Source organism: Salmo trutta, chromosome 2, assembly GCF_901001165.1.
Source record: "Salmo trutta chromosome 2, fSalTru1.1, whole genome shotgun sequence".
NCBI classification, from domain to species: Eukaryota; Metazoa; Chordata; class Actinopteri; order Salmoniformes; family Salmonidae; genus Salmo; species Salmo trutta.
This window is the reverse complement of record NC_042958.1, coordinates 66,631,451-66,775,629: the sequence shown is the minus strand read 5'-3', so window position 1 is coordinate 66,775,629 and position 144,179 is coordinate 66,631,451. Positions and strand designations below refer to the sequence as shown.

General features: G+C 43.2%; 5 protein-coding genes and 1 long non-coding RNA gene across 12 annotated transcripts in view; 4 read left to right on the top strand and 2 right to left on the bottom strand.

Annotated features, from left to right (window-relative positions):
• Positions 1-3,095, top strand: part of LOC115161159 (protein phosphatase 1 regulatory subunit 1B) — a 34,560-nt gene extending 31,465 nt beyond the window's left edge. The window contains exon 5 of the mRNA XM_029711936.1: positions 2,742-3,095. Coding sequence (XP_029567796.1) covers positions 2,742-2,881 — 140 coding nt within the window. The 3' untranslated portion in view covers positions 2,882-3,095. The remainder of the gene's footprint in view (positions 1-2,741) is intronic.
• Positions 3,096-23,876: 20,781 nt separating this feature from the next.
• pnmt (phenylethanolamine N-methyltransferase) lies at positions 23,877-27,110 on the top strand. Its single transcript, XM_029711925.1, has 3 exons — positions 23,877-24,216; positions 26,025-26,235; positions 26,647-27,110. Exons 1-3 carry the CDS (start codon positions 24,015-24,017, stop codon positions 27,086-27,088), a joined length of 855 nt encoding a protein of 284 aa, XP_029567785.1. The 5' UTR covers positions 23,877-24,014; the 3' UTR covers positions 27,089-27,110.
• A 3,169-nt stretch (positions 27,111-30,279) lies between these two features.
• Positions 30,280-69,231, top strand: LOC115161137 (integrin beta-3). Of its 3 annotated transcripts, none has more exons than XM_029711904.1 (15): positions 30,280-30,448; positions 34,869-34,954; positions 36,736-36,943; positions 37,389-37,641; positions 48,251-48,413; positions 48,575-48,736; positions 49,043-49,138; positions 49,295-49,384; positions 52,485-52,619; positions 57,227-57,686; positions 60,361-60,583; positions 60,761-60,861; positions 61,355-61,474; positions 66,323-66,489; positions 67,584-69,231. In XM_029711904.1, the coding sequence occupies exons 1-15, from the start codon at positions 30,367-30,369 to the stop codon at positions 67,653-67,655; spliced, it is 2,418 nt and encodes an 805-aa protein (XP_029567764.1). In that variant the 5' UTR covers positions 30,280-30,366; the 3' UTR covers positions 67,656-69,231. The 3 variants fall into 3 exon arrangements, with proteins under 3 accessions (XP_029567764.1, XP_029567755.1, XP_029567774.1); XM_029711895.1 differs by lacking the exon at positions 30,280-30,448 and adding an exon at positions 32,403-32,535; XM_029711914.1 differs by lacking the exons at positions 30,280-30,448; positions 34,869-34,954; positions 36,736-36,943 and adding an exon at positions 37,115-37,119.
• An 11,243-nt stretch (positions 69,232-80,474) lies between these two features.
• On the bottom strand, positions 80,475-93,906 carry LOC115161123 (uncharacterized). Of its 3 annotated transcripts, none has more exons than XR_003869183.1 (6): positions 93,372-93,906; positions 88,631-88,858; positions 84,001-84,120; positions 83,351-83,516; positions 81,023-81,125; positions 80,475-80,620 (listed from the first exon to the last, which is right to left on the bottom strand). It is a non-coding gene; the product is annotated as an uncharacterized LOC115161123 (long non-coding RNA). The 3 variants fall into 3 exon arrangements; XR_003869182.1 differs by lacking the exon at positions 93,372-93,906 and adding an exon at positions 91,569-91,864; XR_003869184.1 differs by lacking the exon at positions 93,372-93,906 and adding an exon at positions 90,064-91,001.
• A 2,924-nt stretch (positions 93,907-96,830) lies between these two features.
• On the top strand, positions 96,831-119,357 carry LOC115161018 (serine/threonine-protein kinase tousled-like 2). 3 transcript variants are annotated; one of them, XM_029711692.1, is made up of 20 exons: positions 96,831-97,515; positions 100,992-101,074; positions 103,855-103,926; positions 104,818-104,919; positions 105,118-105,216; positions 105,323-105,451; positions 105,844-105,936; positions 106,223-106,333; positions 107,012-107,148; positions 107,318-107,524; positions 110,307-110,373; positions 110,463-110,560; positions 111,150-111,231; positions 111,947-112,038; positions 112,602-112,691; positions 112,867-113,036; positions 114,639-114,777; positions 115,889-116,000; positions 116,335-116,442; positions 118,369-119,357. In XM_029711692.1, exons 2-20 carry the CDS (start codon positions 100,994-100,996, stop codon positions 118,546-118,548), a joined length of 2,169 nt encoding a protein of 722 aa, XP_029567552.1. In that variant the 5' UTR covers positions 96,831-97,515; positions 100,992-100,993; the 3' UTR covers positions 118,549-119,357. The 3 variants fall into 3 exon arrangements, with proteins under 3 accessions (XP_029567552.1, XP_029567533.1, XP_029567543.1); XM_029711673.1 differs by lacking the exon at positions 105,118-105,216 and having other exon boundaries at positions 96,833-97,515; XM_029711683.1 differs by lacking the exons at positions 96,831-97,515; positions 105,118-105,216 and adding an exon at positions 98,737-98,782.
• A 5,598-nt stretch (positions 119,358-124,955) lies between these two features.
• Positions 124,956-128,373, bottom strand: LOC115161099 (beclin-1-like). The gene is made up of 2 exons (XM_029711845.1): positions 128,124-128,373; positions 124,956-125,124 (listed from the first exon to the last, which is right to left on the bottom strand). The coding sequence occupies exons 1-2, from the start codon at positions 128,201-128,203 to the stop codon at positions 124,956-124,958; spliced, it is 249 nt and encodes an 82-aa protein (XP_029567705.1). The 5' UTR covers positions 128,204-128,373.
• Positions 128,374-144,179: the final 15,806 nt, after the last annotated feature.

The following is a 144,179-nucleotide window of genomic DNA, read 5'->3' as shown; positions in this document are numbered from 1 at the left end:
AATATGATCCCCAATTAGAGACAACGATAACCAGCTGTCTCTAATTGGGAACCATATCAAGCACACCAACCTAGAAATATGAAAACTAGAATACCCACATAGAAATAATAAACTAGAATACAACATAGACATCCATATACCAAATCGCCCCCTAGTCACGCCCTGACCTACTATACCATAGAGAAACAATGGTTCTCTATGGTCAGAGCGTGACAGTACCCCCCCCCAAAGGTCGCAAAACCTGAAACCAAATGGGGAGGGTGGGGGGGTGATTAGTGTCGGTGGCGGCTCTGGTGCGGGACAAAGACACTACTCATCCCGCGGATCCGCCAGCATCGGGGCCGGCTCTGGTGCTGGACGAAGAACCCGCTCAGCTCGTGGATCCGCCAGCTTTGGTGGCGGCTCTGGTGCGGGCCGAAGAACCCGTTCATCTCATGGATCCAGCCATGGACCCGGGCTGAACACTGTGCCTGGCCTCGACCTCGGTCTCAAGGAAAGCTCCTGCCATGGAGCGGGACTGGACACCAGATCTGGACTGGGCATCGGCGCAGGGGAAGGCTCCGTCCTTGGAGCTGGACTGAACACCGTGCCTGGACTGGGCACCGGCTCAGAGGGAGGCTCCTGCCCTGGAGCAGGACTGGACTCCGTATCTGGACTGAGCACCGGCGCAGAAGAAGACTCCGGCCATGGAGCAGGACTGGACGCCGTGCTTGGACTGGGCATCGGCGCAGGGGAAGGCTCCGGCCATGGAGCTGGAGGTTCCGGACTGTGGACCATCTCAGGAGATTCCGGACTGTGAACTGTCGCCGGAAGCTCTGGACTGGAGACCGTCGCCAGAAGCTCTGGACTGGGGACCGTCGCCTGAAGCTCTGGACTGGGGACCGTCGCCGGAAGCTTGGACTGGGGACCGTCGCTGGAAGCTCTGGAATGGGAAGGCGCACTGGAGGCCTGATGCGTGGGGCCGGCACAGGTGGCACCGGACTGGTGACACGCACCTCAGGGCGAGTGCGAGGAGCAGGCACAGGACGCACCGGACTGGGAAGGCGCACTGGAGGCCTAGTGCGTGGAGCCGGCACAGGTGGCGCCAGACTGGTGACACGCACTTCAGGGCGAGTGTGGGGAGCAGGCACAGGACGTACCGGACTGGGAAGGCGCACTTGAGGGAGAGTGCGAGGAGCAGGCACAGGACACACCGGACTGGGGACACGCACTTCAGGGAGAGTGCGAGGAGGAGACACATGACGTACCGGACTGGAGAGGCACACTTGAGGCCAGAAGCGTGGAACCGGCACCGGTTGCACCATTCTGCTAACCGGATCCTCTGGTCGGCTGTGGAGCAGAACACACTTGCACAACATCTAGAAGCTATGATATGCATATTATTAGTAGATTTGGATAGAAAACACTCTGAAGTTTCTAAAACTGTTTGAATGATGTCTGTGAGTATAACAGAACTCATATGGCAGGCAAAAACCTGAGAACAATCCTACCAGGAAGTGGAAATCTGATGCGTGGAATCTTTCCAAGTCATTGCCTATCTAACACACAGTGACTAAGGATTCATTTAGCATTTCCTAAGGCTTCCACTAGATGTCAACAGTCTTTAGAACCTTGTTTCAGCCTTTTGCAGTGAACAGAGAGCGAACAAGAAGGCTGGGAAGTTGTTGACTCAGGGAAGGACATCAGTTCATTGGTGCGCATTCACGTGAGGAGGTAGCTGTGTTCCAAAACGTTTTTCAAGACAATGGAATCGTCCGGTTGGAATATTATTGAAGTTTGACGTTAAAAAGACCCTAAAGATTAATGCTTTACAACGTTTGACATGTTTGAACGAACGTAAATGGAACTTTTTTTACATTTCATCGTGACATTTTCCGCGCGCTTCCTACATTTGGAGTAGCTAACTGAACGCGCTAACAACAAGGAGGTATTTGGACATAAATTATGGACTTTATCGAACAAAACAACATTTATTGTGGACCTGGGATTCCTGGAAGTGCCTTCTGATGAAGATCATCAAAGGTAAGTGAATATTTCTAATGCTATTTATGATTTTAGATGACTCCAAAATGGGTATCTGTATTGCCTAGTGTATTTTCATGAGCGCAGTACTCAGATTATTGCAAAGTGTGCTTTCCTCGTGAAGCTTTTTTGAAATCTGTCACAGCGGCTGCATAAAGGAGATGTTCATCTATAATTCTTTGAATAACAGTTTAATATTTTATCAACGTTTATGATAAGTATTTTTGTAAATTGAGGTGCTGATTCACCGGCAGTATTGGAGGCAAAATATATTCTGAACGTCACGTGCCAATGTAAATGCTGTTTTTGGATATAAATATGAACTTTATTGAACACAAAATGCATGTATTGTGTAACATGATGTCCTAGGAGTGTCATCTGATGAAGATCGTCAAAGGTTAGTGCTTCATTTAGCTGTGTTTTGGGTATTTGTGATGCATCTAGTTGCTTGGAAAATGGCTGTGTGGTTATTTTTGTCTATGTACTCTCCTAACATAATCTATTGTTTTGCTTTCGCTGTAAAGCCTTTTTGAAATCAGACAACGTGGTTCAATTCAGGAGAAGTGTATCTTTAAAATGGTGTAAAATAGTCGTATGTTTGAGAAATTGAAATTATTAGATTTGTGGTTTTGAATTTGGCGCTCTGATTTTTCACTGGCTATTGTCAAACTCAATCCCGGTGTCGTATGAAGTTAACAATAGCCTCTTCCTCGTCCCAGGGTCAAGGGTCAATTCAGAGGGAAGAATTGCCCACTTTCTTCACCTGAGAGTGCCGCACGGAGAGGAGGAAGAGGAGCTGGATGACGAGGAGAAGAGGGAAAAAGGTGGACCAAGGAGGACAAAGAAGAAGGGGGAATAACAGAGCGCTGTGTGTTACAGAGAGGAGATTCAGATTCTGTGGCAAAAGATGAATGATGATCCAGAGTGATGTTTCCTAATTATTATATAAAGAGCCTGGAGAAAATATCTAAATACGTGTGTGTGCGTATGTGTGTGCGTTTGTGCAGTTGTGTGTGTGTGCTTGCTTGCATTCATGTGTATGTGTGTGTATGTGTCAGTGGAGGCTCCTCAGAGGAGGAAGGGGAGGACCATCCTCCTCAGTGAATTTTATAAAAATGTAAATTGTAAAACATTTAAAAAGTTAGTATTTTTAGATAAAACTATACTAAACACAATCACGTCACCGAACAATTGATTAAAACATACTATTTTGCAAAGAAGGTCTCCAGTAGCCTCAACAGCACTCTGTAGGGTAGCACCATGGTGTAGCCAGAGGACAGCTAGCTTCAGTCCTCCTCTAGGTACATTGACTTCAATACAAAACCCAGGAGGCACGTGTTCCTCACCCCCGTCCATAGACTTACACAGTAATTATGACAACTTCCGGAGGACATCCTCCAGCCTATCAGATTTCTTGCAGCATGAACTGACATGTTGTCCACCTAATCAAAGAATCAGATAATTAATCTAGTACTGAAATCATAAGCAACAGCTAGCTAGCACTGCAGTGTATAAAATGTGGTGAGTAGTTGACTCAAAGAGAGAGAAAGACAATAGTTGAACAGGTATGAAAACACAAATTTCTTCCAAAATGAAGGAGAAGCAAGAGAGAAATAGAGAGAGATTTTGTCATTTTTTTGTTCACTTTCAGTTTCACTAAGTTAGCAAATGCAGCTAGCTAGTTTAGCCTACTGAAGCACACTGTTCAAACAGAGGGATGCTATGTTAGCTAGCTGGCTATGACTATCCAATACAACACTGGAACTCTTCCAAGTCAAGGTAAGCTTTTGGTATTACTAATTTATTGCCACCAGGGCCCTGTACACTAACGTTACTGCGTGATTGTAGCGGGTTTACTAAAGGGTTGGTTCTATTAACTATGCTGACTATGACGCTACTTTAGCTAATATGGTGATAACGATGTAGGCTCTGTGTAGCGGTTCGGCTTGGAAAAGTTTTTTCGCCTGGTTACATGCTGTTGTGCATTGAAGTCCACAGGGGAAGGGACAAGGTGAGAGGAGGAGAGCACGTAGAAGGACTACAACGTGGCTGCTATGAAAGTGAACTGTGTTTACGAGTGTAATTCATTCCACCGATTCTGTTGAAAAAAATGTATTAAACGGAAGCAAACGGAACAAAACTGGGATAGACATACCTGAATTTGTCCAATAGAAACTCTCGTTTGCAACTGTTGGACTAATGATTACACCCTATTTCAGCTGGATGCAGGCAAGAGTGTGCAAGGTGGTATTGATGTCACTGTCTGTTGCCTCAAATTTGTCTCTCAAACTGTGTGCAGCTACGTTATAAACTTTCATTCATAGGCTAGGTTGTAGCAACCTCATGATGGGTGTAGGGAAAAGTATTCTAGTATCACGTAGTGGCCTAAACCTATCGCTGTTACATTGAACTAGGTGAATGGAATATGAACGAGAGTCATCCAATATGCTGTGATATAAATAAATCATCCTCCCTCATCTTAAACGGCACTGACCGCCACTGGTGCGTGTGTACGTATGCGTATCTTTGTGTGTGTGTTTGTATGCATGTGAGAAAGAGAGAGACACAGTGAGAGAGAAATAAAACGAGAGAGAGAGAGAGAGAAAAAGAGAAAGAGTTCTAAAGTGTTTAAGCTGAATGGTAGTGTTCCAGACAGTGCTTCCTTATGAATTCCAGATTGCAGACGTCACTGTCTGAGGAACAGTCTTGGTGGCTGTGCAGCCACGGAGGGAAGACGATGCTTATCATTGGGCGCGTTCCAGATTGTAGTTTTTTTGCAGGCGCGCTGCGCATCTCATGCTTAGGTTCATGCTTTTTGTTGTGGAAATGAAGGCACTGGGATTTGACCAGTATTCCCAGCATTATCCACCAGTTGTTGCAGGTAGAAAATCCAAGGAAATGTTCTGTAATTGACACAAGCTGTCTCCAATCAATCAACCAATCAATGTCTGGTTGTGCATGTGTGTTTGGCAGGGGATGGCCTGAGCCAGGGGAGGCGTGGCTCTGCGAATCTCAATCACACAAAACCTATTATTTGTCAGGGAATACTATTTGTAGATCAGTAATTCTACACCTCACTTTGCTTAAGCTGATCCTTTCAAATGGAGTCGGAAGTTGTAGCTAAAAATGGATCGGTTAAGGGAAGCAGTCAATTTAACCAACCATGGATGTATATTGTAGCCAATTTGAGGGGTGTCCCAGTCCGGGACTCAAACCTGGCTCCAGCAATTGTTAAGCCAACAATTTAACAGTTAAGGTGTTGGCTTGACAGTCACTGAACACGGGTTTGATTCCCAGGCGGGGTTACACCTGGAATTCACTGCATTTGTGCCAGAAGTGGGATGGTGCCCGTGAGGCCATATGGTGGGGGTTTTGTTCATTTTTTTTTCTCACTCATTCATTTACTCCACCTATAAGCACAGAATTGAGCTGCTTGCTATGGAACAGGTAAGCTAGTTGTTTATATGTTTGATTGTTAAAATGAGTGCAGGCACGAGAAGTGACTGATATTTCATTGGGTGGGGAGAGGGAGCGAGAGGGAGCGAGAGGGAGCGAGAGAGAGCGAGAGAGAGCGAGAGAGAGCGAGAGAGAGCGAGAGAGAGCGAGAGAGAGCGAGAGAGAGCGAGAGAGAGCGAGAGAGAAGGGTGGACATGGAGGGGGTTTTGCTTGAAGTACTGAACATCATGACATGACGTGAATTGTAGTGTGTTTAGTCTATTACATGCATCATCACTTCACTGACTTACGAATTCTACACTAGACATTAGGAATATACTCTATTTGGAACACAAAATAATAACCGGTTCTCAAGAGATGAAAGTATCGGTTCTGTTCCTGAACACTGGAGATCACTCTTGTTTGCTAAAGGGGTAAGATTAATCATTTTGCTCACAATTAAATGTTTTATTTACATTTACTAACACCAATGACACCAAATGATCAATGAAATCATCAAATGTATGACATATTAAAAGGGTGTGATTAGCTAATATTTTTCTTTAATATAGACCCCTATCCCCAATAACAGTTTGCCACTGGAGGGAATGCTCAAGGTTCTTGTATATCTTTGTAATGAGTGATTTTCAAGGCAGTAACACCAATGAAATAAAACTTAGGGACACGTATTATATTGGTTTTAATATCATTCTTATAAAAGTATTCTAATAGCGTTCTTTGTTTTATTGATCTATACAATATATTAAATAATTTTGTTTACTTTCTAGCATTTAAAATAATTGATAGATATCTCTAAATCCCCAAAACATGTCACTACTACTCTACTCATCGCTACTGGGACAAGCCAATTTGCTTGCCCTAAGGACTTTAAGCAATGCACACAGGGCATTCGGAAAGCATTCAGACCCCTTGACTTTTTCCACATTTTGTTACATTACAACCTTATTCTAAAATGGATTAAATAGTTTTTTTCCCTCACCAATCTACACACAATACCCCATAATGACAAAGCAAAAACTGTTTTATAGACATTTTTGCAAATGTATTATAAATAAAAACTGAAATATCACATTTATAAGTATTCAAACCCTTTACTCAGTACTTTTTTGAAGCACCTTTGGCAGCGATTACAGTCTTGAGTCGGCTTGGGTACAAGCTTGGCACACCTGGATTTGTGGAGTTTCTCTCATTATTCTCTGAAGATCCTCTCAAGCTCTGTCAGGTTGGATGGGGAGCGTCAAAGCACAGCTATTTTCAGGTCTCTCCAGAGATGTTCGATCGGGTTCAAGTCCGGGCTCTGGCTGGGCCACTCAAGGACATTCAGAGACTTGTCCAGAAGCCACTCCTGCATTGTCTTGGCTGTGTGCTTAGGGTCGTTGTCCTGTTGGAAGGATAACCTTTGCCAAAGTCTGAGGTTCTGAGTGCTCTGGAGCAGGTTTTCATCAAGGATCTCTCTCTGTACTTTGCTCCATTTATCTTTCCCTCGATCCTGACTAGTCTCCCAGTCCCTGCCGCTGAAAAACATCTCCACAGCATGATGCTGCCACCACCATGCTTCATCGTATGGATGGTGCCAGGTTTCCTCCATACATGACGCTTGGCATTCAGACCAAAGAGTTCAATCTTGTTTCATCAGATCAGAGAATCTTGCTGCTCATGGTCTGAGAGTCCTTTAGGTGCCTTTTGGCAACTCCAAGCGGGCTGTCATCGGCCTTTTACTGAGGAGTGGCTTCCGTCTGGCCACTCTACCATAAAGGCCTGATTGGTGGAGGGCTGTAGAGATGGTTGTCCGTCTGGAAGATTCTCCCATCTCCACAGAGGAACTCTGGAGCTCTGTCAGAGTGACCACCGGGTTCTTGACCATCTCCCTGACCAAGGCCTTCCTCCCCCGATTACTCAGTTTGGCCGATCCGCCAGCTCTAGGAAGAGTCTTGGTGGTTCCAAACTTCTTTCATTGAAGAATGATGGAGGCCAATGTGTTCTTGGTGACCTTCAATACTGCAGACATTTTTTGGTACCCTTCCCCAGATCTGTACCTCGACACAATCCTGTCTCGGAGCTCTACGGACAATTCCTTCGACCTCATGGCTTGGTTTTTGCTCTGACATGCACTATCAAATGCGGGACCTTATATGGACAAGTGTGTGCCTTTCCAAATCATGTCCAATCAATGGAATTTACCACAGGTTGACTCCAATGAAGTTGTAGGAGCATCTCAAGGATGATCAATGTAAACACGATGCACCTGAGCTCAATTTCGAGTCTCATAGCTAAGGGTCCGAATACTTATTTAAATAAGGTATTTCTGTTTTTTTTTTATTATAAATTTGCAAAAAATTCTAAAACCTGTTTTCGCTATGTCATTATGGGGAATTGTGTGTAGTTTGAAGAGGAATTGTTTTTATTTAATCAATTTTAGAATAAGGCTGTAACATAACACTGTGGAAAAAGTCAAGGGGTCTGAATACTTTCCGAAAGCAGTATATGTTTATCATTGATAAACAGTTCAAGACAAACAAAAATCATGTATGATGTGTAACTATTTGACATTTTAAAGTGTTTTTCATGGTTGCAAAAGCGAGGGACACAAATGCCTGACGCAATTCAAGAAAGACCCTTCTCCAGGCTTTGTGAGGTCTGATATTCTGCACAGTGCATATGCAATAAACACTGCCTGGATTGCGACCATTGCATTGAGGGGCTAGTTTCATCTGCTTTGATATGTAGAAGTTGTATTTTTTTGTGTGACATTGATGAAAGGGGTACTGAAGTCACAGTGCATGCTCTGTGCACAGTTAGCATGTAGCCTAGCGTGTTGTGCATGCTACTGAAGAAAAGTGAAAGTAATGTTTTGTTTAACCATGTCTGCATATTTAAAGTATATGGATACTCCAATGTCTGTTAATAATACAATTTCTATGTTACTATAATGTGTGTGGGTGTGTTACATTACCAGTACAGTCTGTATTATATCACTGTTGGCCACTAGATGTCAGTCTAGGACAGTAGCAGGACATATGATTGACACTATACTCCTCCTCTTCTCAAGTCAGTGCAGCTGATTTTCGGTGTAGGGTGAAGTGGCCCCTAGACACTGATCTTGGGTCAGTTTTGCATTTACTTCACTAATGGTTAAGGTTAGGGTTAGTGGAGGGGAAGCTAATTCTAGATATGTACCTGGGGGAAACTTCACCCTGGGACATTATTCTCTCTAATCAGGGACTGATTCAGACCTGGGACACCAGGGCTGCGTTCACGCAGGCAGCCCAATTCTGACATGTTTGTTCACAAATCGGTCTTTTGACCAATCAGATCAGCTTTGAAAAAGATCTGATGTGATTTGTCAAAATACCAGTTAGTGGGGAAAAATATAATAATTGGGCTGCCTGTCTCTCATACATACAGTATTACTAATAAACCTTACCTTGAACTTGCACCTGTACAAAGCAGCCTATGTGATTGGAATCTGGCCAATCGGTGATATTAAAGGAATAATTCAGCCAAATTACACATTTGTTTCCTTACCTATAGTCAGGGAGAGACTGCAATTGGTTTTGCAAAACAAGTAACCGCCAGCAACTGCTAATATTTAGGATGTTCTCATCAAAAACCACTAAGTCAATGTCCCACCTGTGAGCATGTGTTACGTTTCATACCCAACTCATCTCAAACTAACTTCAAAGTCATTGAGCTGCACAATCCCTTTCGGAAATGAATTTGACGTCTGCTTTCAGGTCATGGAGTCTAATTAACGTCCATTATTTCTTTATCTGCCCTCTCTTTTTCATCTGTCCATTTCTGCTCTATTCTCATTGTCTGCCTGTTTCTTATCTTCCTCCTTTCTCTACCTCCCTACCGCTCGCTGTCTATCTCTCCATCTCCCTCTGTCCTAAGGGTAACCCAACTCGTACCTGGCTCTGTTAGTGTGTGTGTGGGTGTGCACAGAGCCTCCTCTTCCTATAGGCAGACTAAGCGCTGTGTGTAGGGCCCCTAACCACAAGGGAGCCCAACCATTTTTTTTAATATATAGGATATTTAAGCAATAAGGCCCGAGGGGGTGTGGTATATGGCCAATATACCATGGCTAAAGGCTATTCTTATGCACAACGCAACCCGGAGTGCCTGGATACAGCCCTTAGCTGTGGTATATTGGCCATATATCACAAACCCCCGAGGTGCCTTATTGCTATTATAAACTGCTTACCAACGTAATTAGAGCAGTAAAAATACATGTTTTGTCATACCTGTGGTATACGGTCTGTTATAAACTGGGTGGTTGGTTGGCTGATTGGCTGACAGCTGTGGTGTATCAGACCGTATACCACAGGGCACTAATGCAGGGTTGTAATGTACTGTGGCTGGAGGGTATTTTGGAAGGATTTGGTCTCCCCCCATTGTCATCTCTTTTGTGTGTGTGTGTGTGTGCTTGTGTGTGTGCGTGCGTGCGTGCGTGCGTGCGTATGACAGCGAGTTCTCCGTCTTTGCTGGTTTCCCCTTTCCCCGACATCTCTCTTATTATCTCTGGTGTGTGAGTTCCAACTTTTTAAATTGGTGTACAGTGTCACCACTCCCAGGGTGTGCATTGTGCCCCTCTAAAATAGCAGCAGAGGGGTATATATATATAGATATATATATATATATATATATATAGATATATATATATATATATATATATAAGCCTGTCAATACTCATAGCTAGCACACACACACACACACAGCTGACAAAGTTCTCCATCCACACATCTATATCCACCTGGACCAAGAGAGAGGGAAGCTGCTTCCCAACAGATAGACAAAGAGAAACGAAGAAAGGAGAAGATAATCAGATGAGCCAAAAGAAAGCAAGACGGCTAGACAGGAAGACAGAAAGAGCACAAGTGAACATTGCACTTGCTGCAAAATTGGTATATAGCCAGCCGGCCAGCAACAACTAGGGAAAGACAGACTGACAGAGACAAAGAGACAGACGGACATACGGAAGGACAGACGAACAGACTGAGCGAAAGACGGATGGACGGACGGACGGACAGACAGACAGAGACAGACAGGCAGACAGAGACAGACAGATAGACGGCGCGGAAGGATGCAGAGTGTCAACATGCTGATGGGTAAGGCAGGGGGCAGTGTGAGGGTGACCGAGCTGGACTGCAGTGTTCAGGAGGAGGACTAGGAGAGAGGTCAGAGCGATAGCGTTCATTGGCACAGCCTCAGCCTCATCTCGCACCCACAGGGCAGGTAAGTGGCAGCTTCCACGTGCACACACTAGCCTAGTGGTTAGAGCGTTGGTCCAGTAACCGGAAGGTTGCTGGATCAAATCCCAGAGCTGACAAGGTAAGAATCTGTTGTTTTTCCCCTGAGCAAGGTGCATAACCCACTGTTCCCCGGGTGTCGTGGATGTCGATGAAGGCTGATTCAGAGGGGTTGGGTTAAATGCGGTAGACACATTTCCGTTGAATACATTCAGTTGGACAACTGACTAGGTATCCTTTCTACTGCATGCCCAGGCCCACCCACTCATGTTTTTCTATATAAATGTTATGCTCTTTACTTGTCAGTTTTCCAAATAGGACATTATTTGTATTTTTACCTAAACATTCAAACACCATCAGATAGAATAAATAGCAAGCAGTGCACTGGGTTAGTCAGACTTGATGAAATATAACAGAACAGATGACCTGGAATGACATTCACTCTCACCGGATGGGTTGCCAAAAATAACTAACTGAAAGCCACACCCGCAATAAGCCACAAATATAACCGTATTGAGACATATGTCACTGTGCTTCTTTAGCTATATGCACCATTCCACTGACTACTTCATTTGTTCATTTAGAAAACAAGACAGCTCATAATCCAATGCCTGTATCACAGCCAACACACCTACTGTATATTTTAGCTTTAATTAGCTTTATAAATGCTAAATGTTCTCTCAGCCTCATGGCAAATTGTGTAGAATAGCATGAGATGAGCTATAAAACTGCACATTTTCCACTCTGCCCCATGGCAAAATGTATAAAATTGCAGGAAATTTGCTTTAAAATGGCAACATTTTATTTCAGCTTCATGGCAAAATGTGTAGAATAGCATGAAAAAGCTATAAAAGCCACACACATTTCTGCAGGCCCACCCAACTAACATATTTCTGGCTACACCACTGGGGGAGAAGGGGGAGGGGGGGGGGGTGTAGTCTTTGATAGAAGACAGTGCATCTTCTCTATGCTGTGTCTAAGCATTTAAGTGGTCAACAGAAATGTGCATTGCACCCCACAGTGTTATGACATGTCATGTAATATTCTAAATTGTATATAACTGCCTTAATGTTGCTGGACCCCAGGAGGAGTAGCTGCTGCCTTGGGTGCAGCTAATGGGGATCCTTAATAAATACAAAAAATACAAATACATTTTCACTATGGAACCAGATTTGTACTGTTCCATATACCCTCCCCCCTGCAGACAAACAGTGAGCGAGATGGATCTCTCCCTTCGCCAGTCCCTCTCCAGACAGTGGGAGTCCCGCAGACTGCTCCAGCGCTGCTTCTCAGGCACCATGCAACAGGAGTCCACGATGCCCCTCAGGCAGAACTGCCTCTCAGGCACCATGCAACAGGAGTCCACGATGCCCCTCAGGCAGAACTGCCTCTCAGGCACCATGCAACAGGAGGCCACAATGCAACTCAGGCCCCCACAGATCTGCCTGAGGGGCTGCACACAACCAGGGCCCCTGCATCCCCAGGAGGTGGTGTGCTTCATCAGTGGGCTGAAAAGAGCCATAATGGGGGTGGGGGTCAGGAGAGATCCAACCCCAGTATGGTCCACCGTGGTGGGCTTCACCAAACTCCCCAGGGCCCTGGGTTGGGTTGTGTCCCGAGAGACCCAGAGAGGGTGAATGAGGTAGAGAGAGGATAGTGGAAGGATGATGAATAAAAAGAGACAGAGAAGGCAGAAGTAGTGAGAAAAGGGAGGGTGATCGAGAGAGAGAGAGCGAGGGGGGTGAGGATGGGAAGTATGGGGAAGAGAGTGATAAAAGGTCGACGTTACACACATTTTTATACATATATATGACATTTTTTGGACGTTAGAAGGTACAGTATCATGTATGTAGCGGAATGTATCATTACACTCAAAGTGGGTTGGTGATGAAAAAAAGCCTATTGTGTGTTTATTGTATTTACAGTTGCCATGAGCAAAGGCAATACACTACTTGCACAGCTGTCCCATGTTATGCAAGTGGAATGTTTTTGCAGAGAGAGCTTTAGAGCCTTATCAGCCATGCTAAAAATGGCAGATATGCAGTTGTACTTTGCCAACCACTTCGTTCAAGGGTTTAAGGCTGCATCTGTTTTAAGAGTGTATATTGTTTTACTGTAAGATTGGGTAATAGTTACTTGCAATACACAATCAGCCTTTAATATAGTAAGGTTTAGCTTATTTTCACGATGAACAACATTGGCAGGTAAAAGCTGATAACCTTTTGATAGCAACTTTCATCTGCCATCGTAAAATAAATCAACAAGCTAACGTTTTATTGCGGTGATGCTATAAACATATAGGATTGTACATTAGTACTGATTAAGCACTTTTCAAGAATGGTTTGCTGTAGGACTGTTTTCCGCAATAAAGCTTGTCTTTACGAGGAAAAGGTCTGATATTCTGCACGGTGCAATAAACGCAACCTGGAACGTGACCACTACGTTGAGGGCTAGTTTCGTCTGCTTTGATATGTGGAAGTACTATTTATTGTAACGTTGATGAAACAGTTAGCATGTAGCGTGTTGCGCATGGTACTAAAGAAAAGTAAAAGTTAGTTTTTTGTTTAATGAATAAAAAGAGACATGTGCATTGCCTGCATTTTTTAAGTATATGGATACTCCCATGTTTGTTAATAGTACAATTACTATGATACTAATACGTGTGTGTGCGTGTGCATGTGTTAGATTCACAAGACAAAGTATGTGCGATATCACTGTTGGCCACTAGATGTCAGTCTAGGACAGTAGCAGGACAAATGATTGACACTATACTCCTCTTCTCAAGTCAGTGCAGCTGATTTTCGGTGTTTGGTGAAGTTGCCCCTAGACACTGATCTTGGGTCAGTTTTGCATTTACTTCACTAATGGTTAAGGTTAGGGTTAGTGGAGGGGAAGCTAATTCTAGATCTGTACCTAGGGGAAATTTCACCACGGCCATTGTTCTCTCTAATCAGGGATTGATTCAGACTTTGGACACAAGTGTTGCGGTCCAAACACGTAAAAGACGCCCTTGTCCACTTACCATTGCCTTATGCCCTTGGGGGAATCCCCGTCGCCATCTTGGAGGGTGTTCTAAATGATTAGCACAGCAAGGGAAGTTTGCAACGTAAGCCCCTTAGCCCTCGTTTTTAGTCGGTTTTACGAGTGTACAATTAGGTTCACTCCGGGGCCTGAAACTCTGCAGAGATAATCTGCAGAGATATAGCCAGTGGTGGAAAAATGACTCAATGTCATACTTGAGTGAAAGTAAAGATACCTTAATAAAAATGACTCAAGAAAAAGTGGAAGTCACCCAGTAAAATAGTACTTAAGTAAAAGTATTTGGTTTTAAATATTCTTAAGTATCAAAAGTAAATGTAATTGCTAAAATATACTTAAGTATCAAAAGTAAAAGTATAATTATAAATCATTTCACATTCTTTATATTAAGTAAACCAGACAGCACAATTTTCTTGTTTTTTTTATTTACGGATAGCCAGGGCAGACTCCAACACTCAGACATAATTTACAAACTAAACATTTTGTTTGCGTCCGCCAGATCTGAGGCAGTAGGAATGACCAGGGATGTTCTCTTGATTAGTGCGCGAATTGGACCATTTTCCTGTTCTGCTAAGCATTCTAAATGTTACGAGTACTTTTGGGTGTCAGGGAAAATGTATGGAGTAAAAAGTACATTGTTTTCTTTAGTAACGTAGTGAAGTAAAAGTAAAAGTTGTCAAAAATATAAATAGTAAAGTACAGATACCCCAAAAAACTACTGAAGTTGTACTTTAAAGTATTTTTACTTACGTACTTTACACCACTGGTTAGCATGGGTTACATTTCATACCCAAATCATCTCAAAGTAATTTCAAAGTCATTGAGCTGCACAATCCCTTTCAGAAATTAATTTGCGTCTGCTTTCAGGTCATGGAGTCTAATTCACGTCCATTATTTCTTTATCTGCCCTCTCTTTTTCATCTGTCCATTTCTGCTCTATTCTCGTTGTTTGCTTGTTTCTTATCTTCCTCCTTTCTCTACCTCCCTACCGCTCGCTGTCTATCTCTCCATCTCCCTCTGTCCTAAGGGTAACCCAACTCGTACCTGGCTCTGTTAGTGTGTGTGTGGGTGTGTGTGGGTGTATGTGTGTGTGCAGAACCGCTGCTTCCCATATGCAGACCACACACTGTACATTGTGTACAAATCTCACTTAGGGATTGGTGGCTGTGTTATTATGGATTCAAAAGCAAAATGTATAATACAGCTCTCATTAAAACCTTACCTCTCCCATTCAAATAGTATTGTGATCCTACACTAAATATCCTAATATCATCTATCATCATGTTCCGAACTCCACCCGACATGCCCAAAATGGCATGCCCTGATTGGACGCTGGCTGTGGCACGTTTGGACGTGTTCAGTGGGACACTCAATGGTGTGTTTGATAGAAGCTTATCCCATATAGCTTATCCCAGCACAGATTCTGGGTCAGACACTAAGGATGAGAGAGGTGTTAGAACTACTTTGCTGAGACTGGTTTAAAATAAATGACCAATTCAACTGCCATTCTATAAACGCTATGCTGCGGGTGTCCTAGAATGGACACAGTACAGGAGCTAGATCAGGAATGGGCAGTTCTGAACTGGGTGGGGGCCACAAAAACTCATGAGGAGCCGCTGTGGTTTGTGGCTCAGCATCCATACCCACACATGCAGTCAGAGCCGGCCCTAGCCTTTTGGGGGCCCTAAGCAAAATTTTGTTGGGGCCCACCCCACCTTGTGAGCAAAACATTTTAGTGGCTCCCCTCTTGAGAGCAAAGAGAAAAAAAATGAAATTTTAAAGCAAGTTTGCTGCAATTCTACAAAATGTTCCATGGGGTGCAAAATATAACTAATTTCATGCAATTCTACTAATTTTGCCATCCCTGAGCTAAAGGAACTAACCAGGGTCATATTCATTAGTGCACAACGTAGCGAAACATAGAAGAAGACAAAATATACGCAAAATGAAAACAAGTGTTTCTTAAAGGGGCAATCTGCACTTGAAACAATAGCAAAGCGGGCACCCCACCACAGTTTTAGTGAAAAGCCAAGGGATGGGGCTGGAGAAATGTAACCACTCTCAATTTCATTGACAGAGCTATGGATGCAAGGACTGACCATCCATGATATCAAAATGATAGTTTTAACCATGTTTTCAGGCTATACAGTGTTTGTTTACGTTGTGAACTAACATTAGAGTAGATCAAGATTATATTTTGGGTTGTGATGGGATACGACAGTTGGCTAGGTAGTCCTTCCTTCTTTCAATATGTTTTCTTCCGTTTGGTGCCTAATGAATACGACCCTGGACCTCTTCTTTGATATAGAAAACAGATTTTGGAGAAAGCCTGCATTTATGCCTAATGGATCTCAACTGTTGTGTACTTTGGGCTGTTTTCCGTCATTCAGGCTGTGAAAACCTTCATATCAAACAGATGTAAGTAAATGTGCTTGCGTGCTTGTGTACCTGTGCATACGTGTATGTGTACTCCTTTCACTCTGCCCATTGGCTACAGTATGTTTATGGCTAGTTTCATACCTGGATCTATGTAAGCTTTATGTTTTGACAGGACACTCAATCTATACAAAAATGATGCACACGTATTGACCTCTCTATGATCTGACCTCATACCATTGAAGCCCAGAGTAAGCCCTTTAAATTGGATCTCTGTGGCATCTGACTGAGGGGATTTTCTGAGTAACGGGGAAAATGTGGAGACGGTACCATCGTTGACTGTGGTGCAAATTGAATGAGCTATGCGCATTTTTCCTGTCGTGCTTTGATGCCCTCGCACTGTTGTCTTTCATAGCGTTGCTAAATTCATGTCAATAGAGTCCCTGTGTGTGTGTGTGTGTGTGTGTGTGTGTGTGTGTGTTTGGCGTGCGTGCGTGTGAGACAAAGAGATCTTAGTCTCAGTGCCGATGAGATTGGAGAGGGAAGCAGGTGTTATTGCTTTAAATGCATTTATTGCAAAGTTTATTGAAATACTGTAACAGTAATTCATAAATTGCAACATTTACGAGCCTTTGAATTTTACTACCTAGCAACATACGTTTGTAATATGTCACATGCGTTCATATTAGCATTTTAAATAAAGCTTTAGAATGGCAGTGTACACGCGTTCAACATTTACTGGCGTCATACAATAGAAAACTTAAACTGGAACACTCTTAGTGACTGGTGCACAAAAAAACCTCTTTGCAAACTACGCCACCAAATTTGAATTAACCCCGACCGCTACAAGTGAGTGGAACAGCATAACACACTTTCCCCCATTGGGACGATGCTATTCTACCCGCACACGCATGGTCCAATGAGGGCCCCATAACCATTGAACCAGCATGGACTAGCCCGTGTTTGGCTTGGTGTGGGCTTGGTGTGGCTAGCCTGTGATGAGCTAGCCCGTGTTGGGCTGGTGTGGGCTTGGTGTGGGCTTGGTGTGGGCTAGCCTGTGATGAGCTAGCCTGTGTTGGGCTGGTGTGGGCTAGCCTGTGATGAGCTAGCCCGTGTTGGGCTGGTGTGGGCTTGGTGTGGGCTAGCCTGTGATGAGCTAGCCCGTGTTGGGCTGGTGTGGGCTTGGTGTGGGCTTGGTGTGGGCTAGCCTGTGATGAGCTAGCCTGTGTTGGGCTGGTGTGGGCTTGGTGTGGGCTAGCCTGGGATGAGCTAGCACGTGTTGGGCTGGTGTGGGCTTGGTGTGGGCTTGGTGTGGGCTAGCCTGTGATGAGCTAACCCGTGTTGGGCTGGTGTGGGCTTGGTGTGGCTAGCCTGTGATGAGCTAGCCCATGTTGGTCTGGTGTGGGCTTGGTGTGGGCTAGCCTGTGATGAGTTAGCCTGTGTTGGGCTGGTGTGGGCTTGGTGTGGGCTAGCCTGTGATGAGCTAGCCTGTGTTGGGCTGGTGTGGGCTTGGTGTGGGCTAGCCTGTGATGAGCTAGCCCGTGTTGGGCTGGTGTGGGCTTGGTGTGAGCTAGCCTGTGATGAGCCTGCCCATTTTTGGCTGGTGTTGGCTTGGTCTGGGCTTGGTGTGGGCTAGCCTGTGATGAGCTAGCCCGTGTTGGGCTGGTGTGGGCTTGGTGTGGGCTAGCCTGTGATGAGCTAGCCCATTTTGGGCTGGTGTGGGCTTGGTGTGGGCTGGTGTGGGCTAGCCTGTGATGAGCTAGCCCGTGTTGGGCTGGTGTGGGCTTGGTGTGGGCTAGCCTGTGATGAGCTAGCCCATTTTGGGCTGGTGTGGGCTTGGTGTGGGCTTGGTGTGGGCTAGCCTGTGATGAGCTAGCCCGTGTTGGGCTGGTGTGGGCTTGGTGAAGGCTAGCCTGTGATGAGCTATCCCATTTTGGGCTGGTGTGTGCTTGGTGTGGGCTTGGTGTGGTCTAGCCTGTGATGAGCTAGCCCGTGTTGGGTTGGTGTGGGCTAGCCTGTGCTGCGCTTCCATGAAATCACAGTAATTATAGTTTTAACCATATTTTGAGGCTATATATTGTATGTTTACAGTCCTCTTTGTAAACAATGAATACAACCTTATATTTTGGGTTATGATAAAGATAGACGGTTAAACTAAGCTCATGAGTTTAGTTATATCCTTCAAAATATAAATGGGTAAATATCAGGGATGATTGAACAGCTTCCCAAAACCCAGACTGTAGCTTTATTATGATGTAGTTATTGGATGGGACTGGGATTGTGTTACAAGGGTTTGGAACTTTAAAACCAATTATCTCAGAATCATCTTTTTGCAGAACCTTATAATCCCCTCTCTCATAATGACTGACAAAGCTCTACTGTATGTAGAATAAAATAAATACTTTACCGTAGCCTTGCTATCACCAAATATCAAATGCACCACATCATTTTATTACCAAGGACACCACCAGATTTTACATAGATTACTTCAATGTAGATTTTTCACTATTGATATTTCAAAAACTATAAACAAAATTAGCAAAATAATGTCAATGAAACTGTAATGGTAGATTGTAAAATAAATACTACAGCTTTTTTAACCTTTTAGAAAAATACTTTATTAATCTACTGTATTTTCCTTACAGTTCTTTATCCCAACCCTTTCGAAAGACTTACAAACACACAGAGACAGGTAGCCTGGTGGTTAGAGCGTTTGGCCAGTAATTGAAAGATTGCTGTATCGAATCCCCGAACTAACAGGATACAACTCTGTTGTTTTGCCCCTGAGCAAGGCAGTTAACCCACTGTTCCTCGGGCGCCAAAGACAAGGATGTCGATTATGGCAGCCCCCCGCACCTCTGAAGAATGAGACCAAGGTGCAGCGTGGTAAGCGTGCATCTTACTTTTAGTAGATGAACACCGAACAAAACAAAGAAAAATACAAAACAAACGTAAAGTTATGCAGGCTTCACAGTAGCTATACAAAAACAAGATCCCACAAAAAACCCAGTGGGAAAAGGTTGCCTAAATATGATCCCCAATCAGAGACAACGAAAGACAGCTGCCTCTGATTGGGAACCTTATCAGGACAACATAGAAATACATAATCTAGAATGCCCACCCAAACCACACCCTGACCAAACCAAATAGAGAAATAAAAAGGCTCTCTACGGTCAGGGCATGACAATAACGAACACCGAATACAATACCTTACAGTGAAATGTTTACTTACAAGCCCTTACTGTAACAAACAATGTCGTTTTCAGAAAAATACATGTTAAGTGAAAAATAAGAAATAAAAGCAACAAATAATAATTAAAGAGCAGCAGTGAAATAACAATAGCGAGGCTATATACAGGGGGTACCGGTACAGAGTCAATGTGTGGGGGCACCGGTTAGTTAAGGTAATTGAGGTAATGTGTACATGTAGGTCGAGTTAAACCTCTTAATTAAGGATCCAACCCTTTTTTTCAATTTTCGCCTAAAATGACATACCCAAGTCTAACTGCCTGTAGCTCAGGACCTGAAGCAAGGATATGCATATTCTTGATACCATTTGAAAGGATACACTTTGAAGTTTGTGGAAATGTGAAATTAATGTAGAATAATATAACACCTTAGATCTGGTAAAAGATAGTACCATCATCTTTGAAATGCAAAAGAAAGGACATAATGTATTATTCCAGCCCAGGCACAATTTAGATTTTGGCCACTAGATGGCAGCAGTGTATGTGCAAAGTTTTAGACTGATCCGATGAACCATTGCATATCTGTTCAAAATGTTCTATCAAGACTGCCCAAATGTGCCTAATTGGTTTATTAATACATTTTCAAGTTCATAATTGTGCACTCTCCTCAAACAATAGCATGGTATTTTTTCACTGTAATAGCTATTGTAAATTGGACAGTGCAGTTAGATTAACAAGAATTTAAGCTTTCTGCCCATATCAGATGTAATTTTTTTGTTACTTACAACCTCATGCTAATCACATTAGCCTGTGTTAGCGCAACCATCCCGTGGGGGGGACACCAATCCCGTAGAGGTTATTAAAGTGACTATGCATAGATAATAAACAGAGAATAGCAGCAGAGTATAAGAGGGGGGTGGGGGGCAATGCAAACAGTCTGGGTAGCCATTTGATTAGCTGTTCAGGAGTCCTATGGCTTGGGGGTAGAAGTTGTTGAGAAGCCTTTTGGACCTAGACTTTAGGGCATTCCTCTGACACTGCTTGGTATAGAGGTCCTGGATGGCAGGAAGCTTGGTCCCAGTGATGTACTGGGCCATACGCACTACCCTTTGTAGTGCCTTGCGGTCGGAGACCAAGCAGTTGCCATAACAGGCAGTGATGCAACCAGTCACCTTTGGGGTAATTTTGCGCCTAGCACTTAATTGCGCCCAACATGTAATTGCGGCCATAATGATTTGATAGAAAGGTGCAGTTCTTTATTCCTTCCAAGACCAGATAGACAGATCATCTGCAGAGATATAACAAGTGGTAGAAAAATGACTCAATATCATACTTGAGTGAAAGTAAAGATACCTTAAAAGAAAATGACTCAAGTAAAAAGGAAAGTCACCCAGTAAAAGTCAAATAGTATTTGGTTTTAAATATTCTTAAGTATCAAAAGTAAACGTAATTGCTAAAATATACTTAAGTATCAAAAGTAAAAGTATAAATAATTTCTAATTCCTTATATAAGTAAACCAGACAGCACAATTTTCTTGTTATTATTTTTTTTACGGATAGCCAGCAGCACACTCCAACAATTAGACAATAATTTATCAACGAAGCATGTGTGTTGAGTGAGTCCGCCAGATCAGAGGCAGTAGGAATGATCAGGGATGTTCTCTTGATAAGTGCGTGAATTGGACTGTTTTCCTGTCCAGCTAAGCATTCAAAATATAACAAGTACTTTTGGATGTCAGGGAATATGTATGGTGTGAAAATAACATCTTTTTTTTAGGACTGTAGTGGAGTTAAAGTAAAAGTTGCAAAAAAAATATAAATAGTAAAGTAAATTACAGATTCCCCCAGAAAGACAACTTAAGTAGCACTTTAAAGTATTTTACTTAAATACTGTCCACCACAGGATATAACTCCCCATGTACTCGCCTAAGATTGTACTTTTTCTATAGCACATATGACATGACAGTGTACAAAACCAAAATTACATAATTTTTTGGCATATACAAATTTGCCAATGGTATACAAACTCTGTAAATTGTATAATTACTTGATAGAACTGCAATACAGAACTCAGATACACTCCAAATCTACAGTGCTGTGAAAAAGTATTCGCCCCCTTTTTCAAATGTTCTCTATTTTTGTATATTTTTGATACTGAATATTATCAGATCTTCAACCAAAACCTAATATTAGACAAAGGGAACCTGAGTGATGCTTTGCTGCCTCGGGACCTGGACGACTTGCCTTAGTAGAAGGAATCATGAATTCTGCTCTGTATCATAGAATTCTACTGGAGAATGTCAGGCCACCCGTCTGTGAGCTGAAGCTGAAGCACAGCTGGGTCATGCAGCAAGACAATGATCCAAAACACACAATCAAGTCTACATGAAAATGGTTAAAAAGCAACAAATTGTAAGTTTTGGAATGGCCTTGTCAAAGTCCAGACCTCAATTTATTTTTGTATTTTTTTTTAACCTTTGTTTAACTAGGCAAGTCCCAATTGAGATGTTGTGGAAAGACTTGAAACAAGCAGTTCATGCTTGAAAACCCACAACTGTTGCTTAGTTAAAGCAGTTCTGCATGCAAGAGTGGGCCAAAATTCCTCCACAGCGATGTGAGATTCATCAACAACTACAGGAAGCATTTGGTTGTAGTCATCGCAGCTAAAGGTGGCACAACCAGTTATTGAGTGTAATAGGGCAATTACTTTTCCACAGAAGGGAATTGGGTGTTGCGTAACTTTGTTAATTAAATAAATAAAATAAGTATTTTTTTGTTGTTGCTATTTGTAAACTTACGTACCGTTTATTTAATATTAGGTTTTGATTGAAGATCTGATAACATTCACTATCAAAAATAATAAAAAATACAGAAAATCAGAAAGGGGGCAAATTCTTTTTCACGGCACTGTACATAGAAGGCTGTATTGGTATGTATTCTCCGAAAAGTAGTTATTCTAGGGAAAATAAAAATAAAAGTATTTATTTGAATCCATATTTCTCTGGAGACATAATATTAAGTTATACATACCAACAGAGGGTGGAGGGTGATCTGTATCAGTGATTTTGACCACATAGACAGATCACCTGCAGAGATGGAGCACCTTATGTACGTATGGTTATAACTTCTAAAAAATAAAATAAAAAATGATGAGCCTGACCTTTACAAAATTCAAATGACCTTACATATGCTTTGTTGCAGTCAAAACAGTTCATAAAAATATGTCAGTGGTATGAATACTTTGTAGTACAGAAACCAGCTACCCTGGTATATGTACACATAGTGCTGTGTCTGTGTTTATTCTGCTATAATATCCTCAAATTTTCTATATATGCATATTTTTATGGTATTTGGGTTGCTATACCATTTGGTTTGAAGTGTTTTTTGAGTATAGGTCCCGCCCTACCATTCCCATTGTTTCACTAGCAGCGATGCTAATGCTGGCTGTGGGGTAAGTAAATAAAGAAAACCAAGACATATTTTTGGTCATTGTCTCTCAGGATCAACAGATGAATCACTTTTTTGTCAGTAAAATTATGTATATTTCAAAATTAGATGTACCTCCCCTTTATATGGCAGTTGTTTTTAATACATACATATTACAAAATGAAAATGTACTTCAAAATTCTCAAAACTAAGTGATACTACAACAAATTATGGTAAATCATCTTTTTATTACTAACTGTAACTAACTGGACTGTACTTTGAAAAAAGCTGCACATTATTTAAAGGAAACATTTATATCTTTGTTTTACGTTATATACAAATTAGCTTTAATTTTGCTAAAATAACAGTCTGTTTTGGTATTTGTGTTTATTTCAGATTACATTAATTACATGTATATTTATGTTTTGAGAAGAATGAAGTTAATATTTTACTATGATTGTTGCTTTTTCTACTAGTTTTTTCTTGGGGTCAAAATGACCCCAGTTGGTAATCCATGTATGTAAATTAGGTTGGTAGGATGAGGGTTAAATGGACACAACATTTCTCTAGATATTTTTCATTTGAGTTGTAGCTGTCTTTGTTAGTACAGAAGTCTTAAGTGACATTTCTTACCTCATCCATACAACAATCCTTGCCTTCCACTTCAATATCACTCCAAACAGCCCAACTTTCCTCTCGGTCTCCCCCTGTACAGCAAAACAAAATGGCCGCCTGACTGATAATTCACAGTGATTAAACCTCTTTGTTTGTTTTTGCCTGAGAGCTCCTTTTTGCGATGGGGGAGATAAGAGAGTCTATAAGAGCAGGGATTGGGGGCCTTGAAGTGCTTGTGTGGGCAGCCATTAGTGGATTTCCTTGTGGAGAAAGCCCTCTGTATGATGGTATCAGTAGCCCGTGCTACGAGAAGTGGAATAGTGGATGGCCCAAAGGTATCAGGTGGTCACACCGTCCGAGAAAGAGGCAGAGGGGATCACTATCTCGTCTGATAAGAAAGAGAGAGAGAGAGAGAGAGAGAGAGACTGCCCCAAAGCTTAGGAACACAGACAGACATAGACAAAGCCAACGCACAGACTGAACACACAAACACACACACACACAACACACAGGTATTAATACTGGGGGAGACAGAGACCGTTTTCCACTCACCTGCTGACCCACTGATAGAAAGGCAGAAAAGGGAGAACAGGAAAGGAGTGGAACGAGTGGGAAAGAGTGGTTCTGACATAGAGAAAAAGGCATGGACAGGGAGGCAAAAAATGAAAAAGAAGAGAATGATAGAGAGAGAGAGAAGGGTGTGGCGGCGATGGTAGCTTGTTACCAAGGCTTTGATCCAGCAGCCTATCTACAGTATAACTACATGCCACCGCGGGCGGACTTTGACCGGCAAGACAGCATCGTACCCTGGAAACTAGGATGTCTGCACAGAGCTTTTACCGAGGGTGAGTGAGAGTGTGTGTGTCTAATGGGATCAGTGTGCTGCTAACAGCTTTTTTATTTTATTTATTTCACCTTTATTTAACCAGGTAGGCTGGTTGAGAACAAGTTCTCATTTACAACTGCGACCTGGACAAGATAAAGCAAAGCAGTTTGACACATACAACAACACAGAGTTACACATGGAATAAACAAACATAGTCAATAATACAGTAGAAAAAGTCTATATAGAGTGTGTGCAGATGAGGTAGGATAAGGGAGGTAAGGCAATGAATAGGCCATGGTGGCGAAGTAATTACAATATAGCAATTAAACACTGGAATGGTAGATGTGCAGAAGATGAATGTGCAAGTAGAGATACTGGGGTGCAAAGGAGCAAGATAAATAAATAAATACAGTATGGGGATGAGGGAGTTGGATAGGCTATTTACAGATGGGCTATGTACATGTGCTGCTCTGACAGCTGGTGCTTAAAGCTAGTGAGGGAGATATGAGTCTCCAGCTTCAGTGATTTTTGCAGTTCTTTCCAGTCATTGGCAGCAGAGAACTGGAAGGAAAGGCGGCCGAAGGAAGAATTGGCTTTGAGGGTGACCAGTGAGATATACCTGCTGGAGTGCGTGCTACGGTTGAGTGCTGCTATGGTGATCAGTGACCTGAGATCAGGTGGGGCTTTACCTAGCAGAGACTTGTAGATGACCTGGAGCCAGTGGGTAACCTTAGCTTACTCTACTGTCCGACTGCCCCATGCTGTGCTCGAGTCGGTGATCCTCTTCTTCACAAACACACGTGACCGCCCTCCTTGACAACATTCCAACGGTTTGAGCTACAGAAAAATGATCTATCCGAATAGCTCCATCCGCGACATTTCAAGCTTGATGTGGAGTGAGCTTCCGGTACTTTCTTAACTCCGTTACACTCACCCCTTCTTAACTCGCCACACAGTGAGCTACTCTAGCCGTTGAGTTTAGCCCAACTGCCAAGCCGGGCCATGGTACCACTATCTGTAACAGGGGTCAGCATGTTGCTAACAGCTTCCTACATGTTCCGACTGCCCCATACTGGGCTCAAACCAGTGATCCTCTGCTTCACAAACACACGTGACCGCTCTCCTTGGCAACGGTTTGAGCTATCGGAAAAATATCTAATTCGATTGCTCCTTGACATTTTAAGCTTGCTGTGGAAAGACCTTACGGTATGTTCTTAACTCCGTTACACGTGCGTGTGTGCGTGCATGTTTGAGTCATTGTGTGTGTGGAAGAAAATGGTTTCAGTCAGTTTTCTTCCATTTGGTGCCGAATGGATACAATTTGAGGTGTTAAACTCAACTCCTGTGTGTGTGTGCATGTGCTTGCGTTTGTGTGCCTCTGTCTGTCTGTCTATGAGCGGCTGTATGAATAACATTTTTCACTGAGGGTGTGATATTTGAAATATGTACAATATCTGTGTTTTTGTGTATGTACAGTAGATTTGTGAATGGGAAGGGTGAGTATGTTTAATGTTGTATCACTTCTCTCTCTACACCTCTGTCTGTCGACTCCTTCGGTCATCTCCCTCTCTCCCACCATTACTTCCCTGTCCTCTCCCTCTCTCTCTCACCCTTACTCTCTCTATTTCCTCTCCTACTCTCCTCTCCCTCTCTCTCCCACCCTCTTATCTCTACCCTCCTCTACCCCCCTTCTCTGCCTCTCCCTCCCTTTCTCTACCCTTTCTATCTCACCCTCCTCTACCTTCTTTTCTCCCCCTCCTTCTCTCTACCCCCCCTTCCCCCAATCTCCTGTCCTCCTCCCCCTCACTTCCCCGCCCTCTCTGTCAGGTGACGTGGGAGGTGACGTGTTGGTGGACGTGGGTTCAGGGCCCACTCTATACCAGGTGTTGAGCGGCTGTGAGGTGTTCGACACTGTGTTTCTCACAGACTTCCTGGAGGTGAACAGGCAGGAGTTGAGGCGTTGGCTGCAGGGCGAGGGCTACAGCGGCCTGGACTGGACCCCCTACCTGCAGCATGTCTGCAAGCTGGAGGGCCGACGGTGGGTGCTGATGTTAGTGTTAGACCAGGGTCGTACTCATTAGTGCGCACCGTCGCAAAACGTTTTGCAACGGAACACAAAGACAAGCGTTTCATATTGGACAAGTTAAACAGGTTGAACAGGTTGTCCCTTCCTGTTTCAGTCAGTTTTCTTCCATTTGGTGCCTAATGAATATGATTTGTGGAGTTAAACTCAACTCCTTGAGGGGCGCATCCACAGAGTCTGCTGGTTTTCACTCTTGCCTATAAACTCTCTAACAGGTTTAGACCTGGGAAACCAGGTGCGGGGACTGACTTCCTAGCATATATTGATTGGTCAAGTAAGTGCTGGCTTTTGAGGACAGACATTAAATAATGTATGTTTATTGTTGTTAATTGTTTGTATTGTTTGTTGTTTTATTGTCCTGATCAGCCCTTCAGCGTGGACCGAGAAAGCCGCACGCCTGCGTTCTGTTGTCTCCGACATTCTCCCCATCGACGTGCACCTCCCACGCCCCCTGCACCCTGACTCCCAGCTCCCCACTGCCGGCGCCGACTGCCTGGTGTCCTGCTTCTGCCTGGAAAGCGTCAGCCCTGACCTGGCCTCCTTCACCCGGGCCCTGGGCCACATCAGGGGGCTTCTCCGGCCCGGGGGCCACCTGCTCCTCATCGGGGCCCTGGGTGAGAGCTACTACATGGGGGGGCCCGGTGTGCGCATCCCTGTGGTGCCCCTGGATGAGGCCCAGGTGTGTGCCAGCGTGAGGGCCAGTGGGTACACGTTGGTGAGGCTGGAGGTGTACACGCTGCCCAAGGGCATGATGGTGGGGGTGGACGACGTAACGGGCGTGTTCTTTGTGAAGGCCAGGAAGCCGTAGAGGAGAAGGAGGAGGAAAGGAGAGGAGGAGAGGAGGAAAGGAGAGGAGGAGGAAGGTAGGTGGAGGTGGGAGGGGAGGGAGAGTAGTGGAAGTAGGAGGAGGAGGAGGGTGTGAGAGGTTGGAAGAGACTAGGATGAGTAAAAGTCTAAAAGAGATGAGGTCAGAAAGTAAACAATAGATGATGGGGAAGATACGGAATTCAAAAAGCGAGGAAGAGGTAGAGGATGTTGGAATAGTGAGAAGGCAAACTGTGTTCAAAAAGAGGAGAAGGAGAGAGGGGAAAGATTGGATCAGAACAGTGAGGAAGTGAACAATCAAATGAGATTAAAAACACATAAAGAAAATAGTATTTTTAATGGGAGAAGTGAAAGGGAGAAAGAGTAGGAGAGGAAGATTGCTAACAATTTCCACAATAGAAATCCAATTAACATTTATGGCCCTGCACTGACATTTGACTTAAAGAAAAAAAGGTGTACTTCTGCCCCCTGCTGTTGAAATGAACTCACTGACGCATCATGATCTTAGTCTTGACCCCACTGGTTGTATTTACATAGGCAGTCCAATTCTGATCTTTTTCCCAATTATTTGCAAAAGAGCTGATCTTATTGGTCAAAAGAATTGGACTGCCTGTGTAAATGCAGTCACATTCAAAGGCAATTACTTCATAGAGCCTGAATTGGACTAGCTTGGAGGAAGACCCAAGTATGTTTTCATACTTGAACTTCGACCCGAGAAGTCATGTAAATCTAACAGTGAAGTTATTTTCTATGAGGATTATGGTTAGTCTTTTAGGGTTAGTCAGCGATTGACCATGTTGTTGGCTGTTAAAAAAAATGTGTTAGTTTGTCACAGAAAGGACTAAATAGGCTTTTAGTCTCAATTGAGTTTGATTTTTTTTTTTTACATCAAAATTCCATGCTCTCGAAACCATTAACCAATCCTTTTGTATGTTTAAAATGTATTTTTATTGTCGTCTCTTATTGTGTTATGTGTTATTTTCTCTGGCTACTTTTGGCTTGTTGGTCAATGTTAACTTGGCTTGTGGCTTCACTGACTTTGCCTGAAGTGAATTAAAAACGTTGAACTGTTACCTGTTTCTGACTGTCCCATTTCATTCCAGTCTGTTCTCAACTACTACAAAGAACTTGTATATTCCACTTAATTTATACTCTAGAGCAGTGGTTCCAAAACTGTGGGGTCGGGGCCACACTGGGTAGCAGCAGAGGTCCAGGTAGATACAGGGGATGAAATGTGTTGTGGGTTGTTACAAAAAATGTGCTCAAAACACTCAAATCTACATTCAGTTGGATATTTTGAATAAGAGGGTTCATTATTTGTATGATTTCTTGGTCTTAGTTTGCGTTTTCACCGCTCAACCCTTACGGTGTGTCACGACTCCATAGACACCTTAATTGATGGGTCGCGAAGCAAAACAGTTAAGGAAACCCTGCACTAGAGAGCGCTATATGTTGGGTCACTGGTCACATAAATGGGTCACTGGTCACATAAAGGCACACAAGTGACGAGGAGTGAAAATGCACAGTGGAGAGCATAAGTAATTAAAGGAATACTACACAATAACATTTAATTTCCTTTACCTTCCTAGAACAAATCTGACTGAAACATTTAGAAAGAGTCCTTCATTTTCTCATCTTCCTCTTTCACACTCTTCTTGACTCGGACCCTGTCCTTGCTCACGTATCTCCTGGCTGCTGTCTGCTTCGGCTTACTTGCTATGCTGCCCTCTTCTCTTCCGTTTTCCATCACCTCTTTCTTCCTCTCTTCCTCTTCTTCGTTATCTCTTATCATCTCCCATAGGTCAGAATCCACCTTCATCAGGCAGATCTCCTGGATGAACTTCTCCACCTTTTTTCTCAACCGCACTTTCGCGTTTTTCTCCTCCAAAGCCTGAGCATCCATCTTGGCCCCACTTTTAATCAGTTTCAATTCTTGGGTGACACTGATCAGCTTGGCCTTCATGTATGCCATCACCTGCTCAGCCTCTGAGTTAAAGACGTCCCATACCATCTCATCGGGGCATGGCGGTAGATCCTGTACAGTTAGTGTCTGAGTCTTGATCTGAACGTGTTTCTTCACAACCTGCCTTCTGTAAGCAGGACGAGGGCTGCCCTCTGGTCTGACTGGCTGGAATGGCTTCTTCTTGGCATCATTGTTTGGCACAGTGACTCTGGCTCTAATGGGAGGCAGTGGCATCTTGGCGACCATATTGGCTCCATGGACTGCCTTCAAAGGCTTGGCACTATGGAGGTAGATGTCTTTCACCACACATGTTTGATCCCTCTTGGTACGGATGGGTTGCAGTGGCTTCCGTATGGGAGGAACAGTAGCCTTCCCTGACTGCTGAGATGTTGGAGCTACATGCAGCCCTTGACTCTTCCCATTGCAGATGGACCTCTTCTTCTGCAGTACTGGGATTCTGGAGGGAGGATGGGGCCTATTTTCCTCAGTCTCAACCTGCCCACAGGCTCCAAACTGGATGGGCCATATCATAAAGTAGCTTCATAATCAACACCTTATCGTACTGACTCAATGTGACCATGTCAGCAGAATTAACTCGTGACTGTGTTCACTATGGGATATTGTTCTGACTGTAAACGTTTTTTAACTAAGTAGCGGTCTGTTATACTAGGATGATTTGTAGCAACACTGTCGGTAACAACTTAACAATATTAGTTGACTTGAGTAAACAGAAGAAAATGCACATTTTAGAGTCATACAGTCAGTGACTCATACCAACTCCAACTTCAAAGCCAACTATTTAAAACCTAGCTAACTTGTATCAAGTTACTCCATATGTTTCATACATGTATTGTAATCATATTTAACAACTTTATTTAATATAACAAGACATAATAAAAGCTATTATTTTATTATAGCTATGATATAGGCCTAATACAAATATTCAACATATTCAATACTAAAACTCTTTTAAAAGCTTAAACATGAAAACATAGTGTTCTAAAATGTGCTTTACATTCAGATGAATATTATTTTAGGATAAGAAAAGGGCATAAAATGCTTGTGATTTTTTTTGCTCTAAAGACCCCCACCCCCTTATAAACGCCACACCTCGTTGTACGGTAGGCTATGACTTTCCGGATAGAGGAAAACAGTGCTTTTGAGTTTACTCTATTTGGAGTTGTATCGGATTGTAGACTGAGCGACGGCGGAAGGGAGGGGGGGTATTTAAACTAGTCACAAAGAAATGTCTTGCCAAACGACTGCGCCGTGCGTCCTGACAAAGTACCCACGTCAAGATGGGTAGGCCTACTCACATAACGCAAAGGATTACACTTTGGATAGGTTATTTCGTTTTATTTGCAGTTACTGATGTTTTGGGTAAGTTTGAACTATGTGATGTAAATGTGCTACTTCTAGCGGTGTGCTGCTGCTGCATCTTGAACGTCGGTGTAATAATTCATAATTGTTGAGAGAGGGCGCAAAACGCAGTTCAGACAGGGATATAGACTATTGCTAGAAATACAAGTTAGACACTGTAGTTTCTAAATGGTCGCATGAAATGGTAATATCGTTACAAATAAGGACATTTAATACAAGCAGTAATATCATTTTGGCTTTTATTATAGAAAATCATTATATTTTTTATAAAAATAAATTAATCATAACTGGATAAATGGATAAAAAATGTTAACTCCAAACTCGTTTTGTTGTAACCTGTCTAAATCTGTCCACGTAGCTCTCCGTGCTCTCCCCAGACTGTTTGAGACTGGCCTCTAGTTTCCATCTTTCCCCTTATGACTCCTTACCACCTGATGAGATGACAAAGGGAATTAGAGGCTTAGCATTCTGCTAGTAAGAGGACCATAAGTCATAAGTAGCTGTATCTTGTTAATAGTGTGTGTGTGTGTGTGTGTGTGTGTGTGTGTGTGTGTGTGTGTGTGTGTGTGTGTGAGTGTGTGTGTGTGTGTGTGCGCGCGTCCCATTACTTGAGGTTCAATAAGCATGTCAAAAGTGATTCGAATGATTGACAAGAACAATCACTATTTATTAAAAAGGTAACTTAAGTCATAAACACACATGTACACAATTACCGTAGGCTATCTACACCCTTACAAAAAAGTCTTACAGGAATCCTGCATGAAAAATCCTACAGGAATCCTGCAGATAGTCATTTTCCCGAAGGACAACCAGCAGGAATTGTTCTACAGCAAAATGGCCCCAAAATCCTTTTGGATATCCTGTAGATAAGATTCCTGCGGGTAATTCTAAAATATTTTCAGGGCCATTTTCCTGTAGGACAACATGTGGGATCCCTTCCTCATCCTTTACACTAATGGACATAAAGCACAAGATATCTGATTGCATATATGCGGCAGCGCGGCAACAGCGGGCGTGTTTGATTGTCCATTTCACCAGCACTGCATAAAACATGATTCATAGGGGAAAGAAAACAGGAGATTATGAATAAATATGGTAGATGCACAGGTGAAAGAGTGAGGGTAATGGTGACGTCACATGAACAGCTTATGTGTATTGGTGTAAAGGGAAACGAATGTCTGCAATGGTAAACTTGGTGATAGTTGGTTTTAATATGGCTGGTACCAACAACATCTGTGAGTACTGCTATGCGTGTGTGTTAGGCTCCATTTTAAAGGGAGAAACGCGAGGCTGAAACTACGTGTGGTGGTACCTTTTGCCTGCAGAGACTGTCCAGTGCTGCTTTCTGTGGTAGTCAGTCTCACTGTTGTTTATAGGCTCTGTCTTAACTGGGGAGGAGAGGAGAGAGATGAGAGGGACAGAGTTCCGAATATAACTGCAGATCTGTGTGTGTGTGTGTTACATGAAAAACAGATTATATACCGTAGCAGTAAAGGAAACCGTATCACCGTTAAATAGAAGGCTACCGTACTAATGGCGCTGCAAATGAGACAAAGAATCAGAAACAGAATCAGAAACATTATTTTATTATAGCTATTATTGCTATAATATAGGCCTAATACAAATATTCAACATATTCAATACAAAAACTATTTTAAAAGCTTAAACATGAAAACATAGTGTTCTAAAATGTGTTTAACAATTGTATATTGACTGGTAGACCTACATTCGGATGAATATTATTTTAGGATAAGAAAAGGGCATAAAATGCTTGTGATTTTTTTGGTCTAAAGCCCATATAAACGCCACACCTCGTTGTACGGTAGGCTATGACTTTCCGGACAGAGGAAACAGTGCTTTTGAGTTTACTCTATTTGGAGTTGTATCAGATCGCAGACTGAGCGAAGGCGGAAAGGGGGGGGGGGGGGGGGTATTTAAACTAGTCACAAAGAAATGTCTTGCCAAACGACTGCGCCGTGCGTCCTGACAAAGTACCCGCGTCAAGATGGGTAGGCCTACTCACATAACGCAAAGGATTACACTTTGGATAGGTTATTTCGTTTTATTTGCAGTTACTGATGTTTTGGGTAAGTTTGAACTATGTGATGTAAATGTGCTACTTCTAGCGGTGTGCTGCTGCTGCATCTTGAACGTCGGTGTAATAATTCATAATTGTTGAGAGAGGGCGCAAAACGCAGTTCAGACAGGAAAATAGACTACAGCTAGAAATACAAGTTAGACACTGTAGTTTCTAAATGGTCACATGAAATGGTAATATCGTTACAAATAAGGACATTTAATACAAGCAGTAATGTCATTTTGGCCTTTATTATAGAAAATCATTATATTTTTTATAAAACTAAATTAATCATAACTGGATAAATGTATAAAAAAATTTAACTCCAAACTCGTTTTGTTGTAACCTGTCTAAATCTGTCCACGTAGCTCTCCGTGCTCTCCCCAGACTGTTTGAGACTGGCCTCTAGTTTCCATCTTTCCCCTTATGACTCCTTACCACCTGATGAGATGACAAAGGGAATTAGAGGCTTAGCATTCTGCTAGTAAGAGGACCATAAGTCATAAGTAGCTGTATCATGTTAATAGTGTGTGTGTGTGTGTGTGTGTGTGTGTGTGTGTGTGTGTGTGTGTGTGTGTGTGTGGGTGTGTGTGTGTGTGTGTGTGTGTGTGTGTGTCCCATTACTTGAGGTTCAATAAGCATGTCAAAAGTGATTTGAATGATTGACAAGAACAATCACTATTTATTAAAAAGGTAACTTAAGTCATAAACACACATGTACACAATTACCGTAGGCTATCTACACCCTTACAAAAAAGTCTTACAGGAATCCTGCATGATAAATCCTGCAGGAATCCTGCAGGATAAATATTCTGCAGGATTCCTGTAGGATTTTTGGGGGCCAGTTTCCTGTAGGACAATTCCTGCAGGAATGCTGCAGGATCCTGTAGGAATCATGCAGGTAGTCCTTCAAAAAAACTTTTCCTGAAGGGCTACCAGAAGGAATTGTTCTACAGCAAAATGGCCCCAAAATCCTTTTGGATATCCTGTAGATAAGGTTCCTGAAGGTAATTCTAAAATATTTTCAGGGCCATTTTCCTATAGGACAACCTGTGGGATACCTTCCTCATCCTTTAAAATAATGGACATAAAGCATAAGATATCTGATTGCATAGGAATTTTATTATTCAATGCAGCAACAGCAGGTGTGTTTGATTGTCCATTTCACGAGCACTGCATAAAATATGATTCATAGGAGAAAAAAATATGAGATTCTGAATAAATATGGTAGAAGCATAGGTAAAAGAGTGAGTCAGTCATTGGCTTAATCAATAAGTGCATCGATGACGTCATCCCCACAGTGACCGTACGTACATATCCCAACCAGAAGCCATGGATTACAGACAACATCCGCGCTGAGCTTAAGGCTTGAGCTGCCACTTTCAAGGAACGGGACTCTAACCCGGAAGCTTATAAGAAATCTCGCTTTGCCCTCCGGTGAACCATCAAACAGGCAAAGCATCAATACAGGACTAAGATCGAATTGTACTACACCGGTTCTGATGCTCGTCGGATGTGACAGGGTTTGCAAACCATTACAGACTACAAAGGGAAGCACAGCCGAGAGCTGCCCAGTGACAAAAGCCTACCAGACGAGCTAAACTACTTCTATGCTTGCTTCGAGGCAAATAACACTGAAACATGCATGAGAGCACCAGCTGTTCTGGAAGACTGTGTGATCACTCGCTCTGCAGCCGATGTGAGTAAGACCTTTAAACAGGTCAACATTCACAAGGCCGCCGGGCCAGACGGATTACCAGGACGTGTACTGCAAGCATGCGCTGACCAATTGGCAAGTGTCTTCACTGACATTTTCAACCTTTCCCTGTCTGAGTCTGTAATACCAACATATTTTAAGCAGACCACCATAGTGGACCACCATAACCTGCCTAAATGACTACTGACCCGTAGCACTCACGTCTGTAGCCATGAAGTGCTTTGAAAGGCTGGTCATGGCTCACATCAACACCATTATCCCAGAAACCCTAGACCCACTCCAATTTGCATACTGCCCCAACAGATCCACAGATGATCCACAGATTACTTAGTCTTGCAGGAATTGTCATGGTCGTGCAGGAATTTCAACATTTCTGCAGGATTCCTGCAGGAGCATCGGGGATTTTGTCAATACTACAGGATTCCTGCAGGACACCTTCACAAAGGGTAGAATTCCTGCATGATTCCTGTAGGACTTTTTGTTCGTGTGTGCCCTTGCACATTTATATATGGAAGATTGCTGTATGTATACTATGCATATGTGGGTGCATGTGTGCGCATGTGTGCATGTGTGTCTACATGCTATGTTTACGTGGAGTTTGGTGAGTGACTCTACTGTCATTTCAGGTTCCAACATCTGTACATCCCGAGGGGCCAGCACATGTAAGCAGTGTCTGGCTGTACATCCTACTTGTGCGTGGTGTTCCCAAGAGGTGGGTCTAAATTCTCCCTGATATCTCCTTCAATTCTCCTTTCCTGAGGGATCACTGATCTGTGTAACAGAGGTGGTTTGCCTATGATCTAAAGATGGGCGCTAGCTCCCCTGAGCTAATGCCTAGGCTTAGCTCAGAAGGCTAACACAGTCTTGTGGCACGCAGATGACTCCTGTTTGGACATGTTGTAATCAGTCTGATGATTGACATCAAGGAAATTGGGCCACAGAATAGTGTTGTAATTGTAGTTAATGGCAATGAATGGGGAATGCACTTTGTCAATTCCCTGGCATGTGTTACTCCCTTCCTCCCTGAATTGTTTATTAATTTTCTCCATGTATTCATCCCTTTAATTATATTTCTGGGTTGCTCCACCAATTCTGTTTTTTTTTAAGTGTAACTTGGTCAAAAAGACTTGGATTGATCTAATTTTTACATTGTGTCAGAAAGAGCACATGTTCAACCTCATAAAAAACACCTTTTCATATCTCAAGATGTTAAATAAAAAAATGACTATAGTAAGTGCCTATTAAGTGTGAAATAAAGTAACAGGGTTGACCGTAACAGGGTTGACCGTAACAGGGTTAACGATTTCTTCTTAAATCAGCCATGAATCCACTTGTGACAGGGGGGATTTAAACTTGTTGTGTGCGGCAGGTAGTAGCAATTGAATGCAAGCTAAAAAGAAAAATTATGTGAAATTGTTAAAACAGTTTTAGCCTGTCTATTTATGGGTAACAGGGTTGACTTGTTATGCTCAGCCCACTCAGTTTTCCACCACAGAACATCAGAAATGGCCAAAAAGAGCTCACCTTTTACTCTATGATTTGATTATTAGATGTTCAGTGTTTCTTTTGAAAAAAAAAATTTTAAAAAATATTTAAAAAGGAATAGTTTCACCTTATTAAAGAGATACATCAGGATTTTGGCAATGAAGCCCTTTATCTACTTCCCCAGAGTCAGATGAACTCATGGATAACGTTTTTTATTTCTCTGTTTGAAGGAAGTTGCTAACTAGCGTTAGCACAATTGATAACTAGCGTTAGCACAATGACTGGAAGTCTATGGTAACTGCTAGCATGCTAGTTAGCATTGACTCACAAAACTACCTCTAACTTCCTTCATACCAGATGCAGACACATAAAAATTGTATTCATGAGTTTCTGGCTCTGGGGAACTAGATAAAGGACTTCATTGCCAAAATCCCGAAAAATCCCTTTAAAACGAGAGTTCAGTTCATGTAACAGGGTTGACCATAAAATGAGGGGCAGACGTAAACGATTCACTAATCACATGAAATAAATAATCATCTTCAGAAATGACTTTGTCAAAGCAACAAAATAACTAGGGCCTTACAATGATGGTGAAATTTTGAGACACATTGGGATTAAGTGGATTAAAATCTTCCTAGGTTGATGTAGGGACATGTCAAAATGAAGAATTTCTTACTTTAGCAAGCATTTATTCATGTAAAAAATCTGATTTTTGGAATTCTCCATGTTGTCTTTATTAAATGGCATGCCATTTAATATAACAGGCTTTTAAATTCAATACTGGTCCACAATTTCTAGTCCAAATATCAAAGTGGAACGACCCTTCTATGGCATGGGGCATATCAGGACTTGCCCTTTCACCTACATGGCCTTACTAAAAACAAGATGGCCTTCCCCAAACAACACATAGGCTGTGTTATAACTGCTACTTCTAGCTTTTTTGAAGGAAGGGTAGAGATTATTAACACTTACTGTTTCCCTCACTAACTTCCTGGATTGTTCCATCAGGACTTTGGGCTGGGGGTGGCAGGCTCGTCTCGTTGTGACCTGAAGCGTAACCTATTGTTGGCGGGCTGTGCTCCCCCGACCGCCCTTGAGTTCCCCACCAGCAAGCTGCAGGTGAAGGAGGACCGGCCCCTCAGCAACAAGGCAGCCGGAGACACGGGCGACGCCACGCAGATCCAACCTCAGAGACTCCACATCACCCTCAGACCAGGTGAGATTATTAGGCTGAGACCAGGTGAGATTATTAGACCAACACCAGGTGAGATTATTACACTCAGGTCAAAAGAGGTTATGCCTATTACATTTTGGCCAAGTGATATTAACACAATGAAACCAGGTGGGATTATTACACTCAGACCAGATGATATTATTATAACCTCAGACCAGGTGAGATTATTACACTTACAACAGGTAAAGTCATTACACAAACCAGGTGAGATTATTACACTGATACCAGGTGGGATTATTGCACTCAAAACAGGTGAGATTATTACACATTCAAACCAAGTAAGACTTCATATCACCCTCAGACCAGGTGAGATTATTAGACTGATACCACATCACCCTTAGACCAGGTGATATTATTACATGAGACCTGATGAGGTTATTACATTCAGACCAGCTCATCCCAAATTTCCACCTCTCCCACCTGTCAGATGACTCCAAGCGGTTCACAGTGAAGGTGCGCCAGGTGGAAGACTACCCGGTGGACCTGTATTACCTCATGGACCTGTCTTTCTCCATGAACGATGACCTGTTCCGCCTCCGCACCCTGGGGAAAGGCCTGGCCAAGGAAATGGGTCGCACCACCAGCAACCTGCGCATGGGCTTCGGAGCCTTCGTGGACAAGCCACTGTCGCCTTACATGTACATCTCCCCCAAGGAGGCCCTGCTCAACCCCTGTCATGGGTAAGCCAGGGTTATTAAACCAGGGATAACTTGGTTTTAGTTTTTGTTTATCCTTCATTTAAACAGGTTAATGACATTAAGGTGGGGGATATATATTTTAGAATAGGGAACAGGAAAGCTCTGTTCAAACACATTTTTCAAACACCCATTTGCACCCTTCTCTCAATAAAACACCAATAACTATCAGTCCTTGTATGACTCCCTCTTTAAACTTGAGAGTGGTTACATTTCCCCAGCCCCATCCTTCTTCTCACCAAACAGTGGCAAGGTCAGGCTATTGAGATTGTAGGTTGCGCCTTTAAACTGTCATGTATAAAAGCTAGCTGTTGGTGTTGAGTCATTCTGAGACTCTGTGGGTGATGATGCTTAGTCAGCGTGTAGGAGTCAGACACAAGTAATCCAGAGATCTCGAGGGGGTTTAAGGAGCCATTACAAGATTGGCTGTCTCCACCCTGGTTTAGCTGAACTTTTCACTGGTTTGAGGTTTTGCTTCCTCTCACACTCCTGTTATCTTTTACTCTCCCTCACACACACACTCTCTCTCTCTCTCTCCCTCCCTCACTCACACACACGTCATCTCTCAATTCAATTCAAGGGGCTTTATTGGCATGGGGAACGTGTTAACATTGGCAAAGCAAGTGAGGTAGATAATATACAAAAGTGAAATAAACAATACAAATTTACAGTAAACATTACACATACAGAAGTTTCAAAAGAATAAAGACGTTACAAATGTCATATTATGTATATATACAGTGTTGTAACAATGTACAAATGGTTAAAGTACACAAGGGAAAATAAATACGCATAAATATGGGTTGTATTTACAATGGTGTTTGTTCTTCACTGGTTGCCCTTTTCTTGTGGCAACAGGTCACTCTCTCTCCCTCACTCACACACATCATCTCTCTCTCTCTTCCTCGCTCACACATGTCATCTCTCTCTCTTTCTCTCTCTCTCACACACGTCCTCTCTCGCTCTCTCTCTCTCTCTCTCTACTAGAACAGTACTGTATACAATGCATATGTACAGTGCTTTTACCACATTTTGTTACGCTACAGCCTTATTCTAAAATGGATACAATATTTTTTTTCGTCATCAATCTACACACAATACCTCATAAGGACAAAGCAAAAACAGGTTTTAAGAATTTTATGCAAATGTATTCAAAATAAAAAACAGAAGACCCTTTGCTATGAGACTCGAAATTGAGTTCAGGTGCATCCTGTATCCATTGATCATCCTGGAAATGTTTCTACAACTTGATTGGAGTCCACCTGTGGTAAATTCAATTGATTGGACATGATATGGTCCCACAGTTGACAGTGCATGTCAGAGCAAAAACAAAGCTATGAGGTCGAAAGGAATGTCCGTAGAGCTCCGAGACAGGATTGTGTGGAGGCAGAGATCTGGGGAAGGATACCAAAACATTTCTGCACAACTGAAGGACAACGACCCTAAGCACACAGCCAAGAAAACGCAGAAGTGGCTTCGGGACAAGTCTCTGAATGACCTTGAGTGGCCCAGCCAGAGCACGGACCTGAACCCAATCGAACATCTCTGGAGAGACCTGAAAATAGCTGTGCAGCAACACTGCTCTTCCAACCTGACAGTTTGAGAGGATCTGCAGAGAAGAATGGGAGAAACTCCCCAAATACAGGTCTCCCAAGCTTGTAGCACCATACCCAAGAAGACTCGAGGCTGTAATCACTTACAAAGGTGCTTCAACAAAGTACTGAGTAAAGGGTCTGAATACTTATGGAAATGTGATATTTCAGTTTTGTATGTTTAATACATTTGCTAAAATGCCTAAAAACCTGTTTTTGCTTTGTCATTATGGGCTATTGTGTGTTGGTTGGATGAGGGAAAATAACTATTTAATCCATTTTAGAATAAGGCTGTAGCATAACAAAATGTGAAAAAAAGTCAAGGGGTCTGAATACTTTTCGAATGCACTGTAAATCAATAAAATGATAGAGGACGCCATTTTTTTTATGAACATGACCTTATTTCTATTGTAGCATATTGGATGACTGTCATTCATATTCCATTCACATCGATAGGTTTATGATACTCAAATTTTCCCTATACCCATCATGAGGTTGTTACAACCTAGTATATCAATGAACGTTTACAACGTAGGTGACAGGTCGTGAGAAAAATGTGAGTAATTAAGTTGACAGAGAGTGACACGTTTAATACCGCCTTGCACACTCTTGCCTGCATCAACAGAATTGGCGGAATGAATACACCTCTGATCACACGGAAACACAGTTGACTTTCATAGCGGCCACATACTTACAGCATGAACATTTTGCTCGTTGCATAATTCCTTCTCGCATCTACACACTCTCCTCCTCTCACCTTCTCCCTTTGCTTGTGGACTTTAGTACACAACAAATCAGCTATCCGTGACCAGGCAAAAAAAACTATCAAGACAAACCTTCATATCATAACTGCTAACTGCTACACATAGCCTACATCGTTGTCACCATATTAGCTAATAACGTCATAGTCAACATACAGTGGCTTGCGAAAGTATTCACCCCCTTTGGCATTTTTCCTATTTTGTTGCCTTACAACCTGGAATTAAAATTTATTTTTTGGGGGGGGTTTGTATCATTTCATTTACACAACATGCCTACCACTTTGAAGATGCAAAATATTTTTTATTGTGAAACAAACAAGAAATAAGACAAAAAAAAACAGAAAACTTGAGCATGCATAACTATTCACCCCCCCAAAGTCAATACTTTGTAGAGCCACCTTTTGCAGCAATTAAAACTGCAAGTCTCTTGGGGTATGTCTCTATAAGCTTGGCACACCTAGCCTCTGGTATTTCTGCCCATTCTTCAAGGCAAAACTGCTCCAGCTCCTTCAAGTTGGATTGGTTCTGCTGGTGTACAGCAATATTTAAGTCATAACACAGATTATCAATTGGATTGAGGTCTGGGCTTTGACTAGGCCATTCTAAGACATTTAAATGTTTCCCCTTAAACCACCTGAGTGTTGCTTTAGCAGTATGCTTAGGGTCATTGTCCTGCTGGAAGGTGAACATCTTGCCCAGTCTCAAATCTCTGGATGACTGAAACAGGTTTCCCTCAAAGTTTTCCCTGTATTTAGCGCCAGCCATCATTCCTTCAATTTTGACCAGTTTCCCAGTCCCTGCCAATGAAAACATCCCCACAGCATGATGCTGCCACCAGCATGCTTTACTGTGGGGATGGTGTTCTTGGGGTGATGAGAGGTGTTGGATTTGTGCCAGACATAGCATTTTCCTTGATGGCCAAAACTCTGTTTTTCACAATTCCTGACATTTAATCCTAGTAAAAATTCCCTGTCTTAGGTCAGTTAGGATCACCACTTTATTTTAAGAATGTGAAATGTCAGAATAATAGTAGAGATAATGATTTATTTCAGCTTTTATTTCTTTCATCACATTCCCAGTGGGTCAGAAGTTTACATACACTCAATTATTATTTGGTAGCATTGCCTTTAAATTGTTTAACTTGTGTCAAACGTTTCAGGTAGCCTTCCACAAGCTTCCCACAAAAAGTTGGGTGAATTTTGGCCCATTCTTCCTGACAGAGCTGGTGTAACTGAGTCAGGTTTGTAGGCCTGCTTACTCGCACAGACTTTTTCAGTTCTACCCTCAAATGTTCTATAGGGCTTTGTGATGGCCACTCCAATACCTTGACTTTGTTGTCCTTAAGCCATTTTGCAACAACTTTGGAAGTATGCTTGGGGTCATTGTCCATTTGGAAGACCCATTTGCCACCAAGCTTTAACTTCCTGACTGGTCTTGAGATGTTGCTTAAATATATCCACATAATTTTCTTTCCTCATGATGCCATCTATTTGTGAAGTGCGACAGTCCCTCCTGCAGCAAAGCACCCCCACAACATGATGCTGCCGCCCCGTGCATCACGGTTGGGATGGTGTTCTTCGGCTTGCAAGCCTCCCCCTATTTCCTCCAAACATAACGATGATCATTATGGCCAAACAGTTCTATTTTTGTTTCATCAGACCAGAGGACATTTCTCCAAAAAGTACGATCGTTGTCCCCATGTGCAGTTGCAAACCGTAGTCGGCTTTTTTATGCCGGTTTTGGAGCAGTGGCTTCTTCCTTGCAGAGCGGCCTTTCAGGTTATGTCGATATAGGACTCGTTTTACTGTGTATATAGATACTTTTGTACCTGTTTCCTCCAGCATCTTCACAAGGTCCTTTGCTGTTGTTCTGGGATTGATTTGCACTTTTCGCACCAAAGTATGTTCATCTCTAGGAGACAGAACGCGTCTCCTTCCTGAGCGGTATGACGGCTGCGTGGTCCCATTGTCACGTTCGTTTGAATGGACGGACCAAGGCGCAGCGTGTGTTGAGTTCCACATCTTTTATCTAAGTGAAACTTTCAAACAAAAACAATAAACAAGCAACAAAACGTAAAGTAACGTAGTGCTACCTGCACATACACAAACAATATCCCACAAAGCAGGTGGGAACAGGGACACCTTAAGTATGATCTCCAATTAGAGACAACGAACATCAGCTGCCTCTAATTGGGAACCATACCAAGAACACCAACATAGAAATGAAAAGACTAGAACACCCCCTAGTCACGCCCTGACCCACAACACCATAGAGAACCAAGGGCTCTCTATGGTCAGGGCGTGACAGTACCCCCCCCAAAAGGTGCGGACTCCGGCCGCAAAACCTGAAACCAAATGGGGAGGGCAGGGGGGGTGACTAGTGTAAGTGGCGGCTCCGGTGCGGGTCGCCGCCCCCGTCTAGACCCCGGATCCGGCCATGAGGAAGGCTCCTGTCAAGGAGCGGGACTGGACGTCGTGCCTGGACTGGAAACCGGCGCAGAGGAAGGCTCCGGCCTTGGAGTGGGACTGGACGCCGTGCCTGGACTGGGCATTGGCACAGAGGAAGGCTCCTGCCAGGAAGCGGGACTGGACATCGTGCCTGGACTGGCCATCGGCGCAGGTTGCACCGGACTGATGGCACGCTCTTCAGGTCGAGTGCGTGGAGCTGGCACAGGACGCTCCGGGCTGGAGAGGCGCACTGGAGGCCTAGTGCGTGGAGCCGGTACAGATGGCACCGGACTGTTGACACGCACTTCAGGGCGAGTGCGAGGAGCTGCGCAGGACGTACCGGACTGTGGAGGCCCACTGGAGGCCTGGTGCGTGGAGCCAGCACAGGTGGCACCGGACTGGTGACACGCACTTCAGGGCGAGTGCGGGGAGCTGGCACAGGACGTACCGGACTGGGGAGGCGCACTGGAGGCCTGGTGCGTGGAGCCAGCACAGGTGGCACCAGACTGGTGACACGCACTTCAGGGCAAGTGCGAGAAGCTGGCACAGGACGTACCGGACTGGGGAGGCGCACTGGAGGCCTGATGCGTGGAGCCGGCACAGGTTTCACCGGACTGATGACACACACTTCAGGGCGAGTGCGGGGAGCTGGCACAGGACGTAGTACCGGACTGGGGAGGCGCACTGGAGGCCAGATGCATGAAACCGGTGTAACCGATGTGAAATGGCTAGTTAGTTAGCGGTGGTGCGCGCTAATAGCGTTTCAATCGGTGACGTCACTCGCTCTGAGACTTGAAGTAGGGTTTCCCCCCGTGGCTTTTGTGGCGCGATGGGTAACGATGCTTCGTGGGGTGTCAGTTGTTGATGTGTGCAAGGGTCCCTGGTTCGAGCCCGGGTTGGGGCGAAGAGAGGGACGGAACCTACACTGTTACATTGGTGCCGTGACCCGGATCATTGGTTGCTGCGGAAAAGGAGGAGGTCAAAGGGGGGGGGGTGAGTGTAACCGATGTGAAATGGCTAGTTAATTAGCGGTGGTGCGTGCTAATAGCGTTTCAATCGGTGACGTCACTCGCTCTGAGACTTGAAGTAGGGTTTCCCCCCGTGGCTTTTGTGGCGCGATGGGTAATGATGCTTCGTGGGGTGTCAGTTGTTGATGTGTGCAAGGGTCCCTGGTTCGAGCCCAGGTTGGGGCGAAGAGAGGGACGGAACCTACACTGTTACACCGGCACAGACTTCACCAGACTGCTGACAGGCTCTTCAGGTCGAATGTTGAGCAGAACACACTTGACCAACATCTCTCTCCTCTCGCTCTCCCCCAACTGCTCCATCGACTCCCAGGCAGGCTCTGGCACTCTCCGCTGCTCAGCCGACCACCCCTCGTGCCCCCCCCATCCCAAAAATAAAATCTTGGGGTTTCTGTGGCCGCGGCCCCCGGCGTTGTAGCTGTCCTTCCTGATTTCCTGGCGACTCCCGCCAAGGAAGGGTCTCGCATCCTCCCATGATCTCTTCCCAGGTCCAACTCACTTTTCCCTCCGTTGCCCGCTGCTTGGTCCTTGTTTGGTGGGATATTCTGTCACATTCGTTTGAATGGACAGACCAAGGTGCAGCGTGTGTTGAGTTCCACATCTTTTATTTAAGTGAAACTTTCAAACTAAATTAATAAACAAGCAACGAAACGTAAAGTAACGTAGTGCTACCTGCACATACACAAACAATATCCCACAAAACAGGTGGGAACAGGGACACCTTAAGTATGATCCCAATTAGAGACAACTGCCTCTAACTGGGAACCATACCAAGAGCACCAACATAGAAATGAAAAGACTAGAACACCACCTAGTCACGCCCTGACCTACAACACCATAGAGAACCAAGGGCTCTCTATGGTCAGGGCGTGACACCCATGGTGTTTATACTTGCGTACTATTGTTTGTACAGATGAACGTGGTACCTTCAGGCATTTGGAAATTGCTCGTAAGGATGAACCAGACATGTGGAGGTCTACAATTATTTTTCTGAGGTCTTGGCTGATATCTTTTGATTTTCCCATGATGTCAAGCAAAGAGGCACTGAGTTTGAAGGTAGGCCTTGAAATACATCCACAGGTACACCTCCAATTGACTCAAATGAGGTCAATTAGCCTATCAGAAGCTTCTAAAGCCATGACATCATTTTCTGGAATTTTCCAAGCTGTTTAAAGGCACAGTCAACTTCTGACCCACTGGAATTGTGATTATATTGAATTATAAGTGAAATAATCTGTCTGTAAACAATTGTTGGAAAAATTACTTGTGTCATGTACAAAGTAGATGTCCTAACCGACTTGCCGAAACTATAGTTTGTTATCAAGAAATTTGTGGAATGGTTGAAAAACGAGTTTTAATGACTCCAACCTAAGTGTATGTAAACTTCCGACTTCAACTGTATATGTCAATCCCTTTGGTTCCTTCCCCAGGCGTTATTGCCTCTCTCATCGTCACTCAATGCCTACGTATACCTCCACTGTACTCGCACCATACCATGCCCTTGTCGGTGCCTTATGCCCTGAATCTATCCTACCACGCCCAGAAGTCTGCTCCTTTTACTCTCTGTTCCGAACGCACTAGATGACCAGTTCTTACAGCCTTTAGCCGTATCCTTATCCTACTCCTCCTCTGTTCCTCTGGTGATGTGGAGGTGAATCCAGGCCCTGTGTGTCCCCAGGTGCTCTCATTTGTTAACTTCTGTAACCGGAAAAGCCTTGGGTTCATGCATGTTAACACCAGAAGCCTCCTCCCTAAGTTAGCTTTATTCACTGCTTTAGCATCACTCTGCCAACCCTGATGTCCTAACTGTGTCTGAATCCTGGCTTAGGAAGGCCACCAATTCAGACATTTCCATCCCCAATTACAACATTTACCAACAAGATAGAACTGCTAAAGGGGGCAGAGTTGCAATCTACTGTAGAGATAGCCTGCAGAGTTCTGTCCTACTATCCAGGTCTATGCCCAAAGAGTTCGAGCTACTACTTTAAAAAATCCATCTCTCCAGAAGTAAGTCTCTCACTGTTGCCGCTTGTTATAGACCCCTCTCAGCTCCCAGCTGTGCCCTGGACACCATATGTGAATTGAATGTCCCCCATCTATCGTCAGAGTTTGTACTGTTAGGTGACCTAAACTGGGATATGCTTAACACCCCGGCCGTCCTACAATCTAAGCTAGATGCCCTCAATCTCACACAAATTATCAATGAACCTAGCAGGTACAACCCCAAATCCGTAAACATGGGCACCCTCATAGATATCCTCCTGACCAACTTGCCCTCTAAATACACCTCTGCTGTTTTCAACCAGTATCTCAGCGATCACTGCCTCATTGCCTGCGTCCGTTATGGGTCCGCGGTCAAACGACCATCCCTCATCACTGTCAAACGCTCCCTAAAATACTTCTGCGAGCAGGCCTTTCTAATTGACCTGGCCCGGGTATCCTGGAAGGATATTGACCTCATTCCGTCTGTAGAGGATGCCTGGTTGTTCTTCAAAAGTGCCTTACTCACCATCTTAAATATACTACCCATCATTGCGACCTGTATGCTCTCGTTGGCTGGTCCTCGCCACATATTAGTCGTCAAACCCACTGGCTCCAGGTCATCTATAAGTCTTTGCTAGGTAAAGCCCTGCCTTATCTCAGCTCACTGGTCACCATAGCAACACCCACCAGTAGTACACGCTCCAGAAGGTATATTTCACTGGTCATCCCCAAAGCCAACACTTCCTTTGGCCGCCTTTCCTTCCAGTTCTCTGCTGCCAATGATTGGAACGAATTGCAAAAATCACTGAAGTTGGAGACTTATATCTCCCTCACTAACTTCAAGCATCGGCTGTCAGAGCAGCTGTACACAGCCCATCTGTAAATAGCCCATCCAACCAACTACCTACCTCATCCCCATATTTGTTTTTTGTTTTTCTCTGCTCTTTTGCAAACCAGTATTTCTACTTGCACATCCTCATCTGCACATCTATCACTCCAGTGTTAATTGCTAAATTGTAATTACTTTGCCACTATGGCCTATTTATTGCCTTACCTCCTTACTTAATTTGCACACACTGTATACAGATTTTCTGTTATGTTATTGACTGTACGTTTGTTTTTGTCACACTGCTTTGCTTTATCTTGGCTGGGTCGCAGTTGTAAATGAGAACTTGTTCTCAACTGGCCTACCTGGTTAAATAAAGGTGAAATACATTTTTTTAAATTGTTTCTGTTCCTGTGTTCATGTCTGTGCATTGTTTGTCTTTCTTATTTTGTATTATGTTGTGTTTATTTATTAAAAAACTCACTCCCTGAACTTGCTTCCCGACTCTCAGCGCACATCATTACAGAATAACGCCTCACCTAAGGGAAGCATCAGGGAGTTTTTTCAGTGGGAATGACGTCGGGTCTGGGAGCTTCTACAGGCTCTCATGCCTCAGACAGATCGCCAGGCTCCCCTGCCTCCGCCAGCTCGTCAGGCTCTCATGCCTCAGCCGGATCGCCAGACTCCCCTGCCTCGAGCTGGCTCGTCAGGCTTTCATACCTTCACCGGATTGCCAGGCTGCCCTGCTTCCACCGGCTCGTCAGGCTCTCATGCCTCAGCCGGATCGCCAGGCTCTCCTGCCTCAGCCGGTCTGTCAGGTTCCCGCACTCCAGCCAGCGACAGGTTCCTGCGCATCAGCAGGGGTGACTGGACAGCTCCTGATCTCCGGGATCGTCCATTTGGTTGGCGTCCTGCAGCTGGAGCCGAACGCGCCGGGGAGGGGGTACCGTCACGTATGCTCTCTCTCCGGCGCTCTAGGTCGCCATGCTCCCGCGTCTCAGCCGGACTGACAGGTTTTCCGCACCTCAGAAGAGGTGATCGGTCCGCTCCTGATCCCCGGGATCGTCATTTTGGTCGGCGTCCTGCGGCAGTAGCCGCGCGTCAGTGAGGGGGTACTGTCACATGTGCTCCCTCTCAGGCCTCTATGTCACTAGGCTGCTTGTTATGGCGCACACCTGTCACCATCATTATGCGCACCTGCACTTCATCAGACTCACCTGGACTCCCTCACATCCCTGATTACCTTCCCTATATATGTCACTCCCTTTGGTTCCTTCCCCAGGCGTTATTGCTTCTGTTCCTGTGTCATGTCTGTGCGTTGTTCGTGTTTCTTATTTTGTATTATGTTGTGTTTATTTATTAAAACACTCACTCCCTAAACTTGCTTCCTACTCTCACTGCACATCGTTACAGCTAGCTAGCTGTAGCTTATGCTTTCAGTACTAGGTTCATTCTCTGATTCTTTGATTGGGTGGACAACATATCAGTTCATGCTGCAAGAGCTTTGATAATTTGGAGGACGTCCTCCGGAAGTTGTCATAATTACTGTGTAAGTGTATGGAAGGGGTTGAGAACCATGAACCTCCTAGGTTTTGTACCCAGAGGAGGACGGAAGCTAGCTGTCCTCCGTCTACATCATGGTGCTACCCTACAGAGTTCTGTTGAGGCTACTGTAGACCTTCTTTGCAAAACAGTGTGTTTTAATCAATTATTTAGTGACATGAATATATTTAATATAGTTTTATCTAAAAAAGGATAACTTTTTAATGTTTCACTTTTATTTTTTTATGACATTCACTGAGGATGGTCCTCCCTTTCGTCCTCTGAGGAGCCTCCACTGATGTAAATGTAAACCATTTTTCCCTCTTTGTATAAATAGAACAGTGGGGTGAATGGATGGATGGATTGATTCATTCATTGATTCACTGATGGATTATTTAATGAATTCATTGATTGGCAGGATCAACACCACCTGCCTGCCCCAGTTTGGCTACAAGCATGTGCTGTCTCTGACTGAGGAGGTGAGCCGCTTCACTGAGGAGGTGAAGAAACAAATCGTGTCCAGGAACAGAGATGCCCCCGAGGGAGGCTTCGACGCCATTATACAGGCTGCTGTGTGTAATGTGAGGCCAGTGTAACGTCTCACACACACACACACACACACACACACACACACACACACACACACACACACACACACACACACACACACACACACAGTGTCTTACTCTTTATCTTTCTACCATTTTTGTTCACTCACCTATCCTCTGTTGGTCAACCTCAGGAGAAGATCGGTTGGCGTCAGGGTGCCTCTCACCTCCTGATCTTCACCACCGATGCCAAAACCCACGTGGCGCTTGATGGACGCCTGGCGGGTATCGTGCAGCCCAATGACGGGAAGTGCCACCTCAACTCAGAGAACATGTACAGCATGTCTACTATCATGGTCAGTCGGGTGGGCGGACCATGTGTCGTTTGTGTGTATGTGTTCGTGTGTGTGTGTGTGTGTGTGTATGTGTTCGTGTGTGTGTGTGTGTGTGTGTGTGTGTGTGTGTGTGTGTGTGTGTGTGTGTGTATGTGTGTGTGTGTGTGTGTGTGTGTGTGTGTGTGTGTGTGTGTGTGTGTGTGTGTGTGTGTGTGTGTGTGTGTGTGTGTGTGTGTGTGTGTGTGTGTGTGTGCGTGTGTGCGTGTGGATGTGTGCATGTGTGTGCTCATGTGTTTGAAACTCCTCACCCTGCTCTTCCTCTTCCAGGACTACCCGTCACTGGCTCTGATCACAGAGAAGATGTCAGAGAACAACATCAACCTCATCTTTGCCGTCACCAGTCCTGTGGTGCCCCTCTACCAGGTCAGTAACAATTAATTGAGCCATCCAACCAACCAATCAATCAACCAATTACATTTGATTTACTGTGACCTTGGAAAGTTTGCACCAATTTTCACGTTCACATATTTTGACTTACAATGGAATTAAAATGTATTGAATGATTTCTTTGTTTGACAGAACTACAGTGAGCTGATTCCTGGGACCACTGTGGGCACCCTGTCCAACGACTCAGGCAATGTCATCCAGCTCATATTAAATGCCTATGCGGTGAGTGGACCTGTGTGTGTGTGTGTGTGTGTCTGTCTGTGTGTGTGTGTCTGTCTGTGTGTGTGTGCGTGTCTGTGTGTGTGTCTGTGTCTGCGTGTGGGTAGGTGCGTGCATGAGTCCGTGTGTGTTTATGTGTTTGTATCTATAGTGCCTTCAGAAAGTATTCACACCCCTTGAATTTTTCCACATTTTGTTGTGTTACAGCCTGAATTTAGATTTTTTTTTGTCACTGGTCAACACACAATACCCCATAATGTGCAACGGAATTAGGTTTTGAGACATTTTTACAAATTAATACAAAATGAAAAGCTGAAATGTCTTGAGTCAATAAGGATTCAACTCCTTTGTTATGGCCAGCCTAAATAAGTTCAGTGAAAATGTGCTTAACGAGTCACAAGTTGCATGGACTCACTCTGTGCGCAATAATAGTGTTTAACATGATTTTGCAATGACTACCTCATCTCTGTACCCCACACATACAATTATCTGTAAGGTCCCTCAGTCAAGCAGTGAATTTAAACACAGATTCAATCACAAAGACCAGGGAGGTTTTCCAATGCCTCGCAAAGAAGGGCACCTATTGGTAGATGGTAAAAAAAAAAGCAGGCATTGAATATCCCTTTGAGCATGGTGAAGTTATTAATTACACTTTGGATGATGTATAAATACACCAAATCACAGATACAGGCGTCCTTCCTAACTCAGTTGCTAGAGATTAAGGAAACCGCTCAGGGTTTGCAAAAAAATGTGGCAAAGCAATTAACTTTTTGTCCTGAATACAACATTTTATGTTTTGAGGTAAATCTAATACAACACATTACTGAGTACCACTCTCCACATTTTTAAGCATAGTGTTGGCTGCATCATGCTATCAAATCAAAATCAAATCAAATGTTATGTATCACATGCGCTGAATACAACTGGTATAGACTTTACAGTGAAATGCTTGCTTACGAACCTTTCCCAATGATGCAGAGTTAAAAAAATAATAACAACATTTTACAGTATTAACATGTTATAGTAACCAACACAAGAGGAATAAAATAGAATACACAGGAATGGAGCTATATATAGTACCAGCTATATACCAGTACCAGATCAATGTGCAGAGGTACCTGAGGTAGATATGTACATAAAGGCAGGGTAAAGTGGCTACGCATCTGGATAGATAATAGTCAAATAAAATAAAGAACAGAGTAGCAGCAGCAAATTATGTGTGTGTGTGTAGTGTGTGAGGGATTTGTGTGGGAGTGATAGTGTAGTGTGTGTGAGTGAGTGAGTGTCTACGTATATATGGTATGTATATAATGCCTAGTGAGTGTGTGTCACGCTCGTCGAAATGAGCGGACCAAGGCGCAGCGTGAGTTCAGTGCCACATCTTTTATTAAAATGAAACTAAGAAAACAACAAACATACAACGAACGTGAAATCGTAGTGCTCAACACACTAACACAAAACAATATCCCACAAAGCAGGTGGGAACAGGGAACCCTTAAGCATGATCCCCAATTAGAGACAACGAACATCAGCTGCCTCTAATTGGGAACCATACTAAGAGCACCAACATAGAAATAAAAAGACTAGAACACCCCCTAGTCACGCCCTGACCTACAACACCATAGAGAACCAAGGGCTCTCTATGGTCAGGGCGTGACAGTGTGTGTAGGGTCAGTGCAAGATAGAGTCAGTGCAGAGAGTTTGGGTACCATTGATTGACTATTGGCTATTTAGCGGTCTTATGGCTTGGGGGTAGACGCTGTCTTGGAGCCTGTTGTTCCGAGCACTGATGCTCCGGTACTCTTTACCGGACAGTAGGAGAGTGAACAGTCTATGGCTTGGGTGGCTTGAGACTTTTGTCGGGCCTTCCTCTGACACCGCCTGATATAGAGGTCCTGGATGGCAGGTTTGGGAGTTCTGCATCGCTGGGCAGCTCATGGCTGGGTTTCCATTCATAATCCGTTATCGTCTGCAAGCCCTGCCACATACGGTGAGCATCGTAGCCAGTGTAATAGGTTTCCACCTTCCTCCTATATTGTCCTTTTTCATGTTTGATGTCTTGTCGGAGATCGTAGTCGGATTTCTTGTATGCGTCCATGTCAGTGTCCTGTTTAGTGTAAGTGGATAGCTCTAGCCTTTAGCCCAAAGTGGATGTTGCCTATAGTCCATGGTTTTTGGTTGGAACACGTTCTTATAGTCAGTTATTGATGAAACCCGTGACTGTTGTGGTAAATTCCTCAATGTTATTTTTTGAATATGTTTTTTATTTAACCTTTATTTAACTAGGCAAGTCAGTTAAGAACAAATTATCAGATGAATCCTGGAACATATCCCAGTCTGTACTAGCAAAATAAAAATGGTAGACTCGGGTCTGCTTTGTCCGACCACTTCTGTATTGAGCGAATCAGAGGTACTTCCTGTTTGATCTTTTGCTTGTAAACAGTATGCAGGAGAATAGAGTCATGGTCAGATTTACCGAAGGGAGGACGAGGGAGGGCCTTGTACGCATTTCTATGGGTATAATAAAAGTGGTCTGGAGTTTTAGTGGCGCAAGAGACGTGTTGGTATGCTTGTAATCGTTAAGGACTGGAGAGTTTTTCAGGAGAAAAATTAAATGGAATGGACCTAAGAAGAGGCAACATCCTAGAAGAAAACCTGGTTCAGGCTGCTTTCCATCAGACACTGGGAGATGAATTCACCTTTCAGCAGGACAATAACCTAAAACACAAGGTCAAATCTACACTGGAGTTGCTTACCAAGAAGACAGTGAATGTTCCCGGCTGGCCAAGTTACAGTGTTGACTTAAATCTGCTTGAAAATCTATGGCAAGACATGACAATGGTTGTCTAGCAATGATCAACAACCAATTTGACAGAGCTTGAAGAATTTTGAAAAGAATAATAGGCAAATGTTACACAATCCAGGTGTGGAAAGCTCTTAGAGACTTACCCAGAAAGACTCACAGCTGTAATAGCTGCAAAGGTGATTCTAACATGTATTGACTCAGGGGGTTGAATTCTTATCCAATGAAGATATATTAGTGTTTTATCTTTCATGTGTGTGTTTTATGGCTTGTTTCATCTGTGTGTTTTTCTGCGGACAGAAAATCCGCTCAGTGATTGACATGGAGACACAGGGGGTTCCTGAGGAGCTGTCTCTATCCTTCAACGCCACCTGTCTCAATGGAGAGGTCATCCCTGGCATCAAATCCTGCTCTGGACTCAAAATAGGAGACACGGTAAGAGGGCTTTTTCTCCGATCACTTCATCTTTCCTTATTTTTTCTCCTTTTCCTGAGAGGTCATCCCTAGCCTATACGCTCCTGCCCTAGACTTCAAATAGGAGACACGGTACTCAGCGGGGCCCTTACCAAATGATGTTTTTTTTTAAGCCATCCTCAATCCCCACTTTACTGACGACCTCATATGGGAGAAATTACCAGCAATAACAGACAGTCTGTGTCTCTGTGTCTCTGTCTCTCTCTCTCTCTCTCTCTCTCTGCCTCTTTGTTCTGCCTCTTTGTTCTGCCCAAGGCTACCCTGTTTGAAAACTTAAAAAATACACCTTTACTTCCTCCCTTCCTTGAAGTATTCACTGAACTAACCCAAATTGATAGATTAGGAAGGGTTCTATTAAAACACTTTCACCTATTTAGTTATGTCAGATCAATGATTACTTCAAGGAAGGGACGAAGGAAGGGTGCATTTTTTAAGTATTCAAACAGGGTCAAGGACCTCTATACTCTCTTGTATCACTCCGTCCTTCTTCTTCTTATTTCATTTTCTTGAGAGGTCACTTCGGATCTGCATGTGCTCCTCCAGGGAGCTTGCTTCCTTCCCACTTCTATTCTCTATAATTGTTTTATTCGTTTTTTCCTATTATGAGGGAGGGGGTACATTGCTCTCTTTTGCCTTTTCTTTTGATGGGTGTGTTACTAACTGGTGTGTGTGTGTCTGTGTGTCTGTGTGCCTGTGCGTGTGTCTGGGCCTGGTACCAGCCCGTTTCCTGTACACTTCCCCAGTGCTCTGACTCACTCCTGCCAGCCTCATGATCCATATCCAACTGTCTAGCTTGGAACAGTCACACACGCACACTCGCATGTGGAGGGGGTCGGGTCATATGCACACAGAGAACATCTGAAAAGAGAAATGTGTATGTACACACTGCTCACATACTCATAGACACCCTCAGTCCCACACCCAAGACCAGGGTTGGGGAGTAACGGAATCCGTAGCATGTAAAGGATTACAAAAAAAACGGTAACTGTAATCCGTTACGTTACCAGCAAAAATATTGCAATCAGATTACAGATACTTTTGAAAAACTAGATGATTACTTCGAGGATTACTTTTAAATTCAGAAAGGAGGTTTGACACTTCTCTGTTTTCTCAATGACATTCAAATCAGCGTTGAAAAAAGGTGCAAGTTTTTTGTTCCACCTGAGCGAGTCTGACCACAAGTCAGAGACCACTGTGATGACACACCAACTGGGTTTGATTGATCGCGGGAAAAGAGCAGGAATAGGCTTTTGTAGGCTACAGTCCAAGCTATGTCTTCCAGTGGTACGACTGCTGACGGCTTCCAAAGATTTTCCAAATTGAATAAACGCTTGGAGGTAAGGATGACAGGAGTGGTGAAGTCTACGGCGATACGGATATGGCTTATTATTGTTATCTACATTGCAAATGTATGTGAATCACACTGCTGCTCTCTAATTTAGCTATTTGCCCCTTACAGATTGTGTTTGTTGTGGGTGGCTGTTCACAAATCTAAATGTGTATTTGAACCCAATAGTGGTTGATTTCAAGAAGTTTAAGCTGCCTATCAACCATTGTTTTTGAAACCAGTGGACAGCCTGTGAAAAATGCACTCTTGCAACAGATGCACAGTGTGGAACCCAGCCTATGGAATAAAATTGTGGCTTGTATTGCTCAATCTAATTCATGCTGATGAAAAAATTACATCCATAGGCCTAATGGACACATGCTCAAACTCACACACTTAAAGGGGCAATCTGTAGTTGCGACATCCATTTTTGTACATACAGTTGAAGTCAGAAGTTTACATACACCTTAGCCAAATACATTTAAACTCAGTTTTTCACAATTCCTGACATTTAATCCTAGTAAAAATGCCCTGTCTTAGGTCAGTTAGGATCACCACTTTATTTTAAGAATATGAAATGTCAGAATAACAGTAGAGATAATTATTTATTTCAGCTTTTATTTCTTTCATCACATTCCCAGTGGGTCAGAAGTTTACATACACTCAATTAGTGTTTAGTAGCATTGCCTTTGTTTAACTTGTGTCAAACGTTTCGGGTAGCCTTCCACAAGCTTTCCACAATTAGTTGGGTGAATGTTGGCTCATTCCTCCTGACAGAGCTGGTGTAACTGAGTCAGGTTTGTAGGCCTCCTTGCTCAAACACGCCTTTTCAGTTCTGCCCACAAGTTTTCTATAGGATTGAAGTCAGGGTTTTGTGATGGCCACTCCAATACCTTGACTTTGTTGTCCACAAGCCATTTTGACACAACTTTGGAAGTATGCTTGGGGTCATTGTCCATTTGGAAGACCCATTTGCGACCAAGCTTTAACTTCCTGACTAATGTCTTGAGATGTTGCTTCAATATATCCACATAATTTTCCTCCCTCATGATGCCATCTATTTTGTGAAGTGCACCAGTCCCTTCTGCAGCAAAGCACCCCCACAACATGATGCTGCCACCCCCATGCATCACGGTTGGGATGGTGTTCTTCAGCTTGCAAGCCTCCCCCTTTTTCCTCCAAACATAACGATGATCATTACGCCCAAACAGTTCTATTTTTGTTTCATCAGACCAGAGGACATTTCTCCAAAAAGTATGATCTTTGTCCCCATGTACAGTTGCAAACCGTAGTCTGGCTTTTTTATGGCGGTTTTGGAGCAGTGGCTTCTTCCTTGCTGAGCGGCCTTTCAGGTTATGTTGATGTAGGACTCGTTTTACTGTGGATATAGATACTTTTGTAAATGTTTCCTCCAGCATCTTCACAATGTCCTTTACTGTTGTTCTGGGATTGATTTGCACTTTTCGCATCAAAGTACGTTCATCTCTAGGAGACAGAACACGTCCTGAGCGGTATGATGGCTGCGTGGTCCCATGGTGTTTATACTTGCATACTATTGTTTGTACAGATGAACGTGGTACCTTCAGACATTTGGAAATTGCTCCTAAGGATGAACCAGACTTGTGGAGGTTTACACATTTTTTGGCTGATATCTTTTGATTTTCCCATGATGTCAAGCAAAGAGGCACTGAGTTTGAAGGTAGGTCTTGAAATACATCCACAGGTACACCTCCAATTGACTCAAATGAGGTCAATTAGCCTATCAGAAGCTTATAAAGCCATGACATCATTTTCTGGAATTTTCCAAGCTGTTTAAAGGCACAGTCAACTTAGTGTATGTAAACTTCTTACCCACTGGAATTGTGATACAGTGAATTATAAGTTAAATAATCTGTCTGTAAACAATTGTTGGAAAAATGTACTTGTGTCATGCACAAAGTAGATGTCCTAACCGACTTGCCAAAACTATAGTTTGTTACAAGAAATTTGTGGAGTGGTTGAAAAAATAGTTTTAATGACTCCAACTTAAGTGTATGTAAACTTCTGACTTCAACTGTATATATATATATATATCCATTGATTCTTGAAGAATATAACTTATAAATGCCTCATGATTTTAGTTCAACTGTCACACTCCACAAGAACCCCAAATTTAAGCTTGTTTTTCTCCAATGTTTGTAAACATTGTAAATGTAAACAAACACTGCCTCATAACATGGTTAAAACAATCATTTTAATATCATAGATGGTCAGTCCTTGCATCCATAGCTCTATCTGTTAATCTTAGAGTGGTTACATTTCTCCAGCTCCATCCCTCAGCATTTACCAAAACAGAGGCGTTTTGTCCGTTTTGTCCGTTTTGTTATCGTTTTATCTGTGGATTCGCCCTTTAAACAGCTGCATATTATCAAGATATCAAAGTGTCACCAACAAAAAGGTAAACAACAGGCCTATAGCAAATGCAGCATATGGCATTCATTTTTCACATGTAAATAGCACTTTCAGTAGTGCTCAAAGCGTGTCATTCCATGAGCACAGAATTTATTTTTCAACTCGAATCAATGAGCCCAATCAGTCCTCCATGACAACACAATCATTAACAACAAAGTAGGGCTGGCTAATAAGTCCTTAGTTTTGGGGTCATGCTCAGGTAAAACAATTTGGCTAATCTATACTTCCATATTTCCAGTCCTTTTCTTAAAGATCAAGAGGTATAGCATTTTATTGGAATGACTGGAATTCTTATAGACTTTAGTTTTTAATGTAAAGATATAATTTAATCGTATGTAGTAGAAAGCGATGGGTTAGAAGAAGCTTACATAACCAAAGCATAATTAAAATTTAGCATCCATATATGGCCAGCTATGTAAACTTTAACATTGATTTATCCTGCAATTGATGTGGTTCAATTGGTAACATACATTTTTGACTTCTTCTAATGCCTCTTAAGGGGAAAGTAATCTAAAAGTAACTGAATGTAATCCGATTACATTACTGTGTTTGGGTAATCCAAAAGTTATGTTACTGATTACAATTTTGGACAGGTAACTAGTAACTGTAACGGATTACATTTAGAAAGTAACCTACCAAAACTCTGCCCAAGACACACACTTTACTGACCGACATCCCCTTCTCTAGAACCACATATTCACATTACACATTCCTCCTGTGTGCTACCCATCTACTCACTGCACTAACCTCTTCTACCTCCACACCTCCACCCTTCTACTCCTCCACCCAGGTCTCCTTCAGCGTGGAGGCGCGGGCGCGCGGCTGCCCCAAGGACAAGCGCAAGACGTTCGTCATCAAGCCTGTGGGCTTCAAGGACTCTCTGACCGTCACTATCACCTTCGAGTGTGAGTGCAAGTGCCAGGCCCGCGCCGAGCCACTCAGCCCTGTCTGCAACAATGGCAACGGCACCTACGAGTGTGGCATCTGCCTGTGTCACCCGGGGAGACTGGGGCCGCGGTGCGAGTGTGCCGAGGGTGACTACAGCACCACGGAACAGGACCGGTGTAGTGTCCCCTCCACCGTGGGCATTGGGGGTGCAGGGGGTCCTGGGGCAGCGGTGTGCACTGGGAGGGGCGACTGCGTCTGTGGGCAATGCGTGTGCCACAGCAGCGACTTTGGCAAGGTGTGGGGCAAGTTGTGCGAGTGCGATGACTTCAACTGCCTGCGCTACAAGGGCGAGCTGTGTTCAGGTGAGAGAAGAGGGAAGGAGGGAGTGAGTGAGGGGTTTCAAAGTGCTTAGTGCCTATAACTACAGTCCAGACTTGTTGCTGGTCTGGTCTGGCCACATGTTTACATTTCAGTTAGCTGGGAATTTATTTCTGGCAAGTTCTATAAATGTATAGGTATTTCAGTGTTTGTGGCCTACAATCTTTCATCACAATCTGACCTTTAATAATTACCTTTAGACAACTTCTATAACACTTTTTTTCCCAAGATTAACTTAGACATTCTCAAAAACAAATTCAGTTGTTTCTGTCAGAGTTTCTGGGGGAAAATCTGTGAGCTTTTTCCAGGCCAGTACTAGCCATCCTCAATCCTCACCTTACTGAAGACCTCATATGGGAGGAATTACCAACAATAACAGCCAGCCAGACTCTCTCTCACTCTCTCTCTCTCTCTCTCTCTCTCTGTCTACCTCTGTTCTGCCCAGGGCTAAGGGCTAGCTCCACTCACAACAAACATGTGGCTCTGTGCTGTGAGCTGCGGCTGTGTGGGCTAAGACATGCGTTCGACTGGTGTGTTTGTGTTTGAGCTGAGCAACTGAGGTAATGATAGAACAAGTGCCTGCCAAGCTCCGACTTTGCATATGTCACGTAGAAAGAACAAGTAGTTAAAGGTTTATTGTTTGTGTGTAAGTAGTTAGTGTGGGTTGAGCTTTAGCTAATAAGGCTAATCAGGGGTCTTACGTGCTTATGCATACATTATAACTGCACCACAAGTTTAAGTAAGCTTTAAGTTAGGTGTTAATAGTAGTTCTTACAGTAAGTAGTTAGTGTGGTGTGAATTTGAGCTTAAGTTTGGGTGGTTCAACGAAAGCAAATACTAGTGTATGACCATCCTTAGAGTTTAGCTCTAATGCTAGAGGTCATTAACTCTAAGCGATGCCAGAGTGGGTGCCTTGTGAGGTAAGGCAACAAGGCTGCTGAACACAGGGAACACATGTAAAGCCTACATTATCTGTGCCCCTGTCAAATAGTGGATTAAGGCCTTCTGTAATGCTGGATGTTGGGTACTGTAAATCTATTCACTTAGTGCTCTGATAACTCTTAATTCAAAGCGTTACATTCACTGAAATCCACTCACAAGCACTAAGTCACTAGCTTGTATCCCATATTCCTGTATCCCCTCATAACCAACATCATCACTGCAAGACATGTACCCTGCCTGTTTAGTTGTACATTTACCCTCTCCAATATAATTCTCACAACCTATTCCCCAAAGTGCAATGATGATTGAGAAAATACCTCTCTGCTTTGTCAGTGGCTGATGCTGTCATAGAGCTAAAAATAAACCTGGTCTGGTAAAAGGGGCCTGAGGTAACGAGCTGGAAATGCAGTTGATTTCTGTGTGTGTGTGTGTGTGTGTGTGTGTGTGTGTGTGTGTGTGTGTGTGTGTGTGTGTGTGTGTGTGTGTGTGTGTGTGTGTGTGTGTGTTATGTATTGTTCCGAGTGGGAAACAATGCCCACATAACACGGTTTTAGAGAGAAGCAGTTAGAGAATGGCATAATGACAGGAGAGCGGTGGTTGGAAGGCTTGTGGTTTCCTTAATGTTTGTTTTTGACAAGTCATTTTGTTATCCAGGTTCACTTGCTCCCATTGTTTTCCTGTCCTATTGTTTATCTGGAGTCTGGTTGGTGGTGATAAACCAACAACAGCAGATGTATGTTCTGCACTGTAACTGTCTTACTGGCACTGGGTCCAAAAAAACACACACATATACATGCACGGGCACACACACACACGCACACACACACACACACACACACACACACACACAGGCTAAAAAAGAACCCAGACATTGCTGACACATCATATTTTATGTTCTAGAGAAACAACAATGGAATTAGTTCCACTTCCAGCGCTCCAACTATCACAGAAACAGGACTTGCTACTTCGCAGTATTTGGCTTAAAATTCCTGGAATTCCTCACCATTCCAATCCCTTCTTTTTTTTCAGACGGATTTAGGGTGGATTAGTGATTTTTGATAACACCCAAGTGTGCTTTATAGGGTTCAATGCACTTCGTCCAAAATGGTACCCTATTCCCTATTGAGTGCACTACTTTTGACCAGTGCCCCCTTTTGACCGGGGCCCATAGGGCTCTGATGAAAAGTAGTGCACTATATAGGGAATAGGGTGCCATTTGGAAAATAGACAATGTGTGTGGAATGTATGGCAAATCTCCTTATGTAAGCAATGATTGATCAAGAGATTGGAAATGCAAATAGATTGTTGATGAAATGAGTATTCAACATGATTCAGAAATAGTGTTCATTCGTACCAATCTCTAATGTCACATTCACTGGGATTCATCAAAAAGTGCACAGAAATATTATGAACTTCTGTAAATATATTATAGGAAGAACACATTTGAAACTATAGTCACCTGAACGATTACCCATGTTTTGACTTTCTCCGCCCCCTCTCAACTTTCCACCCTTCCTTCTCCCTCAACCCTACTCACCTTTCTCCACTCTCCTCGTCTCCCTCTCCTCTCTCACCTTCCTGTCTTTGCTATACCCTCTTCTTCTTCTCCTCTTTCCTCTATTCTTCCCTCACCCCATCGCCCATATTTCTGCATCCTCTCTATCCTCCTCCCCTCTTCCTTACTTCCTTCCTTGCCTCTCGCTCTCTCCTCCCCAGGCCACGGCACCTGTGACTGTGGGTTCTGCCAGTGTGACTCGGACTGGCAGGGGGAGAACTGTAACTGCTCCCGCCGTACTGACACCTGTATGTCCAGCCTTGGCCTGCTGTGTAGTGGCCGGGGCCAGTGTGTGTGCGGGGCCTGCGAGTGCACCCAGCCGGGAGCCTACGGGGCCACCTGCGACAAGTGCCCCACCTGCCCCGATGCCTGCACCATGAAGAAGTGAGTGTGGTATCCACACACACTCACAGACAGACAGACACACACACACACACACTCTCACACTCTCATGCAATTGCCTCATGTTGAGAAGAACGTGAGTAATAGATGCTGATGTGTGTGTGTGTGTGTGTGTGTGTGTGCGTGTGCGTGTGCGCATGCGTGTCTGGACTGGTACAGAGAGTGTGTGGAATGTAAGCATTTCAAGCGAGGGAAGCTGTTTGATGACAACACCTGCACCCGCATCTGCAGAGACGAGATTCAGCTAGTGGATGACCTTGGTAAGACAAATCCATTTCAAATCCAATTTGACTTAAATAGCCCTTTTTACAGCTACATTCACAAAGTACTTTACAGTAACCCAACCTTGACCCCCAAAGCAAGCAGCAGCACAGTAGTAAAGCAAATCTCCCGAGAAGGAAGAAACCATGAGTGGAACCAGACTCATAGGTGGGGTCCATCCTCCTCTGACTGTGCCAGGTCAAAGTTTGGAGTATAAATGACCGGCTAGTCCACACAGTTCACCAACAAAGCCAAATGGTTGTCCATTTAGGCAAATAAGACACCAAATCATTGACTGAAAAACACGCTTCAAACCACCTCTGTTTAATATCCAACATTAATACCCAAATGAACATCATGATGCTGTCTTGAGATTGTCATTAGCGTGACACTATTTACAGTCAAGATGGCTGACATTGTATCAAATGATAGGACTATTTTGTGTAAAGATAAGAGAAAGATGATTCCCTACTCCTTCTCTCTGCCTCCCAGAGTTCCATGATAAAAATGCTGTGAACTGCACCTATAAGGACGAGGATGACTGTGTGGAGCGCTTCCAGTATTATGAGGACGCCAGTGGCAAGTCCATCCTATTTGTGGTCAAAGAGCCTGGTAAGAATCATACACACACACACATATTTGAGGACATCTTTTGTGTCCACAAAATGTTAAATGGTATTTTCCAAAATGCTAAACTTCCGATTTTAGTAGAAGTGTGTTTGAACAAAAAAACTTATGGCTGTTATTATTTTATTTACCAAATGTAAAAGTGACCACAAGACACTACAACCACAAACCAACACATCCAGGCCCACTCTCTTTTGGAGCCTCGTGTTCAATCAGCGCTCCCTTTTGATCCCACCTACCCCCATCCATCGCCATCCATCCCCATCCATCCATCTGCTTGTTAAGCGGCCTTGTTGAAAGAGTCGTCGGTTGCAAAAAGCTGTTAACAGCCAGAGCCCGCAGAGAAAGCCTGTCCCTGGGCCTGCTTTTAGTGGACCCACGTGTGGACCCTACATTGTAAAAAGACGCTCGTTAAACAAGCACCCGGCTCCCGAGGAACTCGCTGACGCTTCACAATCCTCTAGGGAGGAAGGAGGGATAAGGGAGAGAGAAGTGGTGGTGGGGGGGGGGGAGAAGTGGGGGGGGTAGTGGTGGGGGAGAGGGAGGGAGGGAGGGGGAGAGAGAGCCAAAGAGAGCGAGAGGTGGGGTAGTGGTAGGAGAGAGAGAGAGAGAGAGAGAGAGAGAGAGAGAGAGAGAGAGAGAGAGAGAGAGAGAGCAAAATGCAAAATGGAAAACACTAAACAGAAACAGCCATGTTGAACCTGCCTCGAATAGTCATCAAAAGTATCTTGGCCTGTATTAGGTTTAGTTGATGTGTAGGGCCTGCCAGAACTGGAATTCCTGAAGTCCAACTCACATAAGCAGAGGTAGAATAAATAAACCTTTAGTTAGCACAAAATTACTATATCCTTCACTTTCTATGTGTACACTCAAAAAGGTGCTATCCAGAACCTAAAAGGGTTCTATAGCTGTCCCCGTAGGAGAAACCTTTGAAGAACCCTTTTTGGTTACCAGTAGAACCCTTTTGGTTCCAGATAGAACCCTATTGGGTTCCATGTAGAACCCTTTCCCCAGAGGGTTCTACATGGAAGCCAAAAGAGTTCAACCTGTAACCATAAAGGGTTCTCCTATGGGGACAGCTGAAGAACCCTTTTGGAACCCTTTTTTTCTAAGATTGTATACTCATACGGTATATATTGCCATAAACAAGGCGGGTTTACAATCTGAAACATCATCCCATACACAATCTGTACAGACTCATACGTTTTATAAACAGACACTAATGAAACCGAGCCTGGTCCCAGATCTGCTTGTGCTGTGTAGCAACGCCTATGTCAATAGTGTAGGAGTTGGCTAGACAGCACAGACAGATCTGAAACCAGGCTAAATAAAACCAACTTGTGGAATCAAAATGTAGAGTATTCTGATGAGGAGTCGGGGATCATATCACCCATTCAAAGTCATACAAAGACACTTGAAATGCTAGAATGGGGTAAGACTTACGTCTTTAAGTCGTGAAGCAGCACACAAAAAAATAGAACTTTTAACCAGTGTAACTGTATGTCCAATATTTAAAATCCTATCCTATAATCATATCCTAACAATGTCCAGGCTCATCTTATTGAGCCATGAAGATGGGATGATGGATAGAGCAGTGAGATAAGAGAAGTGAGTAGGAGAGGTAGAGCTACAGGAAATGGAGTTAGAGCGAGGGAGGTATAGAATGAGAAGAATGATGCATAGAGGGGGAGGGAAATCGGAAAGGTGGGAGCAAAGAAGTTGCTTTGATGTAGCTGTAAAAGTACACCCCTGCCTGGAATGTTGCGCAACAAACGCACGCACACACACAAACACACACACACACACACACACACACAAACAAACGCACAGACACACACACGGATGGACCCAAACGAGAGACTAGAATGAGGGGGAGTAGGTATAACTCATCTGGTATAGGTCATCCCTTCCTCATATCCATCATTAGCCGTTTCGCTATGTAAGGGATAATCAAGGAGGGGCTATGCGTTCTCTGGAAAATAATGCACGACGTGGAAGGTGTGTTCCACGACGCGCTAGCGTGGTGGCACTAAACTTCCACGGAGTTGCATTATTTTCCAGAGAACGCATAGAGCCACGAGTTGATTATCCCTGTGTATAATTTAACACATTTGCTGCTAGAAATGTGTTCAGCTGCCGGTAGAAATGTGTTCAACATCCACCGAAGTAGCTAACTAGCAAGTTTACTAGATCGCTACAGTAGTTGCCTTGGTAACCAAACAAACCGACTTGCTAGTTTAGCTAACCAAACCATAAATCCTAGCTTACTGTTATAAAAATATGATTCTACAATGCCCATAATGTTTTCGATTCAACTTTGGCTTTCAAAAGCAGCTCAAACAAAGAACGTGTAAGAATGAACTTCATAGCCATTGAATTAGACCGTGCATTATTTAAGTGATAATGCCTGAGAAGCTGGTGTTTGGAGGATATACAGTGCATTCGGAAAGAATTCAGACCCCTTGACTTTTTCCACATTTTCTTACGTTACAGCCTTATTCTAAAATTGATTAAATCGTTTTTTTTCATCAATCTACACACAATACCCAATAATGATAAAGCAAAAACTGTTTTTTAGAAATGTTTGCACATTTATAAAGAATAAAAAAACGGAAATATCACATTTACAGACATATTTACTTTGTTGAAGAACCTTAAGCAGCGAATACGGCCTCGGGTCTTCTTGGGTATGACGCTATAAACTTGGCACACTTGTATTTGGGGAGTTTCTCCCATTCTTCTCTGCAGATCCTCTCAAGCTCTGTCAGGTTGGATGTGGAGCGTCGCAGCTATTTTCAGGTCTCTCCAGAGATGTTCGATCGGGTTCAAGTCCGGGCTCTGGCTGGGCCACTCAAGGACATTCAGAGACTTGTCACGGGTCTTCTTGGGTATGACGCTATAAACTTGGCACACTTGTATTTGGGGAGTTTCTCCCATTCTTCTCTGCAGATCCTCTCAAGCTCTGTCATGTTGGATGGGGAGTGTTGCAGCTATTTTCAGGTCTCTCCAGAGATGTTCAATCGGGTTCAAGTCCGGGCTCTGGCTGGGCCACTCAAGGACATTCAGAGACTTGTCCCGAAGCCACTCCTGCGTTGTCTTAGCTGTGTGCTTAGGGTTGTTGTCCTGTTGGAAGATGAACCTTCGCCCTAGTCTGAAGTGCTGAGTGCTCTGGAGCAGGTTTTCATCAAGGATCTTTCTGTACCTTGCTCCATTCATGTTTCCCTCGATCCTCACTAGTCTCCCAGTCCCTGCTGCTGAAAAACATCCCCACAGAATGATGCTGGCACCACCATGCTTCACCATAGGGATGGTGGCAGGTTTCCTCCAGGCTTGACGCTTGGAATTCAGGCCAAAGAGTTCAATTTTGGTTTCATCAGACCAGAGAATCTTGTTTCTCATGGTCAGAGTCCTTTAGGTGCCTTTGGCAAACTCTAAGCAGGCTTCATGTGCCATTTACTGAAGAATGGCTTCCTTCTGGCCACTCTACCATAAAGACCTGATTGGTGGAGTGCTGCAGAGATGGTTGTCCTTCTGGAAGGTTCTCCCATCTCCCCAAAGGAACTCTGGAGCTCTGTCAGAGTGATCATCTGGTTCTTGGTAACCTCCCTGACCAAGGCCCTTCTCCCCCAGGGGCTCAGTTTGGCCGGGCGGCCAGCTCTAGGAAGAGTCTTGGTGGTTCCAAACTTCTTACATTTAAGAATGATGGAGGCCACTGTGTTATTGGGGACCTTAAATGCTGCAGGAATGTTTTTGGTATCCTTCCCCATATCTGTATCTCGACACAATCCTGTCTCGGCGTTCTACTGACAATTCCTTCGACCTCAAGGCTTGCTTTTTGCTCTAACATGCACTGTCAACTGTTGGACCTTATATAGACAGGTGTGTGCCTTTCCAAATCATGTCCAATCAATTGAATTTACCACAGGTTGACTCCAATCAAGTTGTAGAAACATCTCAAGGATGATCAATGGAAACAGGATGCACCTGAACTCAATTTCGAGTCTCATAGCAAAGTGTTTGAATACTTATGTAAATAAGGTATTTTTTATTTACATTTTTTTTAAATAAAATTGCAACCATTTCTAAACCTGTTTTTGCTTTGTCATTATGTGGTATTGTGTGTACATTGATGAGGAAAAAAAATAATTGAATGAATTTTATAATACGGCTGTTACATAACAAAATGTGGAAAAAGTCAAGGGGTCTGAATACTTCCGAATGCACTGTATATGATGGGTCAAAAAAGTTAGTGCAAGGGTCAATGCAGATAGTCGGGGTAGCTATTTGGTTAACTATTTAACAAACTATTTAGCAGTTAGTTCAGTATCCTAAACGAGTATTCAACAAAGCCATGGTATAAAATACCTTACAATGCCTCTGTTGTTCCTTATAATGCCTTAAAAATGCCTTTATAATGTAAACATATTTAGACCAGATACACTAACAAAATCTTATTATCAGCTCTCACACTCTTCAACAGAGTTATTGGAGACATTTGGTATTGTTTTCTGCCTGATCTAAGAACAGCTTCTCCTAACCAAATCCCAATCCTAACCATATTCGCAATGCGTAAAACTTACTTGCGAACAGTGCTTAGGGACAATAGGCTTTGTTAAGGGCTCAAATGTTAAAAGCGTGTCATTCTGTGCTTCTGGCAACTGATGTTTGATGTCTTGCCCTCATGTGTGGCTGTATTGTGTTATGTGGAAGTTTGCTGACAATTTATTACTGTAGACAGGGCTCTCTCACAAAAGAGATTCCTGTCCCAATTGGATTTCACCTGAATAAAGGATAAATAAAATAAACATCCCTTGGTTGCCCCTCTTCCCCCAGACTGCCCTAAGGGTCCAGACATCCTGGTGGTGCTGCTGTCCGTAGCCGGGGCCATCTTGGTTCTGGGTCTGGTCGGCCTGCTCATCTGGAAGCTGCTGGTCACCATTCATGACCGCCGTGAGTTCGCCAAGTTCGAGGAGGAGCGTGCTCGCGCCAAGTGGGATATGGTAAGAGGCTGCATCACATCCGGCCGTGAGTCCCATAGGGCGGCGCACAATTGGCCCAACCTCGTCCGGGTTTGGCTGGAGTAGGCCGTCATTGTAAATAAGAACTTGTTCTTAACTGACTTGCTTAGTTAAATAAAGGTTCAATTAAAAGAAAAATGAAAAAGAGGGCACATGCACACAATTGTGCACACACACACTCTTGGCTTGCTAGGCTGAAACCAACCCATAGCCCATGGGTGGCCAACAACGCCGGTCCTGGGGTGCTACAACCATTCAACTGGGCACAATCTTCCATTTAGAACACAAGTAGATTCATCGGATGTGGGATTCAGTTAATCAACCAGCTTTCTATACTTCATTTTGAATTTGAGGGTGTCACAGTGCAAGGCTATGAACTACCAGGTATACTGCTCTACTGCTCCCCTACCATACAAGGCAATGTATTAAAGAAGGCAAAAAGATCATAAATATTTGCTCATTTGTGTTGTTGAAACTTCTATTGTTTGGTTGGAAGCAGAGGTCGGGTCTCTCTCTCCTACTCGCTCTCTCATTATGCTTTTTATGATTTTTTTTCGCTGCAATGTTCCTCCCTATACAGGAAAAAAAAGGCAGCCTCCACTCTCCAGGGGTGGCTTGGTTGGCACTGAAATTAGCTAACGCTAATTAGCTTTTACAGGCAGTGGCAGGGGCTGCCTCACACACACACTCTTCCCATCAGACGTCCCGTCCTGACCTCATCTGGAGTCCCTAATCCTGCGCATGGGATGCCAGAACTCCCATAATCCTCCTTGCTTAAATGTGCTCAATTTGTTGTAACTCGAGTGCCGGGCAGCATGTGAGCCACAGGAGTGGTAGGTGTACCATGTGTCTGAAGTAAGGCTACTGTTCATAACTCGTCATAGAGCTCCTGAATTGAGGCCCACGTTCAACTCACAACTCATATTCAAGTCAATTCAGGAATGGGTGGATCTTGAAATCTAATGCACATGAATGAATTCCTGAAAGGAATTTCAGGTCATCAACTGAATTGACTTGAGCTGAACTGTAGTTGACCCCATAACATTCATTCTGAAACTCTCTGTTTTGAATTGCAGGGCCATAACCCCCTGTACAAAGGAGCCACCTCAACCTTCACAAACATCACATACAGAGGCAACAAGGAGTGATGGCAACCAGGATCACTGAAATTACTGCATCATTTGAAGGATCACTGAAATGACTGCATCATTTGAAGGATCATTAAAATAACTGCATCCCATTGGATTCTTTCAATTTCCTCTGGAATGTTACGATTTCATGTGCTGGCTCTACTGTCACAAGAAGAAGATGTAATATTTGTGTAGTGGTTTGTTGTACATATGTATTTAAACGATACCAGATATGTTTTTCGGAGGCATTTCAACATTAACTACCATCAAGTTCTATCAAAATCCATAAATATAACTTAGGCTGTCCATTAATGAAAGTAGAGATAAATGTACGACAGTAGACGTGACTCGAGTAAGGCACATTACTTTCTTTAGTGACAGAGGAGAAGCGAAGGACAAAGAGAAGAGGACTGGCAACCCCTCAGAGCCTGGTTCCCCTCTTGGTTTCTTCCTAGGTTCCGGCCTTTCTAGGGAGTTTTTCCTAGCCACCGTGCTTCTACATCTGCATTGCTTGCTGTTTGGTGTTTTAGGCTGGGTTTCTGTATAGCACTTTGTGACATCGGCTGATGTAAAAAGGGCTTTATAAATACATTTGATTGATTGACTGATAATGATACTCATAGCATACGCATGATATCACTTACTCATCAGCGTGTTGTAATTTCCTGTTTGTAAGAGTCTGGCATGATAAGCACATTGTCCAAAACAACATTTCTGAGACATGTGGTTTAGCGATCTGTCACTTTGCTATAACAGAAAAACGCCTTTGGTTTCTCTTGCATTCTCATTTCACAGATAAACAGTTTCCTTCAGCTGTTGACATTGACTTGCAACATATCTCTCAGATATGCCAAAAAATTATGCTCAAATGTTTTTACGTCAGTTTTGGTGTATATTATGATTCTATGTACCGCACATTGCCCCATATCCATAGCGTATTAGAGTAGGAGTGCTGATCTAGGATCAGATCATAATGAATAAGATTACATGGATATGGGGAACCTGATCCTAGATCAAGACTCCAACTCTGAAATGACCTATTGGTAAAGAGGTGTGGAGTCTTTGTTTGTATGTGAAACCAGCACTGCCTTCTTACATTCCCAGTTATTGTCAATATAATGTTCAGGTATACCATTCTTCAGACACAACACCACAAATCATCTCTCAATCACATGAATACATTTACTCCTTCGGTGGAAGCATCATAGTCAGTGTCTTGTATTCATAAATGTGACGTGTTATTAAGATATTTGCTCACTGTATATATTGTTGCACTTGTTTACTTTAATCAACTGCCCTTGTTGATTATGGGTCAGTTAAGCTGTCAATCATTTGTAAGACTTAACTTGAACTGGACCTCCAGCCAAGATTTCACTGATGATAGGTTTCACTGACTCCGGACACTGTTTTTATTTGCCCAAAACATCCCCATTACCAGAAAAGGAAGGAAGCACAGAGTACTATGATGACATCATTACATATTAAATTCACAGGGTCTGCGTTGTAAGAAATGTTTGTAATTCTTTTACATTGTTTTTCATATCCACTTTTGCAAGGGAAACATTTAAATAAATAAATAATGGGTTTAAATGGATACTGAATTTGTGTGATATGTATTTCTTATTATAAACTGGGTGGTTCGAGCCCTGAATGCTGATTGGCTGAAAGCTGTGGTATATTAGACCGTATACCACAGGTATGACAAAACATTTATTTTTACTGTTCTAATTACATTTATAACTAGTTTATAATAGCAATAAGGCACCTCGGGGGATGTGGTATATAGCTAAGGGCTGTAGCCAGGCACTCCGTGTTGCATCATGCATAAGAACCGCCCTTAGCCGTGGTATATTGGCCATATACCACACCCCCTTGGTCATTATTGCTTAAGTATATAATTGTTGTAAAGTTAAATATAGCAGAACACTGCATGCAAAATGATTGGCTGATGGGTTTTAAAGTTAAAAACAACTTTCATATTGCGCTGTGAGAGTGCATGATTGGAATACTCAACAAAATAGTGTTTACAGAGTAAAACTAAATTAATATATTAGGAATATATTAGTTCACTATGGTTTCTTGCAGTGTGTGAAAACTGTTGTCTAGTTTACCCCTGAAAGCGGGTTAGCAGTTTTGGTTAAATAAACCCCTCAGTCTTTTTTACTTGTGAGAGGGGCTTGTCAAAGAGTCTTTCCTCTTCTTTGGGCTTGTGTTTCAGGGGCCAAAGCGATGAGGCCAAGGACCAGTTTGTTTAGCATATTATTCATATTGTGTAGAACAATGCTTCCCTCTTCTGGCCTGTATGCAAATTGCAGGCCTTTTGGTCGACACTTCAGGCACCACAGATAATTGCAACAGATGACCACCCCAAACCCTGGAATTAGTGATGTACTCAGTCCCAACCCCTGGAATCGATGTAATTAGTTAGTGACCACATTTACATGCACACCAATATCCCGTTATTGTTCGGGATAGGCCTACTCAAGTATTCTGTTTTTGGGTTTACACATAAACATAGTATCCCGTTTACAATAACCCAAAAAGGCTTGTATCCCGGTTATCAGAAACCTGGATAAAATGCCTGGGATATGCAGATTTTTCTACGGGATTCTGTGGCATGTAAACATCTTATCCCGTTTCCTGTTGTTTTTCGCGGTCTGCGCAGAATCAGTTTCGCATATCATGGGTGTTGTGTGATGATATTTTCATCTGATTGTCAAACGAATCACATAAAAAACATTTGGTAGGACACTTGTTTTTCAACTAAAGTTATATACATGCGGCTTCCCTTCTGTCATAACTTGCTGCCCCAGAAGACTAAATAAAGTAGTGCTCACCAGAATAATGTCTTACATTGATAGAATTAATGCATTAGTAGGCCTAATCTAATTTACACCGGTAAAGTTGTCCGTTTCGTTTAGGGACTGGGGAGAATAACTCCAAAACAGCGGAAAGATTGGCCCTGTCAAAAATGTCCAAATGTCATCAGTTTGACCAGTTATAAGGAAATTAAAAGCAGAGAAAAGACTTCAGTTCATCTTGGGTGCATACTTTATGTGGTTGAAATACTGTCTGCTTGCATAACAGTTTCAAATATAACACATTACACTTGCATTCGCATTTTCTCAAGAGATGCTGAAAGAAATACATTTTGTTTCTCTACTCCTGTTCCCAAGGGAGGGGGGGCAGTTCAAAGCTGACATATTGAATTGTTTTAAGATGGTCATAATATGGATCATTTAGCTATTTGATTTTCAACTTTAGGACCCCTTTAAGTATCCTCCCCAAAAATAAAATAGAATAATTTGATAAAATATTAATTTGGCCTTATACTACCATAGCCCATAGAAACGCATTGAATAACACATCCATAAATGGCCCAAAAAAAAGACAGTCAAAAAATAAATCATAAGGAACAAGCTTTTTAAGTGTCTGTATATCTAGGAGATATAAGAAAGATCAGGAAATATATATATATATATATATATATATATACAGTACCAGTCAAAAGTTTGGACACACCCACTCATTCAAGGGGTTTTCTTTATTTTTACTATAGAATAATAGTGAAGACATCAAAACTATGAAATAACACATATGCAATCACGTAGTAACCAAAAAAGTGTTAAACAAATCAAAATATATTTTAGATTTTAGATTCTTCAAAGTTGCCACCCTTTGCCTTGATGACAGCTTTGCACACTCTTGGCATTCTCTCAACCAGCTTCATGAAGTAGTCACCTGGAATGCATTTCAATTAACAGGTGTGCCTTATTAAAAGTTAATTTGTGGAATTTCTTTCCTTCTTAATGGTTTGGATTCTCAGTTCATCTCGCTGACAGGAACAAACATCTCTCAGGGAAGAAGAAGGGTGGGGGTGTCTGTTTCATGATTAACGACTCATGGTGTAATTGTAATAACATACAGGAACTCAAGTCCTTTTGTTCACCCGACCTAGAATACCTCACAATCAAATGCTGACCGTACTATCTCCCATTAGAATTCTCTTCGATTATTGTCACAGCCGCACATATTCCCCCTCAAGTCGAAACCATGACGGCCCTCAAGGAACTTCACTGGACTTTATGCAAACTGGAAACCATATATCCTGAGGCTGCATTTTATTGTAGCTGGGGATTTGAACAAAGCAAATTTGAGGAAAAGGCTACCTAAATTCTATCAGCATATTGACTGTAGTACTCGCGCTGGAAAAACACTCGACCATTGTTATTCCAACTTCTGGTATGCATACAAGGCCCTCCCCCGCCCTCCTTTTGGCAAATCTGATCCACGACTCCATTTTGCTCCTCCCTTCCTATATGCAGAAACTCAAACAGGAAGTACCCGTGCTGAGGACTATTCAACGCTGGTCTGAACAATCAGAATCCATGCTTCAAGATTGTTTTGATCACACAGTCTAGGATAAGTTCCGGGTAGCTCCCGATAATAATATTGACATGTACACTGAGATGCGCTTTAATCAAGAAGTGTATAGGAGAAGTTGTACCCACTGTGACTATTAAAACCTACCCTAACCAGAAACCATGGATAGATGGCAGCATTCGCGCAAAACTGAAAGTGCGAACCACCGAAGGTAACCTACCTAAATGATTACCACCCCGTAGCACTCACGTCAGTAGCCATGAAGTGCTTTGAAAGGATGGTCATGGCTCACATCAACAGCATCCTCCCGGATACCCTAGACAAACTCCAATTCGCGTACCGCCCAAACAGATCCACAGATGATGCAATCTCAATCGCACTCCACACTGCCCTTTCCCACCTGGACAAAAGGAACACTATGTGAGAATGGTGTTCATTGACTACAGCTCAGCGTTCAACACCATAGTGCACATGAAGCTCATCACTAAGCTAAGGACCCTGGGACTAAACACCTCCCTCTGCAACTGGATCCTGGACTTCCGGACGGGCCAACCCCAGGTGGTAAGGGTAGACAATAACACGTCTGCCACGCTGATCCTCAACAATGGGGCCCCTCAGGGGTGTGTACTTAGTCCCCTCCTGTACTCCCTGTTTACCCACGATTGCGTGGCCAAACACGACTCCAACACTATCATTAAGTTTGCTGACGACACAACAGTGGTAGGCCTGATCACCGACAACAATGAGACAGCCTATAGGGAAGAGGTCAGATAACTGGCAGTGTGGTGCCAGGACAACAACCTCTCCCTAAATGTGAGCAAGACAAATGAGCTGATGGTGGACTATAGGAAAACGTGGGCCAAACAGGCCCCCATTAACATCAACAGGGCTGTAGTGGAGTGGGTCGAGAGTTTCAAGTTCCTTGATGTCCACATCACCAACGAACTATCATGGTCCAAACACTCCAAGACAGTCGTGAAGAGGGCACGACAAAAGGCCTTTTCCCCCTCAGGAGACTGAAAGGATTTGGCATGGGTCCCCAGATCCTCAAAAAGTTCTACAGCTGCACATTTGAGAGCATCCTGACCAGTTGCATTACCACCTGGTATGGCAACTGCTCGGCATCTGACCGTAAGGTGCTACAGAGGGTAGTGCGTATGGCCCAGTACATCACTGGGGCCAAGCTTCCTGCCATCCAGGACCTATATAATAGGCGGTGTCAGAGGAAAGCCCATACAATTGTCAGAGACTCCAGTCACCCAAGTCATAGCCTGTTTTCTCTGCTACCGCATGGCAAGCGGTACCTGAGAGCCAAGTCTAGGACCAAAAGGCTCCTTAACAGCTTCTACCCCCAAGCCATAAGACTGCTGAACAATTAATCAAATGGCCACCAGACTATTACATTGAACCCCCCCATTTGTTTTGTACACTGCTGCTACTCGCTGTTTATTATCTATGCATAGTCACTTCACCCCTACCTACATGTACAAATTACCTCAACTAACCTGTACCCCTGCACACTGACTCGGTACCAGTACCCCCTGTATATAGCCTCGTTATATTGTTATGTTATTGTGTTACTTTTATTTATTTTATTTTTTTACTTTAGTTTACTTGGTAAATATTTTCTTAACTCTTCTTGAACTGCACTGTTGGTTAAGGGCTTGTAAGTAAGCATTTCACGGTAAGGTCTACACTTTGTATTCGGCGCATGTGACAAATAAAGTTTGATTTGATTTAACCATGGCAAGGTGACTGGGAATATGGCAGAATACAAACAGAGTAGTCATTCCCTCCGCAAGGCAATCAAACAGGCAAAACGTCAGTATAGAGACAAAGTTGAGTCGCAATTCATCGGCTCAGACACGAGGCGTATGTGGCAGGGTATACAGACAATCACAGACTACAAAAGGAAAACCAGCCATGTCGCGGACACCGACGTCTTGCTTCCGGACAAGCTAAACACGTTCTTTGCCCGCTTTGAGGATAACACAGTGCCACCAACGCGGCCAGCTACCAAGGACTGTGGGCTCTCCTTCTCTTTGGCCGACGTGAGTATGACATTTAAACGTGTTAACCCTCGCAAGCCTGCCGGCCCAGACGGCATCCCTAGCCGCATCCTCAGGGCATGCGCAGACCAGTTGGCTGGTGTGTTTACAGACATATTTAATCTCTCCCTATCCCAGTCTGCTGTCCCCACATGCTTCAAGATGGCCACCATTGTTCCTGTTCCCAAGAATGCAAAGGTAACTGAACTAAATGGCTATCGCCCCGTAGCACTCACTTCTGTCATCATGAAGCGCTTTGAGAGACTAGTCAAGGATTATATCATCTCCACCTTACCTGTCACCCTGACTCACTTCAATTTGCTTACCGCCCCAATAGGTCCACAGATGATGCAATCGCCATCACAGTGCACACTGCCCTATCCCATCTGGACAAGAGGAATACCTATATAAGAAAGCTGTTCATTGACTATAGCTAAGCATTCAACACCATAGTACCCTTCAAACTCATCATTAAGCTCGAGGCCCTGGGTCTGAACCCCGCCCTGTGCAATTGGGTGCTAGACTTCCTAACGGGCCACCCACAGTTGGTGAAGGTAGGAAACAGCATCTCCTACCTCCTGCTCAGCCCCCTCTTGTGCTCCCTGTTCACCCATGACTGCGTGGCCATGCAAGCCTCCAACTCAATCATCAAGTTTGCAGACAACACAACAGAGGTAGGCTTGATTACCAACAACAACAAGACAGCCTACAGAGAGGAGGTGAGGGCTCTGGGAGTGTGGTGTCAGGAAAATAACCTCTCACTCAACGTCAACAAAACAAAGGAGATTATTGTGGACTTCAGGAAACAGCAGAGGGAGCACACCCCTATCCACATCAACGGCAGTGGAGAAGGTGGAAAGTTTTAAGTTCCTTTGTGTACATATTACTGACAAACTGAAATGGTCCACCCACACAGACAGTGTGGTGAAGAAGGCGCAACAGTGCCTCTTCAACCTCAGGAAGCTGAAGAAATTTGGCTTGTCACCTAAAACCCTCACAAACTTTTACAGATGCACAATTGAGAGCATCTTGTCGGGCTATATCACTGCCTGGTATGGCAACTGCACCGCCCACAACCGCAGGGCTCTCCAGAGGGTGGTGCGGTCTGCACAACACATCACTGGGGGTAAACTACCTGCCCTCCAGGACACCTACAGCACCCGATGTCATAGGAAAGCCAAAAACATAATCAAGGACAACAACCACCCGAGCCACTGCCTGTTCACCCCGCTATCATCCAGAATGCTAGGTCAGTACAGGTGCATCAAAGCTGGGACCGAGAGACTGAAAAACAGCTTCTATCTTAAGGCCATCAGACTGTTAAATAGCCATCACTAGCACAGAGAGGCTGCTGCCTACATAAACAGATTTGAAATCACATGCCACTTTAATAAATGGAACACTAGTCACTTTAATAATGTCACTTTAATAATGTTTACATATCTTGCATTAATCATCTCATATGTATATACTGTATTCTATACCATCTACTACATCTTAGTCTATGCCGCTCTGACATTGCTCATCCATATATTTTTAATTCCATTCCTTTACTTATATTTGTGTGTATTAGGTAGTTGTGAAATTGTTAGATATTGCTGCACTGTCGGAACTAGAAGCACAAGCATTTCGCTACACGCACAATAATATCTGCTAAACACGTGTATGAGACCAATAAAATGTTATTTTATTTAATTTAATTTTTTTATTATGTTGTCTATGTGATATTTAAACAGTCTCAGAATCGACTTCACCTGAATGAAACCAATCAAATGCTTATTTTACGTGACGTTACTGCAGGCCATGACTGGACAAGGACCAGTCAACCCAGACTGACCTGAAGTTGAACACTGAAGTTGCTACCTGACCTTGACCACAGCACAACGGCTGCAGAGGGTCCTACCACACAGAATCGTCAGGCGTTGACAGTCATGGCCATTATAAACTTCTCTCAAACATGCACAGCCGTTATCTCTCACAGTGGTCTCGGTCTGTTACTAGTCACTCACAATGTGGTGTACTGCCCCCTAAGTAAAAATACTTTAAAGTACTACTTAAGTAGTTTTTTGGGGTATCTGTACTTTACTTTACTATTTATATTTTTGACAATTAGTTTTGAGAAAATAATGTACTTTTTACTCCATACATTTTACCTGACACCCAAAAGAACTCGTTACATTTTGAATACTAACAGGACAGGAAAATGGTATAATTCACGGACTTATCAAAGAACATTTGGTCATCCCTTCTGCCTCTGATCTGGCGGACTCACTAAACACAAATGCATCTTTTGTAAATGATGCCTGAGTTTTGGAGTGTGCCCCTGGCTATCCATACATTTTTTAAAAAAGAAAATGGTGTCGCCTGCTTTGTTTATAGAAGGAATTTGAAATTATTTCTACTTTTACTTTTGATACTTAAGTATATTTTAGCAATTACATTTACTTTTGATACTTAAGTATATTTAGAACCAAATACTTTTAGACTTTTACTCAAATGTATTTTACTGTGTGACTTTTACTTTTACCTGAGTAACTTTCTATTAAGGTATCTATACTTTTACTCAAGTAGGACAATTGGGTACTTTTTACACCACTGCTAACAACACAGTCAATCTTTAACCTCTAACCTCTGCCCTCTCATGTCAGCCAAGCACAGGTCAAGTCTTGGGACAGCACATCACAACACCATGGAATGTCTAAGGGTGTTATGATGTGCTAGCTGTCATTCAGATGCGAGGGGCTGAAGCTCATTGGCTAGAACTCAAATTGCTAGGGCTATGTAGGGGGAAATGTAGAGAAAATGGCGCGGCACAGCTTCAAAAAACCTTTCCACTGAATTTTTTTTTATTATGTCACTTAGATTGAGGCACCAGTGCGGAAATCAACTCTAGGGGTTAGCGGGATATGAGCTACTATCCGGAATACCGTGCGCATGTAGACATGGTCACTGTGAGTTGAAACGTTCACGTTGCACATAGAAATGTAACAAATAGAGCTGACACGATTCCCTATTCTGCATAACAGACAAGCATATCTGTTCTATGTAATAATATATTGTAACGTTCCGTAACGTTACACTGTCCTGAACAAGCCCCTGCTCCAGTAGCCTACAGACCTGCACACCTGTATTTACATGATGTATTTAACTGTGAGCACAGGAAATCAAATAAAATTAAATTGTATTGGTCACATACATATATTTAGCAGATGTTATTGCGGTGCAGCGAAATGCTTGTGTTCCTAGCTCCAACAGTGCAGCAATTCACAACAATACACACAAATCAATGTCGGAGTGGCATTGACTAAAATACAGTAGAATAGAGTATATACATATGAAATGAGTAAAGCAGTATGTAAACATTATTAAAGTGACTAGTGTTCTATTATTAAAGTGACCAGTGATTCCATGTCTATGTACAGTTGAAGTCGGAAGTTTACATACACTTAGGTTGGAGTCATTAAAACTCGTTGTTAAACCACTCCTCAAATTTCTTGTTAACAAACTATAGTTTTGGCAAATGCACAAGTCTACTTTGTGCATGACACAAGTAATTTTTCCAACAATTGTTTACAGACAGATTATTTCACTTATAATTCACAGTATCACAATTCCAGTGGGTCAGAAGTTTACATACACTAAGTTGACTGTGCCTTTAAACAGCTTGGAAAATTCCAGAAAATTATGTCATGGCTTTAGAAGCTTCTGATAGGCTAATTTACATAATTTGAGTCAATTGGAGGTGTACCTGTGGATGTATTTCAAGGCCTACCTTCAAACTCAGTGCCTCTTTGCTTGACATAATGGGAAAATCAAAAGAAATCAGCCAAGATTTCAGAAAAAATTATGTAGACCTCCACAAGTCTGGTTCATCCTTACGAGCAATTTCCAAACGCCTGAAGGTACCATCTGTACAAGCAATAATACTAGTTAAAGCTTGGTCGCAAATGGGTCTTCCAAATGGACAATGACCCCAAGCATACTTCCAAAGTTGTGGCAAAATGGCTTAAGGACAACTAAGTCAAGGTATTGGAGTGGCAATCACAAAGCCCTGACCTCAATCCCATAGAAAATATGTGGGCAGAACTGAAAAAGTGTGTGCGAGCAAGGAGGCCTACAAACCTGATTCAGTTACACCAGCTCTGTCAGGGGGAATGGGCCAAAATTCACCCAACTTATTGTGGGAAGCCTGTGGAAGGCTACCCGAAACGTTTGACCCAAGTTAAACAATTTAAAGGCAATGCTACCAAATACTAATTGAGTGTATGTAAACTTCTGACCCACTGGGAATGTGATGAAAGAAATAAAACGTAAATAAATCATTCTCTTTACTATTATTCTGATATTACACAATCTTTAAATAAAGTGGTGATCCTAACTGACCTAAGACAGGTGCTGTAGGTGTCCTGGAGGGCAGGCAGTGTGCCCCCGGTGATGCGTTGGCCAGACTGCACCACCCTCAGGAGAGCCCTGCGGTTGCGGATGGTGCAGTTGCCGTACCAGGAGATACAGCCTGACAGGATGCTCTCAACTGTGTATCTGTAAAAGTTTGTGAAGATCTTAGGGGGCAAGCCAAATTTCTTCAGCTTCCTGAGGTTGAAGAGGTGCTGTTGCACCTTCTTCACCACACTGTCTGTGTGGGTCGACCATTTCAGATTGTCAGTAATGTGTACGCCGAGGAACTTGAAGCTTTCCACCTTCTCCACTGCTGTCCCGTCAATGTGGATAGGGGAATGCTAGGGGGAGAACAGGAGGGGGCTGAGCACGCACCCTTGTGGGGCCCCTGTGTTGAGGATCAGTGAAGTGAAGGTGTTGTTTCCTACCTTCACCACCTGGGGACGGCCCGACAGGAAGTCCAGGACCCAGTTGCACAGGGCGGGGCCCCGATCTTGATGGCTGATAAAATGGCTAATATGGCTGATATGTAAGAAATTAGGCCTGATAATGAGGCCAGGCAAGCTTAGTTTGCTCTGTGAGTCTTAACTCACAGTTGTTTTTTCTAGCTCAGACTTGTGGCTTGGCGGAAAATATATTTGGGATGAATCAGACATATTTGTGCAATCCCATACCCATGCTGGCCACGGGGTGCTCACTAGCGCCCCCCAAAGGTGCAATTCTTCCAAACTTTTGTGATTTGTAAGTAAAGAACTGATGAACATATCCAAACATTTCTTGACATGAAGGTTTACTAAGGGACCCTCATTAAATGATGAGGCGCCCACATTTCAAGCTTAAATATTAATGACTGAAAAAAACACATTTTAAAATGTGCAACATTTCAAACTTTGAGTTGGTATGCAGCACAGCGTTATGTAGGTTTAAATGGAGTTACATATGAATTTACACGCATATTTAAATGATATTGGCGAAGACATTGATAAGAATCCGATTAGGTTTAGGGTTAGAAAAATGGACTACAAAATGGTGCTATATTTGTAGTTCACAAGTTATCCAGTTTAGGTGAGAAAATGTGTCATTATTTTTACATAAATTATTTTATAAAAACGGATATTACATAAGAAAAGGTCGACGTGATTCAAATTGAAGACAGATGCAGCTACAATAATTGATGAATACTATCAAAAAGTAATAAAACAAACGTGACAGGCCCTTCCTACAGAGGAAGTATCAACGTCACGTGACGTCACGCAACGTAACCGTTTCGAAAAAAAACTCGGCAGTGACCCAAACCACAAAGACAACACTGTTCGAAATGCATGTTTACCGTTCTGCCTCTTTATATGTCAGATACTTAGTTGTAGTTATGATCATAACCTGTCAAATGTACCATTCATTTCCTCTAGTTGTAATAATTGCGAGCTTTATAGCAAACGTCGCTGTTGCCAAAAATACAGGACCTATTCAGCAGGGCACAACGTTACAGAACGGTCATGTAGAAATGTTTTGTGCAGAGGCAATCGTGTACAATCAAACTATAACAATAATTCAAAATTGACAAGGAACATACTGATGAAGTATGACTTACTGCCAGCTAATGAATGTAGGCCCTATACATATTTTAGCAGTTTAGAGACCTAAGAATTGTTCTTGTGATTTAATCAAATTTCAATATAAATACACTTGACTAGGCCTAACCCTGATTGTAGACTAACTTTGATACTAGGCCTATACATGTAATAATATTGATAAACTAATATTCATTGGGTAGATTACAACAATTGTAGTGTAATGGAGGGACACCTTCTCCTCCCTGGTCCCATTGCATATTAACAGGCTACATGTCTGACATCTACCATTGTGTCCTCCTGGCACTGCTGACTTCCGTATCTGCTGCTTTCCTGATTCATTGTACAACTTGTCGATCTGTCATACTGCACGTAAATGTTTATGCCATTAATATAGGATTCTAATTCTTCACAATGTCTTCATAAAAGCACAGACCACATTTAAAAATGAAGAGGATTTATTATATGGAGATAAGGGGGGAGGGGCTCCTTCACAACTGGGAGAGATCCTTCACAGTGTAGCGACAGGAGGGGGTTTTAGGTGATAGTGAGTAGGTGGACCCAGGTGCTCCGCCATTTTCTGCCACTGCAATGAAACCAACAACAACAAAATGAACAAACCACATCAAGATAGGTCAAATGGAAAAATTCAATAAATAACCTTTATGTTAGAATACATAATTTACATACTCCTCTGTTTTGGGACACTTGTGCATATGACAGAGTGAATGCACAAATGGAAGGGTGAGGGAAGAGACTCATTTTATTTCAGTCATCCTTCATTTTATTCTTAAACCTGATAGAATGGTCATGTATTTTAGTCATTGCCTCAAACATTGCAATACATGCTGTTGAAAACTTAGTCGACTTTCACAGTCATTGCTAGTATACTAACAAACAACTAAGATAATGTGCTGTACTATAGAGATGACAGCCTACACTCGCATTGTGGACAGTGGAGACAAAGAAAATAGATAGGTCCATGTACCTTTGCGCTTCTTCGGTTCGGTCTTTTCTGGCACTCTGCAGTGCCAGTGTTCTCCACCATGGTCACGATGGACCCCTGCATCTTTTCCACTGTGAACTTCAACCTCAATGAACACACACAGACATGATTGGTATTGAAACTCTTAGGTGGCACATACACATTATTTGCTGGTCCAAATTCACTCCCTACCCCTCCTCCTTGGCCCTGACCTAACCTTTAGATTTTTCTTAAGGGTCTGGATAGGTATAATCAGGAAAGTGGTAGAGCTTACACCATATTGCTTACACCTTACACATATACAAACATCGAAGTGTTAGGGCCAAGGGAAAGAGTTAGGGAGTGAACTGTGATTAGCTGATTCACTATGGGTAAAGCCCAAATCACACGGGGAGCCTTTTTTATAGTGTGTGAATGAGCATGCTTATGCTGGAAACAGAATACATGTGATTAAATGAGAGAAAAACAGACAGGGTGTGAGCGTCAACGGCATCAGAAGTATACAGCGCATTCGGAAAGTATTCAGACCCTTTGACTTTTTCCACATTTTATTACGTTACAGCCTTATTCTAAAATTGATTAATACATTTCTTTCCTCATCAATCTACACACAATATCCCATAATGACAAAGCGAAAGCAGGTTTTTAGAATTTTTTGCAAATTTATAAAAAATACAAAACAGAAATACCTTATTTACTGAAGTATTCACACCCTTTGCTATGAGACTCAAAATTGAGCTCAGGTGTATGCTGTTTCCATTGATCATCCTTAAGAAGTTTCTACAACTTGAATGGAGTAAACCTTAATTGGACATGATTTGTAAAGGCACACACCTGTCTATATAAAGGTCCCACAGTTGACAGTGCATGTCAGAGCAAAAACCAAGCCATGAAGTCGAAAGAATTGTCCGTAGAGCCCCGAGACAGGATTGTGTCGAGGCACAGATCTGGGGAAGGGTACCAAAACATTTCTGCAGCATCGAAGGTCCCCAAGAATACATTGGCCTCCATCATTCTTAAATGGAAGAAGTTTAGAACCACCAAGACTTTTCCTAGAGCTGGCCACCCGGCCAAACTGAGCAATCGGGGGAGAAGGACCTTGGTCAGGGAGGTGACCAAGAACCAGATGGTCACTCTGACAGACCTCCAGAGTTCCTCTGTGGAGATGGGAGAACCTTCCAGAAAGACAACCATCTCTGCAGCACTCCACCAATCAGGCCTTTATGGTAGAGTGGCCAGACAGAAGCCACTTCACAGTAAAAGGCACATGACAGCCTGCTTGGAGTTTGCCAAAAGGCACCTAAAGGACTCTGACCATGAGAAACAAGATTCTCTGGTCTGATGAAACTAAGATTGAACTCTTTGGCCTGAATGCCAAGCGTCATGTCTGAAGGAAACCTGGCACCATCCCTACAGTGAAGCCTGGTGGTGGCATAGTCATGCTATGGGAAAGTTTTTCAGCGGCTGGGATTGTGAGACTTGGCAGGATCGAGGTAAAGATGAACGGAGCAAAGTACAGAGAGATCCTTGATGAAAACCTGCTCCAGGGCACTCAGGACCTCAGACTGGGGCAAAGGTTTACCTTCCAACAGGACACAGACCCTAAGCACACAGCCAAGACGACGCAGGAGTGACAATTTCTGAATGTCCTCGCGTGGCCCAGCCAGAGCCCGGACTTGAACCCAATCGAATATCTCTGGAGAGACCTGAAAATAGCTATGTAGCGATGCTCCCCCTCCAACCTGACAGAGCTTGAAAGGATCTGCAGAGAAGAATGGGATAAACTCCCCAAATACAGGTGCGCCAAGCTTGTAGCGTCATACCAAAGAAGATTCGAGGCTGTAATCACTGCCAATGGTGCTTCAACAAAGTACTGAATAAAGGGTCTGAATACTTATGTAAATGTGATATTTCCGTTTTTTATTTGTAATAAACTTGCAAAAATGTCTAAACACCTGTATTTGCTTTGTCATTATTGGGTATTGTGTGTAGATGAGTGTGTGATGGGGAACAAAAACAATTGAATCAACTTTAGAATAAGGCTGAAACGTAACAATACATGGGAAAAGTCAAGGGGTCTGAATACTTTTCGAATGCACCATATATAGAACGCCAAATTAGTATATTTTCAAGACTAAAGACACATGTCAACGTGCTTGTGAAGTTCACTTAAAGTGTGTATTTAGCGTAAATATGTTAAACTGCAAGCCAATATCATGTATATGTCATGCCTGCTCCCGCTCCCCCTCCCTGCCGCTCAAGGGCGCCAGGCTACCCGTCTTTACACGCACCTGTCATATCATTACGCGCAGCAGCGCTCATTGGACTCACCTGGACTCCTTCGTTCCTCGGTGGTGTTCCCTGTGTCCACATGAATTGTTGTTATGTGTTCCTGTCCAGACGCTGTTCCTGTTGTTTTGTGTCGTCAGTTATTAAACCATCACTCCCTGTACCTGCTTCTCATCTCCTGCGTTGATCCTTTCAGTATAGACTAGTACTTATGAAAAACAATGTAGCAATGTATGAATGCAACGTTATTCTACATTTATAAACTGGGTTGTGTTTTGGAATGATATATCACATTGTCAGTGTTGTTTTCTTGACCTTATTACCGTTGTTGCTTACAGCCGATTTGATTGTACAGTTCAAACAAAGTGGTTGAAATGAATCAAATCTGGTGTAGAGATTGAGTGGGTTGTTTGTAGAAAGGGAATTCGAGGAATTATGATTTTCCATACTTAGCTAAGTAAAGTTTTTTTGAGCTGCACCAGCTACTCCAGTTTATTTAGATCATGGACATGTAGCCTGGACTACGGCTGGAAAACATGAGGAATGACAATACAACCCTTTATAATGGCTTTCCCTGACAATTACGCTGGCATACGCTACGCTGTCTATGTAAATTAATGCTTATTGCTGTAGCACGTGGCTGATTGAGTCCCCTGTGTTATTTCTGCTTAAGACTCAACTTTCTGACTTACCTGCCCTTATTAGGATCAGTTCCCTCCTCCATGGTGACCACGGGCCCCTCTTCAACAGCCTACAAAACTTGTTCCTGTTGATGTCATTCACACCTGTGTCTCACTCTAGATAACTGATGCCTGAAACCAGAGAAACAGACATACACTGAAGATGGTGGAGACTGAAACGTTTGTGTACGTTTTCCCCCCTGCCTACTGAAAAGCAAAAAAAACTCAAGAGGAAGTTCGGAAGTTTTGTATATTTTTGTGTGCAAACCGCCTTTCATTTTTTGGACTTTGTTGTAATATTGGTTTAAAACAACATTTTGAGTTTGAGCACGATGGTACTTGCTTTCTTAAAAACATGCTTTCTTTTCCGTAAAAATACTTCACTCATGTGCTGCTTATTCGGCTATAGTAGCATCATTGGTTACAAATTAAGTAAATCATATTTGTGTTAATCTGCATCCATCCCTTGTGGGACTTTATTTGACTCCCTTATAGAGAGTCATATGATGTTGTTTGTAAAATGCTATGTTCTCATTGCAATATGACACTAAGTTGCATATACAACATTGAGAACACCTTCCTAATATTGAGTTGCTCTTGCACTAGCTCCCACCCCTCCCTCCTTTGACCTCAAAACAGCCTGAATTTGTCGGGACGTGGATTCTACAAGGTGTCGAAAGAGTTCCACTGGGATGCTGGCCCATGTTATCGCCAATGCTTCCCACAGTTGTGTCAAGTTGGCTGGATGTCCTTTGGGTGGTGGACCATTCTTGATACACACGGGAAACTGTTGAGTGTGAAAAACCCAGCAGCGTTGCAGTTCTTGACACACTCAAACCGGTGCTCCTGTCACCCACTACCATAGCCCATTCAAAGGCACTTAAATATTTTGTCTTGCCCATTCACCCTTAAATGGCACACATACACAATCCATGTCTCAATTGTCTCAAGGCTTAATAATCCTTCTTATTTAACAAGTGACATACAAACACACACGTACACCTGGATTGTGCTGTAGTAGAGTAGTGGCTGGAGGTCTGACAGTTAATGTATTGTGCAGTTTGTTGTAAAATGTATTTTAATGTTACAATTTTTAATTATATTGTTCATTACTGCCTTAATTTTTGGTGGACACCAGGAAGAGTAGCTGCTGCCTTGGAAGGAAATAATGGGGTTTCATAATAAATACAAATACATCAATAAGGGATCATAGCTTTCACCTGGTCAGTCTATGACATGGAAAGAGCAGGTGTTCATAATGTTTTGTACATTCAGCATATATCAATCAAGTATGCATACAGTAGAGTAACTTTCCAAACACAAATCTAAAGGCAGTGTGATCCACCGTCTCCTCCTCTGACAGGTTCCTAGAGGGGGTGAAAACCTGGGCTTTAAACCCCCCCCCCCCCGGCCCCCATCTTCTTCTTTTTCCCGAGAAGCAGGATGGAGACATACCCCTGCTGACTAACAAACTAAAACCACAAAGTATGTAATGGTCATTATTTCTGTCCAATTTCAAAGGAAAGTTACAAGTCTCCTTGCTTGTGGATGTAAAACATTTTTACAGTCTGCCTCAACAAAGAAAATATCAACCGATATGCTTGCAACGACAATATTTTCACTCATATGGAGGTATGCATTATCCACAGTCTGACGAATTTAGCATCAGTCCTGGACCTCTGGTTTAATTTTTTCCCCCTATTTTTTCAAACCTCAAGCTGTGGGGCCCCACAGAACTTACTTTTTTTGCCCTCACCCCAAGGGTTTGGGCACAGTTTAGGACACGTTTCTTTTTGTTGATCGCACCATTTCTGAAATTGTAGATTATGTGCATCTTTATAATATGTCAATATGAACACAAAAGCCTAGGCTAGTTGTTAAATATCATACTCATACCATCATGTCATATTATGTGAATCATAATTCTAGACTGAGGTAGTAAGGGTTATTTTGGATATTACATTTTCCACATCAGGAACAAGATCAATAAACTGATTAAGAAGGCTGATTCAGTTATTGGAGTTAGTTATTGGCCTGACTCCAGACTCTCTGGAGGTCATGACTGAGCAGAGAACCAGACATAAACTGGATATCTGTATAGTACTTCCAATGACCCTAGGAGTACTTTTAGCAACTGGCTTGTAATGCCAAAGTGCTCAACAGAAATATTTAGGAGGTCCATTATACCTAATGCAACAGTTTTTAAAATATTTTTCTATGACTGTACTTGAGGGGTAGTATACTTAGACTGAGTTAGACAGCAAGCTGTGGAACAATGAATGATCTACACTCTCAAAAATAAAGAGTTTTATCTAATCTTAAATGTATTTTTTTTTTTTTTAAAGAGGGTTCCCCTACAAGGTACAAGTGGTTTTTCTGAGTGTAGTGTGAATAACATCTCAATATACTGTCAACAATGTTTCACTGAGCAACTACTACGGCACAAAGGATTTTCTAATGTTTTTCTCTCTGATCATTCTAATGGTTGTGCAGACAAGACATACCAGTAATTGGTCTATTGAACACATACAGGCCAACTAAAAAATTAACTACATCATCACAGATCTAATTAAAATGAAAAATACAATTGTTCTTGAGGAAGCTCGTGCTTTCACCCAGTCTTCCCCTTTAGGCCCCAGGTCCCGAGAGGTGTTCCCAAGTCATGTCATTTTCACTTTGTTCCCCTTCTCCTCCATTTCAACTGATAAGCACGTCACCTGATATGCAAGTGCGTATCCCTAATCCACGTTACATCCTCTTAAGGTGACTCAGCACTGTATATGCTTTCACATCAATGCCTTCAACATTTTGTTCACAGTACAATTACCTCTCTATCCTCTATCATATGATGCATTAACAAATAAAGCAGCTAAACCCCAAACCAACTATGGTGTTTATAGTAGTTCCCAGACCCAACCCATCTGTATGTGTTACAGTGGACTCTAGTCTCTCTCTCCGCTTCCTCTGTCTTGGTGTCTTCACTCACCCATTATGCAGTTGGACCTCACTTCACGTGAAAACTATGCACCTCCCAAGGAGAGACATGACGATCTTTACCGCTGCAGGTACTGTACGGAGAAGTGTCTCTCAAACCAATGCTGTCACAACACCCCCTGCCTGGTCTCTCTTGATGTACACTATCTCCAGAATTCAGCCCGTACCCTTGGTTATATCTCTGCTTTCACCTGAGGATATGCACACTGTAACACATGGGTCATTTCCTGACAACATCATTTGTGATATTTGAATAACCGCATCCCCTGTCCTCCTATCGGTCCCCCAGTTACCAGTAACCAATCCATGTGACATGAGTTGTCATAGACTGCTATCCCAACAATGCTACTAAAGTAACCATTGCTACTTCCAACATGGCCCATGACTATAGTCTCACAATACCCCTCATTTGCGCAGTAGTCCAATTCCATGCTATCAATATAGCATCCTACGCTACTAGTACAGCTCCTTCAGTTACTGTCCCTACAGCGCATCTGCCGTGAGAATACCTCCTGCATGTAATCTGTCAAATGTTTGCCAGCTGTTAGAAATGGGAGAAAAACAAAATGAGTTGGGAATAATATCCAACCGAACAAAACTGAGTCATAGGTGTCCTGAAAGTTTACCAGTGTCTGAAATGCCACCACTATCTCATCTACTCTCACCATGATCTAGGTATGTGTAATGTTCCATTAAATCCCCATATTGTGTACAGTTAGCTGCTCTCCCTCTATGAGCTATCTCCTGTAACATTATACAGTCTCTGGGGAATGATACTCCTCTATCATTACATCTAACCCATAACACACTATACTCGTAATGCATTTTCTACAGTTATAAACATCCTAACACATTCTCAACTCAGTTAGTCAATATACATCATTCCCTCCTCTGGAACAATTCCCTCATGTTCCACGAAAACTAAAAACATATTGACGTGAAAAGAAAAGAATAACTTAGCACCACTCATTGATGCGACGTAACATAAAAACTCTGAATACAGGATAAAACGAAGAAAAAAAACTTTCATGGTTGCCCCAAGCTATCATCCAGTAATTCCCCCAAACAAACCACCTCCCCTCAGGATGACACTTAGAGATAAGTGCCTGGAGACTCTCTCGGCCACATAACTGTTAGCAGTGCCCCCACCCCTCATCGTGCTTTAGCAATTCTCTCTCGCTGTATCCCAATCACAACTAAAACATTTTTATAAATTATCCAACCCGAATTTAGAGTGACTGACCTCAGAGCTTACTCTTGAGACTAAGGCTCAAATTCCAGTTTATCTATTTCGCAAACATCATCCCTGTTAGAACATACATTTATAAACAACTTTTTATTGCCGGTCATAACTCTTCTCATTACAGCCCCCTTTCATCCCTGTTTTCCTGTCATGGGTGGCCTGGTAAAGAAAGATCTGTATCTCAATGCATTCTTAGTTTAAATAGTTAGCAGGGCGTATACCACCCCCCCTTTCCTTCACCCGGCACTTATCATTCTAGCGTGTCTTCTTCAGATATCGTTTACAGTTAATTTTCCTAACATCACATGTAACTTTTGCCTGTCACATTTCATGGCCCTTGATAATGTCCCGATTGTAATATCCAAGTAGATACTTCCGTTTCTCCCACCTACACGAGTCTCTCACCTGAGCTTGTTCTCTCTCTCCACGCTCACTCCACACGCGCTCTCACCACCCCGGCCCTGGTTTATGGCTCGGACTCAGATAGGAGTGGTAAGTCACTGTCTCTCCTTGCACACCTCCGTTGCTCTCTCTTCAGCCGGTTAGGGAGGGTTTTGTTTACACACACTGTCTATGGTCAAACTATTCCTACCATGCATGAAGACACGATCTGACGTCACCTTCCATGATAACCTTAAAAAAGCACAGATCATAACAGTTAAGTTCATTACATTTCTGTTTCAGGAAACCAGACAAACATTGACTATATGACAAATTATGACATTAACCTTTTCTTAATAACATCTCTAAGACAAATGTCAAAAAGCATAACATAATGTTACTGCTAAAAAAACATTTTCTGAATTAGTCCATACTCCCTTATTCTACTGGTGACCTCTAGGAAGAGTTACCAGATCATGAAGATAGCACCCTAACCCCTCACAGAATTCCCACACCACAATCCCAATCTGGTGAAATTTGTATCAAAACAAAAACACAACATAAAATCAGCAATACATATATCACAATCCATGTGAAGTAACTGTCACCCCTTATGAACATATATTTTCCTTCCTATATGCAGGGGCGGCTATGTGGGGGGGGGGGCAGTGCCCCTGTGACAACAATTTTGGACCCCCTTGTGGCCCCCCTAAATGTGGAGTATGAAATAATTTTTACATAACTAATTTTTGCTATCATTCTTTTTTTACATCCGTTATTAGACAGTGGCAACCGCCACTGCCTATATGCAGTCTGAACACAGTACCACTGTACAAGTACCCCAAAGACCAGCACATCAGGGAACTGGTAATTTTCCCCTTTCAAACACGTGATTTAAAAAAACATGTTAAATTAAAAATAAACCAATTCGAATAACTAATCAACTTAGAATTACAACTCTTTATAACTCCCAACGGAAATAATAATAATCTCCTAAAGTAATGGTACAATTTGGATAGAGAATGGTGTTTCTCATGAATTTTATGCTGAAATCCCCCGTCTATCTAATTCATAATGAAGTTGATCATTCTTCATTAGGCATTTTTAATATTCAGGGCTTTCGACACCATTCAAATGTTTCCCCTCCCTTTCTTTCCCTGTCCTACGGGAAACCATTTAAATACCTCTTCAAAACATTTCCTCCTGCTGGTTCTCCATAACCATCATACCACATAAAAAAACATGTAAAATTCATTTTAGATTTGGTAACCCCAATGCTAATTCCTCGTGACCCCTCCACCCTTTCTTCCATTCTAGAATCCCATTCCAGAATAAGACGACATCAAACGTAGATGTATTTAAAAATGAAACCACATAAAATGTCTAACGATTTAAACAAACCCTAAGGCCTTCTGTATTTGCAAGGAGTGTTTGGCCATATCATTTAAATGTGTTACCTTTGGAATCCATTCCCCTGGCATTTCGCCTAGAATCTTCAACCCAAAATACGTTTTTGTGCGGCAAATTTTGCCAATTTCTCATCGTAAGGAATCCGCAATATATACATATCGTTTTCTAACACTTTCTCTCCCCAAGGCAGCCGCCTTAGCCATTCCGTCTGCTTTACGATTACCTATGGCGATTTTATCTGTATTACTAATATGAGCTTCACATTTCACCACTGCTAATTTACTGGGTAACTGACATGCTTCTAATAATACCTCTACCTCCAGACCATTTTTATTGGTGTTCCTGTCGCTGTTAACATGTCCCGTTGTGACCACAATGTACCGAAATCATGAACTACTCAAAATGCACACCACACACAGCCTACCCCGTTACTCTAGTCCCTTCTGTGCTCGTGTAACTAGAGCCATCTGTATACACTACTTTTCCCGATTCCAATGCTGTCTCTTGCAAATCAGGCCTAGGTTTTGGAGTACTCTGATCTGGGTCACATGTATGCGATTCACCCTCCCCATGCAACAGCATTAACGCAGGATTCAAAGCACCAATCTCATGAAATTGTAGGTTTTCCCCATTTAACGTTAACTCCCGTTTTGTCCATCTTGCACTAGTAACGTGTGCTTTCGTGCTGTTCACTATGGTTGCTACTGCGTGTGGAACATACACATCTACGTTTTTACCCATCGTAAAGGAAGCCTGTACCGCCCTAAGGCACGGTGGCATTCCTTTTCCTTTTGCCACCAAGTCTAGCGATTTACTCCAGTACATTACTGGTCTCTCTCTATCCCCACGATTTTGCGTAACCACCGTGCTTCTATGTCCCTCTTGTTCACGAACAAACATTTTAAAATGTAATTTTAAGTTTGGCCATCCCAATGCTGGCGCTTGACACACTTGCTTATTTAACTCGACAAACGCTTCCTCACACTCCTGGGGATCCTTCCCCCCTTTCCTCAACTCTGTAAGTGGCTCAGCAATTTCAGATAATGACGAAATAAAATATCTTAACAAAATTGAAACTCCTAAAGTTTTCCTGGGCGTGCGAGGAGTGTTTGGCCGTGCCAAAGAACGCATGGTTTCTACCCGATCCCGGGTAATGTGTATCTTGCCCTTAAGAATCGAAAACCCCAAATATGTCACTTCTTGCTTTGCTAGTTGTGCTTTCACATACTATGCTATATGACCCTGTTCCGCCAAATAGTCTACCAATGTGGTGAGGTCTCGCATAGAAATGTATTCGTCTTTCGACGCTAATAACAAATCATCCACGTATTGTACCAACACAGAACCTACACTAGACACCCTTTTAACGATTGTTTCAATGCAAAATGATACCAAAGTGGGACTATTTGTAAATCCCATCGGTACTCTGCTAAAAGTTAGGTAAACCATGATCTAAAACGTCTTCCATCACATAGAAAGTGTAATCTCTATGAACCACTTATCGATCGAACAGAAACTACACCCCCAGGTGAAAAGTTCCATTCTTGCTAACCTTGTTGCTCTTTTGAAAAAGATGCAAACTCTTGTATAGCTGCATTTCCCGCTAACGCAGTAGGTTCCAGTATCACCTTACACTCATTCTCTCAATGTCGGATAGTCCCACATCTAAAACAGGGAGCCGTCTCTTTACGTTTTGATGTTTTTTTCACTACGTTTCTTAGTCTTATCTCTGCCATTGAAACTATAGTTAGTGCTTTTCTCTATGGCCCTATTAACCCATCGCACGTCTGCGAGGTGAGCGGAGTCATATTCCACTCTCAAAACATCGTCTTGAATTAACTCGACTAACCCAGCAATTATCGTTTTGATCACAGGGTTCAACCCTGTCATCAAAGCAGAAGCGCAAATTCTATAAATACACTCCCGTTCCCAGTCCTTCTGTATTAGTGTACTGGTGTTACACTTTCTGGGTTTATCGTTATGCATTTTCTGTTAGAATGCTGACATCAAAACGCTGGTATATTGAGCTTTTGATTCTGGTTTTATGTCCTTGTGCCAAGACATTAATTGCCTCCCTGAATTCTTTATTTGATTTGAATTCACCGTCAGCAGGAAAATGTTGTCCAATTTGATCTAATTTGCTAAATTTTTCCCATATTCCAGCCGAATTGGTAGAATGCTTGTGCGCTTCTTTTAGCACCTCCATGGCTTTATTAAATTCCGCTATATCTATATTACGGTGTTCAGGGTATTTTAGATTTCTTCACTCCCGTCTATAATACACACCTTCTATGAACTATTTTCTAAGATAGCACTACACACTTCCCCGGATAATAATTAATTGGTCAGGGCACTTAATACCTTGTATTATAACCGATATCATAGCGTCTGCGAATCTATTACTGGAGAATACGGACAGGACTTTATGTCCTATTCCAGTACTTCCTCAAATATCACTATTATTGATAACCCACATGATCTCTCATCGCGCCCTCTCCCCATAGGGCATAAACCAACCTCTTTCACACACACACCCACCCCGCGCTCTCACGGCCACTGTTACTGGGCCTTTTTCCCTTCTTACGGGTCAATATACCGTTACACTATTGTTTTACCCTCCTCAGGACTACCCTGTTCAGGACTTCCCCTCTCTATTAGATTTTACCCTCCACAGGCGTTATGCTCGGCACTTTATCTATGCGATTCTACCCTCCACAGGAACTATCCTGCTCGGGACTTATGAGACTTATCCTCCACAGATCTTTTTTGCTCGAGACTTACTCTTGAAATTTTACCCTCCACAGGAACTCTCCTGCTCGGGGGTTTGTGAGACTTACCCTCCACAGATCTATTCTGGTCGGGACTTACTCGCTATAAGACTTACCCTCCACAGGATCTATCGTGCTCAGGACTTACTATATACTTATATGGCTACTACAACTAGGCGCTCGCCCCGTTATAGTTTATGCAGGGAACCAACCCCGCAGGTATTTACCCCCTAGGACTTACCCTTTGCAGGTTCCAACCTGCGCGGGCTTACCTTCCGGGACTCACCCTATATTAATAGTAATCACAGGTATTAACCCACTGGGACTTACTATTGACTTTATAGTACTAGCAGGAACCAACCTACTAGGGAGTTACCCTCTAGGACTTACCCTACAGGTACCAACCTGTATGATTTTAACTTCCGGGACTTACCATTTACTATAAAGCTACGACCGGTTGTTACACAATGGGCTTATATAATTAAACTCAGGCTCTCCAGGTCCATATCCCATAATTAGTTCAGCCAACTATTCTCATCTCCCCAAGATGTCAAAATGAGTGGAAACAGATATAGGAACTAGCCTACCTTGTTTGTTGCCAGCTCTGCTCCACTGATCTGGACTCTTTGGTTTGACTACAAATCGTGTTGAACTCCTGGCCAGCTCGCCATCTGTTAGGTTCTTATTTTTCAAAGTAAATAACTCACGGACACTAGAGAAGCTTTAACCAAGATTAATTCTTCCCAAAGGTTCTGTACAGCTGTAATTCAGACACCAAAACATGTCTTTCCATCACAGTTATATACATCCTACTTAAGACACGCCTTCTCTCCAATCCTTACATCTTATGGTTCAACAGAAAGAGGGTAACAGGATACCAAACCCGTATTACTCCCTTAAGGGAATCTGTCCTCACCTCCTGACCTCAACCCCTCCTTCATGTAATCCACAGATGTCCATTTGTCTCCCCTGTATCAACATGGTGCTCTGCTCCCGTCCCCAAACACTCTCCAACACATTCCACAGCTATCTGTCTTTCTACAGAGGGCCAGTCTCTTTCTCCTTTGATTCTATTCTTCTTTCCTATCATATATTTAATATCTCAATGTTCAAAATGTCGAATCCAACATTAGGAAGAAATGGTCTTCACACAGTTTGCAACAAGCCAGGCGACCCGAACTGCTGCATTTACCCTGACTCTGCTTACACTGAACGCAAGAGAAGTGACACAATTTCAGGCACCGCATGAATTATATGCAATGCAGGGCAAGCTAGTTAAACTAGTAATATCATCAACCATGTGTAGTTAACTAGTGAATATTTTAAGATTGATTGTTTATTATAAGATAAGTTTAATGCTAGCTAGCAACTTAGGGGCCAGGTGTGCGCAATGAAAGTTCCAGAGGGATCCGTGACACTTCGCCCCCAATAGGACACCCCCACCCCCAGCACCTCCACCATCCCCATCAACCTTCCCCCACCCCTCAACCACAAAACACAATAATGATAATAATAAATAGAAACTACATTTAAAAAAATATATATATATCCCAAGATATACATACACATACACACACGTACAGTACATATACATAAACATATTCACAGGACACTCAACTTATCTCTTATCTCTTTTCCTACATCAGATATGCAGGTGACATTTCCACCTGGATGACAGCACATAATCAGCAAGACGGAGATGCTCTTCATCCGAGGGAATGCCTGCCCATTCTCAGATGTTAGATAACCCGAGATGATCGCATGTCATTTACATTCCCGATTTGTATTACTTCAACTCACACTCCGCTGGAATCCCTGCATTCTCAGATTCCCCTCTGTTATGAATCTCTATATCGTAATCAATAAAGTGTTTCAAAATGCTGTACTTGTATTAACATATATGTTCAGATCCTTCCTGAGAGAGAAGGGGTGTAATATCTTCAGATGGGTGTGTGGTATCCTTCCTCACCCATGCCAACAAGATGTTACTTCTTGTGGGGTCTTTGCCTTGAAAGTAAGTATGAGAGTATAAGTAATGTATAATTAACCTACTGGAAGTATACTGACCAAAAGGCAAAACAGAACTGTCATTATATTATATTATAGCTGTGTCGTTGTATACTTGCAAATTAGAATCTTAAGTGTAACATCATTTTGTTGGGGAAATCTGAAATACCCATCAAATGCTTTCCCCAGTTTGCTGAATGTGTTCTGAAGGAGTAGTCGATTGTAGTAGTAGCAGTCGCTCTCCTCCAAAACACTGGTATGTTACATTTCTAATTTAATATAATTGTAGATTAAAAAAAACCATTTATATGGATCTTTCAAGGTTTTCTTCGATCCAACGTCTGACTAGATGGCCACTAAAACACATGTATTTAAATAATTATGTTACAAGAAACCTATACTATTCCCATGTTTCCTGTTTGCTCAGAAAAATACATGTAAAGATGTATAGACTACTTGACATTATGTTTTGTTAGATGACCTGAGCCAACTGTGCCACTTCTGTGGGGAGGTGGACAATAATTAGGAAGACACTAACTGGGTAATTGCTTGTTCACTTCTAAAGGCACATTTTTTGGGGTGTTATTTAGGCAGGCAAGACAATAGCCTTGCCGAAATGCTCCCCCCTTCTAATTTTCCTTCATTTTGAGTCTAGAGTCAAATACTTTCTGTGGCACACATCAGAGTCAAATACTTTCTATAGAACAAACTTCACGTCAGGATAGGCAACCGAAAATAATAATGAATTGTGTGTTATATTAAACATAGAGGAGGGAGTAAAATGTAGGCAAGCAAGAAACATTTCTGAACAATTACTAGTCGAATAAGACATGGGAGACACAACGAATTTTGGCTAAGAGATTTATTTATAGACTAATACACTTGAAACAAATGGCCAAACCGAAAAGTCCAGACATTACTAGTGCCTCCCCCACGATCAAACCGACACAAATAAAATGAAACGCAGTCGAACGTGATCAGAAATCTCAACTAGCAAGCAAGTCGCAGCAATGAACAATGGAGTGCGTGCGCGTTCACGCACTCAAACATAAATGATGAAAATAAAAGTCTAGAATTACAGAAAATACTAGGCTTATAGGCACAACACCGGTACTACGGAAAAATGGAAGTTTGAGTTTCACAGTCCGTCACTCAAAACCCGCCGATTCAGTCATTGAGTCTGAAATAAATAATTCGCTAAAAAGTATTTCCATGTGCTTACACGATTGATATTATTGACTGTCTTTTTACCTAAATTATATCAACAGCGAGTATATTTTTAAACAGTTACTGTAGCTAAAACGCCTACACGCTTCAAGGAACCAACAAGTTAACGTTACATACAACAACGTTGTCCAGAGTGAATAAAGATCACTTCCAGTGTATAAGATGATAAAGCAATAAACATAACTGATTAAAATAAAAGTCTAGAATTACAGAAAAGACTAGATAATTGGTCATTTCTTATCCGATAATTTACCTCGCTTTCACTGTAAAATAGCTAGCTACGTCCAAATTCGCAGTTATGTTTATTTGAACTAATAGCACAAACTCCCGAGAGCATCGAGTTAAGGAATTCAGAAGGGGAGTGTCGTTGATGGAGTTAGATGCGCCATGTGTTTGTGCTATTAGTACTGGGTTGCCGCTCAGTAGTGGGAATAGGGGAATAGTCCATTCTGTCTGGACAGGCGAGCATTGAGCAACATCATTCTTGACATGGTTATGTAATCCAGGAACACTTTGACAGAGCTCAGGCATATTAAATCATCCTATAGCCCATGTACGGCCCACCACAACTTCATTTTTCTGAACGCAAACACTCTACTATTGTTTTGGGTTGCGCGCTCTCTTAGGCAGCGTTTACACAGACAGACCAATTTTGATTGAATTTCCACTAATTGGTATTTTGAGCAATGACATTAGACATTTTTAAATCGGATTTTTCCCAGAGCTCATCTGATTGGTCAAAAGACCAATTAGTGGAAAAAAAAGATCAGAATTGGGCTGCCTGTGTAAATGCAGCCAGTGGCTCCCCCTCCCCTATTGTATTCAGACCGAACAAATTGTATCACACTTGTTGTTTACATTGCATAAACAGTCTCCAAATCGAATTGATCGGATTGAATTTGGTAGTAGTTCGGGGTTATGTCCGCAGCAGATTGTCGATGCGAGGTAGCTAGCACACCCTGTCTGTCGAGCACGCAGATGGATTGAACCCACCCATCTCTGGTCTTTCATCGATGACTCGCGAATGCTAGCTAATTGTGTAGCTAATTCAATCTAATGTTAACCAATTTATCGCAAGAGCAACAAGTTAAAGTTTTATTCTTTCAGCGGCAGATGAAGGATTTCGACATTCATTCGCCAGAACAAAATACATATTAATAAAACTTTTTTTTTTTTTTAACCAAAGAAGAAAGGCCCTTTCCAAAGAAACTACAACAACAACCTTCGAGCTCGGAGTTGCATGTGCATGGGCTACAGCCTGCAAGGCGGGCTTGGAAACCCCGAGGATTCTCGGCCTCCTGGTGTTCAGAGGGAAAGAGAAGTCACCTGAAGTCAACAGATGGCCAATGCTGTTGTGAACGTTTTTTGGGGGGTTTAAGTGTAGGGTCTTTTTGAGAGACAAGGGGACATCAGCAACTAGTTAACTTAGCTATCGCTTGAGGTTAATTTAACTATCGCCTGACCCCCCAACGGACCTTGCAAGCGACATCGCTACAGGTAAACAAAGTTGTTTCGACTGACTACATACGTTAGCCAGCCTCCTCAATAACTAACTATAGTTAGCCTAGCTAGCTATTAAAGCAGTGCTTTAGACAGAGGAACGTAATTATAACTACTAGTAGCCAAATTTAAGTGGTAATACTTTTTTTTCCATTCCGACAATCAATATGTGGCTGTACTAGCTGGTGTTTGCTAACGTTAGGTATTATAGCTAACTACAGTAGTTAGCACTGACTTGGTTAGCTAACGTAACTAACTTACCCACAAATTACGGACCTGGCTGAGGTTCGTTAGGTTAGCCGTGCATTGGAAGCTGAAATCTCAGATCTAGTTAATAAGCCTAACTAAGAACATGGCATATGTTATACACAACAGACCACCACAGTGCTACCCTTTTTTGTAGTCTATGTGAGTGCCACACCAGACAGAGCATCCTCAGAAGACAAAATGTAGTAGCGATAATATCATACATTGCTTTGTCAATCTTATTATGACTAGTTTACCATAATCTCTCGTGGACAGATGCATTTAGCTAACACAATCGAGCATCTGACGCAATAACACGATATTTTAGTTCTGGGTTTGAGAGTACCATCTAGGTAACTATATAGTTATCAAACTAACTACCTAACTTGTATGCATGTTTGATGCAAAGAGAAGGTGAGGGGATTTTCTAGCTACATACAGTACCAGTCAAAAGTTTGGACACCTACTCATTCGAGGGTTTTTCTTTATTTTTACTATTTTCTACATTGTAGAATAATAGTGAAGACATCAACACTATGAAATAAGAAAAACCCTTGAGTGTGTCAGCTTTTGACTGGTACTGTATGTTTTAGGATTATTTGTCTTTGTTACATTTTTATCCAGGTGGATCATAACAGATTAGACAGTGTTTAGACAATAAAACATTAGTCATAAGAAATTTGTCCTCAAAATTATCTTGGGCACAGGGCCACAAGAAATGGTTTGTTGAAATCTCAACGGTGAACAGTGTTGCCAGTTGTAGCTAACAATTCTAATCCAATGACCATTCAAAACCTGCCCAAAAGGGCTGAAAATGAGCTAAATTGCCACATTTATACAATATTTTTTCCCCCATTACGTTACTGAGCCAATTAAGGAATATCAACGTAACGTGTACCTACTTTAGAAGCAAAATAGGTTTATCAAAGTTATAATTCTTGTGAACTGACATGACGTAATATTCTAATTTCAGTATATCGCAACAGAAAAGATCATTCACCCCGTTTAAACTCGCCAGGTAATTTTCCATCAATGGTTGTTGATTTAACTCGTTTCACTGCTATGATTAAGCAATAAGGCACAAGGGTGTATGGTATGTGGCCAATATACGGCGGCTTTGGGCCGCGGTATATTGGCCATATACCACAAACCCCCGGGGTGGCAGGTAGCCTAGTGGTTAGAGCGTTGGGCCAGTAACCGAAAGGTTGCTGGATTGAATCCCCGAGCTAACAAGGTACAAATCTGTCATTCTGCCCTGAGCAAGGCAGTTAACCCACTGTTCCCCGTGTGCCGAAGACGTGGATGTCAATTATGGCAGTCCCCCGCACCACTCTGAGGGGTTGGGTTAAATGCAGGAGACACATTTTAGTTGAAGGCATTCAGTTGTACAACTGACTAGGTTGTTTTAAACTGGTTACCAAAACACTTATTTTTACTGCTCTAATTACGTTGGTAACCAGTTGATAATAGCAATAAGGCACCTCAGGGTTTTGTGATATATGGAAAATATACCACGGCTAAGGCCTGTATCCAGGCACTCCGTGTTGTGTCGTACGTAAGAACAGCCCTTATTGGCCATATACCACACCCCCCTAGGCCTTATTGCTTAAATAAGTCACTTTTGCGCATGTGCATAACTAGATAAATCCGACAGGGGAGTTTGAGTGATGAAAGTTGTACAGAGGATCTCAATCTCCTGAGCAAGAAACACCCGGATGAACTTAAAAAAAAAAAGAATGTTTGGCTATTTTCTTGCAATTGTGCCAGATGTTGAGACTACAAACAGTTATAAATGTCCTATTTTGCGAGATTGATTGACTTGTCATTTCAATAGGCATAGGCTACAGACAGGGTGTATGATTGTAATTCAACTTTGCCATGGTTTGCTTAGATGCAGGTAGCCTACAGGCAAGATGTCAACTGAATGATCTATCTGCCTGCTTAGTCCAAATTAAGACTCAATTATTCAACATGAATAGTTTGGCGATTTCGAGGTAAGAAATGCTTGTTTCCCAATAGCCTGCTGGAATAGGTGGATGGGGTCGTAATTTCAATCACTGAATTAAAAATTAATGATATGTTTGATCTGAATATGCTTGTCAACAACAGCCAGTATTTAGATTACATTTTTTACCTGTAGCCTATTTGGACTGTTAAGTCAATCTAATGCATTCTAACAATTGCAGATAGAGCTTTTGATAACTTCCAATTTAATTAACTAAACATGGTTGTTAATAATTGCATAATAACACAAGGCTAAAACAATATTACTCAAGTTATAGGCTCTTTATTAAGTCCATTTGCTAGCTCCAGGTAGGCTACACAAGTGGCACAAATTGATTTTGCTAGGACTTGTCATGTCAACATTTTTATTGTTTCAAATGGTAGCCCTCCTCACCATTCACTCAGCAACTGCCTGATTGTCAGCAGCAGCATGTCACAGTGAAATATAGATATATTTTTTGTTGAGAAATGCCATGGTAGGTGCTGTGAAACTTATAAGTAGCCCAAAAACCCTTAACCTGCGACCAATACATTTTTCAAAGTAGCCCAATTTTGCGGGAAAACCGCTAACATAGCAACCCTGACGGTGGAGTTCATTTTACATGGCCTGGTGCCCCGGGAGGTTGGAGATTTCACTTAAGGACCAATGGAATGTTGTAAAATGAACAATCTCCGCTACCTGGGGCACCAGGCCATATCAAACGAGCGCAATTAAATTGATGGCCTGCACGTGCGCAGTTCGGTGCGAGACGGCCATTAGACCCGAAGACATGTTTCTGTGCGTGAGCTTAGCAAGCCAACGTCTCCATGACATCACCTACAAGTGTGATCAGGGATTTATATTGGAGAGGCAGAAACTGCTTCTCCATCTTCATACTGTACAGTCAATGATACCACCGTGTTTTTGTCATAATACCCATAAAACCTAGCGGTCAAAAACGGAAATGGTTCCAATCGTTTTTTTCACAATACATTTTTCCCTTAGGGGAGTTTAGTACTTCCAACAAGGTCTGTTTCATGAACGCTTTCCCTAGCTTGATGTTTTGACAACCGTGTAGTTGCTAGATGGAAGCCACTCCTCAGTAAAAGGCACATGACAGCCCTCTTAGAGTTTGCCAACAGGCACTTGAAGGACTCTGACCATGAGAAACAAGATTCTCTGGTCTGATGAAACCAAGGTTGAACTCTTTAACTAACACATTCTCTCTCTCTCCTCTTCGTAGACATGATGGAAGAACTGCACAGCCTGGACCCTCGGCGGCAGGAGCTGCTTGAGGCTCGCTTCACAGGAGTCGGAGTGGCCAAGGTCTGTCTCTCCATTCAATTGTGTCTGAATCCATTCTGTCTGTGTGACAGTGCTGCCCTGGCATCCAGTTTGCAGTTATCAATCATCATCTGTCTCAGCAGCACTCCGTGGCAAGGCACTCCACCAGGCACACACCACACACATGCACACCCACCCACCAATGGAATAGTCAGCAAGACAAGGAGCCCACACTGCTTGATGTTACCAAGGGCCAGTGTTGCTAATTAAAGTTCACTCCAACCCCAAATTAATAAGGAAGACAGACTTGCACCATATTAAGTCACACCTACTCATTCAGTGTTTTAATAATTTTTTTTACTATTTTCTACATTGTAGAATAATACTGAAGACATCCAAACTATGAAATAACACAAGGAATTATGTGGTAACCATTAAAGTGTTAAACAAATCCAAAATGTATTTGAGATTCTTCAAAGTAGCCACCCTTTGCCTTGACAGCTTTGCACACTCTTGGCATTCTCTTAAACCAGCTTCACCTGGAATGCTTTTCCAACAGTCTTGAAGGAGTAACCACATATGTTGAGCACTTGTTGGCTGCTTTTCCTTCATTCTGCGGTCAAACTAATCCCAAACCATCTGAATTGGGTTGAGGTCGGGTGATATCTGGAGACGAGGTCATCTGATGCAGCACCATCACTCTCCTTCTTGGTCAAATAGCCCTTACACAGCCTGGAGGTGTGTTGGGTCATTGTCCTGTTGAAAAACAAATGATAGTCCCACTAAGCACAAACCAGATGGGATGGCATAATGCTGTGGTAACCATGCTGGTTAAGTGTGCCTTGAATTCTAAATAAATCACTGACAGTGTCACCAGCAAAGCACCAACACACCATCACCTCCAAGCTTCACAGTGGGAACCACACATGCAGAGATCATCCGTTCACCTACTATGCTTCTCGCAAAGACACGGCGGTTGGAACCACAAATCTCAAATTTGGACTCATCAGACCAAAGGACAGATTTCCACCAGGCTAATGTCTATTGCTCGTGTTTCTTGGCCCAAGTAAGCCTCTTCTTCTTATTGGTGTCCTTTAGTAGTGGTTTCTTTGCAGCAATTCGACTTTGGAGGCCTGATTCACGCAGTCTCCTCTGAACAGTTGATGTTGAGATGTGTCTGTTGGTGAGGCTGGGTACTCTAATGAACTTATCCTCTGCAGCAGAGGTAATTCTGGGGCTTCCTTTCCTGTGGCGGTCCTCATGCGAGCCAGTTTCATCATAGCGCTTGATAGTTTTTGCGACTGAACTTGAAGAAGCGTTCAAAGTTCTTGCAATGTACAGCATTGATTGACCTTCATGTCTTAAAATAATGATGGATTGTCATTTCTCTTTGCTTATTTGAGCTGTTCTTGCCATAATATGGACTTGGTCTTTTACCAAATAGGGCTATCTTCTGTATACCACCCCTACCTTGTCACAACACAACTGATTGGCTCAAACACATTAAGAAGGAAAGAAATCCCACAAATTAACTTTTTAACAAGGCACGTGTTAATTGAAATTAATTCCAGGTGACTACCTTTATGAAGCTGGTTTAGAGAATGCCAAGAGTGGGGAAAAACTGTCAAGGCAAAGGGTGGCTACTTAGGGGTGGTTATTGAGTGTACGTAAACTTCTGACCCACTGGGAATGTGATTAATAAAAAAAAGCTGAAATAAATCATTCTCTCTACTATTATTCTGACATTTCACATTCTTAAAATAAAGAGGTGATCCTAACTGACCTCATTTTTACTAGGATTAAATGTCAGGAATTGTGAAAAACTGAGTTTAAATGTATTTGGCTAAGGTGTATGTAAACTTCTGACTTCAACTGTGTGTATTTGTGTGTGGTTTAAATACTTTATTGTGTGATACTCGTTTAGTTAACCTGTCTTCAGAAAGTATTTTTATCCCTTGACCTATAACATATTTTGTTATAGCCTGAATTCAAAATGGATTAAATATTTTAAAAAACCATCTCAGCCTTCTACACACAATACCCCATATTGAGAAAGTAAAAAAAAAAAAATGTTTTTAGAAATTTTAGCAAATGTATTGAAAGTGAAATGCATAAATATCTCAATTACATAAGTATTCACACCTCTGAGTCAATACATTGTAGAAGCACCAGGCAACAATTATAGCTGTCTTTTTAGGTAAATCACTAAGAGCTGTGCGTGTGGATTATACAATATTTGCCCATTATTCTTCAAGCGCTGTCAAATTGGTTGTTGATCTTTGCTAGAAGACCATTTTCAGGTCTTGCGATAGTTTTAAGTAGATTTGAGTCTAACTTGTAACTAGACTATTCAGGAACATTTACTGTTTTCTTGGAAAGCAACTCCAGTGTAGATTTGGTCTTGCGTTTTAGGTTATTGTGCTGCTGAAAGGTGAATTCATTTCCCAGTGTCTCGTGGAAAGTTGACTGAACCATGTTTTCATCTAGGATTTTGCCTGTGCGTATTCTGTTTTTTCCATCTTTAAAAAAAACCTCTTCCTTGCCGATGACAAGCATACCCATAATGTTATGCAGCCAACACCATGCTTGAAAATATGACCAGTGGTACTCAATGAAGTGTTGTTTTGGATTTGCCCCAAACATAATGCTTTGTATTCAGGACGAAACGGTTTTAAAATAAATAAAAAATGAATTTAAAATTCAGTCAAACACAACAAAATGTGGAAAAAGTAAAGGGGTCTGAATACTTTCTGAAGGTATTGCAGGACAGAAGCATTTAACATCCATTTTCTTGTTGACCAATGTATTGTTGTTTCCTCCAGGGTTCGGGAATAAACGAGTCGTCCAACCAGAGCCTGTGCAGCGTGGGCTCTCTGAGCGACAAGGAGCTGGAAGTCAGTATGACTACATGCGTGTGCTAGGGGCGGCCTTATTTCTAGAACAGCATATTGGCTGACTGTCATTCATATTCCATTCACCCAGCTCAATGTAACGTTGATAAGTTTAGGCTACTACATGATACTCAAATGTTCCCTATACCTATCATGAGGTCGCTACAACAGGTCGAGAGAATAATTTGAGTAATCCAGACAGCGACACATTCAATACCACCTTGCACACTCTTGCCTGCATCTAGCTGATCTAGGGTGTAATCATTAGTCCAACAGTTGCAAGGAAGTCAATGTACCCAGAGGGGACGAAAACTAGCTGTTCTCCGGCTACATCATGGTGCTACCTTACAGAGTGCTGTTGAGGCTACTGTAGACCTTCATTGCAGAACAGTGTGTTTTATTCAATTATTTGCTAACGTGAATATTTATTACAGTTTTATCTAAGAAGGATAACTTTTTATTTTATTTGTAACTTTAAAAAAAATATATAAATTCACTGAGGATGGTCCTCTTCTTCCTCCTCTTAGGAGCTTCCACTGGCGTGTGTGTGTGTGTGACACACACACACACACTCAGTCAGTCTTGTATAACTAACCTTTTGGGGACACACAATTCAGTCCCATTCAAAATACTATTTTCCCTAACCTTAACCTAATTCTAACCTTAACCCTAAACCCCCTAGAAATGGCATATGACCTTGTGGGGACTAACAAAATGTCCCCAGTTGGTAATTTTTTATTGTTTACTATTCTTGTCCCCACAAGTATAGTTACGCACATACACACACACACACACACAATCAATGGAAATTAGGTAACCCAGAAAAGATGAACACAAGTTATTCTGTAGTTGTCTTTCCGCCAACGGTGTGTACTGTGTGACCCCGTTGCTTAGACACCAGAGAAGAAGCCCAGTGACCAGAGAACCAGGAAGAGGAAAGGAGAGCAGTACGATAAGGGAGGCGCCAGAAGTCACAAAATTAGCGACTATTTTGAGGTGAGTGAAAAATTCATGAAGTGCGTAGCTTTCATGCTAGCACATGGCTGTCTTGATATCTCATTACCTTCATGTGAAGCACTTTAACACGCTTTGAAATACAGCATTTCTTTAGACTCTTTGTCTGCTTGTACTTTCATCCTTCAATGGCTCAATCATTTCTCTCTGTTTCTCTCGCGCGCACATGCTTTGACTCAGTTTGCTGGTGGTAGTTGCCCTGCCACCAGTCTGGTGCGGGGCATCCCTCCCCTGGTGCGCTCCTCCTGTCAACACTCACACTCTAACCCCCCAGTGGCGGTGAGCACCAGCCCTCTTTATGCTCCCTCACTTAACGACTAACATGACTCTCAGTGTAGATCGATGGGAACAGTCTGAAATATCTCTCCCCCTTCTTTCTCATTAGGTGCAGCAGGGCAGTCCGTCGTCCACAGGCTCAGCAGCTCCCGCCGAGCCCTTCTCCTCCTCGTCCTCCTCCAGCTCTCTGAAGCCTGTTCTGCTCCACTCCTCTTCATCCTGCCACAAATCTACTCAGGTAAACAGCCCTGCCTGGCCTCCCACCTTAACCTGGCATGGCTAGACAGTGGTCTCCCCTTGGCACAGCTCACATCCACTTCTGCCGTATTAGATCGCACGGTTGTGCCACTCCATACTAGGCAGTTGAAGTAATCCTATCCTTAACTTGGAAATAATTGGAAAGCTGGTTACTGACCACCAGCCTAACTACGCATTTGTTGATTAATCAACCCTATTGATGGATGCATTGTCCCTTCTGTCATTAGTGCCTTTTGTACTAATCTCTCTCCTCCCTCTTTTCCCATCTTTTCCCATCTCTCTTTTTCTCTCTCCCCCTCTCTTTTTCTCTCTCCCCCTCTCTTTTTTTCTCTCCCCTCTCTTTTTCTCTCTCTCTCCTCCCACACACCTCAGTCTGACTTGACGCTTGAGAAGCTGACAGCATTAGAGAACAACAAGAACTCTGACCTAGAGAAGAAGGAGGGACGGATAGACGACTTATTGAGGGTAAGACATTGTTTCACATCTTTATCTCTTTGTACGGCATTGGAGTTACCCGTTAGAAGAAAAACTGTGTAGGAGAATCCAAAATGTTTAATGTGACCAAAACGTTGCTTGTTTATTTGCAAATCATCTGAGTTTACCTTTTAAAAAAATGTATCTAATTACATCTCAATGTAATTGTCAAATGATGTTGGGTAGTTACTGTGATAGTAGCTATAGGTGTCTGATAACTAGAGAGGCAAAATTACTACTGTATATAAACACACAGGGTTCTTATTTTTTTATTTAGGCTAACTGTGACCTGCGGCGCCAGATAGACGAGCAACAGAGGGCGCTGGAGCGGTACAAGGAGCGCCTCAACAAGTGTGTGACCATGAGCAAAAAGCTGCTTATCGAGAAGGTGAGTGTCTGTATTTCCATGGACACCCTTGGTTCTAAATGTCCAAAACAACAAACTGATATGGTTAAACTTTAAAACGAGCAGTACTTAGTGCAAAATCAGTGCCGAGTGGCATAAGGGTCTGTTCACACCGCAGAAGAAGCACAACCTGGCTCAAGGTAAATTCTAACCCTTGAGGTCCGGAGTACTATCTACCTCGTAGTTAAATGGTAGTTCCACCACTTTTCAATCTCATGTTTGTTATCTCCAGCACAATACCAGTGTCTACATATGTAAAAAGGTGCATTTCTATGTTTTGTAGGGGGGGGAAATATAAAGTTAAGTTCTGCCCGATGACGTCATCAAAAGTTAAAACAGTGATTTTCAAACATGAGTTTCTCTGGGATGTGGAGAGCAAGAAAATATCCTCCTTCTGGCTAGAAACATATTGCAGGTTTTGAAAATCACTGTTTTTCTTACTTCACAGAACCATTTTTTTAGGACCTCATCTTTTTTTTTTACCATAGATCATAGAAACACGCTATTTTCACATGTGTAGACACTGGTATGGTGCTGGAGATAATGATTGAGGTTGAAAAGTGCCGTAATTGGCCAGAGATTCTACTCACCTGGTGTCATTGGTCAAATTCAGACCCTGATTAGAAGAAAATAATTGTAATCAGCGGTGTGTGTGTCCAGTCGAAGCAGGAGAAGAGGACGTGCCGGGACAAAAGCATGCAGGACCGCCTGCGACTGGGCCACTTCACCACCGTGAGACACGGAGCCTCCTTCACCGAGCAGTGGACCGACGGATATGCCTTCCAGAACCTCATCAAGTCAGTACACACACACACACAACCTCTTCAAGTGAACACACACAGCTTAGTCACACGTACACTTTACTCCTAACGCGTAGAAATAAATAGGATGACTATGATTTCAATGGCCCAGCACTCTGCCATTCTCATTGCCCCTCATTGTGTCTGCCTCTGTGTGTGTTCCCAGGCAGCAGGAGAGGATAAACTCTCAGAGGGAGGACATAGAGAGACAGAGGAAGCTGCTGGGTAAGAGGAAGCCCTCTACCGCCACCACCACCACGGCCCAGAGCCTCACCCTCCTCACCACCCCCAACACCATGGAGCCTCCAACCGCCCCCAACAGCTCCGGCACCAACAAACGCAAGAGCAAGACCAACGGACAAGACAACGAAGCGTAAGGACGAAGTGTACCTCTGGCTTATCTTTGAGTGGGTCATGTTCATTAGGAACAAAATGGAAGAAAACAAAGGGAAACAGGGAGGGACTACATGAACTTGTCCAATAAGAAAGCCTCCTTTTCATTTTCTGTTGCAAAATATTTTCCCTTGAGTGTCCTTATGAACACAACACAGATATAGGGAAAAGGGTGTCCCAATGCCCTTTTAGGAATTTTAGACGATTTGATTTATATAGGCAATATGGTGAAACTACCACCTAGCTTATTAGAGGACAAGTTGAAGCTATTACGATATTGCTTATACCTGTTAAATCCTCTCAGATCTCCACAAGTGCAGAGGGTCTAGGGGTCGATTTGGCCAGTGTCGTTGACTTATGCCAAGCCCCCATAGTACAAGTTTGGAACGATAGTGGCACGATTCATGTGTCGCAGCTATTTTTCATGATCTTTAGGTCGTTCGTGAAAAACGGGAGCTCATGAGTCACAGTATGGCAGGGTCAACGACATCCAATTTATTGCACTTGTGAGCTCCGGACAACACCAAATGTCTGAATTTTCTGTCACAGCTTTGCACTTTTCGTGCTGTGTGAACACCACTACAAGGGAGATTCCACACGATTGTTGTCTTTGGCCAATAGAAACACTGCATGCTGGCATGTGCTGTAGGTGAATGCACCAATTTGTAAGTCGCTCTGGATAAGAGCGTCTGCTAAATGACGTAAATGTAATGTAAATGAAAAGATGGAGCAGTTGGTTCATCATTTTCAACATTTCCCTACATTTGTTTTTTTGTGTGTATTTCACACTATTTTGTGAAAACAACCAAATATATCTAATGCCAATGTATTAACTACATTGGCTCCATTTAAACAGGCAGCCCAATTCTGAGCCCTATACTACGAATCTGTTTTGAGGAGTTGGCAAGGTATTTTTGTCCAACTCTGAGTCTACTTGGGATAACCGGTAACATGAAACTGGCTCACCTTTTTAGCCAGGTAAATTTCTATGGCAAAGAAACCATCAAAACTAACCTGCTCTGGGGCAGGCTAACTCCATTTATACTGAATGAAGTGTGTCTGAGCTGCGAGTTGAGGACCAATGAAATCAGATTTCCTTCCCTTTGCCGCTCTAACTTGAGCGGCAAAGGGAAGACGACTGAGGCGCACCCTAAGGAAGAGGCGAACCGAGAGGGATAACTGGGCCCAAAATCTATCTTCTCCAGAAGGGGGTGCATCTTACTTAGTTTTTTCCCCACTAACCAAGCGAGACGTTTTTGTTTATGGAGGTCATTGAGAGCGTGTCAAATTTGGTCCCAGAAAATTGCAATGGCTTATCTGAATGAATAAATGTTTTGTAATGTTTAGATTGTTACTACTCTACTGATATAAGAAAGACCCATGACATCCCTGCAACTTTGAGGGGGAAAAAACACGTTATATCAGAGTTGTGTCTATTCACATGCGTATCTGCCCTCTCATTGGCTAGAATGGTCCAACTCCCACCTGATCTTGCCTCCCGACTGCCTTCCGTTTTTTAAGACGTTTATTTTCATTGATAGAGCGGCCGCTTGAGTGGCCGGTCAACAGAATGGATGACCTGCGACAATATCCACCGTCGTAATACGGATGGCTGGCTAGCTTTTTGAAAACCCTGAGTAGATTTAGCTTCTAATGTAGTATACCACTCTGATCTTTTGTCCAATTATTGGCAAAAGCGCTGATCGGATTTGGTCAAAATACTAGTTAGTGGCAAAAGATCTGAATTGGACTGCCTTTTATAAACATAGCTGTTGTTGGCCGACTAGAACATATACATTATGACTGATTTGAAAAATAAGCCTTATGTTTGTATCTGCTATTTTGAATGATGAAATAAAATCGAACTTTATTCATGATAGTGGAAATGACACGGACAGTGTCACGACGGCAGAGTCGCAAAGTGTGAGCACTCTTCTGATAGCAAATCTTCAAAATGTACCAGCTGTTCTTTCTCTCTTAAGTGGAGGATATCAAAAGACGTTAGCATTTACAAAAAATCGCACCGTGTGGGAGAGGCATTAATGAAGAGGTTGTTAGGTTCATACAGCTGTAAAGACCCAGACAATTTTACACAAGCACATATATTTATACCCTCCTACTAGACGGAGTCAACACCTTGCACATCTAGACAGCCAAAACTTCTCGATTGCCAGTCAGGAACTTAATTGGTTCCTCTCACTGGTGTAGTCGTGGCCACGCCTCCCTGCTAGAACCTTGGTGGGCATGTAAGTATATGTGTGTATTAGGACTGTTCCTTCTCACTTCATCTGTCCTGACCTTGGCCCAAATTCCTCCCTCCTCCACAGCTGTCCTACCTTATCAGTGGCTGAAACCAGACTGATGCCCTTTGCCTTCCTCCATAGGATCCATGAGATTTAACAATAACATGTTTGACCGAATGTTAACTTCCTGCCTCCCCCCCATTTCTCTCACGCATAAACTTTCCATATACCTAGTTCTTATCCACCCTCCATTGACAAAAACATATACATTCATTATACATGGAAAGTAATCAATAAGTTCTAGTAAGGTAGCATGAATAAAGATATTTCAAGCTAGAATCCAACAAGGGTAAAATATGCACGTTCCAGTTGTTCAGGTGCTGAACAGCAAGCTTCCACCCAGGCGTAGCTGGTCCGTTTGATTAAGCGCCTAACTGAGGGCAGTCTTCAATAGAGACGAAAACCGAAAGAAGATGACTTTTCTTTACAGTTGCCCCTTTTTGTCTTTGAACCACACAGGTTGTCGCTTGCAGAGTATCACGAGCAGGAGGAGATTTTCAAACTCCGGCTTGGGCATCTAAAGAAGGTACTGTCCTCCGCCGTCATCATGATTGTTATACGAAGAGTGTGTGATACTGAGTGACTAACAGGTGTGTGTGTGTGTGTCTCCTGTAGGAGGAGGCAGAGATCCAGGCAGAGCTGGAGCGGTTGGAGCGCGTCAGGAACCTCCACATCCGGGAGTTGAAGAGGATCCACAACGAGGACAACTCCACGTACGCTCCCCTTGGCCTTCCTCTCTTTTTCTGCGTTCCATTCCAATTACCAAACTCGTTCTCACTGCAAAGTAGATTTATCTTATCGTGGTCCTGAAGATTGAAGGCAGGTTGATGGTTGTCATGAATCTTGTCCTGGAGGCAGAACTGAGAGATTTCCGCTAGCTGGGCCAGCTGTAAAGTCATAATTGGCTATATTGTAAAAATTCATTAAAACAAAAATGTAAGCATCATTTAAGGTTAGGGTTAAGCATCAGAGTTGGCAGTGTGGTTGGGGTTAAAATACGATTTGTTGACTTTGTGGCCACGCCAGGTAGTGACCACTCTGCAGAGCTGCCTCCAGGGCAAGATTCATGACAATAAATGCCAACCTGCAGAGTGAAGACCTTGATTATTTGAATCTAGTGGCTTAGTGCTGGGCTGGAGCAAAAGCCAGCACATCCTGTAGCGCTCCAGGACCAGCAAGAGTACAGAACATTTTGGAGTGGACTGTCCTGTTGTATGTTTATCCTCCTGGAATGTAGCTTGTACCTGTTCCTTTGATCAATCCTCATTCAGAAACTGACCAGTGGTCTCCCCCTCTCATCAGATTTAAAGACCACCCCACGTTGAATGACCGATACCTGCTATTATATCTACTGGGACGAGGTGGCTTCAGTGAAGTTTACAAGGTGACCACTTTTTAGTCTTGGTGTCAGTAAACAGCTTTGTCACTACTGTGATTATTATTATTTTACCATGCTGGTCATTTATGAACATTTGAACATCTTGGCCATGTTCTGTTATAATCTCCACCCGGCACTGCCAGAAGAGGACTGGCCACCCCTCATAGCCTGGTTCCTCTCTAGGTTTCTTCCTAGGTTCTGGCCTTTCTAGGGAGTTTTTCCTAGCCACCGTGCTTCTACACCTGCATTGCTTGCTGTTTGGGGTTTTAGGCTGGGTTTCTGTACAGCACTTTGAGATATCAGCTGATGTAAGAAGGGCTATATAAATACATTTGATTTGAACCAAAATAACATGAAAACAGTCTAACCAGCTCTGCTAGGTTAAGTAAAATGGTCAGTGAGGTGTTCTCTCATTTGTTTCTGGAAGTAGCTAGCAAACTAGCCAACTTTAGCCCGTTAGCTTGGGTGCTCAACTGCTGTTGTGAGATTAGAATGCTCAGATTAACCCTACTCCTTGACCAGAGCGTCCAGTGTGCGCTCTGTGCTCCGAGTGAACGGACAATCTGACAACGCTCTGAATTTACCAACGACCCAGAGCGCACTCTGTAACACTGGAGGCAATTTACGAAAGGCACCCTACGTCAATCCATGTAATGAACTGAATATTGCTCTATAACATTGTTTTGGTCTGACTCTGTATTCACTCTGTGTTCATCCCTAGGCCTTTGACCTAACGGAGCAAAGATACGTGGCGGTTAAGATCCACCAGCTCAACAAGAACTGGAGGGACGAGAAGAAGGAGAACTACCACAAGTAAGGGTACCTGCGGCTGGACGGCCATTTTGTGTCCGCCAAACAGCCGTCTCGGCGCACAGAATAATAATTTTAAGTAGACTGGAAAGCACTTTATGGAAAACGAGTTTGATGTACTGCTGTTGCCGGTTGTATCATATACAACACAGTTTCTCGCTTTTTACTTTAGATTTGAGTAAATAATTGCTGCCTTCTCATAGATATCATCCAAGAAAAATTCTAAGATTAAATCAGTTGTGTTTTGCGTACAGAAAATGTTGCCTCCAACTCTGCTACCTCTGTCGTTGGCAGTGTTTTTTAAATATTTGAATCAGCCCATAAAATAATGGTTTAACTTAAATCACACACAAACACCTTGAATGGTTGATGTATATTTGGTTGAAGTAATAACCCCTTAATCTGTACATCCATTATCTGGTTGTAGGGATTTTCCAAGATGTTCTCGGCTGTGTGTCTTCATGTGAATGCTTAGGTCCGACACTGACATCTTCTGTCTCTGTGTGTGTGTGTGCTGTGTTGAGTCACTACAGTGTTTGACCGTAGTGCATCCATGTTTGTTTCAGGCATGCCTGCAGAGAGTACAGGATCCACAAGGAACTGGACCATCCCCGAATAGTCAAACTGTATGACTACTTCTCACTGGACACAGACTCGTAAGTCACTCCATCACTAACCCATGGATGGATGAATAGGAACTTTCATCCATGCTTTTATTCGTAGTCAATCTAGTCAATTTAGCCCTTAGTTCTGTGTCTGTATGGTGACTTCCGTTATTCTAGGGTTTTCTCCTAAATTTTAAAAGGCTTAATTCTGTGTTCTCCTCCCCAGGTTCTGCACAGTGCTGGAGTTCTGCGAGGGCAACGACCTGGACTTCTACCTGAAGCAGCACAAGCTGATGTCTGAGAAGGAGGGCCGCTCCATCATCATGCAGATCGTCAACGCCCTCAAGTACCTCAACGAGATCCGTCCGCCCATCATCCACTATGACCTCAAGCCAGGTCAGTCAGGCCACAGTCAGCTCCTGACAACCCTTATCCTAACCTACCCCCGATAACCCTAACCTACCCCCGATAACCCTAACCTAAATCGTTGCAGGAGTAGGCTTGAGCTGTGCATGAGTGACCGGGTCAAATATATGTGTGTGTTTCAAACACTTGATGGTATTTGAGGTGCGCTAGATTTAGCTTGGATTTTTCACCTTTGATACTATTCCATTACTTTGACTTGCAAACAAAATTTGAACGCAGCTGATTTTAAAGTATTTGATTGTTTGACCCTGCTGTGACTTCCAAGCATATCTGGGTTTTAAGTTAGCCGGTCCACTATAGTCTTCCCTTTTTTAATAGTATTTTGTAGCATACACACCAAATAAAGTTCAAGGTAAAATGTATTTATCATATGCAATATTCCCCCCCCAAAAAATTCAGCATTCAGCTAATTTCAGGTCCGCTGAGCGCAAACTTGAACGTTGTGAATATTCTTTGCAACTTCCAGCGTGCGGTTACTGTGAACACTGAGGCTGTACCCGTTTTAAGTGGCCAAGTAGACTACTGTGGCTATTTGATCATAATGTAGGCCTACCAGAGTGGCCTAACATGAAAAACAATGGAGAAAAGCCATCCCATAACATTTTAACATGGAAATAGGGTTTCTATCATTCAGCCTACAGTAACAGCCAATGTGTGGTGTTTGATGCAGGCTTACATTCCATGAGACTTTTGAAAAAAAACACACAGGGCTTGACATTAACCTGTTTATCCACTTGTCCTTTCAGACAAGGAGGTGACTGAAAATGTTGTGTGATGCAAGAAACCACTTTACCAAATAAAATGAGTTATTATTCCCATACCATTATTACAGAGAATCAGACAAGTTATGCTACCCTCTACCTATTAGCTACTTAGCTTCTTCAAGCCTGTCTCAAAATACAACACTGCCCCTTTAAGGCATAAAAAAAAGCTCTTTACCTGACTCGATTTTCAAAGATGGCTAGAAATGTACACTCCCCTATTGCTGACTACAAATCATCTATAACTGGGCTAATAGCTCCCTAACTAGCAAAGAATATTAACAAAATGTGCACGTCGCCTCATGCAGTTCCCGCTTTGATCTCAAAACAAGCGCATCTACTCACAACTGCTCATGGTGCAAACAGTCCAGTTCAAAGTAAGTGGCACAGATCCATATATGGCAATGGTTTATTTGCATGTAGGCCCACTGCAGCTCTGATTGGTTATGCCGCTCTGGTCTATTTGGATTACGGGCTGAGTTGTGCATGTCAATGCAATACAATCCTACTCCAATGCGTTCTGCCTACAACATAATCTCTTGCATAGTTCGTTTTACTTTCGGGTTAAGTTCAGGGAAACCTCTGAACTTAACTTTCTAATCTCGTGCTTCTCTCCGTGGGCTAATACTGTATTGTATTTCTTCTGCGCGGCAGTCCCGGGGCTACTACGAGCTGGCGTGCAGCTTAGAGGGAACGTTGATCATATGTATGTAATACAATGAACTGCTTGCCACAAATGACCTCAATCAAAAGATGCATCACAATGTGTGTTATGCGTTTCACTACATTTCCCATCTCTCTCTCTCCATAGGCAACATCCTCTTGGTGAACGGCACGGCGTGCGGCGAGATCAAGATCACTGACTTCGGCCTGTCCAAGATCATGGATGACGACAGCTACAACTCTGTGGACGGGATGGAGCTGACTTCCCAGGGAGCAGGGACTTACTGGTACGCACTTTACACACACTTGCAAGCGTACATATCCATGCAAGCACACATAGGCCTGCGCAAGCAAAAACGCACATACAACAGTCAGCAATGGAAACTTTTTAACATTCACACACTCAATTTACAATGGAGAGAAAAAAAACAATTTCAAAGATTTTACTGAGTTACAGTTCATATTGGGAAATCAGTCAATTGAAATTCATTAGGCCGTAATCTATGGATTTCACATGACCGGGAATACAGATATGCATCTGTAGGTCACAGATACTGTACCTTTTTTTATAATTATATATATTTTTTTTTAAAGAAGGTAGGTGCGTGGATCAGTAAACTGGTCTGTGTGTCGTCTGAAAACCATTTGCTTCATGCAGCGCAACACAGCGCCTTCGCATAGAGTTGTTCAGGCTGTTGATTGTGGTCTGTGGAAAGTTGTCCCACTCCTCTTCGATGGCTGTACGAAGTTGCTGGATATTGTCGGGAACTGGAATGCGCTGTCGTACACGTCGATCCAGAGCATCCCAAACATGCTCAATGGGTGAAGAACTGGGACATTTTCAGCTTCCAGGAATTGTGTACAGATCGTTGCGACACAGGGCCGACATGGCGGTGGATGAATGGCACGACAATGGGCCTCAGGATCTCATCACGGTGTCTCTGTACATTCAAATCGCCATCGATAAAATGCAATTGTGTTCGTTGTCCTTAGCTTATTCCTGCCCATAGCTAAAAACCCACTGCTACCATTGGGCGCTCTGTTCACAGCGTTGACGTCAGCAAACCTCTCACCCACACGACGCTATACTGACATCTGTCTGGTACAGTTGAAACCGGGATTCATCCTCGAAGAGCACGCTTCTCCAGGGAGCCAGTGGCGAGGATTTGCCCATTTGAAGTCGGTTACGACGCCAAACTGCAACTGCAGACCCCGATGAGGAGCAAGACGAGCACGCTGATGTCCTTCCCTGAGACGGTTTCTGACAGTTTGGTCATGGAACATTTCTGGGTTATTTTTAAATCAGCTCGTGAAACACGAGACCAACACTTTACATGTTGCGTTTTATATATTTGTTCAGTATACATTACTAACTGATTTATAATGCCCCCTCTGCAGGTACCTGCCCCCAGAGTGTTTTGTGGTCGGCAAGGAACCCCCCAAGATCTCCAACAAGGTGGACGTGTGGTCGGTGGGGGTCATCTTCTACCAGAGCCTCTACGGACGCAAGGTAAACACACACCATGCTCAAGTAGAACGCTTGAATGGATTCCCCTTCGCAACGCTGTGCGTCCTTTGCGATGTCTTGCTAACATCGTGCCTGACAAACGTCACCATCTGAAACGTTACTCTAGAACCAGCTGTTCTAGCGAGGCTACTGAAACTTTACACTTTTAACTATTTATTTGCTAGTCCCTTCGACCGCTCTACTTTTGTCCTTTTCAAGCAACAATGATCTTGAAAGTCTTGGAGTTTGTAGGCTTTCAAAGAAGTCCTGCCTCTTTTTCCCCTCTATCACTTTTGTCTCCCTCTGTAAATCTCTTTTATTTTATTCCTCTCTCCAGCCATTTGGACACAACCAGTCCCAGCAGGACATCTTGCAGGAGAACACCATACTGAAAGCCAAAGAGGTGCAGTTTCCCCCCAAACCTGTGGTCACCACAGAAGCCAAGGTACGCAACACACATTTGTAAACACACACACACGTTTGCATGCACACACACTCACTCTGTCAGCTAAACCATGGAATCAACCTCCCATCCCTTTACAATTCAATCTGGGTAAATGATTGTATCTTGAGTGAACCATCCACCATTCCTTTAACTTGTCACATATTCAAAAGGTTTGCTACTTGGGGAAATGGTCACAATGGGGGGGGACCAGCGTGTGTGTTTCAGGGTAGGAGGGTGTATCTGACCTCCTCCAGCTAGGACTTGACATTGGATAATCAAATCTCCCCATTATTTTATATATGTGTGTGTGTGTGTGTGTGTGTGTGTGTGTGTGTACACACACACACACACACCTACTCATTTAAGGGTTTCTTTATTTTTATGTTCTACTATGTAGAATAATAGTGAAGACATCAACTATGAAATAACATATGGATTCATGTAGCAACCAAAAAAGTGTTAAACAAATCGGCTACTTCTTCAAAGTAGGCAACCTTTTGCATTGATGACAGCTTTGCACACTCTTGGCATTATCTCAACCAGCTACACCTGGAATGCTTTTCCAACAGTCTTGAAGGAGTTCCCACATGCTGAGCACTTGTTGGCTGCTTTTCCTTCACTCTGCGGTCCAACTCATCCCAAACCATCTCAATTGGGTTGAGGTTGGGTGACTGTAGAGACCAGGTCATGTGATGCTGCACTCCATCACTCTCCTTCTTTGTCAAATAGCCCTTACACAGCCTGGAGGTGTGTTTCAGGTTATTGTCCTGTTGAAAAACAAATGATAGTCCCACTAAACACAAATCAGATGGGATGGCGTATTGCTGCAGAATGCTGTGGTAGGCATGCTGGTTAAGTGTGCCTTAAATTCACCAGCAAAGCACCCCCACACCATCACACCTCCTCATCCATGCATCACGGTGGGAACCACACATGCGGAGATCATCCGTTCACCTACTCCTTGTTTCACAAAGACACAGCGGTTGGAACCAAATCTCAAATTTGGACTCATCAGACCAAAGGACAGATTTCCATCGGCCTAATGTCCATTGCTTGTGTTTTTTTGCCCAAGCAAGTCTCTTCTTCTTATTGGTGTCCTTTTAGTAGTGGTTTCTTTGCAGCAATTTGACCATGAAGGCCTGATTCACACAGTTGATGTTCAGATGTGTCTGTTACTTGAACTCTGTGAAGCATTTATTTTGGGCTGCAATCTGAGGTGCAGTTAACTCTAAGTAACTCTTCCCTTCCTGTAGGGATCATCATGAGACAGTTTCATCATAGCACTTGATGGTTTTTGCGACTGCACTTGAAGAAATTAAAAAGGTTTTTGAAATGTTCCATATTGACTGACCTTCATGTCTTAAAGTAATGATGGACTGTCATTTCTCTTTGCTTATTTGTGCTGTTCTTGCCATAATATGGACTTGGTCTTTTACCAAATAGGGCTATCTTCTGTATACCACCCCTACCTTCTCACAACAACTGATTGGCTCAAATGTATTAAGAAGGAAATTCCACAAATGTAACTTAACAAGGCACACCTGTTAATTGAAATGCATTCCAGGTGACTCTCATGAAGCTGGTTGAGAGAATGCAACACCGTCATCAAGGAAAAGTGTGGCTACTTTGAAGAATCTAAAATATATTTTGATTTGTTTAACACTTTTTGGGTTACTACATGATTCCATATGTTACTTCATAGTTTGTCTTCACTGTTATTCTACAATGTAGAAAATAGTAAAAATAAAAACCCTTGAATGAGTAGTGTGTCCAAATTTTTGACTGGTTCTGTGTGTGTGTGCATCTATCTTTCTATTTGGGGATTGGAAATGATGCAAGCCACAATCTATATGCAATATTAAAGCTGATCTACCCCCTAAAAAAACAAAAACGTCTCACTTCGGTGCCTTTATCTCTCTCTGTCAGGCCTTCATCCGCCGCTGCCTGGCCTACCGCAAGGAGGAGCGCATCGACGTGCTGCAGCTGGCCCAAGACCCCTTCCTCATGCCCCCCTTCCGCAAGGCCCTGGCCACTGGAGCCGGGCCGTTGGCGTCGGGCTCCACGCCCTCCACTTCCAGCGCCTACAACAGCAGTGCCTCGAACTGAGGTGCCCAACGCCACCCCAGAGGGCCCCTATAGGGGCCCCATTACTCAAACGCCCTCCCTTCTGGATAGGGGGGTGGGGGAAGGAGGATGGAGGGGGTAAAAACAGACTAAAGGATGGAAGAGTAATATCTGAAGTGCCCTCCCAAGACATGAAGGGGCAGTGCCAGTCTATGGCTTGTCTTTAGGACCCAATGGCTGCCCACGTACATGTACACACACACACACCCCTGCCACAAAGAAGAGAAGGACCTTGCTGGTCCTGTCCAGTGGGCTTCATCACAGAGTCATAGGAAAACAGACTGAAGTCACAGTATGTTGTGTGTGTGCATACCTGTTTTCAGGAAAACCAAACAGCATTTGTCACGTGTTTAGCGGGTGTAGCGAAATGCTTGTAAGCTAGAAGCATGGCAGCCCTATCTGTCGGCACCATTTTCATACATATCCATTCCATTTTTGAGAGCTTTTTTTAAAACATTTTTGCTTGAGTTGTATATGGTAAGTTGAACTTGATATTTCCCAATAATATAATCAATTACCCCCCTCCCATGGTGAGCCATGAACTTTTTTGAAGGGCTCAAATGAAGGGAGAGTTTCTATTTCTGATGGCCTGGCTGATAATACACTGTTAGGTTTACACTGACAAGTTAAAGAAAGCGGTCATTTTCACTAGGATTGTCACTTGACTGACTTGATCAGATTTAAACATGTTCTTGGATATTGGGCTGGGAATTTACTTTATTTGTCTATTTTTTTCACGAGGATTTCCCTCGAAATGGAGACTTAATAGAAATGCATAACCATTTAACTGACTTTTGGTGTGACTTTGTTAGCAAGGAGTTACGTCAAAGATAATTCTCATTCATTGCAAATTGTGCAGTATACCAATCTAAATTCCAACATGACTTAAAGTTATTTTAGTATATTGTGAAACATGATTTCACGCTTGAGCATAGGTGTGTTTACCAGAGAAAAGCAGAATAGCCTAACTGGTAATACTCAAATATACACAGCCATACAGAGCTAGCTACATGCAAGGCAAGCAACAGAATGACTGCCTGAAGAGCCAATCGCAAAGTGAAATTATTTCTGGAGATTTTTACTAATTAAGTCTTGCATCTAAGTACTCAATCCCTTTATGGCAAGCATGAAGTTCAGGAGTAAAAAAAAGTGCTAAAGTAACAAATTGCATGGACTCTGTGCAATACGCGTTTAACCCTCCTGTTGTGTTCGTTTCATATTAATTCTGTGTTCCCGGTCCAAAATGACCGCCCCATTATAAATCCATATCAACTTCTGCCATTTATGGCCATCTTTGAGTAAAGCATAATGTATGGATTATTTTGACTAACAAATACTCAAACATATTGTGCTATTTATCACAGACTACTTCACTGTCAGTTTCCTGGCCTCTCCTCCTGTTTGAGAATACCAACAGGTGTAGTTTCCCTGGGGAAAGGTTCCTGTCGGGGTTGCCATGGAAGCCAAGAAGGGGAGTGATGTGTGTGCTCAAACACACATCCATGTGGAGGTCTGGGAGAGAGTGTGTCCATCTGATGAATGGGCATGTACAAAATTGAGTTCAGGCACACTAGTTATAGTCTTACCCATACATTTCTAATGACTGGTCATTTTTGACCAGGAACACCACAGGTGTACAAAAGTTAAAACGTAATAACCTACATTTATTTTGTGTGGAGAAAGTCATGGAACCTTATGAAGATCAGATTAAATGAACTACATTTTTCAGAGAGAACATGTAAATCGGTTCAACTCGACTGGAACAGGAGGGTTAACAGGATTTTTGAATTACTACCGCATCTCTGTACCCCAAACATACAGATAATTGTAAGGTCCCTCAGTTGAGCAGTGACTTTCAAACCACAGAGACCAGGGAGGTTTTCCAATGCCTTACAAAGAAGGGCACCTATTGGTAGGTGGTTAAATAAAAATACATTGAATATCAGTTTAAGCATGGTGAATTGAATAATTACACTTGGATGGCTGTTACACACACACCTCTTGGAGGGAACGCAACACCCTGCTACACTCAACTCCATGTGGAGTGAAAGAGGTATGTGACTGTAGGTGCGGGTAAGGATAACAGAGGCAGAATATATTACTGTTAACAGGGAATTTATTTATACCGTCACACGGTAATTTGGGGAAAAGGGGCTGGACGGAACCAAAGAAAATAAAGTAAAAAGTTAGAGCCCCCTCTACCTACATACCCACAACTTACCTAACTAGCACACTAACCAAAATATAGGGGATGGTCTTACCTAGTGTGCATAGACATAGTACATACTACGGGTATATGTACGCCCGCAGGCCTCTTACCTAAGCACTCCCAAGGTGCCTTCCCCTTCCCCCCTGGGAAGAAATTAAACAATAATTACAACCGAAAAGTGAACAATTTCACTTAACAAAAACACAGTCCTATGGCATACACAAACGTCAGCAGGACTGGCTACAAAATACTTTACAAATTATACAGACCAGCAATGAAACACAACATACCAAGAAGCTCGCTCTGAACAACAACCAACACAGGACATATCCAGCCGCTCTCGCTGAGCAACACAGGACATGCCAATAAGCTCCCAGTTCCTAAATAAGGAACTCTGGCTTTTAAAGCTGCAGAAGGTGTCTGTAATTGCAGACAGCTGTATCTGACGAGAGAGCGGGGTCAGAACGCCAATCATCAATGGGGCCGACCAATCAGCTGCTTAGGGGAATCCAGGAAGCCATTTCCTGAAAAACACATACAAACCCACAACAACACAGAATCTGGGGAACGTGACAATGGTGTATCAATATATCCAGTCACTACAAAGATACAGGCGTCCTTCCTAACTCATTTGCTGGAGAGGAAGGAAACTGCTCAAGGATTTCACTGAGGTCAATGGTGACTTTAAAACAGTTTAACGGCTGTGATAGAAAACTGAGGATGGATCAACTACATTGTAGTTACTCCACAAAACTAACCTAAATGACATAGTGAAAAGGAAGTCTGTACCGAATGAAAAATATTACAAAACATGTATCCTGTTTGCAATAAGCACTAAAGTAATACTGCAAAAAATGTGTCAAAGAAATATACTTTATGTCTTGAATATAAAGCATTATGTTTGGAGCAAATCCAACAAAGTACCACTCCATATTTTAAAGCCTGGTGGTGGCTGCATCATGTTATGGGTATGCCTGTCATCAGCAAGAATGTTTATGATGAATATAAACAGAATAGCGTTAAGCACAGGCAAAATCCTAGAGGAAAACCTGGTTCAGACACTGGTAGATATACACCTTTCAGGAGGATAGTAACCTAAAACACAAGGCCAAACACACACTTGAGTTGCTTACGAAGACGACATTGAATGTTCCAAAGTGGCCTAGTTAACTTTTCAAGCCGATTTAAGTCAAAACTATGGCAAGACTTGAAAATGGCTTTATAGCAATGATCAACCACAACTTGACAGAGCTTGACGAATTTTTGTAAGAATAATGTGCAAATATTGTTCAGTTGTGGTGTGCAAAGCATTTAGAGACTTACTAGAAAGACTCACAGCTGTAAATCGCTGCCATAGGTGATTTTAACATGTATTGACTTAGGAGGTTGAATACTTAGGTAATCAATATAAACTCAGCAACAAAAAAAACGTCCTCTCACTGTCAACCGTGTTTATTTTCAGTAAACTTAACATGTGTAAATATTTGTATGAACATAAGATTCAACAACTGAGACATAAACTGAACAAGTTCCACAGACATGTGACTAACAGAAATGGAATAATGTGTCCCTGAACAAAGGGGGGTCAAAATCAAAAGTAACAGTCAGTATCTGGTGTGGCCACCAGCTGCATTAAGTACTGCAGTGCATCTCGTCCTCATGGACTGCACCAGATTTGCCAGTTCCTGCTGTGAGATGTTACCCCACTTTTCCACCAAGGCACCTGCAAGTTCCCGGACATTTCTGGGGGGAATGGCCCTATCCCTCACCCTCCGATCCAACAGGTCCCAGACATGCTCAATGGGATTGAGATCCGGGCTCTTCGCTGGCCATGGCAGAACGCTGACATTCCTGTCTTGCAGAAAATTACGCACAAAACGAGCAGTATGGCATGCTGGAGGGTCATGTCAGAATGAGCCTGCAGGAAGGGTACGGCATTAGGGAGGAGGTTGTCTTCCATGTCAGTGAAGAGCACTTTTTACCAGTCCTGTCTGGTCCAGCGACGGGGGATTTGTGCCCATAGGCGATGTTGTTGCCAGTGATGTCTGGTGAGGACCTGCCTTACAACAGGCCTACAAGCCCTCAGTCCAGCCTCTCTCAGCCTATTGCGGACAGTCTGAGCACTGATGGAGGGATTGTGCCTTCCTGGTGTAACTCGGGCAGTTGTTGTTGCCATCCTGTACCTGTATGATGTTCGGATGCACCAGGTGTGATGTTCGGATGTACCGATCCTGTGCAGGTGTTGTTACACGTGGTCTGCCACTGCGAGGACGATCAGCTGTCCGTCCTGTCTCCCTGTAGCGCTCTTAGGCGTCTCACAGTACGGACATTGCAATTTATTGCCCAGGGGCCACATTTGCAGTCCTCAATCCTCCTTGCAGCATGCCTACGGCACGTTCACGCAGATGAGCAGGGACCCTGGGAAACTTTTGGTGTTTTTCAGAGTCAGTAGAAAGGCCTCTTTGGTGTCCTAAGTTTTCATAACTGTGATCTTAATTGCATACTGTCTGTAAGCTGTTAGTGTCTTAACGACCATTCCACAGGTGCATGTTCATTAATTGTTTATGGTTCATTAAACAAACATGGGAAACAGTGTTTAAACCCTTAACAATGAAGATCTGTGAAGTTATTTGAATTTTTACAAATTATCTTTGGGTCCTGAAAAAGTAATTTTTTTCTGAGTTTATATATATTGTACCAGGCTCAAGGAGGTGGGGTTTCCATGTCACCAAGTTCAATAACCAAACACACAGACGAAGCACAACTAGAATACAAATGGGGAATTTATTAGGGAGATTTGCACACTGTGGGAAAGGGGGGAATTCAGCAACCAGTTCAGTCCACAATCCGTTCTCGTTGTCCATTTCGTGTTCCAGGGGTAATCCTAAAACTCGGGTCCTCAGCCAAACCAGTTTGGTACACAGTGGGAGAAATCAGACAGTCCATGTCACAACAGGTAATCACACAGATAATTCTCTCTCTTCTCACACTCTCCATAATACACGTTTCCCTCTGTCCGCTCCCTATTTGTGCAGTCCGAGTCCTCTTTTATCACAAAGCACTTCATGCCTTAATGATCCATAGGATTTCCTTGTTGGGGTAGGAAGTTCATGTAAGGCTCTGGGAAGGAGCAAGCAGGCTGCAAGATATCTCCCTTCAATCACCACTCCCCTCACTTCTTCCTGAAACAATATTGATTACCTATTTTATTTATAAAAAAAATTTTTTTTGTAAATATACTTTTCCAAAAGGTGTTTTGTGTGGGTCCATTATCATTGGCACGTTCATATGTGTAAAGAACCTGAAAAACCAAATCACACAGTGATATGGGAAATAAAAACTTCTACAAGCCTCCTTGTCTACATTTAAATCCACACCAAGATTTCAGTAGACACTCAGTGCACCCTGCGAGTGGGGAGACGAAAACAGACAAGACAAATGTTCCAATGCTGTTCAAACGCATTGCGAAATTAAACAATTTTTACCTTATCAGCACAGTAAAAAACTCTTAAAACATGCACAATGTACATTATTCTGTGGCTAGAGTGTAGTTGAACCACAAAGACACAAACCAATTGAAGAAAAATAGGCAGAAAACCAGATTCGTGACTCCCCAGTTTTGTTTCTGGAGCAAAGTAAGAAGCATGTGATACATAAGAACCCATTCCAGTGCTGCATCTCAGTAGTTCAACGTGTCCTTCTCTCCTTCCCTTCATGTGTACTGATCTTTAAGAATTGAACAGGTCAATTGGAAACAACAGCTTTCACCTATCCAGTGTCATAAGATATGTGCATATGAAGGAAAAGACACAACCAGAAGCCACTTAGCTACAATTAGGACTCAATCCTGGAATGTGCTCCAAACGTCTCAGATATCTCCCTTCATAACACCTACGAGTCTAGGTGGACTTGAATGTGTACAATTGAATAGTTTATCTTGTCCTTTCAAACGGTCAATACGGAAATCAAACAAGGAAACAAGACTTATTGGATTGGAACTCACACCAGTGGTGAATCTCAAAAGTCCTTCCTCCAGTCTTCTCCCCACCCTCTCAAAACATCATAAGGAAGCAAGGAGAGCATTGTAGAAGAATAACTTTTGAGAGTCACACATTGTGACGAAATGGGGGTTTTAGAAGGGTCAAGGGGCACACCTAGGGTGAGTCCTCATCTTCCTCCTCTATCGGTTGTAAAACTGAGACGACACCCACGCCAGGCCCCACTTGAGGTTGGTCAACATGAACTTGAGCGCCTTGGTCCACTGCTCCTCTGAGTTGAACTGGGTCTTGATGGAGTAGGAGCCACCGCTGCCTCCTGTGTCCTCAATCTTGCCCTTCTCGACATCCATCCTGACCCATAACAGAAAAAGGTGCATTAAAACTCAAACCCCCAAGTGTTTATTTCTTGAAGGGTATGAAAGAAACTGGTGAAACATCTACAGCTGCTAACACCACATTTAAAAAAAAAAATCTAAGGCCAGGACGCTAAGACAAAATCATCTGCAGATTTCTCATGCTAGTGACTAGTTGGATTAAGCTGTCAAAAGCTGACCAACTCCAGTTATTTCTGTAAGTACAATAGAGTACCACAGTATGTGTCATAATACCCATAAAACATAGCGGTCAAACAAGGAAATGGTTCCAACTGTTTTTTCACCATCGGTTTTTCCCCATAGGAAATTTTGGAAACACTTAAAATTAGGGATGTGTTTCATGTAGGCTTACCCTTGTGTGACGTTTCGATAACCGTGTAAATATCTGTAGGACAAGGTGACTTATCAATATATTTGCCGGGATTTAGCCCCCAAAAATGAAATGCTAATTAGCTGCTAATGTGGCTATCATAAAGAACTACAAATCCCATGATGATCTGGACGAGACTGCCGAGGCAAAGGTAAGAATCTCTGAATTAACTATGTTAGCTAAATTGAGTAATGACTAAATTGGCAAATTGTCTTTAAATTGACAATTTAGAGAGTTCAGTAATATGTTTCACCTCAAAGAAAAGTGGCATGTTTAAATATGAGATGAGGGCAAGCAGTTCAACACAGGTAGGTCACATTCACCATTTTGGGCTGTATATTATGGTCTATTATGACATCACATCCACATAAGTGTGAGATTCTAGAAGTCTCATTATTTGTGAACCAATTATGATGTCACAACTGATCAATAAATTCCAAATGTTCTGTTTGAACATTCTGGTGTCTGATTGCTGAAAATAGAACACTAGTATTCAAGACAATCTAGCAGATTCCTCCTGAGATATAGTTAACACAGTAGATCACCATAAAATATAGAAAGTGCTACTAGACAAGAACTTAGTTGCAGAACCAGGTTAGAAAAATATAACTGTCAATCTCCTTGACGATGAGGAGATTCTTGCAGCCGCTACAGGAAGATAATGCTTTAACAGGGAACCTTGGAGCTGCCAGTAGCAACTCCATTCAGCCTGCCCTGCCATCTCAAACCAAGGCCACTGAGAAGCTTCCAGCGCTCAAACAAAACAGTTTAAACACTTCCAGAATCCCAATACTGGAGTTGACTGAAGAAAGAAAGGGTGCTCTTCAGCGACTTGCCAGTTTGAAGGCTGTGGAAAAGAAACCACATCCTCCCTCCAGAATCCCAGTACTGCAGAAGAAGAGGTCCATCTGCAATGGGAAGAGTCAAGGACTGCATGTAGCGCCAACATCTCAGCAGTCAGGGAAGGCTACTGTTCCTCCCATCCGGAAGCCACTGCAACCCATCCGTACCAAGAGGGATCAAACATGCGTGGTGAAAGACATCTACCTCCATAGTGCCAAGCCATTGAAGGCAGTCCATGGAGCCAATATGGTCGCCAAGATGCCACTGCCTCCCATTAGAGCTAGAGTCACTGTGCCAAACAATGATGCCAAGAAGAAGCCATTCCAGCCAGTCAGACCAGAGGGCAGCCCTCGTCCTGCTTACAGAAGGCAGGTTGTGAAGAAACACGTTCAGTTCAAGGCTCAGACCCTAACTTTACAGGATCTACCGCCATGCCCCGATGAGATGGTATGGGACGTCTTTAACTCAGAGGCTGAGCAGGTGATGGCATATATGAAGGCCAAGCTGATCAGTGTCACCCAAGAATTGAAACTGATTAAAAGTGGGGCCAAGATGGATGCTCAGGCTTTGGAGGAGAAAAACGCGAAAGTGCGGTTGAGAAAAAAGGTGGAGAAGTTCATCCAGGAGATCTGCCTGATGAAGGTGGATTCTGACCTATGGGAGATGATAAGAGATAACGAAGAAGAGGAAGAAGAGGAAGAAAGGATTAAAGAGGTGAGGAGAAATGGAGAAGTAAGCAGTGTGGCAAGTAAGCCAAAGCAGACAACCACAAGATACACTGTGAGCAAGCCAAAGGAAGTCAAGAAGGGTTTGAACGTGGAAGAGAAAAAAGAGGACAGACAGGTAAAGTAGCTTGACATTCCAAAGCAATGCTAACTGCTGATCTAGTGTAGTGTTGGTGATCACGTGCGTTTGTATCAGAGGAGGCTGATGGGAGGAGTTATAGGAGGATAGGATCGTTGTAATGGCTGGAATGAAATGAATTGATCGGAATCAAACGAGGTTTCCATGTGATTGATGTGTGTGATACCGTTCCTTTTATTCTATTCCAGCCATTACAATGAGCCCATTATAATGAGCTCCTCCCACCAGCCTCATCTGGTTTGTACATATTGTATATCTTGTCTTTGTTACCCAGCTGCCCATTATTTGGCCCATCTGATAACATCCATTCATTCAGGTGGTGTTGAAACGTCGATTTGGGATGAGTGCAGCCAACTCCAAGCTGAAGCAGTGTGAGCACTGCGGCCGGTGCTTTGATCCTTGTCGCCTGGAGAAACACAGCGAGATCTGTGCCAAGCTCTCCTCCAAGAGCTCTAGACGGGGGGTCTATGACTCCACCATGCACCGTCTCAAAGGCACTGTACTGGCTGGCTACGTGCAGCGATCCGTGGTGTGATGCACCAAGGGACCTGAGTCTGTCACTCTTTTGTATTTTGTATTGACACCTCAATAAAATCAAATCCAAACACTCATCTAAATCATTCTGTCAGATGTGTTACTAGTGCAGGAAAATAGAATAAATGAAATATTAAGAAACAAGGGAACGTATTTGTCAAATCTGAATATGAAAAAGAGTGATATTTTTATGAATTGGAAAAATGAAGAAAGATAAACATATTAATTTAGTTGTTTAACTTACCAAATTTACACAAATAACTGAAGTTGGTCAGCTTTTGACAGCTTAATCCTTGGTCTCTTGGCATAATCCATAGATGATTACAATTATAATTCTATGATATCTGCTAGACTAGTTGACTGACCTGTAGTGCAGGCAGAATCCCGTGTCTCCCTTCTCCACCTCCTCCTTGAACTGCTGCACACAGTCCAGGAAGGCCACCATGGCATGGTCAAACTTGTTGTCCCAGAAGAAGCGCAGGCCCCCTGTACAGTACAGTGGTAGCTCCTACACACAAGAAGAAAGAGAGAGTGGAATGTACCATATACAACATGGCCTATTCACTGGGGTTGGCTTCGGCCAGTCTAATGAGCATTGGAAAATAGTTCACTCTTTTTTTCACAGCTCATTAAAAAATGTTTGTTGTTTGTCTCCATATAGTAGCCAGTGGTAAGTGTGTTCATGTACTGGACCTTTTATTTCGAGACCTCTCTTGTTGGTAACAACCATCACACCTCCTCATCCATGCTCCACGGTGGGAACCACACATGCAGAGATCATCCGTTCACCTACTAAAGGACACCTATTTCCACCGGTCTAATGTCCATTGCTCGTGTTTCTTGGCCCAAGCAAGTCTCTTCTTCTTATTGGTGTCCTTTAGTAGTTGTTTCTTTGCAGCAATTCGACCATGAAGGCCTGATTCACGCAGTCTCCTCTGAACAGTTGATGTTAAGACGCGTCTGTTACTTGAACTCTGTGAAGCATTTATTCGGGCTGCAATCTGAGGTGCAGTTAACTCTAATGAATTTATCCTGTGCAGCAGAAGTAACTCTTCCTTTCCTGTGGGGATCCTCCTGAGAGCCAGTTTCATCATAGCACTTGATGGTTTTTGCGGCTGCACTTGAAGAAACTTTGAGTGTTCCGTAATGACTGACTTTCATGTCTAAAAGTAACGATGGACTGTCATTTCTCTTTCCTAATCAAATCAAAGTTATTTATAAAGCCCTTCTTACTTCAGCTGATATCTCAAAGTGCTGTACAGAAACCCAGCCTAAAACCCCAAACAGCAAGCAATGCAGGTGTAGAAGCACGGTGGCTAGGAAAAACTCCCTAGAAAGGCCAGAACCTAGGATGAAACCTAGAGAAGAACCAGGCTATGATGGGTGGCCAGTCCTCTTCTGGCTGTGCTGGGTGGAGATTATAACAGAACATGGCCAAGATTTTCAAATGTTCATAGATGACCAGCATGGTCAAATAATAATAATCACAGTGGTTGTCAAGGGTACAACAGGTCAGCACCTCAGGAGTAAATGTCAGTTGGCTTTTCATAGCCGATCATTCAGAGTATCTCTGCCGCTCCTGCTTTCTCTAGAGAGTTGAAAACAGCAGGTCTGGGACAGGTAGCACGTCCGGTGAACAGGTCAGGGTTCCACAGCCGCAGGCAGAACGGTTGAAACTGGAGCAGCAGCATGGCCAGGTGGACTGGGGACAGCAAGGAGTCATCAGGCCAGGTAGTCCTGAGGCATGGTCCTAGGGCTCAGGTCCTCCGAGAGAGAGAAAGAAAGAATTAGAGAGAGCATACTTAAATTCACACAGGACACCGGATAAGACAGGAGAAATACTCCAGATATAACAGACTGACCCTAGCCCCCCGACACAAACTACTGCAGCATAAATACTGGAGGCTGAGACAGGAGGGGTCGGGAGACACTGTGGCCCCGTCCGACAATACCCCCAGACAGGGGAAAACAGGTAGGATATTATTTGAACTGTTCTTGACGTAATTGTTTATTTTTAACCTTTAATTAACAAGGCAAATCAGTTAAGGACAAATTGTTTTTTACAATGACAGCCTACCAGGAAACAGTGAGTTAATTGCCTTATTCTGCAGCAGAACGAGATAATTTTGTGGTCAGCTCAGTGATTCAATCCAGCAACCTTTCGGTTACTAGCCCAACACTCTAACCACTAGGCTACCTGCCACCAGGCTACCTGCCACCCAGCTTCATCTTTTACCAAATAGGGCTATCTTCTGTATACCACCCCTACCTTGTCACAACACTACTGATTGGCTCAAACACATTAAGAAGGAAAGACATTCCACAAATTAACTTTTAACAAGGCACACCTGTTAATTAAATGCATTCCTGGTGAATACCTCATGAAGCTAGTTAAATGAATGTCAAGAGTGTGCAAAGCTGTCATCAAGGCAAAGGAACGATTTTACAACGGAACGATTTGACTAGTGCAGTGTTAGCTAGCTAGCTACATAGTTGTCTTTGTCATAGTTTGATAATTGTGTAGTTTAGTAATTATCGAGGTTAGCTAGCCAGCTATTTCCGTCCCCCGCGACGCCATTGTTCCATACCTAGCCAACTATTACCGACGAGCAGCATTGTAGAAACTAAATACATTACAAAGGAACGTCTTGATTAGTGTTATGTTAGCTAGCTACAAAGTTGCTTTTGTATCATGACAAGGTGTAGTACTGAAACTATCGAGGCTACCTAGCCAGCTACACGTTCAAACAAAGTCAACAACGCAGCCACTGCTAGCTAGCCTACTCCACCAGCCAGCAGTACTGTATCATTTTTGTCATTTTAGTCAATAAGATTTTCGCAACGTAAGCTTAACTCTCTGAACATTCGAGACGTGTAGTCCACTTGTCATTCCAATCTCCTTTGCATTAGTGTAGCTTCTTATGTAGCTTGTCAACTATGTGTCTGTCTATCCCTGTTCTCTCCCCTCTGCACAGGCCATACAAACGCTTCACACCTCGTGGCCGCTGCCACTCTAACCTGGTGGTCCCAGCGTGCACGACCCACGTGGAGTTCCAGGTCTCCGGCAGCCTCTGGAACTGCCGGTCTGCGGCCAACAAGGCTGAGTTCATCTCAGCCTATGCTACCCTCCAGTCCCTAGACTTCCTGGCGCTGACGGAAACATGGATTACCACAGATAACACTGCTACTCCTACTGCTCTCTCCTCGTCTGCCCACGTGTTCTCGCATACCCCTAGAGCATCGAGCCAGCGGGGTGGTGGCACTGGAATCCTCATCTCTCCCAAGTGGACATTCTCTCTTTCTCCCCTGACCCATCTGTCTATCTCCTCATTTGAATTCCATGCTGTCACAGTTACCAGCCCTTTCAAGCTTAACATCCTTATCATTTATCGCCCTCCAGGTTCCCTTGGAGAGTTCATCAATGAGCTTGAAGTTCCTTTCCTGAGGATGGCTCACCTCTCACAGTTCTGGGTGACTTTAACCTCCCCACGTCTACCTTTGACTCATTCCTCTCTGCCTCCTTCTTTCCACTCCTCTCCTCTTTTGACCTCACCCTCTCACCTTCCCCCCCTACTCACAAGGCAGGCAATACGCTTGACCTCATCTTTACTAGATGCTGTTCTTCCACTAATCTCACTGCAACTCCCCTCCAAATCTCCGACCACTACCTTGTATCCTTTTCCCTCTCGCTCTCATCCAACACTTCTCACTCTGCCCCTACTCGGATGGTATTGCGCCGTCCCAACCTTCGCTCTCTCTCTCCCGCTACTCTCTCCTCTTCCATCCTATCATCTCTTCCCTCTGCTCAAACCTTCTCCAACCTATCTCCTGATTCTGCCTCCTCAACCCTCCTCTCCTCCCTTTCTGCATCCTTTGATTTTCTCTGTCCCCTATCCTCCAGGCCGGCTCGGTCCTCCCCTCCTGCTCCGTGGCTCGACGACTCACTGCGAGCTCACAGAACAGGGCTCCGGGCAGCCGAGCGGAAATGGAGGAAAACTCGCCTCCCTGCGGACCTGGCATCCTTTCACTCCCTCCTCTCTACATTTTCCTCTTCTGTCTCTGCTGCTAAAGCCACTTTCTACCACTCTAAATTCCAAGCATCTGCCTCTAACCCTAGGAAGCTCTTTGCTACCTTCTCCTCCCTCCTGAATCCTCCTCCCCCTCCCCCCCGTCCTCCCTCTCTGCGGATGACTTCATCAACCATTTTGAAAAGAAGGTTGATGACATCCGATCCCCGTTTGCTAAGTCAAACGACACCGCTGATCCTGCTCACACTGCCCTACCCTGTGCTTTGACCTCTTTCTCCCCTCTCTCTCCAGATGAAATCTCGCGTCTTGTGACGGCCGGCCGCCCAACAACCTGCCCACTTGACCCTATCCCCTCCTCTCTTCTCCAGACCATTTCCGGAGACCTTCTCCCCTACCTCACCTCGCTCATCAACTCATCCTTGACCGCTGGCTACGTCCCTTCCGTCTTCAAGAGAGCGAGAGTTGCACCCCTTCTGAAAAAACCTACACTCGATCCCTCCGATGTCAACAACTACAGACCAGTATCCCTTCTTTATTTTCTCTCCAAAACTCTTGAACGTGCCGTCCTTGGCCAGCTCTCCTGCTATCTCTCTCAGAATGACCTTCTTGATCCTAATCAGTCAGGTTTCAAGACTGGGCATTCAACTGAGACTGCTCTTCTCTGTGTCACGGAGGCTCTCCGCACTGCTAAAGCTAACTCTCTCTCCTCTGCTCTCATCCTTCTAGACCTATCTGCTGCCTTTGATACTGTGAACCATCAGATCCTCCTCTCCACCCTCTTCGAGCTGGGCATCTCCGGCGCGGCCTACGCTTGGATTGCGTCCTACCTGACAGGTCGCTCCTACCAGGTGGTGTGGCGAGAATCTGTCTCCGCACCACGTGCTCTCACCACTGGTGTCCCCCAGGGCTCTGTTCTAGGCCCTCTCCTATTCTCACTATAAACCAAGTCACTTGGCTCTGTCATATCCTCACATGGTCTCTCCTATCATTGCTATGCAGACGACACACAATTAATCTTCTCCTTTCCCCCTTCTGATAACCAGGTGGCGAATCGCATCTCTGCATGTCTGGCAGACATATCAGTGTGGATGACGGATCACCACCTCAAGCTGAACCTCGGCAAGACGGAGCTGCTCTTCCTCCCGGGGAAGGACTGCTCGTTCCATGATCTCGCCATCACGGTTGACAACTCCCTTGTGTCCTCCTCCCAGAGTGCTAAGAACCTTGGCGTGACCCTGGACAACACCCTGTCGTTCTCCACTAACATCAAGGCGGTGACCCGATCCTGTAGGTTCATGCTCTACAACATTCGCAGAGTACGACCCTGCCTCACACAGGAAGCGGCGCAGGTCCTAGTCCAGGCACTTGTCATCTCCCGTCTGGATTACTGCAACTCGCTGTTGGCTGGGCTCCCTGCCTGTGCCATTAAACCCCTACAACTCATCCAGAACGCCGCAGCCCGTCTGGTGTTCAACCTTCCCAAGTTCTCTCACGTCACCCCGCTCCTCCGCTCTCTCCACTGGCTTCCAGTTGAAGCTCGCATCCGCTACAAGTCCATGGTGCTTGCCTACGGAGCTGTGAGGGGAACGGCACCTCCGTACCTTCAGGCTCTGATCAGGCCCTACACCCAAACAAGGGCACTGCGTTCATCCACCTCTGGCCTGCTCGCCTCCCTACCTCTGAGGAAGCACAGTTCCCGCTCAGCCCAGTCAAAACTGTTCGCTGCTCTGGCACCCCAATGGTGGAACAAGCTCCCTCACGACGCCAGGACAGCGGAGTCAATCACCACCTTCCGGAGACACCTGAAACCCCACCTCTTTAAGGAATACCTGGGATAGGATAAAGTAATCCTTCTAACCCCCCCCCCTTAAAAGATTTAGATGCACTATTGTAAAGTGGTTGGTGGTTGTTCCACTGGATATCATAAGGTGAATGCACCAATTTGTAAGTCGCTCTGGATAAGAGCGTCTGCTAAATGACTTAAATGTAAATGTATTTCATAAGTGTCAAAGGCTTTTATTGACAATTACATGAAGTTGATGCAAAGAGTCAATATTTGCTGTGTTGACCCTTCTTTTTCAAGACCTCTGCAATCCGCCCTGGCATGCTGTCAATTAACTTCTGGGCCACATCCTGACTGATGGCAGCCCATTCTTGCATAATCAATGCATGGAGTTTATCAGAATTTGTGGGTTTTTGTTTGTCCACCCGCCTCTTGAGGATTGACCACAAGTTCTCAATGGGATTAAGGTCTGGGGAGTTTCCTCCCATGGACCCAAAATATCAATGTTTTGTTCCACGAGGCACTTAGTTATCACTTTAGCCTTATGGCAAGGTGCTCCATCATGCTGGAAAAGGCATTGTTCGTCACCAAACTGTTTCTGGATGGTTGGGAGAAGTTGCTCTCGGAGAATGTGTTGGTACCATTCTTTATTCATGGCTGTGTTCTTAGGCAAAATTGTGAGTGAGCCCACTCCCTTGGCTGAGAAGCAACCCCACACATTAATGGTCTCAGGATGCTTTACTGTTGGCATGGCACAGGACTGATGGTAGCGCTCACCTTTTCTTCTCCGGATAAGCTTTTTTACGGATGCCCCAAACAATCGTAAGGGGATTCATCAGAGAAAATGACTTTACCCCAGTCCTCAGCAGTCCAATCCTTGTACCTTTTGCAGAATATCAGACTGTCCCTGATGTTTTTCCTGGAGAGAAGTGGCTTCTTTGCTGCCCTTCTTGACACCAGGCCATCCTCCAAAAGTCTTCGCCTCAACATGCGTGCAGATGCACTCACACCTGCCTGCTGCCATTCCTGAGCAAGCTCTGTACTGATGGTGCCCCGATCCCGCAGCTGAATCAACTTTAGGAGATGGTCCTGGCGCTTGCTGGACTTTCTTGGGCTCCCTGAAGCCTTCTTCACAACAATTGAACCGCTCTCCTTGAAGTTCTTGATGATCCGATAAATGGTTGATTTAGGTGCAATCTTACTGGCAGAAATATCCTTGCCTGTGAAGCCCTTTTTGTGCAAAGCAATGATGACAGCACGTATTTCCTTGCAGGTAACCATGTTTGACAGAGGAAGAACAATGATTCCAAGCACCACCCTCCTTTTGATACTTCCAGTCTGTTATTCGAACTCAATCAGCATGACAGAGTGATCTCCAGCCTTGTCCTCGTCAACACTCACACCTGTGTTAACGAGAGAATCACTGACATGATGTCAGCTGGTCCTTTGTGGCAGGGCTGAAATGTAGTGGAAACGTTTTTTGAGATTCAGCTCATTTGCATGGCAAAGAGGGACTTTGCAATTAATTGCAATTCATCTGATCACTCTTCATAACATTCTGGAGTATATGCAAATTGCCATCATACAAACTGAGGCAGCAGACTTTGTGAAAATTAATATTTGTGTCATTCTCAAAACTTTTGGCCACGACTGTACAGGCTGAACAGGAGGGCCCCCAGTATTGACCCTTGGGGCACACCCACATCATAGCTAAGAGTGGGCGACAGCTCACTGCTCACTCTGACACACTGAGTTCTGCCTTCAAGGTATGATTTCATCCATCTCATGGCATCGGGGGAAAAGTTGAACTTGGACAGTTTTGTGATGAGAATCTCATGGTTAACAGTATCAAAAGCCTTCCTTAGGTTCTGAAACACAGCCCCAACAACGCCCCCTTTGTCCATCTTGGACTTCACATTTTCCAGAAGAAAGCAGTTGGCCGTTTCTGTGGAGTGTTTCACTCTGAAGCCAAACTGCATGGAGTGTAATGTGAAGGGGCTGTTGTTGAGGTGGGCACTCAGTTGTGCACTCACAGGCGGCCCAGTCCTCGTGCAGCAGTCCCTCCCTGCTGCAGTCAGAGCAGGAGATGTTCACCCCTCCGTGTCCAGACTGCATATGAATTACACATGCGGGAAGCAGCTGCTAGCTGATCCCGCCCTGGTTTACATATAAAAAAAACAATTAACCTGAATTAGGGCCAGACTAGTTACCATAATTTTCTCACATTGCCATTGACAGTTTTTTCTATTGTCTCTTTTTGGTCCATTTAGATTGTTAATGTAGACTGTATACACATTTTTTTTTTAAAATGTTATGGTTAAAAATGTTCATGTTTTATTTACTGTGACTTGTTGTAGGCTCCTAAGTGGACCACAAGGTTAAAAACGAAACCAAATTAAGAAAACTAAACTAAAAAAAAGAAAAGAAAAAGAAAAGACTAAGTAACTCTGCCAGAGTGTCTCTTTTGCCGGTCCCAAGCCCGGAAAAAGGAGGAGGGTTGGAATTGTGACATAAAAAAAAAAATCAAGAATCGACAGAAGAAAGTTCATTTGTAGTTCTAAACATATTTAGGGTGTTTTTTACTCACTTTTTCTCTCTCCCACCACGCTATTCCTCTCTCCTGCAGCGTCCATCACAATTACATGCACATGGCCAATTATGCAAATTAGGTGATGGCGTCATTTAGCGACTTCTAGTGACTTTTAGGACAGTGAATAGCTACTTTCCTTACTGAGGAGTTGGCAACACAGCGTGGAAAGGTGAACCAATGTGTTTGGTGTTGATATTCTCCGGCAGTAATTGATTGTGTCATCCCAGCAAGGACACACAGATTATCAGTAGAGCAGCTACATAACTGACAATCATGGCAAAGTACTGGAGATAAAACACATATATTGTGCTTCGAATCTTTGCATGAGTTACTAAGCTGGGGTCGGCGTACATCTGATGTTTTAGATAAAATAACAGCGTTCGTAGGACAAGCCGCACCACCTTCCCTTCTGTCTGCCATTTCTTTTCTCCAGCAGTTGGCTGGCAGTCCTCAGTTTTGAAAGAAAGGCTTTTTTATAAATTCTTGCTTGAGTTGTATCATCAGTTGAACTCTATATATTTCCCAATAATAGAATCAATTGCCCCCTCCCTTTTTGAAGGGCTCAAATGAAAGTGAAAGAAAGAAGTCATTTTCACTAGGATCATCACTTTTGACTGATTTGATCAGATTTAAATATTTTCTTGGATATTGGACTGGGAGTTTACTTTGTTATTTGGATGGTTGTCCATCTTTTTTCATGAGGCTTTCCCCCAAAATGGAGAGGGAGAGACTTAATAGAAATGCATATAAACCATTTAACCGACTTTTGGTCTGACTTTGTGGTTTGTTAGCAAGGAGTTACGTCAAAGATAATTCTCATTCATTGCAAATTGTTATACTGCACAATCTAAATTCCAACATGACTTAAATAATATCAAAGTTATTTTAGTATATTGTGAAACATCATTTCATGCTTGAGCATAGGTGTGTTGTTTACCAGAGAAAAGCAGAATAGCCTAACTGGTAATACTTAAATATACACAGCTATACACAGCTAGCTACATGCTACGTACAAGGCTAGCAACACAATGACTGCCTGAAGAGCTAATCTCATAAAGTGCATTCAGAAAGTATTCACACCACTTGACTTTTTCCACATTTTGTTGTATGGATTAAATTGAGTTTCACTGGCCTACACACAATCCCCCATAATGTGAAAATGGAATTATGTTTCTTGAGATTTTCACAAATTAATGACTTAAAAGTATTGTGTCAATAAGTATTCAATCCCTTTGTTATGACAAGCATGAAGTTCAGGAGTAAAAATGTGCTTAACAAGTCACTGATTGCATGGACTCATCTGGCTGTGATAGAAAACTGAGGATGGATCAACTACATTGTAGTTAATCCACAATACTAACCTAAACGACATAGTGAAAAGGAAGTTTGTACAGAATAAAAATATTCCAAAACATGCATCCTGTTTGCAATAAGGCACAAGTAATACTGCAAAAAATGTGGCAATGAAATTAACTTTATGTCCTGGATACAAAGCGTTATATTTGGAGCAAATCCAACAACACATAACTGAGTACCACTCTTCACATTTTCAAGCACGGTGGTGACTACATGCCTGTTATCGGCAATGATGTTTATGATGAAAATAAACAGAATAGCGCTAAGCACAGGCAAAATCTGTCACGTCCTGACCAGTAAAAGGGGTTATTTGTCATTGTAGTTTGGTCAGGGCGTGGCAGGGAGTGTTTGTTTTGTGTGTTTAGTTTTTTTTTTGGTTTATGTTCTATATTTTCTATTTCTATGTGTATATCTAGTTTTCTATTTCTATGTTGGGTTTTTGGCAATGACCTCCAATTAGAGGCAGCTGGTTGTCGTTGTCTCTAATTGGAGGCCAGATTTAGTTGGGTTTGTTTTCACTTGTGTTTTGTGGGTGGTTATTTTCTGTATAGCCTGTGTGCCTTATGGTACTGTTATCATCGTCGTTTGTTTATTTTGTTTAAGTGTTCACTTTACTTTAAATAAATTAAGAAGATGAGCACTTTACCCGCTGCGCCTTGGTCCAATCCATGACAGAACCACCCACCACCAAAGGACCAAGCAGCGGAAGAAGGAGCAGCAGGAGAAGTATTTGGAGTCATGGACGTGGGAGGAGATCCTTGTTGGCAAGGAGGAACTGGAGGCAGCAAAGGCAGAACGACGTTTCTGGGAGAGGAAAGTAAGGGAGCAACATGAGGCCGAGAGGCATCCCCCCCCAAAAATTTGGGGGGGCACACTGGGAGTTGGGCAGAGTCAGAGTGGAGACCTGAGCCAACTCCCCGTGCTTATTATGGAGAGCGACAGATCAAGCAAGCACCTTGTTAAGCAGAAATGCGCACGGTGTCACGCATACGCACGCACAGTCCGGTACGGCCAATAAGGGCTCCGCAGCGTTGCCGGGCGAGAGTTGGCCGGCAGCCAGGAAGAAGTGTGCCGGCACAACGGATCTGGTCTCCAGTGCGTCTCCTCGGCCCAGTTTACCTTGCACCTGCTCTAAGCACGGCAGCCCTCATTCCCCAGCACAGCCCAGTTCGCCCTGTGCCAGCGCTCCGCCCGTGCCGGGCTACAGTGACTATCCAGCCAAGACGGGTTGTGCAGTCCGTGCGCTCCAGACCTCCAGTGCGTCTCCAAGACCCAGTGTACCCTGTGCCTGTTCCTGCTCTCTGCACTAGCCCTGAGGTGCGTGTTAATAATCTGGCTCCTCCGAAGTCAGCCCCACGCATCAGACCTCCAGTGCGCCTGCGCAGTCCAGTACGTCCTGTTCCTGCTCCCCGCACGAGCCCTGAGGTGCGTGTTACTAGTCTGGCGCCTCCAAAGCCAGTCCCACGCATCAGACCTCCAGTGCGTCTGCCCAGTCCAGTACGTCCTGTTCCTGCTCCTCGCACGAGCCCTGAGGTGCGTGTTACTAGTCTGGCGCCTCCTATGCCAGTTCCATGCATCAGGCCTCCAGCGACGCTCCTCAGCCCTGAGTCTCCAGCGATGCTCCTCAGCCCTGAGTCTCCAGCGACGCTCCTCAGCCCAGAGTTGTCTGAACGGGAGCTAGGCCCAGAGCCAGAGCCACCTCCGAAGTGGGAGTATTGTGAAGAGGGGATGTAGTAGCACAGGGACCGTCGTTGACGGTAGCCACCCTCCCTTCCCTTCCTTTAAGTTTGGGGTTGTTTTTGTGGAATTGTTTTGTTTTTGAGGTGCATTCGGGGTCTGCACCTTTGGAGGGGGGGGGGGGGGGGGGGGGGTGCTGTCACGTCCTGACCAGTAAAAGGGGTTATTTGTCATTGCAGGGAAACCTGGAAAACCTGGTTCAGTCTGCTTTACAGACACCGAGAGATATTCAACTTTTAGCAGAACAATGACCTAAAACACAAGGCCAAATATACACTGGAGTTGCTTACCAAGACATCATTGAATGTTGCAGAGCGCCCTAGTTAGTTTTGACTTAAATTGGCTTGAAATTCTATGGCAAGATTTAAATGGCTTTGTAGCAATGATCAACAACCAACTTGACAGAGCTTGAAGACTAACATGCAATCCTGGTGTGCAAAGCATTTAGAGACTTACCCAGAAGGATTCTCAGCTGTAATCGCTGCCAAAGGTGATTTTAACATGTATTGACTCAGGAGGTTGAATACTTACGTAATCAATAAATCTGTCTATACATTTTGATTACCTTTTTTTTATACAAATGTTAGAATTGGAAATATCCTTTTACATAAGACGTTCTGTGTGGGTTCATTATTGGCATGTTCATGTGTAATGAACCTGAAAAACCAAATCATACAGTGATATGGGCATTAAATACTGCCACAAGCCTCCTTGTCTACATTTATATCCACACCAAGAAGTCACTTGTAGTAAAAGGATTGCCTTGTTGAATTTGCCAATGAACAAAAGCACAGCATAATCCTGACGCCAAAGCTTTCGGTAGACACTTGGTGCGCCTTGCGAGTGGGGAGACAGAACAGACAAGGCAAACGTTCCAATGCTGTTCCAATGCATGGTGAACTTAAACCATCTTTACCTCGTCAGCACAGTAAAAGAAAAACTATTAAAACATAATAAATGTACATTATTCTGTGGCTAGAGTGTAGTTGAACCACAAAGACACAAACCAATTGAAGAAAAATAGGCAGAAAACCAGATTTGCGACTCTGACTGCATCTCAGTGGTTCAACATGTCCTTCTCTCCTTCCCTTCATGTGTACTGATCTTTAAGAATTGAACAGGTCAATTGGAAACAACAGCTTTCACCTATCCAGTGTCATAAGATATGTGCATATGAAGGAAAAGACACAACCAGAAGCCACTTAGCTACTATTAGGACTCAATCCTGGAATGTGCTCCAAAAGTCTCAGATATCTCCCTTCATAACACCTACGAGTCTAGGCGGACTTGAATGTGTATAATTTAACCGTTTTTAATCTTGTCCTTTCAAATGGTCAATATAGAAATCAAACAAGGAAACAAGACTTCTTCGATTGGAACTCACACCAGTGGTGAATCTCAAAAGTCCTTCCTCCAGTCTTCTCCCCACCCTCTCAAAACATCATGGGGAAGCAAGGAGAGCATTGTTTTTTTATCTAAGGCCAGTATGCTAGGACAAAATAATCTGCAGATTTCTCATGCTAGTGACTAGTTGGAGGCAAATGATCGTGCAGAGACAAAGGATTAAGCTGTCAAAAGCTGACTAACTCCAGTTATTTGTAAGTACAATAGAGTACCACAGTATGAGTCATAATACCCATAATACATAGCGGTCAAAGAAGAAATGGTTCCAACCGTCTTTCCACCATAGGACATTTTAGAAACACTTAGAATACGGGATGTGTTTCATGAAGGTTTACCCTTGTGTGATGTTTCAATAACCGTGTAAATATCTGTAGGACAAGGTTACTTATCAATTTAGTCGCTTGCATTTAGCCCCCAAAAATGAAATGCTAATTAGCTGCTAATGTGGCTATCATAAAGAACTACAAACGCCATGATGATCTGGACGAGACTGCCGAGGCAAAGGTAAGAACTAACTATGTTAGCTAAATTTAGTCATGAATAAATTGGCAAAATGTCTTTAAATTGACAATTCAGAGAGTTCAGTAATATGTTTCACCTCAAAGAAAAGTGGCATGTTTAAATATGAGATGAGGGCAAGCAGTTCAACACAGGTAGGTCACATTCACCATTTTGGGCTGTATATTATGATCTATTATGACATCACATCCACATAAGTGTGTGAGATTCTAGAAGTCTCATTATTTGTGAACCAATTATGATGTCACAACTGATCAAAAAATTACAGATGTTCTGTTTGAACATTCTGGTGTCTGACTGCTGAAAATATATAGTTATACACAGTAGATAGTTAACACAGTAGATCACCATAAAATATAGAAAGTGCTACTAGACGAAAACTTAGTTGCAGAACGAGGTTAGAAGGCCACTGTCAATCTCCTTGATGATGAGGAGATTCTTGCAGCCGCTAATGGAAGATAATGCTTTAACAGGGAAACTTGGAGCTGCCAGTAGCAACTCTGTTCAGCCTGCCCTGCCATCTCAACCCAAGGCCACTGAGAAGCTTCCAGCGCTCAAACAAAACAGTTTAAACACCTCCAGAATCCCAGTACTGGAGTTGACTGAAGAAAGAAAGGGTGCTCTGCAGCGACTTGCCAGTTTGAAGGCTGTGGAAAAGAAACCACATCCTCCCTCCAGAATCCCAGTACTGCAGAAGAAGAGGTCCATCTGCAATGGGAAGAGTCAAGGACTGCATGTAGCTCCAACATCTCAGCAGTCAGGGAAGGTTACTGTTCCTTCCATCTGGAAGCCACTGCAACCCATCCGTACCAAGAGGGATCAAACCTGTGTGGTGAAAGACATCTACCTCCTTAGTGCCAAGCCATTGAAGGCAGTCCATGGAGCCAATATGGTCGCCAAGTTGCCACTGCCTCCCATTAGAGCCAGAGTCACCGTGCCAAACAGTGATGCCAAGAAGAAGCCATTTCAGCCAGTCAGACCAGAGGGCAGCCCTCGTCCTGCTGCTTCAAACTACAGAAGGCAGGTTGTGAAGAAACACGTTCAGTTCAAGGCTCAGACCCTAACTGTAAAGGATCTACCGCCATGCCCCGATGAGATGGTATGGGACGTCTTTAATTCAGAGGCTGAGCAGGTGATGGCATATATGAAGGCCAAGCTGATCAGTGTCACCCAAGAACTGAAACTGATTAAAAGTGGGGCCAAGATGGATGCTCAGGCTTTGGAGGAGAAAAACGCGAAAGTGCGGTTGAGAAAAAAGGTGGAGAAGTTCATCCAGGAGATCTGCCTGATGAAGGTGGATTCTGACCTATGGGAGATGATAAGAGATAACGAAGAAGAGGAAGAAGAGGAAGAAAGGAGTAAAGAGGTGAGGAGAAATGGAGAAGAAAGCAGTGTGGCAAGTAAGCCAAAGGAGACAGCCACGAGATACACTGTGAGCAAGCCAAAGGAAGTCAAGAAGGGTTTGAACGTGGAAGACAAAAAGGAGGACAGACAGGTAAAGTAGCTTGACATTCCAAAGCCATGCTAACTGCTGATCTAGTGTAGTGTTGGTGATCACGTGCGTTTGTATCAGAGGAGGCTGATGGGAGGAGTTATAGGAGGATAGGATCGTTGTAATGGCTGGAATGAAATGAATTGATCGGAATCAAACGAGGTTTCCATGTGATTGATGTGTGTGATACCGTTCCTTTTGTTCTATTCCAGCCATTACAATGAGCCCATTACAATGAGCTCCTCCCACCAGCCTCATCTGGTTTGTACATATTGTATATCTTGTCTTTGTTGCCCAGCTGCCCATTATTTGGCCCATCTGATAACATCCATTCATTCAGGTGGTGTTGAAACGTCGATTTGGGATGAGTGCAGCCAACTCCAAGCTGAAGCAGTGTGAGCACTGCGGCCGGTGTTTTGATCCTAGTCGCCTGGAGAAACACAGCGAGATCTGTGCCAAGCTCTCCTCCAAGAGCTCTAGACGGGGGGTCTATGACTCCACCATGCACCGTCTCAAAGGCACTGTACTGGCTGGCTACGTGAAGCGATCCGTGGTGTGATGCACCAAGGGACCTGAGTCTGTCACTCTTTTGTATTTTGGATTGAACAGACAGACATGCAGTGACTGATAAACCACCAGCTGCCCAAATGAGGACTTCTACCTTGGAATCTGTGAGGGTTCCAATAAGAGGCAGTACTACTAGGAGGCAGTATTGTATCCAGAAACGTCTAAACCAACAGTGTTCAGCAGTTCCTCAAATCTACAGAAACACCTGTATAAAACACCTCAATAAAAATCAAATCCAAACACTCATCTAAATCATTCTGTCAGATGTGTTACTAGTGCAGGAAAATAGAATAAATGAAATATTAAGAAACAAGTGAACGTATTTGTCAAATTTGAATATGAAAAGGAGTGATTTTTTATGATTTGGAAAAATGAATAAAGATATACTAATTAATTGAGTTGTATAGCTTACCAAATTTACACAATTAACTGAAGTTGGTCAGCTTTTGACAGGGACTTTACTGTGTCCCAGAACTTTTTGAGTTTGTGTTGCAGAAAGCAAATTTCTGCTTGAAAAAGCTAGCCTTGGCTTTTCTAACTGCCTGTGTATATTGGTTTCTAACTTCCCTGAAAAGTTGCATATCACGGGGGCTGTTCGATGCTAATGCAGAACACCACAGGATGTTTTTGTGTTGGTTAAGGGCAGTCAGGTCTGGAGAGAACCAAGGCCTATATTTGTTCCTGGTTCTAAATTTCTTAAATGGGGCATGCTTATTTAAGATGGTGAGGAAGGCATTTAAAAAAAATATTCTGGCATCCTCTACTGAAGGGATGAGGTCAATATCCTTCCAGGATACCCAGGCCAGGTCGATTAGAAAGGCCTGCTCGCTGAAGTGTTTCAGGGAGCGTTTGACAGTGATGAGTGGAGGTCGTTTGACCACTGACCCATTACGGTTGCAGGCAATGAGGCAGTGATCGCTGAGATCTTGGTTGAAAACAGCAGAG

What these genes read in the sequence shown, in the direction of transcription:
- LOC115161137 (XM_029711904.1), top strand. Translation starts at nt 30,367, where the DNA reads ATGGGTAGGCCTACTCACATAACGCAAAGGATTACACTTTGGATAGGT. An exon ending in GTGCGTGGTGTTCCCAAGAG is followed by an intron (nt 34,955 to 36,735) that starts GTGGGTCTAAAT and finishes TTGTTCCATCAG; the next exon opens with GACTTTGGGCTGGGGGTGGC. An exon ending in ACAGCATGTCTACTATCATG is followed by an intron (nt 48,737 to 49,042) that starts GTCAGTCGGGTG and finishes TTCCTCTTCCAG; the next exon opens with GACTACCCGTCACTGGCTCT.
- pnmt (XM_029711925.1), top strand. Translation starts at nt 24,015, where the DNA reads ATGGACAGGGAGGCAAAAAATGAAAAAGAAGAGAATGATAGAGAGAGA. An exon ending in GCACAGAGCTTTTACCGAGG is followed by an intron (nt 24,217 to 26,024) that starts GTGAGTGAGAGT and finishes CCTCTCTGTCAG; the next exon opens with GTGACGTGGGAGGTGACGTG. An exon ending in TGCAAGCTGGAGGGCCGACG is followed by an intron (nt 26,236 to 26,646) that starts GTGGGTGCTGAT and finishes TGTCCTGATCAG; the next exon opens with CCCTTCAGCGTGGACCGAGA.
- LOC115161018 (XM_029711692.1), top strand. Translation starts at nt 100,994, where the DNA reads ATGATGGAAGAACTGCACAGCCTGGACCCTCGGCGGCAGGAGCTGCTT. An exon ending in CCTGCCACAAATCTACTCAG is followed by an intron (nt 105,452 to 105,843) that starts GTAAACAGCCCT and finishes CACACACCTCAG; the next exon opens with TCTGACTTGACGCTTGAGAA. An exon ending in TTCTCACTGGACACAGACTC is followed by an intron (nt 112,692 to 112,866) that starts GTAAGTCACTCC and finishes TCTCCTCCCCAG; the next exon opens with GTTCTGCACAGTGCTGGAGT.
- LOC115161099 (XM_029711845.1), bottom strand. Translation starts at nt 128,203, where the DNA reads ATGGTGGCCTTCCTGGACTGTGTGCAGCAGTTCAAGGAGGAGGTGGAG. An exon ending in GGATTCTGCCTGCACTACAG is followed by an intron (nt 125,125 to 128,123) that starts GTCAGTCAACTA and finishes GTTATGGGTCAG; the next exon opens with GATGGATGTCGAGAAGGGCA.